This window comes from Gallinula chloropus (assembly GCF_964237585.1).
Source record: "Gallinula chloropus genome assembly, chromosome: 11".
In the NCBI taxonomy this organism is placed as follows: domain Eukaryota; kingdom Metazoa; phylum Chordata; class Aves; order Gruiformes; family Rallidae; genus Gallinula; species Gallinula chloropus.
In genome coordinates, this window is record NC_140096.1 from 20137936 (window position 1) to 20280743 (window position 142808).

General features: G+C 44.9%; 5 protein-coding genes across 5 annotated transcripts; 2 read left to right on the top strand and 3 right to left on the bottom strand.

Annotated features, from left to right (window-relative positions):
• Window positions 1–229: 229 nt before the first annotated feature.
• ATP1B4 (ATPase Na+/K+ transporting family member beta 4) lies at window positions 230–10267 on the top strand. The gene is made up of 9 exons (XM_084268985.1): window positions 230–371; window positions 600–664; window positions 3143–3305; window positions 5034–5162; window positions 6006–6110; window positions 6382–6578; window positions 7180–7236; window positions 7901–7996; window positions 8901–10267. Exons 2-9 carry the CDS (start codon window positions 602–604, stop codon window positions 9060–9062), a joined length of 972 nt encoding a protein of 323 aa, XP_084125111.1. The 5' UTR covers window positions 230–371; window positions 600–601; the 3' UTR covers window positions 9063–10267.
• Window positions 10268–13089: 2822 nt separating this feature from the next.
• On the bottom strand, window positions 13090–27168 carry LAMP2 (lysosomal associated membrane protein 2; the record flags this gene model as incomplete). The annotated part of the gene is made up of 9 exons (XM_084268979.1): window positions 13090–13502; window positions 21501–21668; window positions 22430–22508; window positions 22760–22879; window positions 23319–23524; window positions 24261–24422; window positions 25038–25251; window positions 25745–25863; window positions 27030–27168. The coding sequence occupies 9 exons, from the start codon at window positions 27166–27168 to the stop codon at window positions 13360–13362; spliced, it is 1350 nt and encodes a 449-aa protein (XP_084125105.1). The 3' UTR covers window positions 13090–13359.
• An 11767-nt stretch (window positions 27169–38935) lies between these two features.
• On the bottom strand, window positions 38936–60562 carry CUL4B (cullin 4B; the record flags this gene model as incomplete). The annotated part of the gene is made up of 20 exons (XM_084269324.1): window positions 38936–39054; window positions 40271–40423; window positions 40963–41135; window positions 41216–41321; window positions 42258–42371; window positions 42625–42732; window positions 43686–43771; window positions 44465–44575; window positions 44860–44964; window positions 46046–46238; window positions 47074–47192; window positions 48330–48397; window positions 49494–49576; window positions 49857–49946; window positions 50047–50209; window positions 51202–51275; window positions 51778–51832; window positions 52701–52819; window positions 57274–57389; window positions 60031–60562. 20 exons carry the CDS (start codon window positions 60560–60562, stop codon window positions 38959–38961), a joined length of 2664 nt encoding a protein of 887 aa, XP_084125450.1. The 3' UTR covers window positions 38936–38958.
• A 5014-nt stretch (window positions 60563–65576) lies between these two features.
• MCTS1 (MCTS1 re-initiation and release factor) lies at window positions 65577–71992 on the top strand. The gene is made up of 6 exons (XM_084269120.1): window positions 65577–65716; window positions 66468–66620; window positions 67321–67418; window positions 68476–68609; window positions 69630–69697; window positions 71770–71992. The coding sequence occupies exons 1-6, from the start codon at window positions 65706–65708 to the stop codon at window positions 71849–71851; spliced, it is 546 nt and encodes a 181-aa protein (XP_084125246.1). The 5' UTR covers window positions 65577–65705; the 3' UTR covers window positions 71852–71992.
• A 3063-nt stretch (window positions 71993–75055) lies between these two features.
• On the bottom strand, window positions 75056–76458 carry C1GALT1C1 (C1GALT1 specific chaperone 1; the record flags this gene model as incomplete). The annotated part of the gene is made up of 1 exon (XM_084269093.1): window positions 75056–76458. The coding sequence occupies one exon, from the start codon at window positions 76456–76458 to the stop codon at window positions 75502–75504; it is 957 nt and encodes a 318-aa protein (XP_084125219.1). The 3' UTR covers window positions 75056–75501.
• Window positions 76459–142808: the final 66350 nt, after the last annotated feature.

Consider the following 142808-nt stretch of genomic DNA (forward strand, 5'->3'; position numbering starts at 1 on the left):
CGAGGGGATAAATATAGACCTGCCCCTTGCACTACCCCTTCACTGCAAAACAGATTTTGCAAGCATTAAACGCAGCCCCGCTGTGACTGACAAGCACATATTGGCAGAGACATGTGGCCATCGAAACCCCTAGTGATTTGCTAATGTTTATTAACAGCTACACGGTCTCCCTGGGGCAGAGCCCAGCTTCCCCATGTACGGCACTGACTGGCCTCAGTGGGGACTTGGGCGCAGGGCAGGATGCTGCGCGGGTGCTGCAAAGGGCACCAGATGCCAGGGGGCTCGGGATGGGATCCTGTTGCATTGAGCTCACCCCTCTTAGGAAAGCGAGTTATTTTTTGATCCACTCCTGAATGCTGAAGTCCTGCAGGGTAGGTAGGGAAAGCAGCGTGGTTCCCCACAGACCGGCGAAGGTCTTGGCGCAGTCGCACTCGCTCAGCCTTTTCTGGGGATGCCGTGGGACTGGGGAGCTGTGCTGGGGAGGGGGATGTGCCCACAGGTCTCCACGGGCCAGGGTGACATGGCACCCACGATGGGGCTGGTGCTGCTGAGCTCAGCCCCGGGCTCCTGAATTGCTAATGCTCACGTTTCCCATGCAGGGATGGACGGGAACGCCAGCGCTGGGGGTGCAGAGGGCCAGCATGGGAACCCCCACTGGAAGGCGGTGAGTCTTTTGGGGGCTGTCAGCCACCCTCTGAGTGGCAAAGTGGGGGCTGCTGCCCAGGACTGGCTTTGTGGCTGATAAATATAGCGACTTTGCTTTAGGAAATGCTGCTTTGTCCCTTGGCAAAGTGTAAGCATTTTGCATGGGGAGGGGAGGGGGCAGCTGGGGTCTGGCTGGTGGTCCTGGGCAGCGAGGGTGGTTGGGGACACCTGGGTACGGGCCACCCTGTGAACACCTGGCCTTCAGCAGGAGGAACCCGCCGTTGGGAGCTGACCTGGTACAGGGTGAGGATGGGGGAAAGCCACCACCATCAGCACAGTGTGATCTTGCCAGTGTGATCCACAGCTTTACTTCCGCAGCTGGAGTCACCCCAAGCTGCCAAGCTGCTGCAGCAGGCAGCAGCCAGGGGCTGTGCAGTGTCCCCACACGTCATGTCGTGGCTGTGCCACCTCCCTGTCCTAGCCTGCTCCTACCCCAGCTTCTGCTGCTCCTGCCCCTCGTCTGGCTGGGTGCAAGGGACTGCCTCTAGACCACATCTGGTCCTGGGCTTCAAGGAAAAAACACTTGGGAGGCACTGCAATCCAGACCCAGTGTAACTCCCTGGCTCGGGGACTTCTGCCAGGGACCTGGTGGTGGGGTCATCCCATCCTTGAAAGCCTTTTGCAGGGCAGAGCCTTGGTGTTCCCCAGGGGAGAGTCAGTGGAGGGGGCCATCCCAGTGTCCCCCAGCAGCTCTAAGCATCGGTAGTAGCTTCTAGGTGAGGGCTCTGGACACAGCCCATGCGCTGCCCTCACTGCGTCTGAGCTGTGGCTGGTGCAAAATCCAAAGGGCTCTTCCCAAAGCAGCACTAAGCATTGGTGCCGGGTCCCTCCGGGCAGTCCCTGATACACCAGCAATCTGAGAAAATGCTTCCAGAACCGCTGCTGGTAGCTCTTCTATTTAATGGAGAGGAGAACAGGAGGAAGGACTCCTCCTCGTCTTCTTCCAGCACCTGCTTCTCTGCGGGTGTCCTGGCAGCCAGCAGCTCCTGCACCTCTTCTCCCATGCCACTGCCAGCGACTTGTGCTGGGGCTGCTGCTTCCCCCTTCCAAAATTCCCCATCCCTGCAAGGTACAAGGCTGTGGCCATGCAGGAGCTGGATCAGGAAGGGCTCCAGCCACGTGTGGGACCTGGGCCAAGCATTGTGTTTGTTGTACAGGTGGCCTTGGGCATTTTGCTACGCTCCAGAAGAGCCCCCCTGGGGCTTTAACCAGGCCTGACTGGGACAGTCAGTGGGGTGGCAATGGTTTACAGCCCCCCTGGGTCTGACCCAGGCTTGCCAAGGCACCAGTTTGGGTTTTGGAGTTGGTACTCTTCCCCTTTGTCCCTGTTTTGCAAGCTTTGTGGTCTGAGCAGAGTTTAATCCCCCCAATTAGAAGGTGTTTCCAAGCCAGACTTTCTGCCAAGCTGCCAGCTGCTTCCCGGCTCCCCCGGGGGGTGTAAATATCTCTCATGTGGGCCCTGGCTCCAACAGGTGCTGCAGCCAGCGGGTTTGCACAGCCCTCGGCACAAACATGGCGCAGCTGCTGCCAGGCTGTGCTCACAGAGAGCACTGCGGGCTCAGGGAGACACGGCCAGGGTGGGCGAGGGTGGCCCTGGCCCACCTGTGAGTGCCCGAGGCCTGCAGCAGGCCTTGCGCTACAGCAAACTGATGGCTGACGAAGCCATCTGGGTCTCAGCATCACCCCTTCTCCCCCACGGTCCTTGGTCCAGCCCTGCCCCGAGCTCAAAGCGGGGTCTGCCCCTTCTCCACCTGGCTACCTGCTCCTGGAGCTGCAGACCCCACACAGGTTCAAGGTGGGTTAGTGACGGCTGCTGTGTCTCATCTCCAGCAAGTCTTGGCCTGGTGGGGTGTGGAGAGATTTGTGTTCCTGAGCTCCAGACAAATGAGTTTTCCTCTCTGAGGCAAAACCCAAACTCTCGCTGCCCTGGGGAGATGCTTTTTGCTGGAACTCAGTGTCATTAAGACATAACGACAGGGGGGTTTCTCCGAAGACTAAACACTTGCTGGCATTCCAAGAAAAACAAACCTGGGTGAGCTCTTCAATAATGCCACCTGCTGTCCTCTGTGGAAGGACAGAAAACGTGGGCTTGAGCTCCGAGGCCTGTCAGAAGCGTGGGAACAACCCTGGCTCTCCCAGACCACAGGTTTGCTTTGGTCACGTTCACACAGGTGGAAAAAGATGAGTTTCTGTAACTGCCAGGACAAGGAGACAGAACCCGGTGTGACGACAGCGATGTGTGTGTCATGGAAAAATGGATGCTGGGAGCTAAGCGATCTTGAGTCAGAAGAGCCAAAACTGCTTCTCTTTAACTCAAGAGTGATGATGGGAAAATGGAAATTTGAAACATTTCCAGCTATTAAGTGCTTTTGCATTTATTTTTGGCCAATGAGATGTTCAGCCTGTGTGTGTGGGTTGTGTTCTGTAACTCTTCCAGGAAAATAAGCATGAGGAGAAGGTCCAGGATCCTGACAGAGAGGAGGACGAGACCAAGGCAGAGATGGGGAGCAAAACCTGGGCAGACCTGGCTGGGGAGATGAAGATGTTCCTGTGGAACCCAGAGGAGAGAACATGCCTGGGGAGAACAGCCAAGAGCTGGGGTAGGTCCTTGTTCAAGCCCTGTTTTCTGGGATCCTTGCCTTTTCTGCTTCACAGTGGGTGCACTTGCCTGTGAACGTCTCTGATAACTTGGACTGACCACCCCCATCCCACATTTTCAGGGCAGGTGTTTCTAACCAGTGTGATAAAGAGCTGGTGAGGAGGACAAGCAGAAAACCTTGGGAAAGTTACCCTTGGTCTGGGTGTGAGTGTTTTATGGAGAATGTGAAACCAAAGATTTCAGGCTGCCCAGACTACATCCTAGAAAGAAAAGAAGAGCCCAAGCAAGCGTGGGGGCTGCAGGTTGGTCTGCCACAGCCACGCACCCCTGCTGCTCACAGCAACCCAGCTCCTGCCTGTGTCAGCCAGGAGCCCACAGGGAGGTGGCTTTGGGGTCGTCAGTGTTGGTGGGGAAAGAGTGCCTAGTTTACAGGGCAGGCATTTTGGGGAGGGTGCATACTGTGGGGGCCGAGTAGTTCTTCTTGCCTGTGAGCAGCCTGGCTTTGGAGCAGGTAGGGCTGGTCATTGCTGTCACCCTGCAGCGTCCTGGGGTGTGACACAGCACCTGTAGCAGAGCTGTGGGCCAGGATGTGCCAGCAAGGGGGTTGAGCTCATCTGTGTCTGTGTGGCCTTCAGAAATCATCGCTGAGCCTGGAGGTGCCCCGCATGGTTCGGAGCAGCCCAAGGCTGCCGGGCGAGCGCTGCTGCGGGCTTGGTCCCAGACCAAGGGGCCACAGGATGCGCGATGCCACCCGCCTTTGCCGCTCTGCTCGGGCAGCGCAGAGCCCCGCGGCGGAGTGGAAGCCCCCAGCCGTGGCCCAGCCTGGCATGAGGCCGCGTTACCCGGGGCGGCTGCACGGTGCTCGCAGCCCTCGGCAGCGCGCACACGGCTGGCAGGGCTGTGTCCCCTGGCTGCACAAGCCTCTGCTCGCGTGCCTGTGCAGGGGGGCAGGACAGAGGCAGGGGAGCTACTGCAAATCAAGTTGTGGTTTAAATTGAGAGCGTTTGGAGGTGAATGGAGCTGAACTTTCACAGGGGAGGAGGAGGGAGCCCGTCTGGCTGCCGGGTCAGCACTGGAGGCCCCAGGAAGGTGCCTGGAGGCTGGTTTGGAGGCACCAGCCCAGCATCATCACGGCTGTGCCACTAGCAGTGGGGATGGTCCTGTGTGTGTCTTGTCCCACAGCAGGACATGGCCCTGCGGTGGTTCCCAGCACCACAGCCTCAGTAGAAGCACAGCAGGAGCACACATCTGTGTTCCCAGGGCTCCCTCTGAGCTGCCGACATGTTTCTCCTGGGAAATGTTTGGGTTAAGCTTCGCTTTGCTTTCTGAGCTGCTGGGTTTTATTCATAGGCCGTGGCCTCTGGAGACATCCTCAGCCGTCAGCCTGGTCCAGAGGAAAAACAAGCCATTCCCTGGATGTCAGGGCTGTGAAACAGCCAGCGGTGCCATGACCCCTGAGCAATGCTGCTCACTTCTGCCCCAGTGATGGGGTCCCTGCAGCATGGGTGACAGGAGTCAGGGCAGGGGCATCGCTCTGCAGCCCCCATCGGCATTCGGACTTGCTGAAGCCATGGGTACCCCCATGTGTTGTCATGTCATCTCTGTGAGGAGGTGGGCTGTGAGCTCCCACCCCCACAATGGGCTCAGAGCTCTGAGTACAGCAGGACACAGCCTATGGTATGTGCTCTGGTTGTGTTAACAGTGACCTGCCCTCTCTCTTCTTCTGCAGGTTTGATCTTACTGTTTTACTTCGTTTTCTACACGTGCCTGGCGGGAATGTTTGCCTTCTGCATGTACGTGGTGCTGCTCACCCTGAGCCCCTACACACCCACGTACCGGGACCGCGTGTCCCCGCCAGGTACGTACCCCAGCCCAGCCTCAGGCCTCTCTGCCAGCACTCACCCAGCAGAGTGCTACCGAAATCGCCTTGCAGGGACCACGGGCAAAGCCCCTCTGGAGCTGCACACACCTACAGGCAACCTGCCCTCTGTAAGACAAGTGCTGCTGCTTACCTCGGGGCACTGACAGCGCTGCAGGTTCTCTGCAGAGGATCGAGCATCTGCGTAGCCCCATGTGAAGCATTCCTTAAAGTCACCCCAATTGTTACTCTGATTATTGTAACTACCCTTAGCCTTGTTCTCAAGGTAAATGGGCAACTTTAGGCACTTCATAGGCACTTCATAGGTTGTTGCTGCCCCTTTATATCACATACCTTCAAAATAGAATGCGACTCGAGAGTAGCTTTTATGCATTAAAATTTGGGGTGTTGATGGCAAGACAGTGTTCAAAACCACCTTTCCCCACGTCAGAAGCAGCATTTTCCCTGTGCTTCAACGTGGGTGCAGAACAGGAGGTCCCTTGCTCCCTGCCCAGAGCCAGTTGGGAGCCTGGGAGGATCCCTCAGCCCCTCTGTGCAGCCCCCAAGCCCATCACTTTCCCGCAGCACTGCTGAGGCCCTCCAGATCTTCCATGTTTCCCAGGATATTTTGATGCACATGGTGTGTGCATCTCCAGGTGTGAAATGGAGGTGAGGGATCAGTGGGTTTGGGGATGGGAGGAGGGTTTCATTTGCCAGCTGGCGCTGCTGCTCCCACGCCTCTTCCCAGCCCCATCGCAGTGCAACTGGCCCCTGCACCACGCACCCCCAGGCTGGGGCCAGTCCACCCCCATTTGGTGTAACAGGCTCCGTCTCCTTCCCCAGGAGTAATGATCAGACCATACTTGAATGGGTTCACCATCGCCTTCAACGTCTCCCAGCCCAGCACGTGGCAACCCTACGTGGACAGCATGCACCACTTCCTTGCAGGTAAGCTCCTAGGCGCCCCAGGAGTCATGTCAGCAGGTTGTGTGCATCCCTGCTGTGCATCCTCCTGGGGAGCAGACCAGCTCTCAGCAGTTCAAGCTCCAACCTATCTAGAAAGGGAGGCTGATAAAGTGGTGAAGGGAGCTTCTCTGTGGGAGGGATCCTGGCTGTTCCAGGTGGGACTGGCTGACTCCCTGGACATGTGGATGTGCTCTGAGAGGGTGGCTCTGTGCGGGTCTCCAGAAACGTTAACAAGTCTCTTGGTCCCCACCAGCTTACGATGACAAAGTGCAAGAGGAGAAGAATATTGAGTGTGTCTCAGGACAGTACTTCATCCAAGGGGGCAGTGAAAGTGAGGAGAAGAAGGCCTGCCAGTTCAAGCGCTCCCTGCTGCAGAACTGCTCCGGCATTGAGGACCCAACATTTGGCTACTCTAAAGGCCAGCCCTGCATCCTGCTGAAGATGAACCGGGTACAGAGCGAGCTGGTTGTCTTAATTCCTTTCCCACAGCACAGCCCAGTGTGATAAAGACAATGCAGGGACCCAAAGTCCTCCACCTCCCAGGCCCAGGGAGAAAAGGAACTAGAATCCCCAAATCTGCTGTCTCATACCCACCGGAAGATGTAAACCAGAACCACTACAAAACTTGCTCAGTCTGATTTGCTGAGGCCAGGGTGCTTGGGGGGAGCTTGTGCACCAGGCCCCTGTGTGGGAGGAACAGAGCTTTAGGGCTGTACCTCAGAGCCCAATCTCTTCATGGGAGATTCCATAGAATTGGGCTTACTTGAAATCCAATAGCACGGTGGCTCAGCGCATGCTGCTGGGAAAGTAAATGGGGAGAGGGGTGAACTGTGTGGGGAAGGGGCTGTATTGCTCCGGGGAGCCTGGACACTCTGCTTGCAGGCACATGGAGCTGCGCTGCACAGGGTGGCAGGCCCTGCTCATGGGGGCACATAGCTCCTATCCCAAGCAACGACACTGGCACAGGGAAGAGCTTAAGCCCTGGAGAAGGGAGGTGGCAGGCACCTGCCACTGAGTTTTGTACAGGCATGGATGTCTCTTGTTTTTGCAGATCATAGGCTACCGCCCTGGTGCTGGGGTCCCTGTGAGTGTGGACTGCAAAGTGCAGGTACTGCTTTCACCTGTGGTATGTAGGAGGCCAAATGCCTCCCTCAGACAGACCCCACTGATACCTGTCCTCACTTGAACCCCCAACACGCACCAGTCCCAGTGCTGTTGGGTGCAAACTGAGAGCAGTGTGCTGAGAATGACAGAGGCTCCTCACCTTCCGAGCACTGCCGGCTCCTGCCAGCCTCACCGGCAGCTCTACCCAGCCCCTGAGCACAGACCAGCAAGGCTGGGCGCAGGGCTGCCAGCTGGAGCCCGGGGATGGAGCAGGGGAAGAGGCAGGAGCTGCTCACACCCACCCTCACCCACTCCACAGGACCCTCAGTTCTGGGGAACACCCTGCAAGCCAACAGAATAGAGCAAGGGAAGGGCTCCCACTGCCTGGGCAGCAGCTGGATCACACCCTCAGAGAGCAATAGAGCAGTCAGCAAGGGCAGGGAGGGATCTAAGGGCAGCAAATCCTGGAACCTTTGCCTGTGTAGCACCATTGTGCTGTGTCTCGCTGCACCAGCAGCTGGCTCCAGGGCAGACACACTGTGAGCAAGCAGGCACAGCTGAGCCCTGATGTGGGTTTGGGATGCCTCTGTTACAGCTCCTTCACCTTACCCTGCAGGGAGCTGGATGTCACGTCCCACGTGCTCCCTTTGTTCTTTTCCCAACCACAGAAAGGCAACGAGAGTGACCTCAGGGCTGTGGACTTTTACCCTGGAAACGGGACGTTTGATCTCATGTATTATCCCTACTATGGCAAGATCACTCACGTAAGGACTCTGGCCTCTTCGTTAAGCCTCCTTGGGAAGGGGAGGGCAGGAGCTGCTGCTTGGGAGTACAGATGTGCTTTTGGGCTATTTTGGGCAGATGCAGGCAGAAGGGAGGCCACGGGCACTGGGATTACAGTGCTCTATTTCTGTCTCTGACAAACTGTGGGAAGTCCTTGGGGACCCCAGTTCTCCCTTGCCAGGAGTGGGAATGATTACATTTGTCAGCTGGAGGCTAAGACTGGCTTTGCTAATGCCCAGAGAAGGTCTCAACACCAGCCTTTTCCCAGGGCATGAGGGAGGGCAGAGGTTAGGTGATGAGAGGAAAAGGATGGGGCATCTGTCAAAGCTATGATGAAGCCACGCCAGGACAGGTGGCTCAGAAGAGAGTGGTCCAGCACTGGTGGCTATTTCTGAGCATGCTGGTCTGTGCAGCGTAGGAGGTAACACACCTTCACAACAAGAGCTGAAAGGGAAGACGAGGCAGGCACTAGGCTCCTCTTGTCATATTGCTGCTGGCTGAGGATGAGTAACAGCCCCAAGACACCAGGTCTGCATGGCCTTTGAGCACACAGACCTAAGGAACACCACAGATTTCTTCTTGCATGCCATAGGTCAGTTTTCAGAACCACAGAAAGTATTTGAGAATCCCATTATCCCCTGTTACTTGCCCTGGCTAATCAACCCAAGGGGTGTGGCACAGTGCAAACTGCTGACATGATCCCATCCCTCTGAAGCACTGAAAGGTTCAGCTTCAGCATCCTGAGGGAGCATGATGGACATCAGGCAAAGGCAGGCAGGTGCCTGGGAACCGTGAAGCGATTACTAGTGGCTTTTGCTGCACAGGAGAGCAGTGTCTGCTTGTCTGCTCCCCCAAAAACTGCACTTACACCTCCCTCCTTTTCAGGTCAACTACACATCCCCACTGGTGGCTATGCACTTCACTGAGGTGAAGAAGAATGATTTGGTCCACATTCAGTGCAGCCTGAACGGGAAAGGGATTCTCAACAACGTCAACAGCGACCGCTTCCTGGGCCGGATCATCTTCACGCTCAGGATTGGGAAGTAGCCACCGCCAACCAGGGGCAGTTTGGTTAAGTCAGTCAGAGGCTTTTACCTTCTTAAAGCATAAAGCCAGATTATTATTATTATTATTATTATTATTTTCTGCTAAGAAAAACAGGCACATGGAGATTCTTGTTAATTTATTTTCTGTTCATAGTTAGGAAGCAAATGAGATGCAATGAAGCATGGAACCACATTTATGTCATTGGATGTAAATCATTAACTAGTAAAACTTAGAAGCTATTCCCCAGGCAGAGAACCCACAAAAGCATTTCAGTTTTGATTAAAAAACCCCCTCTGGTATCTGAACACTATTTTCATAAGTTCTTTTATGAGTGACCCCTGTGGAATGCATTTCTCCTGGCTTTAAATTTCAATCTTAATGATAGTTTTATGTGCATTTCTCAGGCAAAAGCTAACAAGATGGTAGTTTATTAGCACTATCCAAGGTAAAATAATAAACAGCAAGAATTCCAGATTACACTTGCAATGACACAGTCAAAAAGTGAAAAGGGCAGATCTCAAAATACCTCCTAGAATCTTCAGCACTGGGAGCATCTTGACTGCAGCATTTTACACAGCTTGTCCAGCACACCCAAGGTGCTGGAGCAAAGACCACATAGAAAATCATTTGCCCTTGAACCTTTCCAGCTGTTCCTTTCTGAAGTGGAAAGATTAACACACCTCTCCCTCCTCCTCCTCCTCCCTCTTGGCCCCAGGAATCCTCATCAAGTCCATTAGGCACAGATGAGTGAGAGGGGCCCTTCTGTCACAGCTCACAGGTTTATGGTTCTCCCTGGCTTCACTGGCACAGAAATGCCAGTGGAATATCTTAGAGCCCCCTCCCCCCCCCCAAATATTTCAGTTTATCATCCTCAGAGACCTTGGCAGAGTGGAGCACTGCTACCCTGAGCAACCTCTGCTGCGTGGGCAGCCTGACCCTCCAGGGCTGGTGAGCACGCAGCCTTCGTGTTTGGCAGAGGTGAACTTCACTCTGCACGACACAAGTGATGAGAACACAGCAGGACAGGACACCTTAGGATAATGCAGTAGTTGGAAAGCACACTTACTAAAATTACTGACTGAACAGGAGCATTATGGTATGTTTGTCCTACATCCTAGCCCAGGCACTTAGTCTGCCGCTGTTTCCTGATCTGTGTAAGTCTCTAAGAAGTAATTTTTGTATTAAAAATAAAGCAATTACTGTAAAATTAACTCTGTGGTACTGTTCTTAAACCACTGGTGCAAGAGATGCAGTTTGTGACTTTAACTGGCCAGGCAAGGACTACATTTCAAAGCAGGGTGTAAGGTGATCCTTGAATTCTGAGCACTTCATTAACTTTCTAGGGCCAAGAAGTTCAACAGCCCAGTACAATACGACTCACTATACCCTACATATCACAAACAGCCATCAGGCAAACACTACTGATTAAGAACTGTTAAAAACATGAAGCAGAGGTTAGGAACTAATTTTGCTGAGATGCAGACACTGACAGCACGAGGGGAACACAGTCATTCCTCCTGCACCACTGACCTGAAAGGGCACGTTCTGATAACAGACACTGGCTTCTGCCAAGGAAGATGCTGCCATGGCAGCAGCTCTTTCTTTGGCACCAGAGAGAAGTTAAATCCACTAATGTTTCCCTGCCTGACAACTGCTTTAGCTCTTTAAAAACATTTCTATTTCTGTAGGATCCTGAAAGGAAACCAAACCCTTCATGCTCCAGGCCATGAAAACAACAGCTCTCCAGGACAAAACTCTGTCTATTCACTACCTGCCTGTTGGAAGGATTCATGAAGCTGCTGGTTCTTTACCAGATGCCAGACCTGTGCTTTGATTCAATCAACAGGGAAAGATGAAGCAGTTGGGATGGAAAAGCATGAGCAGCTTAGAAGCAAAATGTGCTGTTTCCCTACCAACACCCGGATCCAGGCACGCTGACAGTGGCCTTGGAACTGCTCTCAGGAATAACATGTGTGTTCAGTCACACTAAACCCAAGCTTTCTAAACACCACAGTTAACTTGATTTTCCATACCCATACTCTGCTTCTGGAATATTTGTACAGGCATTTCAAGGTCTGGAGAACTGTGTACACCACTTCATGCTACAACAGCCTCGAAGCGCTGCCCTGATTTCTGTCTATTGAAGCCCAAAATAAGACTTTATATGTAAATATTATATATATATATATCAGTGCATCTAAGAAATCGCCTCACTTTACTAAAATAACCTAGGGGAAAACTGATGCAAAATAGTTTGCTCTGCAATCTGAGCATGAACCCACAGACAGAATCCACCTGCTGGCAGCAGAGGAGTAACACACCCTGAAGCCAGGTGCCAGGTACTACCAGACTCGAGAGAACTCCCCATCTCCCCCTCTGGCAGGGAAATCCAGTATCGGGAGAGCAAAGGTACAACACAAGAGACCAAGACAACCAAAAGCAAAGCAAACAGTCCCACTTAGCAGCATCACATTACGTTCCTAAAGCAAACAAACCAACCAGACAATGGTTTGGTTCCAGAACCCATTTGTGGTACAAAAATCCGTTTGGTCAGGTTTGGGCAAAGCTTTTCTTTGGTCACAGTGAGGACAAGAACATACAGGTATTTCCCAAACATCAGAACTCACTCTGTAGTTAAACACCTAACTAACTCCCTTCCCTGAACATGGAGCTGTTGTCAGGCTGTTACACCGCTGACCGGCCCCTTCGTGCATGTGACTTGCTGAAGGTGTTTCCCCAGGGCATGGCCACAGGCTTCATGCACAAAGAGATTGAAGTAGCTTCAGCAAACACTGCAGAGGACAGAAACTGTGTGCTAACAGCAGCTCTCTGCTCTCTCCTGTGCTGTCCCACAGTTGGGAATCAGAGGCCACTAGCTGCTGAAGGCTTCTCCTGGGATGGACCATTCTTTCATCTTATCAACGTGACCCTGATGGCAACAAAGCAGACCACCACCACCACCACCACAAACCACTAGCTTCTGTTTCTGTACAGTTTAGATATGACATGTAGAATTACAAAAGGGATGGTATTAATAACAAAGCACCTTCAAACAAGTCAGATGATCTCACTCCTTTGGAAGTCACTTTCCTCACTGCCTACCTGTGAAGAACGACCATATTGTTATATTACTATAATCACAAAGTTTCTCCTTTATGATTGATGCTCCTCCTCATACTAGGAATTTTGTGCTCTTACACTGTTCAACTGTGATTTGAGTGTGCAATAATGAGGAGGTTAAAAACAGATCAATCCTATTGAAGCAGACTGGCTTTGTTTCTTCCCTGGCATTCCTAGATCACAGCTTTTCAGTGATCCTGTTAACCCATGAAAGCTGTCGAGAGGAACTGCAGGAATCTGTGAACAATCTCTGGTTTTAGTCAGTCTTTGAGACCTCTCAGAATACTTTCAAGCCTCACATGGACCAGTGCTGAAATGCTGTGCAGTTTGTTTTATGTGCACAGAATCAAAACTGAGAGAAACTGCAGCCAGCACAATTCCAGCCTCCTGCCTTCATTTCACAACTGAGCTCAGAACAAGAGGGAAATGCTTTTCTGAGCAGTGAAAGTTCTCCAGGCCTGAGCCTTTAATGTGAATAAAGATGCTAAGGGCATCATGCTAATGCAAAGCCATTTACCATGCACTAGCAGTCAGCTTCTCCACACTGACTTTAAACACGCTCACTTCCTAGAAGAATCAGATGTTCTTCTCATATGACATTGGTTTATTAGTGAGGTCAGGCACCACACCTTTACATTCAGAAGGAATAGGAAATTCAGGCTGATTCACAAGAACAAGCTGCTAATGAAGACAGGCAACAGCCACAGGCCAAGTTCCCAGCAGAAGTCTGTTAAAACCCTGGGATCCACATTCCCATCACACGTCCAGTCCCTTCCTACACAGCACTTACACCTTCAATTATAGTTTTAGCTTTAGCATTATCCAAAATAAGTTTAACTCCACTAGAAGTTTTCCTGTATGAAAAGAATGAACAAGAGAAATACAGTTTTGTAGATGTCATCTTTACTCAGTCACACTTTGCAGGTGGACACACTTGAGCCCTGCTCCATTCTGTGGTCCTCAGAGCACTTACTGTCTCCAGTATCACACAGGAGCTTCAAGTAACTCTGCAACTCCTCTTCAGAGTCATGGCACGTTATTCTGTCATGGGGGTTCTTTTTTTTGTTACATAATAAACTATTAATTAATTTGCTTTCTTCTTTCTGAAGGGGCAGATCAGGGAGTCTGGGAAAAGGAGAAGAGCAGGGAAGGTGGCAACAGAGACAGAATGAAGAGGTTATACAGACTGATAGCCAGTGCGACTTTTTCTTCTTCCAATGATGTAAGATATAAAGACAAGAATGATAAGGAAGCCAAGTGCCATGCCCACTGCGATGGGAATAAGAAAGTTCAGGTCAGAATCAGCAAAGCATTCTTCAGCTGCAGGGGAGAAGACAAAAAAAAAGAAGCAAGGGAGAACAAATTAGTAAAGGAAACCAAGCACCAGACACCAAAGCAAGCAAGGAGCAAACAGACGTTTGTGAGACTTACACTGTGTTAGATACAACAATACATCTCAAAATCAGCACCCAATAAAGAAGTGATAGAAAGATTTGATTGCTGTAAATCCTCATGCTTGATTCCTTTATATACATATATATGCCACACACATTGATTTTATTGGTAATATACTGCTTCCAACTGGTACTCTTAATTTCAGCTTCCTCTAGTGAGCGTTCCCCTCAGGTTAGAAATGGGAGGACAGAACAGCAGCCTGAGCACATATTAGCTGATCACACCAGAGGCAACAGCAACACAGACAGACAGACTGGTGTATCACTGCCCTTGGTATATCACTGCCATGGGCCAAGTGACCTGGCAGACCCTAAAATCACCAACACTTCTCTAGATTCCAGACCTGAAGAGAAGATGTCAAACCAAGCAACAAAGTAGAAGCTTCCTGAGAATTACAGGGGACAGCCAAGGCATATATGCTGGAAGTGCTGAATGGAAGATGCTCAAAGACTCTTCTGTTTATTTTCAATCCAACTACAAGACAAGGATTACCACAGTTTCAGCTGATAATTACATGGCCCTTACCAAAGCCAACATAGAAGGGAAAAAAAAAAAAAAAAGAGAAGAGAGCTGTAAAGCTACCATGGGTTTTAATTGGCAGGATTTGCTGACACAGACACTGGTGCAAGGGTTAGGAAACAAGACTGGGAACTGATTTCAGACCCAGTGATACACCTTGGACATGGAGGCAGAGCTTGGCCTTCTTCCCGTTTGTGAAGAGAGCAGAGCTCCACCTGTGTGGCACTGAGAGGAGATCCTTTGGAAGACACTGTCTGTGTGTGCTGCAACACTGTAAAGGTGCATGGCTTTCTGGCTTTCAATAAAGCAGAGCTCCTTACAAACCCTTTTTGCTCATGTTTATTACAGAGCAGAGTGCCACCCACACACTGGACACTTTATCCACAGTCAGCTCTTGTTTCAAGTGAGTATTTCAACTACAGGAACCTCAAACTGCGTCAGCCTCAGTGATGGGACATCCACTGCCTTGGCTTAGCTCACTGCAGCCCAGCACACACTCACCACTACTCCTCTGCAAAAGGCTACACAAAGCCTTTGCCTAAGAGGAAAGACAACAACACACCGAGGTTCAGCACCTGAAAATACTAACCCAGACCACCTGAAGGCAGCTACTGCCATGTACAGCAACACTGGAAGGGAAAAAAAGAGCAAAGGAAACACATACCTTGTAGAGTGAGCTACCTGAAACATTCTGGCCACTGAAAAAGCATTTAAGCATCTTAAGATGAGAACTGCATCAGATGTGTGGTTATCCTTGTTCAGAAATAACATACACAAATTAGCTGCTACATGCTGGGTAACAGGTCGTTAATATTAAATACACATCAATTCACCAAGGATGAGAGGTGCCTAAGAGGCAGCAACAGACATTCCTTCCTCTCTCCTCTAAAGGAAGGATATCACTGCAGTGCACATCACACTGTGGCACTGGCATGGGGAATTCCCAAGGTAAAAAGGATATATGTTTTCCTACCAGGAACATCCCATCCTTCACCTCTCTCTCCAGTTTGGCACTGTTGCTGGCACACATAAAGCAAAGCTATCTTACCTTTTAGTTCCAATCATGAGATGCAACCAAGCCCAAAATTTTGTGGGTTTGGTGGTATACTCTAGGCAATAGGGAACACTGTGGTAAATTTTTAACTTTAAAAAAACAACAAACCTGAGGCATTCACTGGAAGGAGAAGCTTCTTTCAAGGACTAGCAGCATGGCAACATTACAGCAAAACACCAGAAATCTCAGTAGTTTAGAGCACAACTTTAAGGTTTAGTAAACTGTATATACAGCACAGTCAGCAGTAATCAAAACCAGAGTCTATTGATAGATCACTGCATTGAGTGTGGGTGGTAAGGTGGAGGGCTGCAGGGGTGGCTTCTGGGAGAAGCTTCCCCCAGATCCAACAGAACCAATGCTAGACAGCTCCAGGAAGGACCCACCACTGGCCAAGGCTGAGCCCATCAGTGGCAGTGGGGTGGCCTCCAGGATAGTGTATTTAAGGGGAAAAACCCTCCAGGAGTGATTGCAGCTCCCCTGCAGTCAGTGGAGAAGGCCATGGCCAGGCAGGCTGTGCAGCCCATGGAGGATGATGATGAAGCAGGTGGATGCCCACAGGAGGCTGTGACCCAGTGGGAAGCCTGGCTCCCATGGGAGCAGGTTCCTGGCAGGACCTCCAGTCCCTGGTGAGAAGAGCCCAGGTTGGAGCAGCTTTGCAGACTTGTGAGCCCCTGTGGGACCCATGTTGGAGCAGTCTGGGCCTGAAGGTCTGCAGCCCACGGGAGGGATGCATATTGAAGTTTGTGAAGGACTGTCTGCTCTGGGAGGGACCCCATCCAGAAGCAGGGGAAGAGTGTGTGGAAGAATAGGTACCAAGGACAACACCTGAAGAGCTGACCACAACCCTCAACCCCCTGTGCTGGCTGGGAGTGGAGGAGGTGGAGAAAGGCGCAGTGAAGCTGAGCCCAGGAAGAAGGGACAGGTGGGAGGAGGTGGTTTCAGATTTAGATTGATTTTTCCTTGTCCTATGCTTATTGCCAGACAGATCAATCAAACTGACTTCCCCAAATTGAGTCTGTTTTGCCTGTGACAGTGCTTGCTGAATGAACTCCCAATCCTTATCTTGGCCCACCAGTCCTTTAGCTCTATTTTCCTCTCCCCTGCCCAGGTGAGGAGGGCAGTGGTACAGCAGCTTGGTGGGCACCTGGCCTCCAGCCGGGGTCAATCCACAGTTATACACTCCAATATTCAAGATCCACAAGCAAACACAAATTAATGTGGTTTCCACAGACCAAACCAAGCCAAACCTATTTTTATTCACAAAACACTTCTGCATATTTTTAGTTTCAGATTAAAGTGGAACCTTTTCAGAGAACTGAAGCTCATCAGTGCATTGCAAACTAGAACAAATTCCAAGGAGTTCAGTTCAACCATAAACCATGGTAATGCACCTTCCCATCACTTCTTAACCAGGCTTGTTTTTAACAAACCCTTTGCCTGACTCAGCAAGTAAACCTCTTCTGAATTTAATAAAGAAAAGTCTAAAGTTAAACTTCCCCATTTTAAACCTAAACAGATCCAGCATTTCCTAACTGAAGTAAGCCAGCATGAACTAGGACAACTAATTCTCTCAAAACTGCTCCTACAATGAAGTTGTCCACCTCTGGGCTACAGTCCTCAGCTAAATAGGAAAAGGGCAAGCCTGAAAACAGTATTTAACACTATAACCTCCCTCTACACCTTTCCCCAACAGGGCATCCAATGGTTATTTAGAGTCCTGACCTCCTCCCCAAAATAAAATAGCAACAGTTCCCCCACCCAAACATCCCAACGAGCATTGTACTGTCAAGCACATGCCTGCATACTGCTGTAGGCTTATCATAACCACACAGCACCAAGTCCACCCTTCCAGAGCCCACTACAAGTCTCCAGGAGAGACAGTACTGGAGATACAACTACAGTAAAAATACTAATCCTCTGACCAAAATAAAGTGTCTTTCCACTAAACACAGGACAGCAGTTAAGCCCAGCCTATTCCAAGTCCTGTCATATACTTCCAGACTGACTCAGTCACCAAAGCCTGATGCCAGCAGCCCCAGTGCACTTTGATTTACATGGCCAGGAACCCCACTGTTCATCTCTTTAATAAGAGTCTATTAAAACACTTTGTCTTCACATTAAAAAGCTCCAGCCAGCTTTAGCTTACACATCAGCAAGGTGCTACCATTATTCTGCCTTTGCATAGCAGAAGTAGCTTTAGATACTCATGTTCAGCAGTGCAGGGTAAAATTAAGAAGAAAGGGCACAGGATTAGACCAGACTCTTTGAACAGACCAAGCAGAAAGAGGTAGGGTAAGGAGACTAGTGTCTCTCACTGAAAAAACTTAGTAGTAGTACAGCTACGAGAAGATCTGCCAGCACAGACAGAACCAACACAGCTTCCACCTCAGAGATGAGGCTACTAACCAATTCCCAAAAGGCACCCTAAAGCTTTCCCACTTTTGCTGGATGCAGAGACCAATTTAACTGTAGGGACAAGAAGAAACTGAACTGTTCACAGCTGCACACCTGCTTAAGATGGCTAGCAATGTCAGCCACAAAAGCATCTTCCCTGGATGGAGCCACAGCTGAAGTTTACAAGGAAGTTTAATGATGAACTAGAATATCTCCCTTAGTTCCCAAGCTGCCTTGTACCCCAGCACCCTCAGAATGAGCTATAAAACAAAGGCATTACACACAGGCAACAGGGGACTCTGAGGAACACCTTCACCAGCTACATAACAGAATCTCAGATAGGGACTGAGGTTGACTGTACTTGTTTAGTTTATTTTCTTTAAAAAAAGACAGTACAAGATGTCTGTTTTCCAATCAGTTTAAAAAAATGTGAACAAGTTTCCTTAAGAAATAGAACAATCTTTATTATTTAGAGCACATGTTGAACAGGTTGACAGTTCCCTATGGAGCAATACATACAGGAAAACTAGTGGTTTTATAACAACAGGCAGTCAGGTGAAACTTAAATGTATTTTGAACCAGTTATCTGCACATCAGTCTAGGAGTACTTAAACCTCTGAGCCAATGCATCTGCAAATGAAGATTAAGTTGCAGGATTTTGAAAAGACACTTGTAGTATTGTTGGATTTTGGGAGCAGCTTGCACTGGTCTTCTATGCTGTCACTTGGAAACCGTGCACGGTTGAGAGATTTGAGTGGTCAGGTGACCAGAGTGTGGTAGCTACTCCTGAACAGAATGCACATGTAACTGGTGCCATGCAACATCAGTCACAAAAATATTAAAAATCTCTATCAACTTCTGCACTTGAGGATTTATTAAGTGATTAAAGACAACTTTCTAAAATTAAAATGGAAAGTCTTGAAGCCTGTTTGAGGATTAAACTTATAGTAGTTCCCCACTTTCATTAAAATGAATTTCAGTAACTGATGAAAAACTCAAGCTGCAGACTACAAGCTACAGTAAGCATTATCCACCCCTACTTGCTTCCTCAGCCAGTGTCAAGAGTAACCCATTTCAAAAGAATTACTGAAAGAAGTGGATCTTATGATTTGTATACAAACATGCCACAGACATCTCTACAACCCTAGAAAACACTAATAAAACACTAAACCAGCTTTGATGCAGGCTAAACTCATTCTAAAGGGGGAGACAACGTTATGTTCATTAAAGAACTAGTTTAGGCAGCTCATGTTATGACATATGCAAAAAAGCCACGCTTATCTGAAAGTCTAAAGGACTTCTTTTTTCCCATGCAGTAAAAGCTATGTATTACAGCACAAGGAGGCCAGAGGAAAGCTGTGCAGCAAGGGTTTGCCCCTGCAGAGCTGCAGTTGAGGAACAGTCCAGTTGCACTGCATTTTAAGCTCGTTATCCTTTCCATACAGCAAGGAAAAAGAGGTGTTGTGGGTCCATCTCAGACTCGTCTGGCTTTTGCACTCTCAACACTAATAAATGCCACACAGCAAACAGTCAAACACAAAGTACATGGAACATTCAGAATGCCAATGGCAGTTAGAGTGTGAATTTTGATTGGCAGAGAACTATTCAAGATGAAGGTTTAAAGAAAGCTCAAGCTGCAGCAACAGATACTGGCTCATTAAATGAAAGCATCTTTAAACAATGGTCATTCAAAGCAACAAGACAGACCAGTTCTGTGCAGAGGATGATATAAAGTTAAGTGCACTTTAAAGTTCCAGAACATTTAGAAAGGTTATTCCCTTTAAACTGATGCTAGCAAAAAGCTTGCATTAATTTAGCAGAACTCTGCCTCAGTTGAGCATTTTAGATGATTGCCAAGGTTTAATAAGATGAAGAATTCTGTGCCTAACAGTATATATATATATTGTTTTTTGAAAGCAACTGGAGACAGCACTGAAGTCTTCCTATATATCCACCGTTTGGCAAGCATGGGTTACCCATTTTGTTTGTACAGTCAAGGTGTAAGAATGATTCCTGAAACTACACCCAGGCAGGAGTAAAACTATCCAAACTCTGTCAAAGCTAAGAAAGTTACTGCTGCCACTTCAAAAGATCTTTTGATCACCAGCCTGAAGTTCAATTCTATGAAACACACAGTTGTTAACTGGGCATTATACAATCCTTGTTAAATACTATACAAGTCAACATAGTGACTAATGCTGCCAGCTTAACCCACAATTATTACAACAACTAAAGGAACGCAGAGGAGAGAAGCAAGTACAAATTCTATGCTATTCTGGGAGTTGCCCAACACACATCAGTTGAGAATGTGTTCTTGTCTCAGGCTACAGTTTGTGAAAAGCAGAAATGAAGCCTAAACACATCAGGGTTTTTGCAAGTTAAGATGCTTAACCTAGCAACTCATCCAGTATTTGACATCTTCAAAACAGTATGAAACCCACGTCGTCTTCTTAGCACAGGAAAACTAAAAATGCAGTTCTGCTTGGAGATAAACATTCTATCTTTGTTTCTCAACTCCAATTAGCTGTGGCTAGTAATTACTCCTAAGTTTTGGGTCTTTTTTGGACTTCAGAACTTGCACTTGCTTTGTTTAGGGTGAAATCAGGACAGGAATCACACTTAGATTCACAAAGTTTGATATCCAGCATAGCTTTTTCTTCTGCCAATTATGTAAGCAACCACTATAATGGCAATCAAGCCAGCAAGTGCAGCACCAACTACAATTGGGATTAGAATGCTGTCATCATCCAGCGAACACTCCTGAGCTGTGGGTGAGAAAAAGGTTGCAACAAGGAGTAAATAAAGACAGAACACTTGCCAAGTGCGGTATAAACATCTGTTTTCCTTACTGTGAAGGTGTTCAAGATCAAGTATCATTACATCCTAAAGAACTGCAGGGGTCTCATGGGTATATCCAGCATCTTTTAAGTATTACAATCACTTGAAACACTTGATAAACTCCAGTAAGCTAACAGGAGTGCCCCAGCATACAACTTCTCACATACAAGATCTGTACTAGACAAGGAAGTAGCCATTCTTCTGCTTTTAAGACAGAACCAGCCTTATCTATTTTGTGCTTAAAGCAAGCCTGGTGCTTTTAGTTAAGAGTAGAGTGACCTACATTTGGTATCAAGAACCTGTTCAGAATGGAGACATGTTACAGAGATGAAGTAGCTGTGATTAGGAGAAGGCAGCTAGCAGCAACTTGAACTAGAGAGTGAAACTGGATTCTAACTCTTTAGAACATTGCTGTGATAAAGCCTGTTCACCTGGCATACATCTGGGGAGTTAACTTACCTTCACCCAGAAAAAACAATTCAAAACTCTGCATGCCATTTATTTGTCTACAGGCCAGTCTAGACCATTAAGACTGTGCTGCAAGTATTGTTGCTAAGTACAGACAAGGTTACACTAAAGAAAAAGGTCATTTAGGCCATTCCAGTTTTGCCCAGGCAAGGCCAGGATAACGCAGCAAACAGACATTTTAGAGTCTTTCTTTAGTTCTGGATATTCAAGATTGCTTCAAAGAAAAAAAAACCTCTGCCAGTTCATTTAGACTGGCACTCAACACTCCTTAGACTCCCAGGAGTCCCAGACTCACAGGTAAAAGAACTGGTAATACTGCTAGGTGTTTTAAGTCCAGTTCTGCTGAAGTTTTGTGCTGTTTTCTTGTATATTTGAGCTACAAAAAGCCTGTATGCCATGATGTCAGATAAGCATTGTCTTAAGAATAGGTTAGAAGTTAAGTCCCTCCTCAGTATCTTTAGCTCCTTCAAGTTTTGTGAAGGAGAACCAATGTACCTAACAGATAAAGTGCTTGTGACCAATGCTGATGATTTTTAGCAATTCAGTTCTGCAAGCATTGCAAGAATTATGAAAAAAAAAAGAACTCTTACCTGTAGAGAACTTATTTGCCTTCACAAGGAATGGTTGAATCCATAGATTAAAAGTATGTACTTGAAGATCTTGGTTAATCTGAAGAGTCTGCTCTTTTCGGCACATGTAAGAGCTACCAAGGTAAGCATCCCACTGGCTGAAATTGCTGTTATCTGCACTTGAAATGACTAAACAAAGGGGGAAGGGGAAAAAAAAAAGGAAATTTGTGTGCCCACTTCAAGTGCAAGAGTTTTAATATGATTGTAAGACCAAGGAGCTGAATCTAGAGAGGCCAACTTTTCAACACTGACTACTCTGAAAACCAAGGTAGTCAGAAGTGCCATCAATCTGCTTCCCTGAAAGGAATCAGGCACTGAAGTCGCTGCAGCACCTCATCCTCTACACAGTCATTTCTATTCGGCTCTCCTTGGACTTTCACTGGTCCCAACATGGCAGATTTGGGAGCACCTTAGTTGTAGTGCCCTTTTAACTGCAGTAGCCATGGCAAGCAACTTCAAAAAACCAAACACATTCTTGATTTGGAACCAGTACACCTATTCTGTGAAGGACTGGTCTCTTTTCCCAGTGAGAATTAAATGGTTGGAAGGTACAGCAGCATCTCCAAAGACAACAGCTAGTTTAGGAAAAACAAAAACTTCTGAGTTGGTACTCAGAAGGTATTTCACACCACAAAAAATTACATTGCTGAAAAGCGATAAGTAAGACCTGTTAATTTATATAAGTTTATCACAAAGTAAGAGAACCCATTAGCAAAATAATACCACACTACTGTTAAAGAAACTCTTACAGCCATTTCTCCTTACTGCTTATGTTCCTATCAACTCACAGACTTAAAGTAGAATGTAACAGTAACCACAAACAGCATTAAAAAAACATCAGAAGTATCTGACAAGCTCACACATGCTTTAAGGCAGACACTATTTCTTACCAGAACCATTCAGAGGGTTGAGCAGTGTCACATTCACCTCCTTCAGGTAAAATTTCTGTACACCTACACTTGTATTTTTCTGTCAAGGAAGCAAGAACCAACTGTCAGCATGCAAGTCTGCATTTTTAACTTCAAGAACACAAGCTTTACAAAGGCTTTGTAAGATATTCACTACAGTCTAAAGTTTCTATAGCTTTAACCATCTGTCCTGAGGCAGTCAGCTAGCCAGTTCCATTGTGACATTGAACAGCCTACCACCAGCCAGTGGCAGAAGGGTTTTACTATCACTGATCATTAGGCAATGCTGGAAGCTTAAACTAAGTTACTTACAACAACAAATGTAAAACCAATCAATGTGCTATTTCCATCATTCAGTCGCAGAGTAGCTGTTGTGTTACCACATGTACCCTCTGCACTAGTTGTCTTTGGATTGATGTTGACCAGAAGAGGCTGAAAGACAGACAGACCACGTTAGAGACGTTCAGGACTACATTGTTTCAGTCAGTAGTAGTCTCAAGCTAAACAAACTTGCCATGAAGATGACAGCAGAGAGATTGAGCCTGGCTACCAAGGAACTAAGGCCACTTGAATTAAGTTTACACACTGGTACTGCTGAAACAAGTTGCCTAGTGATGTCATGATTTTGTTGATTTAATATTAAAGCAACAGGTTTGCTTTGGCTCCCTCTGTGAGGAGAGACCATCTTAGGGACCAAAAGTCTGTAAAGCTAAAAAAGTTCCAGGCTTTTAATGATGTCAGAGAGGTACTATGTAACAGTAATTACAAACAATTCTGCACAGCCAGCAGTTTACAAAGCAAATACCCTGTGCTCCCATGTCATACCAAATAACCACAGCAACTTTTCTACTGGAAAACAGAAGAGAAGCACCTTGTCTTGAGTAACGTTCAGCTGCAGCCCCACAGTAGCCAGGAGACAAGTTTTATTTCCACTTTTAAGAGAATAGTTTCCTGTGTCTGGGTTCTCCACAGGTTTTGGAGAAGCGGTTGGAGCAGGGGATACAGTAGTGGCAGGTGCAGCAGTTACATTGGCAGTAGTAGGTGCAACAGTAGGTGTATCAGCACGACATCTGGACTCTATAAAAGAAATTTTAACCCACCATTTCAGAGCTGAAGTTTTACTGAAGTCTTTTGACCCCAAAGTCAGTTCAATACACACACCAATTTCTCCAGGGAAATCGAGGTTCCCCAGGAGCCTGCTAAACCACCAAGTCAGAAGCCTCAGACTCAGCACAGTATTCCAAATAATTTACAGCTATCATTCAGTCACAGACACTCTGTAATGCCCATTTTTAAACCCACGTAGCACATACAGCACTACCTATCTCCAGTGAACCACACAGAGCCAGGTAAGGGGTTATAAATGTGTGATCTGCTGTAGACAGAGCAAGCAACCCTACAAGACTATATGTAGCAGTATGTCACATCCATCTCTGAAGTAACAGGTATCTGAGATAAGACCACAGGCTTTGGACTATTTAAGTAAAGAGTTACAGGCTACCACTGAAAATGAAAGGCAGTCAATTGGAAACCTCAAAGCTCAAGTGATCTAGTCAGCCACAGTAGTTCCACTGTGATTGTTTTTAATACCCCAGTAACAGAATATACACTATTAGACCACCACCTCGGCATGGGAACAGCCAATATCACTATATACTAATAAATCTGTTCCACTAATCTGTTTTTCCAGGAACAAGGAAAGAAGTACAAAGGATAGCACATCTTAGAAGGCAAGGATTTCTTAATTACAGGACTTTGCTCCCTGCACTAAAGCACAGTACAAAAAGGCTCATTCACAAAGAGAGAGGCTCACCTTTTTTACCAATGGTGCCATTCTGAACAAAAGCCTGCACAGTGGCGTTCCAGTAAATCTGTGTTACGTTCTCTGCTTCAAAGGAGTCAATATTATGACAGACAAAGACACTATTCAGCTGAACTGGATGCATATCATCCTTTGCAACAATAGTAATTGACCCTACAAAAATAAGCACAGATGTTTTAATGCCTCATGAAATCCAAGAACGTTTACAGGTAGTGTTATGTTTTATAAAATTCTGCAAGACAAAGAGAGAAATTAATACTCCTAACCACTCTTGAATGTTTTACATATTGTGCCCTGAAGTGGCAAGTAACACAGTGAAGTAACCAAGCTTCCAGAACTAAAGAGGTGAATCTTTTTACTTACATTTTTCTTTAAGGAAAAATTAATCCTATTATTAGTAGGTATTAGCACACAGAAAGCTTTCTGCTGTAGTGCACTGCTAAGTGGAAGGTCAAGTAGTGCACACCAAAATGAACCCTCCCTGCACCTGCTGTCTCCTAGCAGCACCTCACTGATCAAGGATGTTCAAACAGTTAACCTGCCCCTCCCATTCCACTTAAAGAAATGTTGCATACACTGAAGTTAACCAGTCTGCATTCTTGTCCAACAGAAGTATGCTGAACAAGAGTTAGGTGATACAGGGGTACAGAAGTTGTTAGATACATTGTTAGTCCCTCTAACTTTGGAGAAGCCAACTAAGGTCAGGTACAGGAGATCTGACACTGAAAGTCCAGACTGCTGTAAGCAGGATTCTGCACTGAGCTTTACCTTTTCTTTTAGCATCAGGAAATACAGCAGCATCATTGGTGTTGTAGGTAAATGTGACAGAGTCTCCCTGGTAAGTTTCATTGGTTTTTGTAAAGTTAACGCTCCAAGAGTGACCATCTCCAAACTGTATTGCCAGAAGTGCAGCTTCTGTGTCACTGCCACAGGCACTCCCATCGTGGGTCACATTAGGGGGCAAGTCCAAGGTTACATTTTTCTAGAAGAAAAGGATAATTTTAACATGTTTTTACAGACAGCAGTTCTTCCCCATGCTAGTGTTATAAGCCTGCTGGAGTTGTATGGAACCTTGCATGAGACTGGTGAGATAATTTTAGGTGACTTTATTAAATAGTATATGAAAAAGGCTCCCTGACATCTGACTTAGAAAGGAGCCATGTCAGATTCAAGCACAGATCTAACCTGGTTTTTTATCTGGACCATGCTGAGTTGCAATTTACATTTACTATTTGGGCTAGTAACACTACTACACTGATACACAAAACCCACCACGTGGGACCACTACACCACTTAAGTGTGTGCAATAGAGCACATTCAGTTATTTGTATTATTGAGAACTTAGGCCTTAAAATTAGTATTTAGGAACACTCATAGAAACTGTCTTAATACTAAAACCATCTAAAAGACCCAAACACCCTAGTAAGAGTGTCCTTAAGCTTCTACCCACGACAGAGTTACTTCCAAATACTTACATAATCGCTACTGTTTGTTTCATATATTATCAAGAATCTCATCATCCATCTTGCATACAGGCACGTAGTATTAGAGGCATCCTTTATGACTACTTCCACTGCATAGGACTGGAAAAAACCTGTAAGGTAGGATTATTAGCTATTAAGATGTTGCTTTTACTTCATTTTCTGGAACTATTTAAGAGGACAGGTCACTACAAAATCCTCAAGTTGTTTCAGAACTGGGTTCAATTTGCCACACACTGGAAGAGTAGGTAGATGGCTACAAAGTATTGAAACTAGGAAGCACACCATGAAGTTATCAAGGCTTGATACAATTCTGGGAGAGCGTTGTAGAGTCCACTCACCTGGCAAAGATTAATGATGTACATGAGCATTAGCTTTCTCATGACACACTGCAGTGCATGAACACAGTATTTAAACAACGTGCTGCTCGTAGGCGAGAGTCTCCCTAACATGTCATTTGCTTCATCAGTGGTATGACTCAACTTGACCTCAAAAGATGAGACCCACAGACTGGTCTGGGTTGGAAGGGAACCCAAGGATCACAGAGCTCCAACCCCACTGCCACAGGCAGGGCCACCAACCTCCAGGCATGATCTGGACAAGGCTGCCCATGGCTCCATCGTGACTGTCCTCATGACTGTCTCTATGATCGCGGGCTCAAAGGACAGGGATGTTAAAGTCCCTTTATGCTTCCGAGAGCTTCTTACAGCTGCCGGGTTTTCCACCCCGCGTTGCTCAGAAGAGGCACCTGCCCGCAGCCGGCCTGTGGCGACCGTTGACCCCCGCAGCGCGGAGCCGGCCGCGGTGCAGCGCCGGCTGACAACACCCGCCTTCGCGGGTAGCCAGCTGCCTGGAGGCGCCGCGCGGGCCGGCGGCGGGCAGCCCGCCCCGGCCGCAGGCCCTCGGCCAGGTACCAGCTCGCACCCAGCCCGGGAAGGCCGCGGGCCGGACCCGTGCTCCCGCCCCCCGCCCACGACGCCCTCAGCCACCCCGCCCAGCGGCAGGGCCGGCAACAGGGTCCCGCCGGGCCCCCGCTCCCCTCCCGCGGGTGACAGCGCGCCGGGGCCGCGGCCCGCCGCCGCCGGGCCGGGGCGGCCCCGGGCCCGCGAGGCCTCAGCAGCCCGCGGCACCCGCCTGCGCGCCCGGCCGCTGCCCAACGCCGCCTCACGGGCGCGACGGGGGGGGGAAGGAAGCGGCCCGCGGCCGCGGCGACGCCTCCCCCTCCCCCCCCCGCAGGCCCATCGCCCACCCCGCGCCCGGCCGCCGCCGCCCCGCTCACCGGAGGTACCGAGCAGCAGCAGGAGCAGCAGGCAGCCGGGCCCGCGCGGCTCCATGCTCCCGGCGGCGAGCACAGGGACTCCGCGACGCAACGAGCAGCGAGAAGGGAAGGCGAGCGGGCGCGATAAAAACCTCGCCATCGGTCATGTGAGGGGAGGGGCACCGCCGCCCGCGCGCCGCCAATCGCCGCGCTGGGTCTCGATTCGATGGTTCGCGGACAGGAGGTTCGGCGTACGGTGACTCGGGCGGGCGGTGGGTCGGTTGAGCGTCCGTCCCTACCGGCTCCGGTCACCCCCACGGAGTTCGGTTCGGGGCGGCACCGTGTGGCGTCCCGTGCCCTCTGCGGGCCCCCGCGGGAGCAGGGCACTGGCCCTTGCTTTCGCCCTCGACAGCCTTTGCTGCCTCCACTGGGACTGCGTTAGGCAGAGAAGGCTGAGGGAGTCAAAGAAGTTCAATATAGAAGCTTTCACCGCAAAAAGTAAAGAAAGAATGAAGATATTCTCCGTGTGTACAGTCTCACCTGTCCCTCCCGGCTGACACGACTGTCATCCATCCTCCTGTGTCACCCAGGGCTGACCAGAGATGGCCTCTGGCTCTCCAAGGCCTGGCCAGAGACCTGCCCAGAAATGGCCTCCAGAGCAGGGCAGTGGCAAGAGCTGGGGTGCTTCAACACCTGTGTGCCAGTGCTGAGATGCAAAACTCAGGGCAAGAAAGAAAGTGGGAAAAACCAGCTGCCTGGTGCAAATGAGGGAGAAAAGAGCTGAAGGAGTTGAGGGGGGAGAAGACAGGAGTGGATGTGAAATCTGGTGGGTTTGAGACGGGGAGGAGGTATGAAACGTGGCGGATGTTGGGTTGCAGCCTGGAGAGTATTGATTAGGGGAAAGAAAAAGGGAAAAAAGAGGCAGGCTTGGTAAAGAAAGGGAAGATGGGAAGAAGAGCTTGGGGCTGGGAGATGGCAGGGAAAATGGCGGGTGGATGCTCAGCTGCCTGAGGAGACAGGAGCTCCTCAGCAAGGAAGGGCCCTCTTGGAATAACACAGTCCTCTTGCTGATGCTGTGGAAGGGCTGCAAAACATATTTCAAATAATCAGGAATGAAGAGACGTGCCCAGCCATGGGGGAAGGAAACGAAAGCTCTTGAAGAAGACAACAAACCATATTGACCTGATACAGAGAGACAGTGGGAGTGTCGACGGTATTGATGGGAAAGTGGTTATGAAGTCTTGTGGAAGTTGGAATAATGCAATTTGTGATTGAAATGCCAGGTAAATACTCTCAGGTGTATACTTGCAATGCTGTACTTTGCAAAGAGTATCACAAAACCAAACTTGGCACGTCAGGCCCACCCCGGAAACACATGCATGGTGCAAATGGGGGTTCCATGTGCAAAGACGTGTCTGGCCGGGCACCTTTACTGCTTCTTTACATTTCTTCTTGTGCTTAATAACTGCACCTAGAACCACCTTACCACATGTGTTACATACATGCACATGCATACCTAAGCGTTGTTGCATGTGACTATCAAAATTCATGTAATTTTAAAATAGACTAATTGGGTTATTTTAGCCTTTGGGCTTAATTTACTGAAAGTTTATCTGTAGAAATAAACTTCATATTTAATAACTGAGCCAGCATTTGTTGTAGGCTGAGGGGGAGTGTCCAGCAGCAGCACAGATGAAACCATGAATTCTGAAAAGTGGCAAGTTTTTTGTCTTTCTCAGCCCCCCAGCAAAGAACGGGGCATTGCAGGGCCTGGGAGAATCCTGCTGCTGGAGCTGTTGCCTTGCCTCAGGCTTCACTGGTTTGGTGCAAAGTCCTGTTTTCAAAGAAGTGATCTCTCGGGAAGTTAGGAGCAATTATATTAAGAGGATTTGACTACTAGGAGAGAAACACTGAATTAAGCTTAAATTAATTGGAAGAGGAAGAAATGATCAGTATGTTCCAGGCAATTGGCATGGTGGAATGTCACCTTTTGTATCAGCTGGGACATTTACTTCAGGACATGTAGCTTTTATGTGTAAACTTGGGTATGGTCATGCACCCCCTTGTTCTGAGGGGAGAATCCTGAATTTTCAGATCTCTTGCTTGCACATGAGAAACAGACTGTAGAATGACAAGATGTTCTGCAGACATAAAGGGAGGCTGATTACCTCGTTTCTTTTATGCCAATTTAGTGAAGCTTGAAATGAAATCAAATGGCAGCTATCACAGCAAAAGCAAATCAGCTTCTGTTTAATAACACACAATGAAAGTAGCAACTAGTGTGGGATTAAAAGAACAGTATATTTCATATAATTTTGCATAATGAAAAATAGATTCTTTGCACCAGGAATATCATTAATGTCAGAACACAGATTATCCTCCTTCTTTGTACCTCCCTGTACCTCCCTCCCTGCCATGGACACTCTGTGCTATGGCATCATTTTACCATGATCTTAGCAGGTGCAGTTTTATTCAGGGGCTCACTTCTTGCTTGCTCTATCAGTCAAGATCAATGAGAATTCAGTTGCTCCCTTGGATCTGTGGAAAACCAACGTATGGGCTAACCTCTGTCTTCAGTTAAGTCAACACCAAAGTGTCTATAGGGACTGCTTAATAGGAAGGTGAAGTTGCATGAATTCAGAGGCTGTAAGCCCCTGGTTTAATTGCCAGAGGCTATTGCAGGAGAGGCTGGTGGTGTGTCTGTGTCAAGGCTGACCCCAGCGAAAACACGGGAAGCAATGAGGCAGCCACAAAGGCTGCCCGAAGGGCTTCTGCCCTTGTGTGGAGTCCTTGGGGAGACCAAAGGATCAAATCCCTCCTGGAGGGAGTTGGTACAGGCACCTTCCACCCTCAAACGGGATGAAGACTGCCCACCAAATTCCACGTGCTTCAGGCATCTGAATGTGTTAAAGGTTCTGAATGTGCTCTTGCATTATTAGCACAGCGACAGTCTCCCCCTGCCCAGCCAGCTGACAGACACTTGCTTTTGGCACTGTTCTCCCTAAATAGAGAATTTTTGGGCAGTTCCCAAAGCCTATCTCCTGTTCATAGTGCTGGAGGAAGCAGAACAAAACTCTGTTCCTCTCTCATTTAACAAATCCTCCAGCTGTCCTTAGGAAAAAAAGTAAAGGTTAGTGGATGGGGTCAGACATCCGATTCCTCTGACATTCCATGGAAAGCTATTCTATTCAGCCCTTATAGGATTCAACCACTGCAGATTATTTATCATAATTTATTTGTTGATTGGGGCAATGGCATTTTACCATTAAACAATGGTAAAATTTATGTTATAGACTTCAGTATCATAAGGTCAAACTCCTATGACCAGCTGTTTTCCTGTAATGATAGAAGCATGAGTGATCCTTGCCATGATGCAGAGAAAATGCCTTACCTTTTTGCTTGCTAGAGAGAAAGGATTTTGCATTTGGCATGATTTTGGGAACCACTGATGAGTGGCAAGCTGATCCTGGAATTTTAAGACAAGCTTTATGTTTATTGCTGGCTTTGAAAATGGGGACTGTAATGTTTCTGTGCCGCGTTACATTTTTACTACACACTTGGTCCGACAGCGGTAGCGTGAAGAAGGTATTGACATGTAACAAGAACAAATACTCAACACTTTCTGAGTTCTTCTCAAAGCTTTGATGCGTCAAGGAATGTAAATTCATGCCTCATTTCAGATGTGCAGGCTGCTCTGTGGCTTTCATTCACATCATATTCCTGATGTCCAGCGTATGCTTAATCCTTTGTGAATCTTTCAGCCGTGTCAGCTGGTTAGATATTATATCTGTAATCAAACTTTCCTTTACCCTGGGCACTTGCAAAAATTGATGGATGTGTGTGGTCAGAAGCAAAGTGTACAGTGTTTAATGGAGCACTGAGTAATTTAATGTTTCTGTCTCTGGTGCAGAGGAGTACAGCTTGTGATAAAATAAGAAAGGGATAACGCTGGGGACGTGGTAATCACTGCTGTAGTCAGATGTATTTTTATTCATTCTTTTAGAAGTCCCTTTAACCAACAGGGCATTTTCTGTATTTTTTTCCAGGGACAAGGTTACAGCAGAACCAACTGTTCCTTTCCAGGAGGGGGAGAAAGGATTTGGTACCATTTCACGTGGGAGGGATGGAAAGAGGAAGGGATTAATGTGGGTCAGAGAGGTCACGGATTCACTCAGCAGAGGGGGATGGACCACAGGGAAATTCTTGGGACTGTGCCAACAACCATGAGAGTTACAGCTCTTCGCTGGGCTTTTCCTTCTCACGCAGCCCCAGTTTGTTGCCAGGGAATGAAGGATAATACGGATTTGCTGTGATCCAGACAGTGGAATGAAGAAGACCCAGCACAGCCTGACATCTGCGTGTGCTGGCCTGCTCCGGGCTGGGAAAGGGGTGACTCCCCATAGCTCTGCCGAGCTTGCTCGGAAAAAACTCACTTCTAAACTAAAACGTGGGAAAGCTGCGGTTCACTCTGGCTCCGAGCAGATGGCAGTGTTCCGGAGCTGCTGCCTTTCAGGAGGAGGTGGTGGTAGGAAACCAAACCATTAAACGCTGCTGCAGGAAACTGCTGAGTCAAGGCTGGAGCAATCACGTGAAACGCCCAGAAAAACACAACCCTCTGTGGGGAAGCCGAGAGAAGAGATCAGTGAGCAGGTTGCAGCAGGCAGCTGCTAAACTTCCTGCAAAGGCGCTCTGCAAGCGGCTGGCGTGACACAGCTGGAGAGAAGCCCCTTCCCAGCTCAGCAGCAGGAAGCAAAGGCGCAGGCCGGCGGCATTTCCTCCCAGTTCCGCTGCACAAACAGCTCGGTTCTGCCCGTCTGGGTGTAATCAGGGGCTGGGAGGGCAGCACTGGGCATTGACGTGGGGCTGGTACAGCAGCTGCCCCTGTGCTGCCCTGCTGCGGGCATCCTTTGGAAGTCTTGTAAATATTTAAATATGGAGATATGGAGGAGGAGGAAGCTTGTTCTTCACTGGCATTTTTCTTGGAATCTTGCAAACATAATCATAGAATCACAGAATTGTAGGGGTTGGAAGGGACCTCGAGAGATCATAGGGTCCAACCCCCCATCCTTGATGCTGTGGGATGCAGGGGCAGGTGCTGATGTTGGCCTAGGGAAGCATTTCCAGCTGGATGTGGTGTGTGCTGGGAGCACTCAGTGGCTGGGTTAAAACCTGTGCCAGGCAATGGGATTTATGCATTTCCTGAGTCACACCCAGCTACTTCTAGATGCAAGAAAAACTCGTTTGACGACTCTACATATTCTCTGGGCTAGTGACAGTGAAGTGGAAAAGCATCAGTTGTCTCAGTTTTGTGGGGTTTTTTGACCTAAAATGCTACCCTGCTGCAGATCCACATCAGCTTCAGCGCAGAAGTGATTCTGTAAAAACAGCTGCCCCTGCACAGGAGGCACCTCCCACTTCCAACTCTTATGAAAGATGTGTCGACTGTAACTTTTTCTGAGAAATTTCAGCAGGAAATTTCACACTTCACCAAGACATTGTATCTAAAATAGAAACTTGGAGGAGACACTGTGTACTATACAGCCATTTTCATACCTGGATGTTTTAGCTGCTTTAGCTTCAGTGCTTCGGGACCTAGAACAAGATTACATTCCTGTTCTGGAGAGCACATCAAGGCAGATGATATACATAATGATAATGACATACATAATTTGTCTCTGACAGAGCTGGGAAACCAGGTCTGGCAAAAGCCTGGTCACTGCATTGTCCTGAGCAACATGCCCCTTCTTGCAGGGCATGGTCACTCTCATGCTGCCTATCTGCTTGCTGCTTTTGGAGCTGAGATTTAAAGAATAATAAAAAGGAAGAACCTGAAGGGCTAAGCAGATGGTGGCAGTTCTGTGGCAGAATCACAGATCTGCAGTTGCAGAACCAGTTCTCTGGAGGAGCGAGCCTGACCTAACTCCCTGGCCCCAGCCCACAAGCAAGCTTTACCTGCATGGGGAGGAGGTTCCAGCTCACCTCCACAGAGGTGATTTTGTAATCTTTGTTCCCATCACATGTGTGAAACCTCCACCTCAGCACACACCTGGCAAAACTTGGTCTGCAGTGTCTTGCCCAGCCTTCAGTGAAAACTAGCAGAGCAGCAGCTTTGCTCTGAGCCTCAAATGAGCAGCAAACAAAAGAATTTCTTGCTCTAGTCAAGGGGTGGCTTTTGAAAAAGGTATCTGTTTTTGGCCATGATGACAAATTGTTCTCAGAAATACATCAAACTTCAGAGACTACAGAAGGGTAGAAGAGAAGATATGTGGTAATAATTTTATGAGGTTTTGTCTGGGAGGGGAAAAAAGCTACATATTAAATGAACTTCTTGCTAAGAATCCAGCATTGATATTTCATGCTATATTAAAACTACTTCCCACTCCAAATGGTAAAAGGAAATTCACTCCATGTAATCTTAGATGCTATTTACTTGCATGCTAGCCCCCTTTCCATTTGCAAAGTCATAGTGACTAAGCTTTGCAAAGCAGTGTTGCAGCCCTTGGGCCCTGCAATGGCTGGGGCAATCTCAGTCTGATGCCTGATCCTCTCTGCATGCCTTAATTGTGTGAGGCATCTAAATGTTGGATCTACTGGAACAGCAGTTACTGCAGCTTCCTGATTACTGAAAATGTATTTAGATGGGGCAGAACATCTAGACTTTTTTGAAAACACAAAATTTTGTAGGAAGTTAACATTACTTAGGCGTTTTGTAAGTACCAAGTGACATCCCTCTTTCTCTCCCGCTCTAGAATATGGGTGTTTCAAGCTGACAAACAACTGGCAGTTATAAGGAGTAAGCTTGTAAGAGCAATCAGGGTTACAGAAGAAACAACATCTCTATGAGTGTTCTTGGTTAGTATTAGCAGCAGCTGAAGCAGCTGAAGCCTTAGGTCACAAGTGTAAACTTCCCATAAAACTGATGCTGCCAAGGAAGAACTCGCTGAATTCAGCAAGTACAAGAGGAGCGAAGGACCAAGGAGGCGGCTCCAGGAGAACAAAGTCACTTCAGAAGGCCAGCCCAGTGACACTGAACAGGGGTAGGGAATCAAGAAACCACTCACCAGGATTAAGTGGTTGGACTTGGGGGTGATGGTGGAACTGTTGTAACTGGGAGGTGTGCACTGGGGTACGGGTCCCTCTCCAGCAGCCCCCAGCTCGGGCTGTAAACAAGCACTAATAAACAGCTGGTTGGAATCCTCCTCTCTGACTTGGCATTCACTGAGGGGTCTGAGGGTCGGGCCCTACAACAGTGGCCTGTGTAAACCTGTAGCAATCAATAAAAACATGGTATTTAATCATTGGGAACTACTGCTAAGCTGAAGGGGCTTATTGATGGTGCTGTGCTGTCTTTCTGATGTTAGAAAATGAAGAGTTATTTTCTTTCTTTCGCTTCTATCCTAATGCTCGTTTCCCATGAGCAGCAGCAAGACAAGTGATGAGTAACATTAAAGCTGACCTCGTGTCAGGAAGCAGTTCATTAACCAGGAGAAAAATCCTGTTCCATCCTAGGCAGACCAACACCTATTGCTCTCTCCAGGTCACTCCCTATTTTACCATCCACACACACTCCAATGCCTCTCAACCCCTCAAGTAAGTTTTTAAGTGTTTATTTTCTAAATACCTCAGTCTGTGCACAAGCTCTTGCCATTTAGGTGCCCCCAAGCTGTACCAGAGAAAGCAAGCACCTGAGCAGGATTAGTGGAAGCCATTTACCTACTTAAAACCAAGGTGCACTAGGAATATTTTGTCATCACAGCAGCGCTGTGCAAGGTCAGCCTCCCCGCAGCATATACACACACACACACCTGAAGGACCAGCACTTGCTTTGCTGCAGCTCTGTGTGTTTGCAAACCTCCCCTCCACAGCACAGGAAGTAAAAGCAGAATGCCCTGCCTCCCCTCTCCACCCACCCTCCAAAATATTCCTGAGGCATCCTGCTCACGTTTAGTCCAGCAGCTCCAAATAGCAAAGGAAAAATTAAGATACAGCCCAGTCAGCGATCACCAGTAACAGAACCAGGTTCCCTGTCCAGCCCTGTCCTTTGTACTCCAGTAATTGCATCAGAGTCATTTAAAATAATTCCTAACTGTACTGGGAGATAAGGAATACTCGTCAGCAGGAGAGCAGCTTCCTGGAATAGCAACAGGCCACCACCTCAGGTATATTGTTCTGTTTCTGGCACTTCTACACTTTCTAATCCCGACTCGGCCGGCGAGGATGCTCAGCTCCTTCCCACCAAGAAACCTTGTAAAAGACTTACAGAAAAAAAATAAGATTCAGGAATGGAAACCACTTAGAAAACTCAAGGGATTTTAATGACTGAATGAAGGAGGAACTAATTATTAATATATTTAAGTAGCAAACAGGTATTTTGCTATCAAAGCACAAGCTAAAGAATTTAAAGAAGCCACAAACATTAGTAAGCCCAACATACAGAACTTTGAGTAAGAAGGCATTTTACACACAAGAGTTTATCAACACAAAACTGTTTAATATTTATTAAATGACACAAAATACCTAGATAACAGACTCACTTCTCTGAAAGGACATGTATTTACATTATTTACCAACTTAAGAAAGACTCTCTGTACCCATATCAGACTTATGAAACATAAAAAAGGTTTTGCTGCTTTTTGCATCGAAGGATGCAACGGTGATACATGCCCTGTTTGCAAGTCTGCATAAACTATAACTTTCTGATGCAGTGAAAAAGCACAAATTTATATTCTGGTAGCCGAGTGAAGAGGCTTCTGAAAAGTAACAGGGTTAGTTTCCCCCTCCCCCCCCCACTCCAGACATACTCTGAAGAACTGTTATACAAAAAGTATATTACATTTTTGAATGCTGCTGTACTCTTACAACTTTAGTGTAACATTTCAAAGAAAAGATTCTTCCTACTATATGAAATGACTAAAAAAAAAAAAGTGGTATTTGAACATTTCTGTAGATGCATTTTTTTTCTTTTGAAGAAAGAGTTAGGGCAAATGATATGTCTAGGAAAAAAAATGAAAGACAAAAAAAAAAAAGCAGAGACCAAAATATGAAGAACAGCTAAAGCAACTTAACAATTTGCTAGGGTTTTGTTTTTTTTATTTTTATTAACTATTTACTTTGGCACCTTTGTGTAAACTATAGAACAAAACGACGTTTACAACACATTTGCAATTACAGCATTTAAACAAAATGGTCACTTTTTAAACCAGCCAAGACAAAAAAATAGTCCATTTATGGGTATAAAGATTAAAAAACCTAAAATATATATTTCTAAGAATAAACTGCAATTTCTTATGAACAAGGTGCTATAAACTGCATGCAAGAGTCAAGATTAAAAATGTGTGGCCAAACAGACAAGCTGTGTTCTAGCCAGATGAGTTGTGGTCCAAGCCCACTTTAGGTTTTGTTTCTTACAGAGATATATATGGCTCAATAGGCAGGCACATGATCCCAGCAAGAAGTTGCAGAGTTGTACGGCTGGACGATAAATCTTGGCTGCAGCTTTGTCATTAACCAGGAATGAGCAAGACCTTAGCAGAAGAGATGACCAAGTTCTTGGGGAAAACCCAGGAGGATACAAGAAGCCTTACCCCTTCCCTCCTCTGGCCCTACGGGGTTCTCAAAGTCCTTTCTTTGGGTTGCTTTAACTAGGTTGCCACTTTGGGTCTGCCTCGGATCGTGAAGTCGGATGAGACTGGAGGACACTTCCTATGTAATATTTTCTGCATTTAAGCAACTGAAATGGATGGGATGAGAATGAAATAAACCTTCAGATCTTTCTGGTTAGTTTGGCTGAATGCAACACACTTGTCTAATGAGGGAGGATTTTACCAGAACAGGTACTTGAAACATGTAGTGGTGTTATATTTATACGCTACAACGGACTGAATGGAACCAGCTCAGAACTCATGCTCAAAATCTCCTGTCTCCCAAGGAGTTAAGTTTTATGCTCCTCCTTCCTTTTTTTAGGAGGAATCTTTTATTGGCTAAAGATACAAAACACATACAAGAAAAAGGAACATTGAATGCAGAATACAGAAGGTTCATTGGGGGCACTCTTTTCTCCCCAGAGGATTTCTACTTGAGCTAATACTTAAAAAGATTTGCAGGAGCAGTCTTCAAGTTTATTACTAGGTAACTCTACTCTTAGTATTTTTCTTACAGAGGCAAGGGTGGTCCTGGATGTCTACCAGTGGTTATGATGCAATAGTGTCAAAGGATAAGGTACGTTTTTCTGCAGATCACAAAGAGCTGTATAACAGTTAGTAGAGGGTGACAGCAAATCGTTTAGTAGGAGAAAAACACCCATCTGCTTCATCTGTCAGCTGAGGACTGCATATAAAAGAGCTTGAGAGAAAACACAGCTGGAGAAAACGCAGAATTAAACAGTAGATCAAAAAAGCAACAAGGATGGGATGTGGCAGATACAAAATACACACACATCACACACACACACTCTCCCTCTCTCCCATGCACCCCCCTGAATGCGAGATCACAGTGATAAAAAGTTACAGATCATAGAGAGCTAAGTTACACTGCCATTACACAACAGTAACATCTCGCTTTCAAGAAGTATCTGGTATTCCCCAGGACTATCAGTGCCTGAAAGAGGATGAGGTTTTTCATTGTGCTCTGCAACACAGATGATCACAGCTCTAAAGCCTGTCTGGGTAAGGAAGAACTGTTACATGGAGGAGTTACCTTTTCTGCTGACAATTTTTTTTCCCATATATTCCTGGCACATGCTGCTATAGCAATTAAAAAAAAATTCATTTTGTTGAAACAAAGCTCTACATTCAAGTGACTTATTCTGCCATGTCTTATAAAGATGCAACAAATGCTCTCTGGTCATCTAAGAAAATACATTTTAGATGTCTTGTAGCAACGCTTAACTTTCTATATGAGAGGTAGGCTTCTGGGTTCTAGGAGGCCTGCCACATCTAGGGCTGAGTTCTTAAAGCTTTAAGTTAAAGCAATCCAAAGCAGGGCAGTCTTAGAGGAGCTGCCCTGTCTAAACCTTGAGGTTAGTTCAAGTTTAGAATGTTGCAAAGCAAAACAAGTATTAAAATTCATTTGTAATTTTTCTTCTTACAGCTTTACCACAAGAACAGCGTGGCTTTTCACAGCTATCTGTAAGTAGATTCTCTTCTCTAGAGTATTGCTGCCAAGAGGTGAAGGCCTCCTACCCATGACTAGTAAAATCTGACACTTTTTCCATTATGGCTGTTTTATGCTTAAAATTCCCAAAGGTGAACACCAAGTCTCACAGGCAAGCCATAAAAATCTCATCCGAACTTGTGTCGCTGTAGCAGTTCATTAAGAGTGGTGGTTGTATATACAATACATATGCCCACACCACAAACTTTATACATCGTTTTATACTGGTACCATTTTGTCTTAATTGCAACCAAGAATATTTGCCATTAGATCAGCAATAAGCATAACTTGGCTTCTTCCCCATTTTCCCCTCCCTCAAGGGAAAAATCCAAGTGCGGGCATCACCCAAACCAATGGTATGGTACTAACTGAAATGCTTTCTGTACAGTAAATTAAAAATTTGCATGCAGTTTAAGCATTTTAAAGGCTATTTTCTTATATTAACCTTCTGTTTCCATTTAAAGGTGTGAAAGACATCTGTCATGTATCAAGGGACCCCTCTCCAGACCCAGAGACAAATGGAATCACAAAGACCAGGTACTTTCTTTCAGCTTTCTGCACATCTTACTAAATAACATGCAAAGAGTTCAACAGCATTCTTCTTAAAATGTAAATAGTACTCTTTAAAAGGGCATGTTAACCACTGAAAGAAGTCCACTCTACCATACTTTTCCATTACACTGCTTTCATTCAATCATCGGTAGTATAAAAAGTCAATTAACGGGATCAACAGGCTAGTTTATCCACTGGCAACTGTGTATGACACCAAGTGTGCAGTAAAACAAAGGCCAACATATGTTTATGCAATATAGTTGTACTGATTCGGGTTTTCTTTATCTCTTTCCATGTAGTCCCTGTCAATTAAGGATTCTATTCTCTTCTTAAGGTCAGCAGGCTGCAAAATAAAGCAGACGTCAGCATTATTACTTCACAGTCAGTGCTCCTGTTTGTTCTTTCTACTTTAGGCAAATATCCATACTGTTTAAGATGGCTGAGGAAACAGAAATCATGGTTTTAAACAACACCACCATGCTTAAAGCATCAGAGCTTTTTAAGTCTGCAATGTGTAACTGATTGAAGAGAAAGTAATAAAATTACCCGTCACCCGCAGCTAAACACAGACATTTATGGCAGGAAAAGATATTTGCTGCTGTTTAAACTGAAGTCTACTCTAAAGAACTGTGATTTATACAGTAGACATCAAAGTGTTTCTATTTCTGACTTACACCTGACAAAAATTGGTCTATGTTTAATTTTATCTTCACGTGAGTAGGTTTTTCACGGTTTGGGTGCCCTGTGATTTTGTTGGGTGTAAAAACCCCTCACGAAGGAGAGTGAGGAAAAGCATTTAAGTAACCAGTTATAACCCCACAAAGCCCACTTACAGTTTATGCAACACTTAACAGGCCTGCAGGAACTCAGCCCGTAACAAACAGAATGAGATGGCAGTATCTTTTATTGTACATTTCCACTGATAGAAAGCACTGTGTGTTTGAACTCAATGGATGCCCAGTGTCTATCTGAAAGTTTGTTTCCATTTTTACATTATTTTTACACTGTAGGCAAGCTGTTATACTGCATATAAATTTTATATTGCATCTGTGGGCTTCTTTAGCATTGATATGTTCAGCAATATCTAATTTTCATTTCATATATAAAAATATACATACACAGAAATATTAACTGATATAACCTGTCTGAAAGAAAACTCTATGTCTTTACTGGTTATTAATTCAAAATTATCACCCATGTTAAGAATCAAAGCCAGCTCTCCATTACCTATCTCAAACATTTTCCCCTCGTCCCCAAGAACACGCTGCCAGAACACTTAAATGTGTGAGCAGCAGCAGGCAAGGAGAGCTCTCTTCAGGTACTGCTAAGAGACTCTGGTTCTGAGAGCCCTCAGTAAAAGGTTTTACTGACTTACTAAAAGCCTGAGGTAACGTTCAGATATATGATCACAACTGGCATTTTAAAAATCCCTCAAAGTGTTTGTCTTTCCTAACAATAAAAAGATGCATGTTTCAGACAGAAGCACTGCTTAATTGAGGACAGGACAGAGAATATAAAAAAAGAGAAACAAAGTTTTAGAAGGAAGATCAGTACTGCACCTTTACTGGGAATTTAAGCTGGTTGTAGACCTCTGACACAAGCAGGTTGTGACTCAATGTCTTCCGCATCTTCATGATTCGTACAATTGCAGCGTCAATCTGGTATTGCCGGTCCTGGAATACTCTCTCTGTAGTGCTTGCCTGCTCCTCTACCTGGAGGATCCATTTAGAAAAGTTTTGAAGAGAACACTAGAACTGTCAAAACCAATTATTTTTTGTATCTCAGATAATTCTCAGTGTTAGACAGTAAAATGTCTGTTGTCAAGTATCTGAGATAAATCCTTTACCAACACGAAGACCATCTGCCCATTAAAAACACTTGTACCAGAAGTTAAAATACTTTGCACAGAGTTTACTTTGGGTGTCAATCAGGGAAAATTCACTGAGTAGTTCACAAACTACTCAGTAAAGCCCCAGGGAAAGAACAAGGGTGAAAAGAACATTGACCAAGTAGAACTTCTCTTAAACAACCCTATTTTGAGACATCTAGCATCACTGGTGTTTAAGTTAGTATGGAAGCGTGCACTTAAATCTGCACTGTGAGGCATGTGCTATCATCCAGACTATATGTGTAACTTTGACATAGGTATCAGTATGTATCTTACAACTGAGAGGAAAAAAAGCTTGTAAATGGACAGGCAACAAGAAATTAAAACCAAGGAGCTAACCCCAGAGAATTAAAAAGAATATACCGTTTCTTTCATCTGAATTTGGTTGATCTTTATCCTGAAGAGCTTATGTCTGAAATCATCATTACATGTGAATTTATCACCATCTTCCACATCTTTGCCTTTGGGGCTTTTAGTCAGTACTCTGGCTTTGCCACAAGCCAGAGACTGAAGAGTCCTTCTCAGCTCTCCGTCCTCTAAAGCGGAAACAAGTTGTTTAGGTTTGTTTTTTTAAAGTAAGAACACTTGGAAGTAGTTATCTGTTTTCAATACCAACCTATCCCAGTGGCCTGTTTTATTTCCTCTAAACTGAACTCCTCTCCTTCATTAAACATGAGCAGCACCAGTGTCTGGAACAAGGAGACCTGAAGTTCTTTTTTGCCCTGTCAAAGGAAAATTAACAGACATCACTGGGCTAGTTTTTGGGTTGTTCTGGGGGGTGGGCAGGGGCAAGGAACAAGTCACTCTTGTACAGCAATTACTTCACTTAACGGATGCAATTATTATTTTATTCATTTGGGAATAAGAAACAATAAAAGTTACCAGTCACCTTGTGTTTACTATGAAATGCAGAACAAACTACAGGTCAGAGGTTAGATTACAATATCCAGTGACAAAACTCACCCAAGATCTGCAGCAACTTACTCAACAGAAATCTCAAAGCACTCAGTGCTTAAAATTACAATTTGAAGGTCCAAGTGTAACACAAGCATTAGCTTAAGAAACACAGCATTAGGAACTGTGAATCTTTCAAATAGCCAAGTTTGTTTTACCATTTATATTTTTTTGAAAATTAGAACTGGTAAGCATTCCCATTCCAAGAGGAATTTAACTTATTTGTGCCCATAAAGAAGTACTGAAGGGGAATAACTGGAAGCCTTTTTAATCCAGCTGTGCTCTGGTACAATCCAAAGCTTTTCTTTATGTACTGAAAAAGCTTACTGAAAAGATGCTTAATGCTGTTAGATGAAGTAAGGTTATCTATGGAACATGGCGTCCTTTTTTCTCCTCAGTACACAACTCAGTGCTGTGTTTAATACAGAACTGAACCCAATGGGTATTTTCACCAAACAATAGCCAACAACTGTTATTTTTTTCACCAGGACAGAAATCAGATGCACCTTCTTAGACCTTAATACATCTATTTCAGAAACTACCAACTCCGGAAATAATAGCAAGAGGTCAGAAGTTAAAAGTAATTGCAAAACCAGTGCTGAGTTCTCCATCACAGCACAAAAAAGGTTCCTGATATATCCCTGAGGTAGAACCCACATGTGGAATCAGCAAAGCGACAGGAATAAGAGAAACAATACACTCACCTCTTTAAACTCTGCTTTTAGTACACAGTGTCCTAGTGTTGACTGCCATTGAAGTTTCCTACCACTATGTTTTCCTAAATAAAAGGTCTTGAAAATCTCCTGCAGTTTTACCATCTAAAAAGAGGAAAAAACCCAACACTAAGACACAGTTTCTACTTTGAAAGCATTTTTCCTTCCTCTACAAGCAAATAAGACTTTAAATAATGGCTTAGAAAGATGAAGGGAATTGCAAAACAAACTTCATTAAAAAACCCACACACTTCTGCATTTCTTTCCAGAGATTATATGCATATTTAAAACCAAGTTGCAGTTGATGTCAGGATGCGTTACTGGTAGTCTGATTCTTGGTATCATCTCTATTCATTACCTCTGGGGGCAAATGGACCTCCATAGGCACGTAGGTTGGCCAATAACCCATAGTCAGAATATTCACTGTTAGTTCAATGTTGCCAGGTACATTCTGATTTTGCATATACTGCAGGAAGAAACAAAGTAAACAAATAAAGCAACTGAAATAAAGCAATTGCATTAAACATATATCAGGTAGAACTGAAAAGTCAGTTACAAGAGGCAAATGACCTTATGATGCCTTTGCTACATAAACTGTGAGTTACGTACGAGGAAACTGTGTAAGAACAATGACTTTTCTCAAGTTCTAAAGGCACTTCCACACAGGAAGAAAACAGCTAAAGTAGATTTTTGGCAGGCCAATATCAAGATGTGCCTAATGATGTGTGAATGGAAGAAAGAACATAGAATTTGCTTGTAATCAAAACATCACAGAACTACCAGAACTAATGGGCAAAACCGTACAAGCCAGTCCATCAGAATACAGTCACATTGTAAATGCTTTCATAGAATCATGGAATGGTTTCGGTTGGAAAAGACCTTCAAAATCATCGAGTCCAACCATCTATCCAGCCCATCTAGGTCCAACACTAGACCATGTCACCAAGTGCATCTAATCTTCTGTAAAAGAAGTTTTATAATTTTACAGTTATTTTATTACTGTGGCGGGGTTGGTTTTATTTTGTGGGGGTGTTTGGTTTCTTGTTTGTTTGTTTTCTGGAAGCTTCATGTTTCAGTTTTTTTTGCTTTGTTGTTCAGGAAAACCATTCGAATTCTGTAACATTAAAACCCACTGACAGTCCAGAAATACCAAACAGATTCTGACTTGATTTTCAGTAGAGACTGTTTTCCCAGCTGGACTTTTGTCTGCACCTTTTGAAAGTGATTACCTAAAAAGTCCTTTTCTCTGTAGTCACAGAACATTACAGACAACTAGAGTAACAAAAATGGAGTTTAACTCTATGACAATAGAAATGTTCCCAAGTGAAGACATCTCGTACAGTCTCATTAGGCTTTCTGAGAATAACTCATTCAAAAAGCAAGTAAACAAAGGAGCCCTGGCAGGCTCTCTGGCAGTACCTGTTTAAATTGTATCATTATGTCTTTTGAAAGTTCCATATCTTTAAACATTCCTTCAAGTTTGCTGGTGAAAGCAGCTCCACATTCTACAAAAGAAAAAATTTAAATCTTCAAAGTGAACCTGAATGTACTGAAGCCAGACAACCTAATTCTACTTACATTCATACATAAAGACCTAGATTCTAATTAAAATACAGAATAAAAATATAAACAAGAAAGGCAGGGGGAGGGGAAATTTTTTGATGTAGCAGTTATTTTGCAATGTGTTTTTCCATGTGGACATGACTGTTCATCCTAGGACTCCCTCTGGCACTTGTCACCACAGAACAATTCTGATCCCTACCTGCCAACTGTGCCTTGATGTTAGAACACGATCAAACTCTGCGTATCATACTCTTAGCACCCATAAATCTATTCTATCCTGTGAAACAATGAAGACCAGACTAGAAGGTTGCTAGCTGTCAGAATTGTGATTTACATATTATATGGAGTAACAAGCGGGAATAATCACTCAAGTCCTCCAAGCACATCACTGGTTTGTTTTAGGAACCTTCCCTCTATCCCACTGGCTACAGCATGCAGTTTAAACTCCTGGCTTCTCAGTATTGCTGCTGTAGTTACAAAACTAAACACAAATGAGGGTCCCCAGAGCCCAACAGTCAATCAAGAATTTCACACGAGGCTTTTGCCCTTGTGCAAAGGGGACAAACAAACAGTGCTTCTGGGAAGGCCTGTTAAAATTGCTATTTTTAAAAGAAAGCAAGCTGATAGATATTTACCATGTTTGAGTTTGGAAAGCATAGATTTTTCAGCATCTACTGATGCACTCTTCCCAACTAATAGTCTCTTTGCTAGATCTTTTTTATAAAAGGCCTCAAAGACATCTTTGCCTGCAAGAGATGAGACAGTGATCATAAGTCATTGTTTTAAACCATCATTACCTACAACAGACCCAATTCAAAGCTCAGTAACACTAACAGGGGCCTTCACATTAAGACTGGCAGATTGAGTCATGTCTTGTTATCAGCATTTTAACAAGCACAGTAGTTAAAGAGCACTACACCAGCTGCATCTACAGAGAATGAATGCTTGAAAACGCAGACAAAGCACACAAGTTATTGCCAAATACCTTTATGTTACTGATTAAACTGTATTGCCCCCCAATCCAACTTACCATAGATGAATCTGAATATGATCATAATTTTATCCAGCATTTTTTCAAGTTCTTCGTCAGTAGCTTCTTTGTTGCCTGCACGAAGCTTTGAATCTACATATTTAGCTAAAAGTGTGTTGAGGAATAAGAAGTTTAGCATATGCTTAGTATCAGAATGAAACAATTTATTTTTGAGATTTTTTATTTTGAAATATAGTATTTTGAAATCTTTTGGAAATGTAAAGGATCCTGAAGTAACCTCAAATCAGTTTCATGACAGCTGGCTTGATATATTTTCATAGAGGCTATAAAGTTGTAAAAATATTACAGCCTCATAATTTTTTCAGATAAGCCATTACTGCATGTTAACTTTTTTTACATTATATAATGCTAAAATACATTTTGCAGATGTAAAATACCCTGGCCCATGTGATCTCAAAAGTAAAAATTCACATTTGCAACAGACTGGCATGGTTATAATAGAAGCAAAAAGATCAAAAGAAAAACAGGTAGACCAGTTATTTAAATGTGTTGCTTATACTGCTGAATTTCTCTAGCAGGTTACTGTTTGCTTTAATTACAAATGGTTCGCTAAGCACATTACAGTTAGTGAACTAATTTTAAAAAGGAGGACAGAAAGCATTGCTCTGCAGAGCTAACAGTGCAACAGAGTGCAAGGCAGATATTCACTTTGTGGTGAAATAAGGTATTCAAAAGTGGGGAGGCTTGTAGCACATGTGTCTATAAACAACATTCTCTGCAAACTACAGAGGCTCTACCCAGAGAATGTGAGAGGGATACAGCATATCCTCCTCTCTCCTCACTTTCATAGAAGAGACAGATAGCAATGCAGAGCCCTAAAGAGCTCTGTGCACACGTGTTGGTGGCACAGTTATGTAAGCTTCTGAAAATGCCAATTAGATGTATTCTCACATCAGGACACCAGTCAATTGCTGGAATGCTCAAGTCCTAGTGTTCTTCACATTTCTATAGCCTAGCTAGTGAACTGATGAACAGGGCTTGTTCTTACTGCTATTCTATCAAATAAGTCACTTGCATAATAAGGCACAGCAGACCCCCAGTTTGACAACATACTGTTATGTCTTCCAACACACAATTCCATCATATCTAATCTGTAAGCTGCATCATCAAATTCCTCCTGTCCCCCACCCAAGTTCTCACATTGGAAGAAACTGAAGAAAAATACCTATGAGTTCAGCTGGCTTATTTGGTCTTTTGTTAATGAACGTTTCAAAGGCTTCTTTCATGGCATTTACAAACTTCTCATTCTTGAGAAAGCAAACATCAATAATATGGTCAACTTTGTCTTTAAAATCAAGTAGCTCTTGGACCATGGTTTTGTCTTTTTCTGGATTAATTACTATGGTGCTACCAAATGCCTGCAAAGTAAAACATATCCTTCAGTTAGCTTGAATAATGAATTTAAATGAAAAGACTTCTAAAACCCAAGTTATTTTTATAATACCTTGTTTCTAGTATTCATACTAGTTCTGCTAACACAACAGAAGTGACAGCATTAAGAAGTACTTTCTGTATAATCACTCCTAGGCCTTGTATGTTGCTTCAAACTCAGTATGTAAGCAAACAGATTCAGAACTAGAGCGTGAGGAAATCAACTTAAGCATGACAAAATTAACGAACCCTTTATAAACACTTATATCCTCAGGTTTTACACAAGCAAAGCTCCTATTAAACTCGATTTAACCATACTCCTGTGCTATTACAGTGCCTTCCTTCAGAACAAACATACTTTCTGGGACAACATTTTCACTGAGTAAAAGAATGAAACACCTGAAGCGATATTCAAGTGCTTTTTGAACCTCAACTGGTTGGTAGTTTTACCTACTAGTCTGACAAGAAGTTTTAGCAGGTACTAGACAGAAATATTAACAGGTAGAAGACAAATACTCTGCCACTACCAAAATGCTTACTGGAGAAATACAGTTGTCCCCCACAACTAATCACATATAAGATAAAACTGTTACATTTTTTGCAGTTGAATAATGCAACTGAACTTTCAGTATTTTCTTTGACAAGGCTAGAACAGTTACTGTACTTTGCCTTGTACAGTTTTAAAAGCTGCCCATTAAATATATAGTTTATAAGCAGTCTTCAATTCTTTGAAAAATGCAATAATTTAGAGATGACAAATATCCATGTATGACCCCCATCAGTAGATTATTGGTATCTGTTCCAGAGGTCTAGAAACAGTACCTTTATGTACTCAATCCAGTGCTGCAAGAGAACCTGCACTCCGCCTCTCACACGACTGAACAACTGATACAGAAGAGACAGGTCTTGAATCCGGTTCTCATCAAGAAGGTGGTTTAAGCCTGCAAATGAAAAAATTTCAACAGGAATTAAAGCCAGAGTAATCCAGAGAAAGCACAACAAATTATCACACTAAGGGACCTCTTCAAAGCTAGTATTTTTTATCAGGCAATTACTGGTGGTGATTTGTTTGTCTGATGTTTTTAAAGTTACCAAATTTAACAGGGGAACACAGAACGTCTACCTGAACTGGCTCACACCTTAAAAACCTTGTTAATGCACTGGGCATCTTCTTCAGCTACACATGCTGTACACAGCATATACATCACAAAACCTTTGGTTACTTCTGCTTTATTATTCTCTAAAGATTTGACAAGTTCACACTCTACTGATCTGTAGGAAAAATTCCCTGGCAAGACAGAGCACAGGGTCAACTCCAGCTGTAAAATAAGTTTTACAAATGTTTGAAGACGAGCAGCTTGAAGAAGTATTTTCACCTTTCACTTTTTAACTTTTTGGCAGAGAAGGCCTGATGCTCCACAGCAAGGTCCTAAGAAAGTAGATGGGTAAATATTGCAAAAACTTGGTACTCCTCTCAAAGTTTGTTAGAGATGTGCAGGAGGATGCTCATGTATCTGTTTTCATCCAGAATCTAGCTAGTAAGGACTTGATAATAATTTTCTTTTATTGTTCAACTCTTGCAGCACCCATATCTCTTTCCAGACCATACTCAGACCAAGAGGGTCGCTTGACTCCACAGAGATGGTTCCAGAATTGAGGTAATGTACTCCATTGCTCAGACTGTACTAACCTTTTAAAACAAGCTGCTTTTTCTGAGCAGCGAGTAAATCAACATTTCCCCTTGCTGCTACAGCCATAATTTGAAGGCTACTCCTTTACCTCTGAGTCTTCAAAATGCTATTTAACACACTGAATTCTGGCATCCCCCATTCTAGTTTTCCTTTTGCTTTGCTATGTATCTGAAGAAAGCATTGTGTCCCCTTACCTCTGACAAGGCGAATGGTATTTTCCCCTCATGCCATCCCCTCTATTTCATGAACTGAGTAGCAAGGGGCACTACAGAATGATGTAGCTTGTGTCCTCCCCCAGCACCTGAATCTGTCACTTTCTTTTTCAGCACAGGAATTGAAAGCCCCACAGCAGTAATTAGAAACATTGCTATAAAGAAGAAAGATTACCTTTCTGAAGAATGGCTGTTAAATGTTCACCTAGAAGTTGCTTTTCTACAGTAGCAATTAGTGGCTTCCTATAGAAAAAATGTTTAGAATTACTTTTCCTTTTTCCATTATTGACAGTTTTACATCTTTTTTTGAGATTGTTAACTACAGTTGTCATTGGGAGTGCTCTAATTATCTGTGGCCAGGGACCTAAAAAGATTATACATATATTTATCCTTTTTCCTCTCCCATAAGCTATCTTTTTTTCTGTTTCCTGACTGAGGAATTAATTCACACAATAAGCCTGCTGCAGGTGACCTCTAGGCAGCTGGACAATGATGCCATCAGTGAGGAAATGGGGCACAAGTTTGTCAAAGAATATACCTTCTTACTTTGTGGGAGGAGATTCATATCTTGGGCAACAAACCAAGGAGAAGAAAAAAAAGCCACACCTCACTAGTCAAGAAGCATTAAAACAAAATAGGGAGTTGGCCACTAATAGCTGTGTGGAAGAAGGAAGCCACTAAATAAACTAGATGTTTTTAACAGCTGAAGGAGGAAGGAAATAAAAACATGACGGTAGCAATAAAGCACCTTCCTCTCAGCGTGATCCTCTCTACTTGCTCTTTAAGAAGCTGCTACCACTTCCTCCAAGAGGAACATTAGTGACCTACATTTTCTTTCAGGTATGACAGCTGTGGCTTTATGTTAGAACAACTCTCCTGTCCTACCAGTCATGACCTCCACTTGACTATATCTGAGGAAATCCTGCCTCTAAGTAGAAGAGACTGAAGAGTGACATTAGTCAGTAATTTCCCAGATTCTCTAAAGAATATGCAAATACTTAAATGCAAGTATTCAGACCCTTAAGTTTAAGAATTTTCTATCTCAGATCCTATCTTTTTCAGGTAGGACAACAGCTGATTAACTGCACTTCAGTGAGAAAGATGTTTGGATTGGGGGTGGCAACCTATTTTTCTCCAACCAAATGCCCAGCAACATTTACATCAGAATAACTAGTGGCTTTAAAAAAAAAAGAGGCTATTAATCCTATGAGCCACCACAGTGCTTCATTGTAAACAAGGAAAGGAGAAGCAATTGATGGTCAGTCAGTAAGTAAAATAAACTGTAGGTATTAGATGGCCCTCAACTGGGGCCAAACAGGTAACAAGACCAAGCACTTACTGTGTGCTCTGATCTAAATAAGTGATTATCCTGTCTGCTTCTTCTTCCAAGCGCTTGTTGACATGGTGAAGATATTCTGGAACCTGAAAATGCCAGAGTAGTTTTGTATGTTTTAAATAAATAAAAAAAAACAAAACACAGAAGACAATACTGGTCTGATCAGCAGCAGTGGCTTCATTTTTTAAGTAAAAATCATTAGCACTGTGACTGAAGGCAACTGCATGTGAATTTGCTTGTTAAGAGTTCTATAACAACACCAATGTCACATTACTGCCCTGTATGCTGGCTAAGGCAGTGAAATAGTTCCTCTCCTTGAGAAATGCTTCATCATTAAACATAAATATTGTTAAACACTCAAAATACCTCTCGTTCCTGCATAAGCCTCTGTCCCTCTGCTGCATACAGGCGGTTAGTCTCTTCCAAGAATCTATGTTCGAAAGAGTCCTGATAAATCTAAGGAAGGAACACAACAGCAGTCCGAGGTGAAACTTACTGAGCATCAAATAAGAACCTGAGCTATTTATTGGTTTACACATGAAACAAATTCACTCACCTGCAAGTCAGAAAGCATGCTCAGAAGGCTCCGCAATAAACTTCTATCGATAGCCTCACCATTCCTCTCCCTCTCAATCAGCAGCAGAATGCCATCAATAGTTTTGTTCTGAACCTTCTGGTCACTGATTATATGAGTTCTGAACAATTCTAGCCCCATATCCCTAAAAAGAAAATGAAGATTGTTCAATGAATTGCACAAGAATCAACCCCAACTATTCTCTATTAATAAGATTTGATCTAGGTCAGAGGCCAAGAAATAGCAGCATTCTTTGGATGCCTCGTTCCTCTGCCCCCAAATCGCTCACGATGAACAAACACACAAACACTAAAATAAACCATGCTGAAGCACCAACAGTAAGCTACAGATTTTAAAGACCAGGTCACACAATGTTTTCCTCAATAGCTATTTAACTTTTGCAGAGTCTTTATTTTTCACTTGGTTTGCAGCATGATAGAAACCGAATGAATAGCGGCCTTCATGAGGAAAGGATAGTGCCATCCTGGTCCCAGTTCTGTGGTTAAGTTGCTGGACAATATCCTTCTTTATCCATCACTTTCTAATCTCTAACTCACAGGCAGAGCTTAGAACTCAGTGACATGAAAGGCAGAGAGCTCTGATTTGAGCATTCCAGTTAAAACCTTCCATGAGTCTGAAACTGTGTGTCTGTGCTGTTTCAGTAAAAGCCAGACCCTCTATCCACCACTCCTTCAATCTCTGCTGAAGTAATCCAGGTAGTGCCAAAGGCACTGCAGGGCATCTGCTGATTTTTATAATACCAAGGGGAAGAGAAGTCCAAAAGGGAGTAACTTGCTGCTTTGATAACTTTCCTTCAAAAATACTTGCAGACCTTGGAATACCAAGCATGTTAAAGCCAGGAATTAGGCAACTCAACCCTCCCTCCCCACTTCAGTTGTCAGACAGGCCTTTTCCTTTTGCTGTGCTAACTGGAGGTTGGTATCTACTTAGCTGAAATTTGCTATCACAGCTCATCTAGAAGAATCCTGTCATTCATGGGACATCAGTTACAAGTAAAATCTCCCTTTGCCACAAGTATACATGTAGTCACCATCTAATTTACAGGTCATACAGTTAACAAAACTCTGAAAGTCAGCAAAATGTATGCAATAATTTAAACAGGCTTTGTGCCCTTACCAAATAGATGGCAGCATTGAATTCTGAAGTACATAAGTTCGATCCAAGAACAAAAAGATACTTCTAATCATTATCTGTTTTGAGAAGAAATAGAAAAAAAGGCACAATCAATCATTTTACTCCTGAAACTGAAGTGCAACCCAAGTTATGCTCAACAAGAAAACCCCATTGAGAGGTTTCAGACACTGCTTTCTTAGAGAGTGTTGCTTTGTTTAAAGTATTCTGCCAATCTCAGTGAGATGATCAATACAACATTTAGCATCTTTCTGTATAAAAGACTAGGTCCTTTTATAAAAGGTATAAAAGGTGAAATGTTTGTACAGAAATAACAGGAGTTGGGAGTTATGTATGTGCATATGTATCCAAAATGAGCCCAAGGCATCAAGAAACACACTACAGACAAGTCTCCAAAGCTCCATGTCTAACAGACTAGATAAATTTACATAGGGTTTCTCTGTGAAATATTATTGTAAGACAGAATTTCAGAAGCACAGTATGTTTGGAAAGGAACAAAGTTCAGCAAAATATAGGCTGACTAGGCAACTGGTATTCTTTAAAAAGATAAAAGAAACTTACCATTTGTCTGCAGTGATCTTGCCAACATTTGTCTATTTTCTTTAGAAAAAGGACACTATCCAATGAATCCATGAAGAAATCGTTAAGAAAATTATGATTAATAGGTAGTGTTAGCAATCAAATAAAAATGACACTTAACAGAGAGTGCAACACTCTCACATATTCCCAAAAAGAACCAGTTGACTTCTTGCAATGTTTGTTTTTTTCAATAAAAGGGTCCCTGTGTTCAAAATTATTTAAACTACTGAAAAAAAGGATCTAAATCCTTTAGAATGTTTTGTCTAAACCCCCCATCCCCGGGGAGTGGAACAGACATACACATCCCCACACCCTGAAAACCAAGAATCCACAACATGGGTAAGTACAGAAACCACAGCTGCAGATAACCTGTTGAAATTTAACTTGTACTCAGTTCAGGACATAGATCTGCTACTAATTAACACCCACTTAACAGGGTCTCAATCTGATGTAACTCTGAAAACTTCTGAAAATGAAGCATTTAGATCCTTAGAATCATTAACACTGTATGGTGCCAGACCACTAGCACTTTTTGAAAAGAAAACAAGAAACTACTTGCTGGAAGACTTCTCTGTTTACCTGAGTATGGCAAGATCAGGATACAAAAGAGCCTGAAGTGATACAGCTAACTCAGTCTTTTTAACTCTTCCTGTAAGTCTAATACAGCTTTTGTGAGATGCAGAAGTGTTTCAGAAATACCAATGAAACTTTCTCACAAACTTTTCAAAAGGTCACAGACAGAAAGAAACTAGTAGTGTTCTCTGAGGTCCCACAAAAAAAAAGAAAACAGCCCAATTACACAAAAATTAGGAATTCAGATTAACAGAGTGTACTGTCATGAGCTAGTTAAATAAATCCATCACCACATACACATGGCAGGTAAAAACATTTTGACTTGTCAACACCTAAAAAAAGGATATTCTCTGAATTGGTGAATTTGTGCTTTAATGTGGTCTTCACAGATCTGTCTCAATTGTTTGTACAAGTTTGCAGAAATCTTGTAGGAGCAGAGATTCTCAACAGCCTGAAGTAAAGAGGAACAGATACTAAGAAATACGTTTATATTCTAATATGTACTTTTACAAGCAAAGGGGGGGGGAATAATCAAACCCAAACAGTGATTTTTTTCTGCTTCACACTGAAAACATCTACCAGTTTAACTGCAGCACAGTTAACAGCTGCACAGAAATCTCTAGAGCCATGGTACTACGCACGGCCTGATAATGGTAGAAGGAGACAAAGGAAGGCTGTTCCCTTATCAGCTAACAGTTTATTATTTTCAGTTGAAGTACCAGTATCTCATAAACAGGACTTGCATCTCCAAGAACAAGGATGTTAGTTTAATGTGTTCCAGCAGCTCAGTGAGTTTCATACTTCAAAGAGGACACTTCAGGTCCTAATTTTATTAACTGCTGTGCTCTGCAAGTCACACTGCTCTTAGCAGAAAAGCACTACTAATGTTACTTCCTTTTGCAGTACTTTCCTTGATTAATCTTCCCTCATCCCCAAAAGTACATGCATATACATATTTTATGTATCTCTCCACCCATCAAGCCCTTTCCTGAATAAGTTTAGTGATAGCCCTGTACACATTTTTGCAGTATGACTGCATTCCAGATGTTTATAATCACAAATCTCAGATTTCTAGATCATAATCAGCTATTAGAAGAAGCGCCACTGAGCTTCACAGTGAAAAGGAGAAAGAAGTTTAATGGGGACGTGTCTTGGAGATTGATCAAGCAAACAAGTGCTCCTAAGTCTGTAAGTGTAACTCTAGACTTTCTCAAAATCTATACCAAGTGTCCAGATTTGGAAAGCCACTGAGCAACTTGTAACTCTTTGTGGGCTGGTGAAAAACACAGTATGTGATTATTCTGCAATAGGTGTGGAAGCTAGAGAGGAAAGGTATCTATGACTGTCACCTAATGCCTCTCAAATTTATTTATTTTTTAAATGGGAAACACTTCAGTTACCAGTACGACCAACTCATAGGGGACAGAAGTACTAGAACATCAACTCTGTTCCCCAGCAACCCCAGGCAGCCATGCAGGGATGGCACAGTTCAGAAGTACACAGAGCAGATCTACTCCATTACACTGAAGCACCCCCAGCATTATTTCCCAGCAGTCCAAATAGAAACCACCAGCAAAGAGTAAGCAGCCACCACTAAAAGCACATGAACAATCAAAACAGCTAAACAAGGAGTTCCTCAGTTTATCCTGGAATATCAACAGTAGTCATCCTCAGTATCAAAAGTAAACAACTTCTAGAGCAAGTCCATCCACTACAGTTCATACTGGCTGTAGGACCTAGAGGAGTTTAAACAAAAACAAAACCACACCACAAAACCCAAAACCCCACAACAAAACCACCCCATACAATAACAACAAAAGAACCAAACCTGCATAAGGTTACTTTCAGAAGCAAACTGGCATTGCAAGAGCATGAGTGTGCCAATTAAGACCAGAACAGGTCTGAATGACAACTACCAAAAAGCCAGAATTATCACTAAGTGTACACATCTTATTATTTGGAAACAGCAATTAATTCAACTCTCAGCCTTAACATTTAAGAAACCCCAAACAAATACAGTGACATAATAAGAAAACATATTCTCCAGCCCACTGTTGGGAGCAGCTTACGGGCTCCTCTCAACTCAGTGCTGCCGCCGTACCCACGGTGCAGGCAGACAGCAGGAGACAACCACTGCTTTGGTATCAGAAGAAAAAGGGGATGGAAAACACTAAAGTTTGATGAGCCTGACTGGACCTCCAGCAAGGGCAAGAAATGTGTTTTTCTTCTCTGCCACTCCAGAGGAGCCAACCTGAGCTAAGATGATACATGTTTTCAGTAGAACCTGTTGGTCACCTACGTAACTGCAGTCAGACTTGTACCTACCAGCCTAAGGACACCGTGGTCACGTTCCTGTACTTCAGGACAGTTCATCCCTCCCAACTACCAACAGCCCTGTAACTGCATCTATCAAAACAGGTACTATTTAACCATGCTGCTTCAAATCCTTCAAAGAATTAACCTCTGCACTGCATATAGACGAGCACATAGCATTAACTTGTAGTGAAACAGGTTCATACACACTTGCTTTCACACAGTGTTCATGTGAAGCTGTATATTTGTGTATCAGGAGCTCCAATGCTTATAGATGTCTGCTAGCACTGAGTGTCTGAACATCAAGTGCAAAACTTCTGCATCTTCATCAATAACATCCATAGAAATGTTTAAATTTTCATTGCTGAATTCTGCTTAATTTAACTTTTTAAGTGCACAATAAAAAAAACCTTTTACTAAGATTTGCTCTCTAGAGCATAACACCACTACTGCAATGTTAAACTTCACAAACTCAGTTATTGGCGTCACACAACAATAACTGTAATGTAACAAACATTTCCAACAACTTTCTGTGCCCTGAAGGTGGTCAGAACATGTGAAGCTGAAGCCTCTTACTCCCTTTGTGCAATATATAGGGGTTTTTTTAATTTATTTCAGCATCCACACTTGCATTTGCATGCAGAGGAAGAAGAGGAAACAGAACACATCAGAACACAGTTCTGGTGAGAGAAAATCAGAACTCTCAAAAAAAGTACTTAGCTCTGTGATCGACAAAAAGAAGTTAAGAAGGAATTTGTTACCAAAGATCTAGATTTCTACTCTCTGGTACTAACCTAAGGAAAATTATTCTAATAAATAAGCCTTCAATTCTGCAGTACTTCAGCTCCTCAGAAATGTATGTAATGTCTTTTGCTGGGGAGGAACAAAGCAAGTACAAAGGCAGCGTCCCACAAAGAAAAAGCCTCAAAATGTTCACTCTGGGGGATTTTTTTCCTGAATTAGACCAAACTTAAGTATTTTATTTTGAGGCATGCAGGAGAACTTATGCAGACTCTTTTGCAATTCCCTTCTATGCTTGGATAATGGTCTCTGCCAGGGCATATTTGGCATCAGATTCATTTACCAAACAGCTGTTCAGAAATGACATTAGTTAGCATTTAAAGACACTAGTGATTCTTGTTACTATTTTAAAATCAAGACTTTTATTTTTTACTAATTAAAAAAATAAACTGTATGCTATTTCATTGTAAGGTATCTAAGTTATGACAATATTAAAACTGAGATTAAAAGAAAAAACCCTATTTGAGCACAAGCAATATATAAAGTCTGTGGTAAAAGTGAACAGAAGCAAGGCTTCCAACTGAACATTTTTAGACATTCTTAAGTATTTGATTAACAGTTAATAGCTGTGTTATCAGTATAGAGTGAGTAATTTACAATGCCAGCAATACAGCTGATTGTAATTCACTAATAAGTTTCACAAAGTTTTGCAAAAGCAACAATATTAGTTACTTTAATAATGCTCTATGTTATCCTGACACAGGGTTTTATAGATTAATTGAACACTATAAAATATCATAATGAGCTTAAAAATTGACAAACTTGTCTTATGAGGTTCTTGGTTCCACAAGGAATGGCAATTTACACATTGCTTAATCTCCCTCAACCCTGTACAAATAGAATTTTTCTCCCTAAGTTTTAAAAGAAATGACCCATAACCAAGTGCAATTTACTGATAATAGGAAGGCAGCAGCAGAAGACACTAAAAACAGGTTGACAGAAGGCTATATAGACACAGAGGAACAAATCAAAGAACTACCCAGGAAATAAAGGCTTTGAAAGTAGAGTAAAAAGCATAGATGCTTCTTAATACCTAGCTAAAGTAGTACTGTTGCTAGGCCACTAAAACCACAAGTACTGTAACGTTAGTAGGGAAAAGGTGAGGCAGGAGAGAAGTCTCCCCAACACATGCAGCTGAAAAAGCAGAAGTGGAGCTTATATAAAAAACTCTGTTAGGAAATGCAGTTCAAGTCTGATCACTTTGTAAAACACTCAGGGCAAAACAATCAGAGCCATTGCTGGGAATGAATTCTGATTCTCAGTTGTTAGAACAGACAGAAAGCTGAATGATAAAAATTACAATCAAACCAAAGTAATATAATTCATGAAGAAGTAACTGCATTCTAGTTACTTGTAAGAAGTCAAGTAAGTTTTGGTTTTTAAATGACTTATGATCCTCAACCACGAACAGATACTGTCTGTAGAAAAAGGATTATATTTTAATATAAATCATCTTTTTCTTACCTAAACACCAATGTTTTAGGTTTTCACATTTCTCCTTTAGCAGCTACACACCATAAACCCCAAAACAGTAAAGGGAATACAGCTCCTTGCCTTATTTAATTCTTGTGAACTGTTGCAAGGGAAACCATACCATGGATTATGTTGGGGCAAGTAAAAAAAAAATAAATCAATGTCAGGTCTTGAGAATTTTTTACTAAAAGTTTTTCAAAAGCAGCTATTGAGCAAAGTGTCATATTCTTCCCATTGTATCAAAAGTCTTTTAAGCAATTTAAAAAAAAAAATCAACAACCAAACCCCTACCCCATCACTTTCACTTCAAACACTTACCTGATAGAGCTCCTCTAAATTGTACTTAATTGAAGTACTGTTCTGGATAGCTTCTACAGCTTCTTTCAGTTTTTGCCAAGTTTCATCTGTGTAGTTTTCAGGCAATTTGGGTTTATCTTTAAAAGAAATTTACATAGTGTTGGAAAAAGTATTTACAAAAAAGCAGAATATCTTACCTTTTACAGGAATTAAAAATGCAGCTTTGAGAGGAAAGAGGTATGGGCTGATGTTCTAGGTTTTAATTTAGACTTACATGAAAGGAAAGCATTTGTGTAAAAGCAGGATCTTATTTACATTGGAAATAGTAATGCATTGTGAGAATTCAGCCTTGCTCTTCACACACACATCACAGCATCTGTAGCTCAACACAGTATGTGCGACTTATAAAAATCACAACACTGCGCCTGAGCAACTCAAGGAGGGCTAGAAGGCTGAAAACCAGCAGGAACTATCTACATCTTCATTACATTTTCATAATCAGGACAGCACAGCTAGAAAAAGTGAGCATAAAGGCCAAAAATAATGGACTACAGCATAGAGTGGGAAACAGCTACTTTTAAAATTAACTGCTCGTTAATTCTACTCTGTGTTAGAAGTTGGAAAGAAACCCCCAAGAAACACTGGCATTGTAGCACAGGCCTTATGGTTGCAAGGAAACCTCCCTGTTTTAACACTGATGCCTCTCTTGGGTTTGGGCAGTGGATATGTCACAGTTAAACCCACTTTTAACATTCAAATAGCTCAAGCTTTGCAGATTGGATTCTTGCTGTTATATTTTCCAGCCTCTTCTCTAACAGATGCCCCTGCTATGCAGGGCACTCCACAGGAGTTGAGCATTTACAACAGGCTAAAAGAGATTCCCCAAGTCAGAATACCAGCAGTATTTTGAAATTTTTTTATGTTCTCCTAGCCAGCTGAACTGACTAGCTTTGTTCTAATAAGCATGTTCCAAAATGGAGAAGGAAGGAGGAGAAAATTTAGGGGGGAAGTCACCTGCACGTCCAAGCCACCAACAGGTGAAATTGGGCCAGAGTTTGTACTCTATAAAAATCGACTTTTACATACCTAAAGGTAAAAACAAATTGCAAAGCTTTGTTATTTCTAGAGAAATAACAGAGAGAAGTATTTTTTGTCCTCCCAAGCATTTCCATACAATATTGGCAACAGCCCAGCATTAGCTGTACCCTAGGAATGCAGAGACACAACTAACTACAAGCGAGACTTGCCTATTTTCACCAGCAACTAAATGAGCATGCTACTCAGCAGTAAACACCAAGACTCTGGATTTTAAGAAGTTATTTAAGTTGTAAAGGATGTTATTGACACCATATTAAGACAATAACCTTAACATTATTATTCTGTATATCATCTGAGTAAATAAAAAGTGAAGCTGGCAGATTCAAGCCATCCTTTTTAAGCAAGTGATTCAAACTCCAGCAAGCAACGATGACCACATAGCCATGTAATCCATGACATTTAGCAAATTTTAACTATGAAAAGTTGGCTTCCCTTAAAGATAGCAGTGTACAAGCAACAGAAAAGGGGCAATCCTTTCTAAGTATAAACTTCAAAATAACAAACTTAAGTGTTGATGGCATGATGGGTGGGGAACATTTTTGAGAGTTAGGAGGGCCTTAAAGCCAAAAGTTAACCCTGTGAGCATGAATTGCTGGAAAACATTACAGTGGCCAAACAACCCTAATTCTTATCTTCTGTGATACTGCTAAAGAACATCTGTATCAATTGTGTATGTAGGAATTGTTTTCCACGTCAGTAGTATCTTTTACCCCTCCTCCCCTTCCAAACACAGGGGGCAAAAGAAAAATAAGCCAAGAAAGCAAGCTATTGGAGTACCACAGAGCATAGCAAGAGGCAAGGAATAAAAGAAGTCCATGATTCCCCATCTTTACAGCAGAAAAAAAGACAGAATTTTAGCTAAGCTTTGTGCCTACACCTATTTATATTCTTGTTTGCTAGAAAATGAAGCAGCATCATAGCAGAAAAGTCTTTTTTCTCTGCCTCAGTTGGTCTCTACTAACAATACTTAGGAATCTCAAACACATCTTTTGAGAGAATTTATAAAATAAGGTTGTAAAGTGAGTGTGTTAAGACAAAGAAAAGACACTGAAGAGTTAAATAATAAAAATCATTGCAAGGAAAACACTCAGTGAAAATCAGAACTACCTACTTTAAAGGCAAGTGGGGAAACCAGAAAGGAAATACACCATAATAGCCTGATAATCACCTTAGTTTCAACGTTTAAACACAGACAGATTAACCTATAAACAGACAACATGGAGAGGCTCAAGATATATAGATTCAAGCCCAATTTAAAAGAAAACAACCAAACACATTCTGTGCAAAGACTTATCATAACCTGGGCTAAAATATATTCTACACCCCCAATTACTAGAGAAGAGATACCACACGTTAAAAGTTTAAAGAGAGGCAATTTACAGATTTATGTAGCAAAACCTTTTGTCTAAGGTACAAATTAAGGCCATCTGAGCAGTGGAAAGGATCTGAAAAATAATCCCAGGCAGCAGCACAGGGTAGCTCAGGATGTGTACGTGACTGGGCAAGGATGCAGCATAAAACATTATTCCCCCTTTCCATAAGGATAGGGACATTCACCACAGAAAAGCATTTCCTGTAAAGCCTGGAGCTATTTGAAAGGCAACCGGTTTTCAGGTTGAAAACAAACCACAAAGTGGAGGGTCAGCTCCCCACAGGTTGTGACAAACGATGGCCTGTTACCTTTAAAGTTCTTGATCACTAATTTCTTAGCAGAGCCGGGTTTACTGTTGGCGAAACTGGACACAGTAGAGGAGGCAGCTTTGGTCAGGCCATTTGCATGGTGCCCCACAGCCACTGATGAAATTAAAAGGCTTTTGTTTTTGAGCTGTTGTTGGTGCTGCTGTTGAGAAGAGGCAGCAGGAGAGGAGGAAGAAGACGACTCCTCAGCCATCTTCACATCGAGTCCAATAAAATCCACTGAATCCTCAAAGCGCAGTTTCTTCTGGAGGTGATGGTTGGAGGAGGCAACCCCTGAGGAGGAGCACGAGGAGGTGGTGATGATGGAGGAGGAGGATGAGGAGGTGTTTTTGGAAGGAGAAGAGGCGCAGGAAGAAATGGAATCGAATTCTTCTCTTTCAGAATTGCTGTTGCTGCTGTTATTTAACTTTCTCTTCTTGCAGGAGGCGCTGCTGCTGGTAGTACCATCAGTGGCAGGTCTGACCTCCTGGGCTGCAGTGGGGGGGTTGGGGGAAGAGAAACCTGTGGGAAACATGAACACACAGAAGTGAACAGGCTGAGGGGCATCAAATCCTTGTGGTGTGACAAAGAGAGAGAGAGTTTTAGAGTCAGTCTCTGGTGTCTCTCTGGGGGGGGAAGTGTCTTTCAACTCCTCTCTCTCATCAGTGGAGTCCTTCCGTATCCCCTCTCCTTTGCTCTCTTGTTTCTCGAAGGGATCACTTTATCGTCTCTCTTCCTCTTTCTTTTATTACTTTGCTTCTCCTCGTAGTTTGTCTCTGCTTCCACTCCTCAGCAAGGCGGCTCCGTTCCTGCCTCTCGCCACCCACCAGGTTTCTCTCAATTCTTCTCTCCGGCAGCAGTATTTCCCCGCGGCCGCCCGCTCCCCAAGCGTTTCCTGCCGCTCCCCTCCAGCTCCGGCCGCCTCGTCTCCGCCAAGCAGCAGCGGGGAGGGCTGAGCGCGGCTCCCTCACGCCTCGGCTCCAGCCCCTCGCCCCGCAGGCCTCCCGCTCCCTCGCCGCCGCCGCCCGGCCCGTTCTCCTCCCGCGGCCCCGCTCTCCCGGGGCTCCCGCCTCCCCCTTCTCTCTGCCTCCTGCTCGCTCTTCCTGAGGGGAGAGGGGGGGGGGCGGCCCGGCCCGGGGCTTGTTATTGTCAATACACGGCAGAGAGGGAGCCTAAAGATGGCGGCGCATCCGGTCGCCGTGCATTGTGGGGCGCAGCCGCCCGGAAGCGCGCTCAGGCGGCCCCGGCTAAGGCGGCGGGCCCCGCCTCCGGCGCGGCGGCTCCGCTCGTGCAGCGCAGCTCCCGCCGGCAGCCCCCCCCGCCCCTTTCCGCTGCTCTCTGACCTACCGGAAGTGATCATGGTTGCCGGCCGCTCGTACCGGGCGCGCTCCTTGCCCCCTGGCGCGCCGGCGCGGGGCGCGTGGCGGGGGGGGCGTGGCCGCGGCGCTCCTCGTGGCGGGAGCGCGGAGGGGGCGGGGCCCGGCGGGTGCGCGGATTGTCTCTCGTCGCGCCCCGTACATCGGGGGGGGGGGGGGAAGGGTGATGTTGTTCCGTTCTGCTCCCGCCGCCCGTCCCCTGGGGCTGCCCCGTCCCTTCCCTGCGGCGGCGGCCGGGGCAGAGCCCGGGGGACGCGTGGGAAGGCGAAGCGCCGCTTGCCGCGGGGCTGAGGTAAACGTGGTAGGGAGCTGGGCCCGGCCCGGAGAGGCGCCGCCCGGGAGGCGCTTCGCCTGCCCGGTGCCGAGCGGCCGTTCAGCCGCCGCTCGTCGTTCCGGTACCCGCCGGCCCGCAGCCGCCTGGGGTGCTGGTTGGGTTTTGGAGGTTTGGAAGCAGCAGGTGGAAGTCGCGGCCCCTCAGAGGCTCTTCCTGAGGCCGGCGGGCCCGGGGAGGCGGGAGCTGCCCCCGGGACTCGACCGGCTCTGCCCGTCCTTGTCGGGAAGTAGCGCAGCGGGCCCAGCGGCGCGGGGCTGTGCCGGGAGAGGCTCCGAAGGACTGTTTAACGTCTTCATTGACGACCTTGATGAGGGAAGAGCGTCCACCCTCAGCAAGTGCCCGATGGTACAGAGCTGGGAGGAGTGGCTGACACGCAGGACACTGCGCTGCCATCCAGAGAGACCTGGACAGGCTGGAGAGCTGGGCAGGGAGAAACCAGATGGGGTTCAACAAAAGCAAGTGGAGAGTCTGGCACCTGGGAAGGAACAACCCTTTGTATCAGTACAGGCTGGGGGTGACCTGCTGGAGAAGAGCTCAGTGGAGAAGGACCTGGGGGTCCTGGTAGATGACAGGTTGGTCATGAGCCAGCAGTGTGCCCTGGGGGCTGAGAGAGACAATGGGATCTCGGGGGCATCAGGAGGAGTGTGGCCAGCAGATCACAGGAGGTGATCCTCCCCCTCTACTCTGCCATGGTCAGGCCCCACCTGGAGTATTGTGTCCAGTTCTGGGCTCCCTGGGATAAAAAGGACAGGGATCTCCTGGAGAGAGTCCAAAGAAGGGCTATGAAGATGATTAAGGGCCTGGAGCATCTCCCCTATGAGGAGAGGCTGAGTAAGTTGGGAGTGTTCAGCCTTGAGAAGACTAAAGGGGGACCTAATTAAAGTCTATAAGTATCCAAAGCATGGGATGTAGGGGGAATCAGCCAGCCCCTTTTCAGTGTCTGTGGAGACAGGACAAGGGGCAATGGCTGCAAGTTGGAGCACAGGGAGTTCCACACCAACACGTGGAAGAACTTTTTCACAGGGTGAGGGAGCCCTGGGACAGGCTGCCCAGGGGGTGTGGAGTCTCCTTCTCTGGGGATATTCCAGCCCCGTCTGGACGCCAACCTGTGCAATATGAGCTGGGGAGCTGCTCTGGCAGGGGGGTTGGACCCCATGAGCTCTCGAGGTCCCTTCCAACCCCTGTGATTCTGTGACTTCAGCCAGCAGCTCACACCTGCTGTTGTGAGAGCAGAGCTCCTGGGGCAGGGCTGCTGGCGGTGCTGTGTTTGACAGGGAACACTGGCTTGTCTGGACAGAAACTCTGGCTCCTTCAGACAGAAATGTAACTTCACTGAGGTTTTTCTGGGGCGTGTTTTCTGTCTGAGCAAGTGGCAGGCAGCTCCTGAGGCCTGAAACTTAATGCTAGGGATGTGTAGGAAAGTACTTTTTCCAGGTTACAAAGAAACCCAAAGCGTCTGTCTGGGTTTGGCTGGCTTGAGACAGGGTGTATGGTTCCCCAGCACTAAGAAGTTACATTACAAGTCAGATGTAATAAGCAGGTTGGGTGAGTAAATAAAGCTGGTAGGATGATACTGCCATGTTTTCCTCCTCACAGTAAATGTCATGTTCACTGAAGCCAAATTAGGTAAGAGATGTAGAGATGCAAGGGATATGAAATTTCTATAGGTTCTTGGTGTGTGAAAATGGTTGGATATATAGAAGAGGAGACACAGTAAGTATCCTTTGCCCCGGAGAAGCGGGAGGGTTATCCTGTCCATGCAGTCATTTGGGTGGGGAAGAGTTCATGACTGTGTCCCATCAGTCAGAATACACAACTGCTGAGCAGTTGTGGTCTGAGATACATGGGACATGGGGTGTGAGGGCAAGGTGAAGTGCTGGGGACCCAGCAGGAAGCCAGCTGCAATGGATTTTGCCCTTTTCCCGCTGAAGCATATGGGAGGAGTGATTCTAAATCCTTCCTCTTTAGCATATGATCCTGAAGGGTGGTCTCCCACAGAGTTAGAGAGGCTGTAAAGCCATTGGCTGGACGTGCCTCTTGCTTTGTCAGTCTTACCCAGGTACCATGCTTAGAACATTCTGTTCTTTAAAAGTGACACTGCAGCCAGAGCAAAGGTCTGCAGCTGGTGTGTGGGGAGGAGGCTGACCAGTAATGAGAGCTGTATTGCAATATTCCATGGTGGGTGCTTGAAACTGCCTTCAGAAATCCTTTGTACAAGCAAATATAGATTGGGGAAGCCATTAGCCAGCCTGGAAGTCTTTGCAGCTACACCAGCAAAAAGGATTTGGAAGAAAAGATGGAGATGTTAGTATGACACATAAGGTTAGCTCAGCCCTGAGGGAAGCTGGTGGTCCAGGGGCTTTAAGGTAGCAGGAGAATGGAGGTAAGAGCTTCCTGTTGACAACAGCCACTTCTGAAAATGAGGAACGAGTCTTGCTGGTTTATGCTGTGTGTGTTGGTGGCATTGAGGCCAGAATTCACCTCACAATTCTAACATTTGAGGTGGGAGCATCATGGATCTTTCACTGTGGTTTTTAAAAATACCAGCACACCTGCAGGGACTGGTTAGTAAAAAGTTATTCTGAGGAGCACAGAAAGACATTTGGAAGAGTTTGTGAGTGGGATAAAACTCCTGCTCTTGCTTCCTGATGTGGGCACGAGCAATGTTACTGTGTTTTAGTGAAAACTGAATTCTTGGTTATAGTTTAGTGGTTCCAGTGATGCTACGAAGTGGGTGGAGGTGGCATTGGTGAGTTAAATGCCTGAATAGTCGTGTAATACCAGAGTTCATTCCCATGCTGTGCCTCTGTGCTTCACTGTATCAATAAAGGAGACCCCGTGCAAAGGCTTGACTTCCCTTTGTGTGACTAGTGGACCTCTTGAGCGTTAGGGCTTTATTAGCTGTCACGGTACCAAAGCTGATTAATTGTTGCTAAAGGAAGGTGGTAAATGACACCCTGGCCTCCTGTGTCCTCTCCCTTCTCAGCCCCGTGCCAGTGGCAGCAGTCACAGTGCTTGGCCAGGGCTGCGGCCCGCACAACAAACCCAGGGGCGCCGGCCCCCGCAGGAGCTACAGGCAGTGCGGGGCAGCCCCCGTGCCTGTGCTGGCCTGCGGGCATTCCCGGCTCCTGCAGGCACCGCCAGGCAAACCTACTCCCGTCCTCACGGGCGCTCGGGGGCGCAACGGCCTCTGCCAGAGCCCGTCTGTCCACCCGCCCGTCCGTCTGTCTGTCTGCTGAGGCGCTCGCCTCAGCCAGGTGTCTCCTGCTCCTCCCCAGGCGCTGCCGCCTCCGGCCGGCCCCGGGATCCGCTGTTGGCCGAGAAACGCTTCTCCCCCGCCGCAGGATGCTGTCGGGGGGGTTCTGCCCTGCCCCGAAGCTGGGGCAGCCGCTGCTTTGCTCGCTGCCCGGCGGCCGCTCCGCCCTTCAGCTGCTGGGGGGCACCGGCGCCGCGCCCGCCAGCAGCGGGCGGCTCCCGCGTCCCGGACGCGGCTGCCTTGGAACGCTGCGGGCAGAGCAGCTGGGCGGGCCGAGGGGAGCGGTGAGAGGGCACCGGGCGCCGCCGGGGCCTCCCGTCCCGTCCCGTCCCGTCCCGTCCCGTCCCGTCCCGTCCCGTCCCCTCCCCTCCCCTCCCCTCCCCTCCCCTCCCCTCCCCTCCCCTCCCCTCCCGCCACCCTCCCGGCGGGCGCTGGGTGCCGCTCCCGCGCATGCGCCCCAGCGCCGCGCGGCCCCCCCGGGGATTGTAGTTCCCAGCCGCCCCGGGTGACGCTGCGCGCGTTCCGTTGTCATGGAGCTGCGCGCTTTACGGCTCGTCGCGCTGCGTCTTCCGGCTGGCGCGGAGGGGAGGGCCGGGAGCCTCGTGTGAGGGAGCCTGGAGGCTGTGGGTGCCCGCGCCGCCGCCCGCCGGCCTCACGCCCGGCCCCAGGCACCCCCCCCCGCCTCGCCCGCCTGGCGCCCACCGCCCCCAGGATGTTCAAAAAGTGAGTGAGGCCGGGACGGGCCCGTCTCGGGGCCGGGCAGGGTGGGGGAAGGCGGCGGGCGCGGGCCCGGCGCTCCCTCTGCCCCAGGCCTCGGCCTTGCCGGACCGGGCTCAGCGCTGCGCCGGGGCCGGCGCGGGCCGGGCCCTGTTTGGGGGGCTGGGGCAGCGCGGGTGCAGCCGGCCTGGCTTCCCGCAGTCCCCGCGGCCTGCTCGGGGCGCCCGGCGCGCCCTCAGCCTGCGGGGCAACGCCGCCCCGCCGCCGGCTTCGCGTTCGGGCGCGCTGCCCTGGGCTGCTCGGGCGCTGCTTGGTAGGAGAAAAGCCCCGAAAAGTGAGCTGAGTCATGCGGCTGCCTGAGCTCTGGGGCGGGACAAAGCGCAGCCTCTGTGTCTGTGGCGAAGGGTGCTTATGAATACACCTGGTCAGGGCTGTTGGTGTTACTGGCGAAGCCTAGTGTGTGAGTTGGATGAAATAACCTGTGCCAGGGTTTGACTAAGTGTATGTTTTGTGGTTAGATGCAAAGTTTAGGGACAAAGCCAGCCTATTAGTGGGATTCCTGCTGCCCTTCCCCACCCCAGTGTTCCCAGGGGACAAATGTAAGCCTTGTGTAGTTCTGGATTAGAAAGTTGGGTGGATGTGATAGTTCTAAGGTGTTACAGGAAACTTGTAAGTGTTTCTGAAGAATGCTGCTGAGTTATGGAATCTTTGGGGCAGCAAATTGTGCATTGCTAAAACGTTTTGGCTTTCTCAACAGATTTGATGAAAAGGAGAATGTATCAAACTGCATCCAGCTGAAGACTTCAGTTATCAAAGGTATTAAGAATCAGTTGATAGACCAGTTTCCTGTTATTGAACCATGGCTAAACCAAATTATGCCAAAGAAAGATCCAGTCAAAATAGTAAGATGGTAAGTTTCTCTTCTCTTAACTTTTGCTTCTGGGGTGATAAGATTGCTTCCTTTGTGTGTTTAGTTTATATAGCAGGTGAAACCAGTGTTTTTGAAAAGCATCTTATTTCCAGATTGTAGTCCATGTGCAGCCAAACCAGGTGGTTTGCAGGTTGTGCTCCTGAAGGCACCTTGATGGGACACCAGAGGACAGCAACACCCCTTGGCAGTGAACGTGCAGTGTAACCTGTGGCTCTGTGGGGATCAGCTTGTTGGAGGGAAGGATTCAGCTTTATGGGTGTGGAAGGTCACATGTGTTTGCATACCTTCCAGTAGTATTTTCTTGCTGTTTTTTGCCTTCCACATATTATCTGGAGTTTGATATGGTGGTTTTGGGTTTTTTTAATGGACGTTAGTACATGTTTGCTGATTGCTTCTCCTTGTCTGCTTGTTGTATTGCATTTAAAAACACAAAGAAATGCAGTTTGTGAACAGCTAGATGTTGGTACATTTTTTTAAGGGGGGCAGGAAGAGTGCAGGAGGCCAGTGTTGCAAAGCAAACCATAAAAAAGATATTATTTTTATTTGTACATTGTCTTGCTAGTTGTCCATCATAATTCCCTAGTGCCAAGATAAACCAGACTCTGTAAAGTGAAATATTTAATTTTAAACTACCAAATGGTCAAACAGCCTTTAGATTTTTTTTTTTTAAATCTTGCAGTCATGAACATATAGAAATCCTCACTGTGAACGGGGAGTTGCTGTTCTTCAGACAAAGAGAAGGAATTTTTTACCCCACGCTGAGGTTGCTTCACAAATGTGAGTTGCCTGAGGGTGGCAGTGCTGGGGAGGGAGGGCTGAGCAGGTGATGCCACAGGACTTCTGTGGAACCCAGTTAAAATGAACTCACCACTCACATGCACACACACACACACACATATATATACTGCAGAACAGACTTTAAAAATACCCTGTACCTTCTCAGCTGTAATTCATGGCTTTGCTATTTCATGTTGCCTGTATGAACTGTTTCCCCCATAGTTCTTGTAACGCTGTATGTTGAGCAGAAGCAGCCTGAACTTCAATTTCTAAGAATTAAATTGTGCAGAGCTCCACAGAAAATCTTGAGAGAGGTTTCCCTCAGGCAGAGATCTAAACACTGCCTGTTGTTAGTCCCAATCTTAGTTTGTTCAGGTCTTCTTTACAACTCTCTCGCTTCTTTCCAAATACTTGTAGGCTACTAGAAAAGTGTTACTGAAGTGTGGGTGTGATGATGTAATGCATGCTTGTCTCCTGGAAGAATCTGTGCTGCGTGCTCTGTGTTTGTTACAGTTTGCTCTCTAGCATTACTTGCTATCCTCACTGTTCTGCTTGACTGCATTACTCTGACTTGGATGGGCATAGGTGTCCCTAAAAATGTTGTTCAGTCAAATACCTCAAGAAGGATGGCTGGAGAGCTGACAGTCTTCAAGAATTTTGTTCATGTTTGCCTTTCTTTGTCCTGTTTTGTCTTCTTACTGGAAATGCTTTTATGTTATACATGTAATTTGAGGGCTTTCAGACCTCTTACTAAGGGGGGCACTTGCCTGATTGTTTTCATTGAGGGGAAACTTATTAGAATTGCCACTCAGCATGTGAGTATACAGGAAGCACAGGCTTTTGGATTACCCTTTGGTTCTCAGATAAAATGTATGGCCTGGGAGGACAGTCCTTGTGTGCTTTTGGGATAGGACAGCCCAGCTGGAGCTCCCATAATTGTTTCTCAAGCATCCTACCCTCCCAGCACACTATAATTGCCCCATCTAGTCTGACTTGATAATGAATTGTGTTGTCATCTTGCCATATTAATTGCAATGCTGTATCTCTCCCCTCCTAGACCCGTTCATTCTACCACATCAGCAGGTTGATAAAGGCGCCATTAAATTTGTACTAAGTGGAGCTAATATCATGTGCCCTGGCCTGACGTCTCCTGGAGCCAAACTGTACCCTGCTGCTGTTGATACTGTTGTTGTATCCTTCTTTAACTGTGGATTACTGCCTGCTGTGAGATGAGTTAAACTTCTGTTCTTGTGTTCTCAGCTGAACATAATCTGAATTGCTTTGTATTTTAGTGATATTTCATGGAATAACCAGTAACCTGAGCAGTGCTGCAGAGGTTCAGATGTTACTTTGCAAGGCTAAAGTTGTTAATGTTTTTTTACTTACTGTGATGTTCCAAACCAAGTCACTATTCCTGCTGTGGTGTTGGGTGGGGTGATGTGATAACTGTAGCTCCTTTGTGATTTTATGCAGAACTGTAAAAACAGATGGAGTACAGTATAACTTGTCCCCTGCCTTCTTAACCAACCTCTTGTCTCCCTTCAGTTATGGGATGATTTACTCCTGTTCCTGCAGGATTCTGAAAGATACTTAGGATCAGCTTTGCTATGGGACTTACTCTGTGTGTCTCTTGAAATTAGCAAATGTAGAGTGGGGAAAGTATGATAATTCACTCCTCATTATATTAGTGAGAGAGGATCCCTGAGCAAATGCAGCACTAATAATACCAAGCTGAGCAGTGTCATTGTTAGTTAGCTGCTACAGGAAGAGATCAGCAGTTTGCACTGTATGTTGCTGAGGTTTGGAAAAGACATGTCTGATTTCAGTGCTTCTAAACCTTTAGGTTTGTGTCTCAATTCTTTGGTACCTTGGAATCTAAAACAGCCCCACAGACTCGTGTGGCTTCGTTCTGGAAAGGGTGAGACTGTCATCTCTGTGTTGGGCACAAAGGGAGAGATGGGGTGTAGTGCTGGGAGGGCTTCTCTGTGGTTGCTGCTCCAGCTGCACAGGTACATGCTTTGTTCTGCACACTGCTGCTCTTGTGAAATGCAGGGCACTGTTTGGCTGATCTTTGAGAGCCAAAGCCACCCCCAAAAGGGTGAAAGCTCAACGTGGCATTTTGAAACTGTTTGGAAAGTAATTGTATTCATATTGCTTCTACCTTGCTGAAGTAGCTTTAAAAACACCTGTTTTCCTTAGTGTGAACTGTAGGCAATAATGGCAGAGGGGAAACAACACGCGCTGTGTGTGGGAGTGATGAAGATGTCAGCTGAGGACATGTAAGTGTGTTTGAAAATTGAAACATAACCCATCCCACATCATCATTCCTGTGTCTGCTTGGCATATAAGTACCACTGTCAAGGTTACTGCATCACTGTTGTGGCACATCTTGTTCAAGTACAGAAGTGTTTAAGGTTTCATTTGGCGATGTTCAGTGAAAGAGGAGGGGGCAGGGAATATCTTTCTGGCTTACTTGTTTACCAAATGGAATGAAAATAGTTCTTTTCATGTGAATATGTATTTTTAAGATGCACAACACTAGTGCCACCTCTGAATGTTAGCATTTCTTGCCCTCTGATCACAGTTTCTCAAAGATCTTGCTGAACAGAGTATGTACATACACATACCCTTCTGAAGAGTGCTTACTACCTGGGATTTAAGGGAGTTGAAAACATTGAAGTGTGTTTAGTCTCAGCTGTCCCTGCAGCCCAAAGTCCTGCTGGTACTTGGGCTTTCTTCTGTGGCCTTCTCTTTTTTTCCTGTACTTCATACCCACATGCAGCATTCCTGCTTCATGGTCTTACTAACTTAGCTGAGCTGCTTGTGAAATGTAGAGGTCTGTTCAGAGAATAAACAGCTGAAAGCTATTTGAGAGGGGAAGGAAGACAGGAGATGGAAATGGGTGTTAGTTGTTCCTAGCATTCAGATAGTGCTAAATTACAAGTAGCTGAAGCACATAGTCATTTTATGTTCTGTAACTCTGGATGTAAGATGCACCCAGCAGGTTTGGGCTGTGTTGGTTCCAGCCCCGTCTAGCGCTTGTGCAGGTGAGGAAGCTGATTTTGATGGAAACAAGTCACTCTTGCTGGTGAAGATTATTCTCAGCAGGATCATCTTCTGTACTCAGTCACTCTGCAGTCCTGAGTCTTAATGGTGGCATGGGGGAGAGAGGTGGGAATGTGTAACAGAGGACAGAAATAGAGTGGGACTGCAACAACCTGGATTTGGACTTGTAGCTGTTGAGGAGTTACATTCCTCAGGATTCTTTGCAGTGCCTTTAAAAGACTCCAGGGGTAGGTGGAAAGAAGAGCTACTTTTGTCCCAGTCTTGTCTGCAGTGTTCTGCTGTGGTGCTGCCCATCAAGAGCATCCGTATTCCTAACCCTGACCACAAATTCAGCAGCCTTGCAGCTCAAAATCCTGATCCTGTGAGAAACAGCATGAACCAAAGAAGAATATTACACTGATCTGTGCAGCCTGCTAGAATGCTCTTCTGTGTGGTGTTTTGTAAAACAGAAAACTGTGAAACAAACAGTGTGGTGTCAGTCACTCAGCTTCATTATGACACCTGATGTGTTATTGCAACTAACAGCAGTATTTGCCTTCCTGATTATTTTTTGGGCAAGTTGAAAATGTAATGGGACACTTGGTGTAGATACTAGTGTAAATGGTAAATTGTATCCCTCCAGGGGAATGAAACATGTCCTCAGCCCTAGAACCATGGGATTTGCCTGTTTAACAAAACGAGACTTTCCCATGGAGTGATACACTGAAAAAGATGAATGGAAATCCAGTGCAGATGCACAAAATGACCATTTTTAAAAGATACTACTTAAAAGATACAGAAGGATAGCATGCCTGTAGCATTGCCTCAAGTCCTTAGCATGTAAGGTTTGCATCTGTGACTGTGAATTGAATGGTGGCTGTTTGCAGGTAGCAGCAAAGCAGCTCACCTGCTTGGAACCAGACACGTTCCAGCCATGCTACACCACCTCCTGTGCTAGGAGAGGGAGAGTCACTTACAACTGCTGTGGTGCTTTGACAGAGAAATGGGAAAGAAAAATAAAAGTATAAGTGCTGTCTGAGGAACTGCCTGCCACAAAGAGGTAGTTAAAAAATGATTGTGGGAGGTGGTTGACGTAACGCGGAAGGCAAATATTGTCCTTACCCTTCAGCGGTGGGGGTACATGGAGTAACATATACTGTTGACCACCTGCTGTGGAAGATTGTAAATTTGTGGGTGATAGTTTCTCCCCTTTGAGCTGGCAAATACTGCCCTTTCTACTTCAGAGCAGTACAAAATACAGCATTTAATATTTAACCGAGCTAACACTCTCTTCCTCCTCCTACAGTGAGAAGGTCAACAAAGGGATCGGTATCGAAAATATCCACTATTTAAATGATGGCCTTTGGCATATGAAGACATACAAGTGAAACACAAGGAACTGTTACTCCCAAGGAATGCACTTAGATTAAATGTGGACTGCTTTGTAATTCCTTGTTTTTAATGTGACTGAATGTACAAATGATTTTGTTCTGTGGCTATGCTAAATAAATCAAGTGAATGCGAAAGTACTGTTAGGCTACAATAGTTTTCTAGATTGCTTTTTGTTACAGTTTTTATTTTTTGTCTCTAAACCTAAGTCTTCAGTGACTGAAGATACCTGATGGAAAGATCCTGCATGGACTGTGAGTACACTATTTCAAACAGAAAGGAGGAAAAAGCCAAGAAATGTTTACATTTTTATGCTCTTCTAAAAGAGCAACAGAAAGTGTGTGTGAAATACAATTAATACGGTTTATAAAACCTGGAGCATTTCAGATTTTTTTTATTAACATCTTGTTAGTCTCCCTGTTTCTTGAACGTGGAGAAATCAGGAGTTGTGACATTTATTTTATAACTTATTAGCAGCATTAACCTCAGAGCTTTACTTAAGGATTTTCTCTTTTTAATATGCGTTTATTTGTATAGGGTTTATGAACTGCAACTGGTATATGGACTAGACATTCTTTTATGCTAGTTCCTATCTGAAGATTATCTATCTGTTCAAATTTCTACCTGCTAACACTTTGATATCGCTCTCCTTATAGTGGAGTTTATAGTCATGTTGGGCATACTCCAGCTGGAGAGCGTGCCAACTTGGTGCCTGATGCTCTACTCCCTGTTTGCCTTCTTATTTTAGGAGCAGAAATAAAATCACTGTTTAACAAAGGCATGATAGCAAAACATGGTTATCAGTGTAGTCAGGAGCGACTTCTTCAGGTGGAGCTTGAAAAGAGATGTCAGCCTGTGCACACTGCCACGCGTACCTACACCTATGGAACGGGTTAGAGCACTCCAACCCTTTGTTCAGTGACTGCATACCCAAAGCTATGCCTATGGAAAAAACAGCCTGTGCCATGGAATCATTTAATAAACTAAGGAAACTTAAAGGTCTACCACTTGTAACTCTTGTCTCCAGAAGCATTTATTAGTATTTCCAGTTTCTGTTCTAACACGTGTGTGGTTCTGTAGAGGTGTTTTGTCTTGGGGCTGTTGTTTGGTTTCCCTGCTCTGGGACCTTCACAAAAGACAGTGGTAGAGTTGTTCTCCATTTGAATCTAAAGTCAAATTATGACACGTGAGAGAGAAAGTGTCACCTAATGTGAGCTGCTTTTAAATCCAAATCCTGTAAAATTACTTAAAACATTGTACTCTTGGCCATGACAGGGTAAGTCTGAAACTATAAACATAGGAAACCAAAAATAAAGGTGGTAACCACAGCAGTGCTGTAGAAAGTTTGATCAAACTTCAGACCTTCCCTTCAGCATGCTAAGGGCTATTTTTATGCATCTTCAAGCACTTGTTCGTGCGCTGGGGAATCAGTTTGTGCACAAAAAGAGCTAGTCTTGAGTTCTGGGGCTTTTATCTGCTGTTGTGTCATACTACACCTCAAAGCTGTCATAAAGGAGGTATGTTCTGATCTGACTCCCTTTTCCTTGACTTGTCCTATGACTTGTCTTTAGCATCAGAAACACTGCTGAAACAAATTACATTCTGGGACTCTGCATTGATGAGGTCACACCTTGAGTGCTGTGTCCAGTTAAAGGCTCCTCACTACAAGGTCCTTGAGTGTGTCTAAAGAAGGGCAATGAGGCTGGTGAAAGGGCTGGAGGGCAAATTGTATGAGGAGCAGCTGAGGAAGCTGGGGGTGTTCAGCCTGGAGGAGGCTGAGGGGAGACCTTATCACCACCTACACTTACCTGAAAGGAGGTTGTAGAGAGGTGGGCGATGGCCTCTTCAGCCAGGTGACAGGCAATGGGACAAGGGGAAATGGCACGAAGCTGTGCCAGGGCAGGGTCAGATTAGTTGTTAGGAGAAAGTTCTTTGCTGAAAGAGTTGTCAGGATGTGGAACAGGCTGCCCAGGGAGGTGGTTGAGTCACCATCCCTGGATGTGTTTAAAAGAGGGGTAGAGCAAGGTACTTAGAGATAAGGTTTAGTAGAGGACAGGATGGTTGGACTTGATGATCCTAAGGGACTTTTCCAACCTGGTCATTCTGTGATTCATCTGGCTTTGTCAGAGCCTTTCAGCCTGGATCTAACATTTCAAAAAAAGATTCTGTTTGAAGGTACAAGTTAAATCATGCTTAAACAAATTTGTATATCAATGTATGAAAATGCTGTCACAACCAGGTTTTGTCAAGGTTGTGTCAGTGTTTGTCTTATGTCAGCTGAGCTCTGAGGAGGAAGAGAACGTGCAGAAGGTAAAACAGCTGAGCTGTGGTAGCTTCCTTGAGGGCTTGAGCTGTTGCCTTGTAAAAAACCTAAAGCAAACTAAAAAGATGTGGACGTTATCAGCTCTGAAGCAGCTGTGTCACTTTCTCACCTGCCCCTGTGCAGCTTACGACAGGATCACATGCTGCAGCTGGTCTGTTAAAGGAAGGTGACGTTAACAGACTCTCCTTGGGTCTTTTAGGGATAGTGTAGCACCACCACTGTGATAGAAGGAAGGTGCTACATCGAGTCCTGTCTGGAAACACCCAGGAGTGTGTAAATACTAAAGTAAGTAAATACTAAAGCACTGTTTATTCCTGCTTCCTGTGACTGGGAACATGACCTGGTGACTTGTGTAAAACTGATTTCCAGTGCACAGACAAAAACCACCCACCCCAACCCGGACCCAGTACTGGGGAGGTTGTGCCTGTTGCTTTGCTGTGCATATAACCTGTTTAGCATAATGCTCAAGGCAAGGTCAGGGCTGTGAGTGCACCTTGCTCTTTCTGCATCTTGGTGGTAAAAAATGCTTGTAAATAGCTATGCTACACGTGTATTGGCAGTTAACCAACTTCTTTGTAAACACTCAACATTAACAGGAGTGAAAACAATCCTGAACCTTTAATACATTAAGGGAGCAGTTATTCTTATACTAAAAGGCCAGTTGGCCACATTAATACTCAAATACAGTTATCATTTTCTTTTGTCTGCTTGAAACCAGCAGTCCAAAGGTCTGTTGCAATTTCCTATCAGATCCCATTAGCTTGCTTCCTGCTAGTTCCTTACTGGGGAAGGCTGCACACATAAGTGATAGGTGCTGTATAAACAGCATGGCTCAAGCTATGGGGTAGTTCAGCGTAAAGGAAATAGCTTAATGTTCATCTTTGAGACCGAATCTGTACTCAGTTTTATTGTTACAACTTAGAAAGATATAAAGACATTCTAGAAATGTCTGGAAGAATTGAGAGGATCAAAGTCTTGCAAAAATATATTTGTAACAGTAGACTAAATCTCATTTGTGTTTTCATTAATAAATATTTACATATACAAACCCCCCATATAAACTTCATTTCCTTTTATCATAAACATTAACAACTTCTTTATCACTTTGTTCCAGCACTGTCAAAAGCCAGAAGTGTTTCTGTATAAAAGACTTACAAAAAAAAGTTCTCCTTCCACTTCTGAAATCAAGAGCTTCACCAAACCTCAGTGTGCAACAGAAAAATGGTAATCATTGTACACCAGTTCCACCAAACCCAAAGCTGTCAGTACGGACGCCTGTCATGAGAGGAGCTGCCTTCATGGTGCCAGGTCTCCTCCGGAGCGGCATCAGTCATTGTCTGAGCCCGCGGGCGGGAGGAAGACGAGCGCGTCGTTGTACGTGTGGCCGTAGGGCCTCAGCCGGTACACGCCGTACATCAGCACGTGCATGTGGTTCGGGGCCAGCCCGCTGAAGGTGATGGCCATGTCCGAGCAGCAGCCCTCCACCACCTGCTGCGGGTGGGTAGACATCGCCTCCTTAATCAGAGCGCCCACTGACTTCGTGTTGAAGACGTCCTTCCCTTCCGAGTCCTCTGCGTTTTCGGCAAACACTCCGGTGTACTTCAGGCAGATGGCTAGCTGTTTGTCCTCAGCAAGCTTCCAAATCATACCTCCCTGCTCTGGACACTTGTCAGTGTCTTCAAAAACCTGAGAGAGTCGTCTTAGTGATTCGGTGCTCAAGACAATTCCTCCCCCACCATCGACGTACTCGAGGTCACCAGATTTCACAGTGTGGCCTATGTAGAAAGGCTGGGAGGGGTCTTTTTTCAGTAAGAAATACTTGAGGTTTTCAATAATGGCAAACGTGGTCGGATACGCCAGGAAGAACCAGCTGAACTCATCTTTGTAGCGCTCATAGGTTATCTTGTAAGCCTTCCTCATCATCACCCACATGTCGTTCGTGTTGAGAACCACCGAATCGAACACCTTGACGTTTTCAGAGCTGTAGAACTCCACCTTGTCGCAGTGCTTGCTCCACGTCTCTCTCACCGCAGCCCAGTGCCCCAGATCCTTCGGTTTCACCAGGACCAGGCAGTACACGCGGATGCTTTTGCTCAGCTCCACGCGCTCCCCCTCCGAAAGGTTCAGGACGTCTTCTTTGTTGGGAGCCTGGATGTGGTGGTGCTCATGGTGATGGGCTTTAGTCCCCTGACCCACCTTAATGTGTCCGAGGAGCGTCACCAGCATGCAGAAGGCTCCCCCGAGCACCACCCCCTTCACGAAGGAGCTGCATTCGTACATCATGTTCCCTGGGAAGGAGACACACCGTAAGAACCTACAGGGAGAACTTCATCACTGCGGGTGCTGCTGTTCTTAGCACACTCCTCAGTTCTGAAGCCCGGCCGCGGTTCCCTTGGCTCACACACCGGGTCGATGCCGGTGGGAGGGCGCTGGCATAGGAACCAGCTCCCAGCCGCGGCTCCCGTTACGGCTGCCGGCCACACAGCCCCGCGGGAGGGGTCCCGCACACCGGCCCCCTCCCTCCCTCCCTCCTTCCCTCCCTCCCTCCCTGACGCTGTTCCGCAGCGGCCCCGCGGCCTCCCCCGCTGAGCCCGCCCGGAGACCGGCCCCTTCCGTCCCTCCCTGCCGCGGCTGCAGGGGCCGAGGTGCCGGTGGGAACCGCTCGGCCCCGCTGAGGCGCTGCCGCCGCCCGGCACCTGCCCGCCGCCCCGCTAACGGAGGCCGGCCCCGGACGCCCGGAGCAGCCTGACAAACGCCGGGGCCGTGACCCGCTCCCGCCCCCCCGTCCCCCGCGCAGCCCCAGTGACGGGACCGGCCCGCCGGGCGCTCACCGGTGCCACCAGGGCCGCCCGCCCGGACACCCGCACCCCGCCCCGGAAATGCGCCGCCTCTTCCTTTGCCTGCAGGAAGCGCCGCCCGCGGCCCTTCTAGGCACCACCCGCTCGCTGGCGCGGAGGCGCCCTCTGCCGGCGCGGCCGCTATCGCGCGGCCCCGGTCCCGCTGCCCCGCTGCGCCCCGCGGCTGGTGCCGCTCAGGGCCGGGGGGGATGGGGCGGGGGGGGCAGGCACGGGGCCGGGCCCGGCAGAGGCTCCGCGGGCCGTTCCCGCGCCGGCGGCCGGTGTGGCGGGGAAGGGCCGGGCGGGAGGCGCTGTGCTCAGCGGCGGCTCTGCGAACCGGCTCCCGTCACCGGCGGGGAAGGCGGGCGGCTCCCAGCCCGGGCTCGGCGCTTTTAAATCACAAGGCGCAGGGGTGGGGAGCCACAGGCAGGGCCGGGCCGGCCGGGCTCTCCCGCCCCGCAGAAGCGCGGTGCATCGCGCTGCTCTCCCTCTCCCCTCCCCCTCCCCCTCCCCCTCCCCCTCCCCCTCCCCCTCCCTCTCCCTCTCCCTCTCCCTCTCCCTCTCCCTCTCCCTCTCCCTCTCCCTCTCCTTCCCATCCCCCTCCCTCTCCCTCCCTCTCTCCCCCTCTCCCCCTCCCTGTCCTCCCCTTCCCCCTCCCCCCTCCCTCTCCCCCTCCCTGTCCTCCCTCTCCCTCTCCCTCTCCCTCTCTCTTTCCCTCCCTCTCCCTCCCCTCCCCGCAGCGCTACCCGCGCAAACTTAGTTAATATTTAAAGAGTAAAGCCCAAACACATCCCTGCGAACGTCACTCCTCCTTCCCCGCAGAGGTGGTTATTCCCGGGCTCCGGGTGGAAAGCAGGATGTCAGGAGCACATCCCTCAAGAGCTGGGACCTCACCCCTGCCTTGAAGGAGCGTCACAGAACAACTGTTTGTTCCCCGTGTCCACTGGTCTCTGGGGAGGAAGAAACCCCACAAGTTTAAAATGGTTTATCTCGTGATCGTAGCGTACCCTTAGGCCAACATACCCGTTAGGATAGAGTCCTGTATAGGTTTTCCCTAGGTTGCATTGTGAGCCTGCTCTGCTGAGCTTAGTGGGGTTTATTTATGTCAATGTATAGCTGAGCTGCTCTGGATTTCCTGGTATCTGGCTGGGTTCCCCAGATGCCTCAGTTATTCAGCTAGGGATGGGTTTTGGTGGGTTTTTTGGGTTTGTTTTTTTTTGGGGGGGGGGGGATGTTCGAGATTTTTGACTCTTTTTTTTTTTTAATTTCCATGGCAGTACTGTCAACATCAAAGCTTGATGATGTGACCTTTGGCAAAAAATAAAGATGTGTAAGAACATCGATCGCCTGACTCTTCTGGGCCTAGAAAACCACTGCTTGTGGCTCAGCTAAAAGTGTTACAAAGTAGTGATTTTGGTTGGATCAGTGTATGTCCAGGACGGCTCCATCTCCGTGCAGTGGGGCTAAACCCCAGGTACACACTGTGACAGGAGAGTGCTGTGGGTTTGTATGTTTGGGTAGTTCTGGTACCACACTGAGGGAACACCGCTCACCCTGCCTTTCCCCACCTGGATGCTTTTAAAGCATCCACAGACATTCGGGTTGTTACCACATACTAGAGACTGGAGGTCAGTTCAAAGTTTGTTTTACCTACCTCCTGTCTGCAGAATCAATTGTGGCTTTCAGGGCTTCAGCAGCTGCTCAATCATGTACTTCAGAGAGATGTGAATGAGTTGCGACTCTCTGCTTCAGCTGATGCTTCAACAAATTGTCTTACTGCTTGACTTCAGTGAGGCTCTTCCCAAGGCTCTGACAGAATGACTAATGTAGCTACAGATCTCGACTGTCGCTTTAATATGTTCCCAATGTTGCTTTTATCCAGCAGCAGATCAGTGAAGAGAAGGTTTAAGCAGCACGTAAAGCATGTATAATCCTGAAGAGACTCTTCTGGCTTCTCTGTTGCTTGGAATCATTGCTTGGTGTTAAAAGGACTGAAATGGCACAGTAATGTGTAAGATTTCACAACAGCTGTTGCTAAGTATTCTGGAGCGATAGTGGAGCTCGTTTAGACACGTGTACTCCTGTAAACTGCTCATCTCAAATTGCTGCAAGAAACTGTTTTTGGGGACTGCAGGGAATAAGCGAAGCCATTCTGCCATGGGCTGGGAGAAAGCGAGCTGTCAGAATGATGGAAGGGCCAGCCCCAGGGTGGAGGTGAAGGGAGAAAATCCAGGGGAGATGCTCAGTCCCACAGCAGGACTGAACCAGGAGGCCTGACTGGATCACTGCAGAGCTGTGCATTGGTTTTGCATTAAAACACACAGACATTGATGCTCACACAAGAGTGGTCAGATTTCAGCTTTGAGTACTGACGTGCTGGCCATTGGGGTGTTCGTCACCTGCAGCTCCTTCCGTGCTCCTGATCCCTTGTTGTGCCCCTGCCATGCTCTCAAACCTACAGACCTGGGCCAGCATCTAAACTGCTGGCAGAACCGCAGAGCTCTGTGGCTGGTTGCTTGTCTCCATAGCCAGCTGATCCCCTGCTGTGCACTGTTTGTCTTTCCTTGCTGGCTGCAGCTGCATTTGCCTTCTGATGCTTTTTCTTGCCTCCAAGGAAAGACATCAAACATCGTGTTCTCGCTGTGCGGTCCGAAACGTCCATGAGAGATTGGCTATTATCAAAACATATTTGCTGGGAACTTTGTTCCAATTAATGCAGAATGTTTCAGCTGACACATGAGTTGTCATCTTGCACAGCGACTGCGTGTTAATGATCACAAATGACTGTCCACTCTCCTGGAAACAGACTCATCTGGCTCCCTGTTACCTAAGTGTGCAGCAGAGCGGCTGGGCCTGAGCAGTACAGTAACACTCAGAACAGGCAACTGAAGCCAGAGGTGGGCTATCACAGGCCTTCTGGGCAGTTAAAACACCCACTGAGCTATACACCACATAGCAAGAACCTCTAATCAGAGGATACTGTTGAAATGATGAGAAATTAAGAGAGCTGACACTGTTGTCACATCACCCATAATGTTGAAGCTACTGGAAAACACACAAGTTCCACCTGTCCATCTTGAAGGTGGGATCAAGTGTGGTTAATCATAGAATCACAGATGGGTTTGCTGGGAGGGACCTCAAAGATCACCTAGTTCCACCCCTGCCATGGGCAGGGACACCCTCCACTAGCCCAGGGTGCCCAAAGCCCCATCCAGCCTGGCCTTGAACACTGCCAGGGATCCAGGGGCAGCCACAGCTTCTCTGGGCATCCTGTGCCTGGGCCTCACCACCCTCTCAGGGAAGGATTTCTTCCTAATACCTAATCTAAATCTACTCTCTTTTAGTTTAAAGCCATTAAACTAAATTAATTAACTTAATTCAACATTCAGTTATGGTCTGAAGGTTGCAAACACTCATCTTGATTAGCTGAGCTTCCATCGCAGCCAACGAGACAGTGCAGGAAAAGGGCTTTCATGAAGAGGAGGTGAGATGTTGCTGTCTCAGCCTGTACAGTGCCTAACTGAACAAACCTGTGATGAGGTCTTCAATCCTTCTATTGGGAAAGGTTTGGAAAACCCCTGTTCTAAAGTCAATAAACAGTGAGGTGGAGGTTCTAGTTCACAGGTAGGTAAAGGTAGATTTCTTCATTCACTTCCCTGCAAGCTGCTTGGCTCAGCATTTATTTTGGAGGAGAATGGATTCTGGAGCCAAACTTTAGCCCTCCTCTTCTGTTGCCTGCATCCTCCACTGTAGTGTCACACTGGAAATCTGGAAAGACATGGACTCGTCATAGGTCATGTGCATCTTGAGCAAGCATGCACAGCCACGTGTGACACCAAGACCAAGACCTTGTCACAGGGAGAAATGGACTGCACTGGACAAATAAAGTTTTAAAGCCAACAAGAGATATGGTGTTATATTTTAAATAACAAATTTCAAAACTCACATTGAAGTATCCTGAATATGTGTTCTCTCCAGCTGATGGACAAAATGCTGGAGTTACAGGATGAAATTGTGTAGCTCACATTTTATAGGAGATCATGCATAATATGATCTTTTAGCCTGGAAATCTGTTAAGTTGATTAACTATGTTAAACAACAGTTTTAAATCGCTTTTGCCTCCTCTTTCATCCATGAGCACTGTCAAGGAAGAGCTTGGCACTGAAATAGACGTTATTTAAATGGTGCCCTCAAGCACAGGAAGATATATGAGAAGCAAAAGATGTGCGACTCCAAAAGAACTTAACAACTTTGGACTGCTTTATAATTTCTTCAGTTTTTAATGTGTGAGGCTGAATGCAAAACCCATCTTATTCTCTGGGTATGCTAAATCAATCAAGTGAATGCTAATGTCCTGCTAGCTCCAGCAATTCAGCTGGAATTGAACTAGCAGAGACAATGCCCAGAGCTGAGCTGACATCATTATGAATGGCTCCGATGCACAAATACAACGGAAAGAGAATAGGAACTAGATGTTTTAATGTCAGCTCTCATAGAAAGACAGGAAAGAAAGAATCATCATTGATCAAATAGAAACAGACAGGGAAAAAAAAAGACAGAGATGGAGAAAACTTATTTTTCAAGCTCCCAAAGGGAAAAAAAAAAAAGTGGAGATGAAAATAGAATTCTATCAGAAAGAATGGGGTTCTTAATAGTCCTTTAAAATAAAATGTATGCTACAGTGATGAAGTGATTTTGCTGCATCTCTAAGCAGCTTGCTTTTGTCAAGTCTGAGGTTATTTGAAAAAGGGCCTCTGGAGAAAGTTACGGTCTCAAATGATGGTTGTTCAGGCTCCGGCTGTGTTGGTGAGAAGCACCACTGAGACCAGCAGGGACAGAGGGATCTGAACAGGCTGGACCGATGGGCTGAGACCAACGGGATGAAGTTTAACAAGGCCAAGTGCAGAGTGCTGCACATGGGACAGAACAAACCCATGCAGCGCTATGGACCTGGGGGAGGTTGGCTGGAGAGCTGTCAGGAAGAGAAGGACCTGGGGGTGTTGGCTGACTGCAGGCTGAATATGAGCCAGCAGTGTGCCTGGGCAGCCAAGAAGGCCAATGGCATCTTGGCTTGTGTCAGAAATAGTGTGGCCAGTAGGTCTAGGGAGGTATTTGTGCCCCTGTACTCAGCATTGGTGAGGCTGCACCTTGAGTACTGTGTGCAGTTCTGGGCTCCCCACCATAAGAAGGACATTGAGGTCCTTGAGCAAGTCCAGAGAAGGGCAACCAGGCTGGTGAAGGGGCTGGAGGGCAAATCATATGAGGAACGGCTGAGGGAGCTGGGGATGTTCAGCCTGGAGAAGAGGAGGCTGAGGGGAGACCTTATCACCACCTACAACTACCTGAAGGGAGGTTGTAGAGGTGGGCGATGGTCTCTTCAGCCAGGTGACAGGAGATGGGACAAGGGGAAATGGCACAAAGCTGTGCCAGGGCAGGGTCAGATTGGATATTAGAAACAAATTTTTCACTGAAAGGATTGTCAGGGCCTGGAACAGGCTGTCCAGGGAGGGGGTTGAGTCACCTTCCCTGGATGTGTTCAAAAAAAGGGTAGATGAGGTACTTAGGGATATGGTTTAGCATAGGATGGGAATGGTTGGACTCGATGATCTTCAAAGGTCTCTTCCAACCTTGTAATTCTGTCCTTCTGTCCTTCTGACACAGACAGCCCTGGGGCACACAGGGAAGCCAGAAAGGGAGCCTTTGGGGTGCTGTCTTGACATGACTTACGGATGTTCTGTGGAGCCCAAGCACAGGGCTAGGTTTGTGTTGTGGTTCACAGGAGTTCTGGTCTGGTGTTGGAGAAAATCTTTAGACATTGGTTACCTGCAACCTGGAGATACACAAAAGTTTCTGACATGGTATTTGTTGTAAAAGGGTTTATCGTGAGTAAACAGTTCAGTTATTGTTACTGGATGGGAAGATGTGTGAAGCTCTGTTGATGTTAGCCCACTAAGGGAAGAGGAGGGAGAAGAAGGATGGAAATAGCAGAGCATTTGACAGGCCTGAATGTCAGTAGCTTCCATGAGATGCTTTCTCATACCCAATGTTGATATCCCTTCATTTTGCCAAGGAATTGAAGGTTTTGAAGTATCAAATTCTCCAGGCAGACATTTGCATTCCTATGCTGGTGTTGAAACAGGAAACTCCTGAGCAGCATGTGCAGAGGCAAAACAAAAATGTCTGCTAGATTTGTGTTTGCTAGAGACTGGAATCATGAACAGTGTTAGAGCAGCCACTCGGAACCCCACGCTGCAGCCCTAAATCTGTGATCCAGCAGAGAGGAGATGTACCATGGACATTATGTGCTTGGGCCTGGGGTGGGGGACCTATGAGCTGAGGACCCATGAAAAAGAAAGCTGTTTCTGGGGTGGGGGGGGATGCTATCCCTCTGGCACTGCCTGCTTACTGCAGGGCTGTAAGCAGTGCTCACAGTGTGTGTGTGTGAGCAGGGAGCAGTACAGACTGCAGGCAAAAGAGGGGAGCACACGGGCTCTGAGATGGCTGCATGTGAGATCGGTTGAGGTGTCAGATTTTAGCCTCTTTCATACAGACGTTGTCAGTATTGTATTGTCTCAGCTTGGCCAGCCCTGCCACGCTGCCTGGTTTCTTTTGGTTTGTAAATCCCAGGCTGTATTTGGAGCCCTGACTTGCCCAGCCTTCTGTTACTGCAGCCTTTACAGAGGCAGCCAAAGCACAGTCCTCCTGCACTCTGCCTTTCACAGATCCCTTCAACACAGACAGAATGACAAAGGTGCCACCGCTCCTTAGCACTACGGTGGGTTCCACAGTGTGCTGGGGGCTTCATCGTGTGGGGCACCAGGAGAAAGGCACCTGGGGGATCCCTGGCCCTAGGAGGCTCAGCGTTGTTGCTGGCTCCCTGCAGTGCTGGCATCCAGAGCAGCAGTGGTGTGAAGTGAATACCGGCTCTGTTCACACCAGCTGCACCTCCCAGCAGTCCTTCGGTGGTAGGGAGCAAGCCAGAGTCACTGCTGCCTGTGGCAGCAGGTAAAGGTGTCCCACATCCCAGGTGTACCACCAGGTCCCAGGTGGTAAAGCCAGTGGAGGCTGTTGAGTGGCAAGGGAGGGGATGCTATGTGCTGCATAGTCTTCTCTGTTCTCCCCTTGGTTTTATAGAGCTTCCATGTACTTTACACACCTGGACTTTTGTTTTTGCAGTATGTGTGATAAGTAATGTGCTCATAATTCTGAGAGTACACTCACAGTTTCAAATGCTGATATGCTGATACACGGGTAATGGTGCCCTAGTTGCCACTCATATCTAAACACCTACCTTAAAGCAGTAATAAAGCAGTAGCTGATTGTCACACCTTCTTTCATCTGGGCTTAATTTTGCTATCTCATTATTCTGAGGAATTTTTCTTGAGAAAAAAAGTTATAGATGTTTGAGTCAGTTGTATCAGTACAAGAGGCTGTGAAGCTGCCATGAAGGAATAGAAAAATCTCTTTAGGAGTGTGAATTGTCAGTGATGTACAGTATCTATTCACACTCTCAAAGATTGAATTAAAAGTGATAATTATGTGCTGTTTTTGCTGCTTAAGTGGTTTAATGCCATTATGACTGTGCTACTTAATGGAAAAGCTTAGAATCAGACTAGCATGGGAATACTAAAAATTGTAATGGATTTCTGCTCAAGTCATTCTTCCTATTACGAAACAAATCCACCAAAATATATAACTAGGTCTTTGGATTCAATTATTAATCCTCTCTCCTAATTTGAAGAGCAAAATTATCACTTAACAGCAGTTCTCTGAAATAGAATTTTAATGATACTAGTCATCTTATGGTTGAACATGATTTTTCCTGATCAGAACAAAGTTAGAAGATTCTCAGTGCTGAATCAGTTTTAATTATTAATCCTAAGCAGTTAAAAAAGATCCTGTCAACAGTGTGACTCGAGGATCTGTCAAAGAAGCTGTCAGAAATGTTTTCAGTAGGTTCTTGTGTGTTACCTGGCTTTTCTGCATGAGGAAGAGGCTTTGCAACATGGTAATTGGAATGGGATCATAGAAATTATGCAAATCAAAAGAACTGTGCCATACACTTGTGTGAAGAACTAGGACATACACTTACAAGCTGATCCTGACATTCTGTAGTTCTCACACAAATCTGAGGGGCTTCATCATGTTGTGATCCTGTCTTCCCAAGGGAATTTGCAGTAGTTTGGGTGAAGTGCTTGTTTTGGCAATGAAATGAGAAAAGGAAGAAGCAGAAGACTGACCAGGAAGAGGCAGAAGACTGAACAGTTATGGGTCATCTCTTGGTGCTAAAGCAAATGGATTGAGGTATTGAGATAGTGTAACTTGTGCCCCTTCAATGTGGATGGAGAGATTAATGGTTTATAGGGAGGTGCTATTGGTTACAACTACTATTGCAGATTCAAAATCAGAAATAATCCCTTGTAGGAGCTCTGCAAAACTACTTTAGGAGGACTACAGATAAAAGTGGAGAGACCCAGTTCAAAAAAACCCTTCTCTTTTCATGATTAGCTAGGTATTTCCATCTGTTCATGCATCTGATTATTCCCTGGGATTTTTTATGTCCCTTTCTGAACACTGTATAGACTCAGGAGAATTGTCCCCTGTAGTGTTGGCTACGAGAGCTGCTTTGTTCCCAGTGTCTCATGGCAACTGTTTGTGCTTTTTGATGCCCATCCTAGAAAACAAAAGTTATCAAGTATTTTACAGAATGCATGTTATTTGGGAAAACAGTTGGCCAGGAGCAACTACCTGACTCATCTAGAAGCCAAGTCGCCTCTTTAGGCCAGCAACACGTTGGTCCTTCCTCACTGCCAGTATTTTTGTGTTTTATACAGCGTGAGTCAGTCTGGTCCTGACCTAGAGGCTTGTTTGGCCTGTTAGCACTAGTAAGATTCTGGGCTTTCATGGTGGAATACCCAGTGTCACAGCTTGCCAGTCTGTTTGATGATTGCATGTTTTTCCCTTTCCATGTGTTTTTGTTTTCTTTTGCCTCTTTCCATGCTTTAAGGACAAATAAAAAGTGTAATGGAATCATATTGTATGTTCCCAAGGTCCCTCTGATGGAAGTATTGGGACTTCTTTGCAGTTGTACTCAAGTTTTCCTAACTTACAGCAGGACAAGGAGCAGAGTCATACAACCATGAACAAACACTGTGAGGTTGAATTTCCTTCCCTTTGAAATTGAGGCATTGGTACAAGTTGGGAGAAACATCCATATGCAAACGAAAGGTGGACCCCAAGGTTCACAGGTGCTCTTGGGATCACTGGAAATACTGCTGCCTTGTTTTCTGCTATGATCCCAAACTGTCTGTCAGCAGTAGTTGGGGTAGTCATGGAAGTTTTCTTCTCTGGTGATTCTTCTGGTTAGAAGTCTATCAGGAATACCACCATGATCAACATTAGTGTAGGTCTTAATGCCACTCCCCCTTCTGAATTTGAAGTGGAAGGCAAGTTGGAGTGCAAGATCAAGCCCTTAATTTGTTACTTACATTTGATTTGAAGCGTAGTGTCCAAGGTCGAGCTAAAAGGGCAGCGGAATAACTCAGGCCTGTGAACAACTCATCATGTTAGACAGAAAGCAATTTGGTCCAAGGCACAGCATTTGGAAGGTTGCCACTTCCTTTCTCTTTCAGCACTGTTCTGCTTTCTCACTCCTGTAAACAGGCTCTTCATCCCTTTCTGTGGGTAACTGGGCTTCCTTCCTGAAACCTTCCCAAATTCAAACTGCACTTGGCAATAATTTTGTATTTGTGTTTGATACAAAAGTTTTCAAAGGAGCTTCACAGACACTAATCAGGGTAAAAATGCAAATTTAAAATCTGTCTTATTCTAATGTTTCCTTTGGAAACCATTTAATTTCTTACAAGCACACTTTGGCAGATGATGTGGCCCTTACAGTAATAAATCACAGGAACATAAGACACTTCACTGCAGCTGCAACGTGGCTAGTTAGGATCCTATTCAAGAAAAAGGCTTAGGCAGTGTATTTTCTTTCCTATACTCTGCTGTACCATTTCTCCCCTTTATAGATCAAGTGAAAAGACTCTCAGAATGCTCTTATAATTGTCTCCTTAGAGTTATAATCTGCAAATGCTTTTTTTCGCAAAGATAAAAATACCCAAATCTTAATGGAGCCTTTTTAAATGGCACATCATTAACTCTCCAACCTCCTTCACGGTTTTGTAAATCTCTTTAATAAGGGTGAGAGGAAGCTTAGAGAGGTCTCTCTGATTAAAGGTTTGACCTGGAATTGCTTTGAATTTGTATTATGGAGTCAGCAGGTTTACTGTGGCACTCTTAACAGAGAATCTTTTGAAGTACTTCACAGGTAGAGCTGTAAAGGAGTAAGTATTATATAAAACTTGCTAAAAACACAGCAGAACCAGTTAAGCATCAGGGCGTTATGTTGAAAAGCAATATCCATTGAGCACTAGGAACCTTGCTAGTTCAAAGCCTGAATCTGCAAGTCTTGAGAGTGGGATTATATGGCAGAATGTCAAGAAGAGGAGGCTGGATTCTGTGATCCATGAGGTCCCTTCAGACCCATGCCTAGGGTTCCTACAGGCTTATAATCGCTAAAAAATAATGATTCTAAGAAATTACTCAAATTAGCAAGAAAGAGAGCCAGGATAGTGAGCTTCATGGAACTTAACGTGGTCAATGCTTCATCACCATGCGTGGCATGGCTCAAAGGAAGCAAGCAAGGACAAAAAAGCCTGTGAGGCCTTTTAACCCCACTAATTTTCAGTCTTATGGGTAGGAATTTCTTAGGAGGTGAGGTTCCCCTCAAGGTCACCTAACTCTGCTAACAGATTCGCTGTATTTGTCAATGATAGCCCTATGATTCTCACTAATAGAAATATTTATCTGCAGGATGGGTGGCTGTGCTTCTCCCTGCTAGAATTTGTAGGATCTCTAAAGCTTGTGCAAAACTTTCAGCACGGGGCAGTGAGTCACACTGGATTTATGGTACAGTATTTAATGGCTGACTTCAGGAGTATTTAGGAAGAGATTCGCACGACATCTACAGTACTCATGATATGCCAGAGCCTCAGGAAGGTCAGATTTTCTTTGTCAATGTTCTTTATTTTTTACTTTCATGGTTGGACATCTTGGCATGAGTTTACTGACAGCATTCCTGCACCTGCCCAAAAAGGGCAGGGGGTTGGAGCTTACAGAAACCAGCACTGCAGTAGGTAGCCTTTGCTGTGGAGAGTCTGTGTGCCAGGCCCGCGTCAAACGGCAGCATGATGGAGCACGCCTTGTACAGAGCCCCATTTGCAGAGCCATAATGTTGACACTACTGTTCTGAAGTCAACAAGGGAGGTCAGCCTTAATGGCCCATGCTGGTCCGTTCTTCCTGGGCTTTGTGTTCTGCAGAAATGCAAACAGCATATGAAGAGCCCATGCGTGTGCCCAGCAGAGGTACCCACTCCCTGCATGGCGGCAGGTGACGTCAGCTGAACTTCCCAGAAAACCAACACCATCTCACTAGCAGTGGTGATATTTTTCAACCTTTCACCCTTGGAGCCTGAGGACTTTTCCTCCTAGCTGCACTCAGCCCCTCCTGCTCTGTTTGCCAAGGTGTCAGGATGTGTCCTTGGAGACACGCATGCCTTGTGCTGGAGGCAGGTGTGTGAGGCAGCTCTGGTACTCCTGTTGTCTCTCCCACCTACCCTAGGTACAGGATGTGCCATGCAGAGCAGCTCTTCCCCTCTGACACACAGGACACCTCCACACTGGCAATTTGCTGGGCAGAGAGGAAAACACTGCTGGTGGGAAGGGGGAAGAATATGCAGAGAGAAATGTGTTTTTCTTCTCCCACCTGCTAGAACAGAAAGGTTGCTCAAAGAGGACCCAGGTCTGGAGAAAGGAAGCAGGCAGGACCCCCAGGAGGAATGGGAAGAGCAGAGATGGTGAAAAATAGGACATGAGCATGGCACTGCAGAAAGTTCTTTTAGCCTTAAAGAAAAGTGAAAGGTTGTTGTGCCCTCTGAAGGAAAGCCTTTCCAGTGGCTGTGGGTAGGGGGTTTTGCCAGTTTTCTGGCAATGTTAAAAAAAAGACTTCTGTTGCTGTGATAAAATGTTCTTCCCCCCCTGCAATGATAACATTAAAGACATTGCAAGTGAATTATTAGGCTCTTGTGTACGACATGTGCGCATCCTCCCCTGGAACGTGGTGGCTGAATGCAGACAGATATCTCTGCAAAATGTTCAATGGTTTTAATCCCTCCTGAGGTTGAGGACAGAGGAGGCTTCAGCTCTTATCTGAAGCCCTTAGCATTCTCTTAGAATAAGCCCCATCCCTACAGACTCTGGGGAAACTGAGTGCTGATCTGTTTAGTGTGATTAGGTGGCAGCAGGGCTGAAGTACTGTTGAGGGAAGCATTGCTGCAGAGTTGCTTGAATGAGCCAAAATATCTAAGGTGATCCCAGAAGGAGCTGGTATTCCAAACACCGCTCAGGTGAGTACACCCAACACATCTGCTGGGCCAGGCTAGAGGACACAGTGGAGCACAGCAGTGCTGCAGTCAGAGAGCGCTGCCAGATGCACTGTAGGCCTCCTGAATGCCTCAGAGGTTGTGGATATTTGAAGCTGTGTTATTGTTCCCTTTGAAGAAAGATGGCAGATATAAATTTCTTAAAGAGCAGTAGCATTGTGTCTGCCTCCATATGTGGCCAAATAGGAGGGTTCACCAGCAAGTGGAACAAAGTAAAGCATTTCCCTGATTTTGCTGTAGCTCTGGGTTTCCTTTACGGCTTCCCAGCAATCTTCATACATCCTCCTGGAAAGAGAGAAGTGATTACTCCTGCCTTCCAAAAGGCCTAGCCTTTTTTTGAAAGAATATTGCAGTATTAAAGTCTACTCAACTGCTGGCTGACAGGAGCCAGGACAACACCTCAGTCCCAGTGCAGTGCTGATGTAACTGGTGGGGTTAGGATGCTCTGATGGTAACGAGATGCAAGGGCAGTCACTGGTCCCTCAGTAGGGAATGCTCTCCTTCATCCTGGATTTGATACAGCTCCAGTGAGGGTGATGCAAAAACACCCACAAACTTTTCTGTAAGAATATTTATTTCTATGAAGAAAGCTCATATCCTTAGTGCTTGTTGCTGAAGTTAGTGGTACTACTTGTGCATTGTCTTCACAGACATCAGCAAATGCAGAAGATGATCACATCTCATTAGGAAAAATTCAATGTCTGGGGAAAGGTGTGTTCTGTGAGTTGTGTTCCACAGCCCTAACATATTTCTTGTGTGGACTAGCTGGAGGCTGCCTCAGCTATCCTATAGTCCCCAGCTGCCTGTGGGATGCGACTTTGTAAGAAGGAGCACATGGAGCCACAGTTGTGACACTGCTGCATTCCCAGCATGTGGTGACAGACTGGGGCTCAGCTTACGCTGCTTTTCCCATGCTGCACGCTGAGCTGGAGCGAAGCTTTTTCTCATTTTTGCTATGGAGTTTTGAAACAGCAGCAGAAGGGCTTATTCACCCCTTATCTGTTTCAGGAACATCATCTTCTGGTCCTCTGAATCACCATCTTTGTTGGAAACACTCCCTTTCACCCTCTGCTCTCCTTGGGGGGGATACAAGCTCCTGTCTCTGGATGCTGTTGAAGACCAAGGCAGGGTCTGTGTGTGCCCCTTCACGCACACAGAGCTGGAATTGGGAAAATAAAAATATTCTCTTCTGTTCCTTGGAACTCTGACATCTGTCTCCCATTCTCTGATTTTCATACTGTGTCATTCCCTCATCTATTTTATTGGGTGTGTAGGAGCCTTTATAGCTTCCAGTATTTAGATAGAATGAAAACTATTGCTTAAATGAATAGCTCCTGAAATTGTTTCCTTGCTGGGAATCGTTAATATGCCATATGGATTCAACTCGTGTCTCAGCTAATATTGCACCCAGAATTACTAAAACCCTTTCTTTCGAACCCTCAACCCTTTTTTGGGTAGGAGAGGATGAATTTTTTTCTTTTAGTGGCTGAGGTTTCAAATGTATATATACTGCAGTCATTCAAGATGTCACATTTGAGCATCTGCTTCTCCTGGAGCATTATGTATCATATTCTTTCACTGAGGATGCTTTGCAGAGTTATTCTCAATTCAGATGTGAGGAAAAGGAGGCATAAGAAATGTCAAAATGTCTTTTGCAGGGCTGAGAATAGAACTTCCCTCTGGCTTCCTAGGACACCAGGCAAGCCCTGTGCTGGTGGTATTGCACAGGAATACGTCTCTCTCCAGCACTCAGAGGTCAGTGGGAAATTCAGCAGGAACTGACCAGAGTAGCCAGTGTTGGGAGACTTGAGAAAGGCTGAAATGAAAATGTGGAGTAAGGACAAGACATTGATTTGGTGGAGATGTGAAGACAAATGGCTGTAAGTGATTGACAGTGCCCTCTCAGCCTACTGCAAATGCAGAATTAAAGATAATGGCTTTAATCACCTTCCTCAAGCCTTTCTGATGTTTACCTGCTACGTGCAAGGAAATAGCACTTTGGCTCAGTTGACAAATGGTAGTTCATTAGGATATGGTAATTCAATTGCTTGTGATTGTCTTTCTCTGCTCTTAGTATCTGAGAAAGAAGAGTCTTCTAAATTATAAGGGAAATAACGCATCCTGATTTATGCCACTGGAAAAAATCCCAGAGGAAGATTAATTCCAAGAAACAACAGTCTCTATTAACATAAATGACTGTTAGCTATAGTGAGCATTAAACTTAAATGTATCCATTCTCTCCATGTGGCACCACAGATTTTAGCGTGGAGGCTTGAGTGCTACATTAAGTTGAGTGAGGAATAGTGGAAGCTTTATAGCTCAGCTAGGCAGTGAAATGGTGCCGGTTCAGAAAGCTTGACAGATGAGACAGGCTTGAGAAAAATAGGTGAATCAAAGCTGTAGTTAGAAAACCAGCCCAGCCCCAGTACACCCATTTCTCCTATGGTTTAGTAACGATACTTCTGTTGATTTACTCGCCTCACCTTGTCTCAGGAGATGAGATCTATAACAATGATAGAGAGCTCCCTTTTGAACTTAGGTGAACTCACTCAACAAGGGGATTAAAATTGGATTTCAGCTTAGGGCTGTCGCATTGTCTAGCATCAGGAAGCCTGTTGCTTGCCTGGCGTGTTCCTGCGTGTCCTTGAGTATTAACGTGCCACATAGATGCCTCTCATTTTTCCGGCAGCGCTGCTTAGACCACAGACTGGGGCTGTTGTGGCTGAGGCTATCCCTCTGTGAGCTGTTCCTGGACACACATGGTTTGTGCTGGCCCCAGCCCGCTCCTGCTCTCTGCCTTCCCCTGTAACTCTGCCACCTCGGCCGTGGGAGGACAGGGCTGTGCATTTGCAGTCGCGGTTCTGCGTGCTGGCAGGCGGCCGCAGGATCTGTGCCTGTCTGCACTCCTTCAGCTCTGCAGTAAGCCCAGCACGTTCTCCTCAGCTGAAGAAGCTACTCCTCTGTGTCTGCAGAGCACAGCGCGGTTGCTGAGGAGGTGCCAGGGCTGGGTGTGCATGCAGTTGGCCCCATGCAGTGGGAGGAGATGTCGCTGTGGACAGTGGTAAACAAATTGGGAAAAGCACCCAAAATACTTGAGATAGATGCAATAATGCAGCCCTGATTTAGACAATGCCAAGAGAAGGGGTGACTTCCAGTTAGCCAACCTCAGTTTTTAAGAAGGGAGTCAAAATGTTTGGCACATCTGTTCTGAAAAGGATGCTGGAGAGGCAAGGATATGGAAGTGTCTGTACTAGGAAGTTTAAGGCATGGTAGAAAGATCTACAGCCTGCTGCAGCTGTTTAACAGCCAGCTGTTGGAGGAACCTGAGAGCTGGGGTTCTGATCTGGTTAAATAGATCTTCCTTCAGGATGAACTCTGTGGAGGCAAGCAGGGTGGTGGCTGCATCGTCCTCTGGTTGCTACAAAACCTTCAGCTAGATGGTTACCTCACTTGTAGAAACCAGCCTGGCCAAAGAGTGTATTTGTGAGGCTCTCCCATGCAGTATCCTTGGTAGCATTCATCCAAAGGCTGGCATTTCTCTGCATTGGCTGTAGCTGATTCTGAGAGCTGGTTTTGCATCTGATTCTCTCCACTGGAGGATAAAGTAGGTATCTGGAAGAGTTGCTACTGGATCTGCTTTTAGACAGACTTTAAAACTGAAGAAAATGAAACTTTTCCTGAAATTGAGGTGGAAAGCCTAATGTGCTGGGAGATTGCTTGCTAAAGCTGAGTTGCTTTCCATCTGACAGAGCTGGTCAGTAGTCTGGTGTCTTGACTCCATTTGTTTTTAAGCAAATATCTTTCTGAAGGGGGAAAGCCAAGGAACAGCCAGCCAGCTTCAGCTCAGTAAAACGAGTGCTGCTCTTCCCGAGCTTGCAGCCAGCACCATCTCTTGTTCTGAGCCAGCCCCAAGGGCTGGAATAGCATCCTGCTACAAGCCTTTACAACACACAGGGACCCAAGAGGAGCTGACTGTGTTTTGGGAGAGAAAGAACTGTCTGAAATCTAAGGTACAATTCAGTCTACTGCCTGTCATATTTTAACTCCACTTGCCCTTCAAGCACACGTCTAAACTCTTGCCAGTCAGAGACCTTGTAAGCCGTTTCATTCTGACTGCTTGATGGCTGCTGTTGAGAGGCTGGTGATAAAACCCCATGCATTAAATTACATGGGAAAACTAGCAGCATGATACAGAATGAACTGCAGCGTTGTACACACAGGGCTTCTGGCACAGTATTAGTCCTGGGCCAAGAGTAGGATTTCCACAAAGTAAATGAAAATAAATGCACATTCCCCTTTTCAAAGTGTTTATTCTACCTCTGTCAGATCTGCAGCACTTTCTAAAAGACCCCAAACCAGACCTCTTCATGGCACAGCTGAACAAAAGCGACTGGGGAGAAGACCTCTTGTTAAAGAAAACACCAGCTGTGTAAAGCCTCTACTTTAGTGTTTGACTGCAGAATAGATAAAAGGGTTGGGAGTACAAGGAGAAATGATGTTTTGCTATTTGTCTGCTTTATCCTGTATGATCACCAGAGGCCAGGTCCACCCTTTGGCACGGTGTGGCACGCAGGTAAGTGCTAACTCCTAGTTAGTGCTTCTGCCCTTTCTGAAGGAGGAGATGGCCATAGTGCTGTGGGAAGGGAAGAACTGCTCTGAAGGACCTAATCGTGCAGCTAGAAGGAGCTGGTACTGGACTACAGTCCCTGAGCCTGGCCTGTTCTGCATTGTGAAATGATGGCTTGGAAGTGGAAAGGACAGTGCCAGTTTTCTTGCTGTAAGACTCTTACCTCTAGATGCTAAGGTGCAAATTGCACGGATGGCTGTATTGGTAGGGCTGTGCAGGAGTTTGGAAAGCAGCTCCTACAGCTTCAACCCAGGGCTCTGCTGTCTCCCACCGGTCTTGTTTTCTCTGGGTGGGCTATCAGGGTGGTGGAAGTTATCTCCACTCACAAGACACAGTGGAACACAGTATCGGATTTTAAGAACAAAAATAAAATGTCTGTAAGTACAGCTAATGAGCTAACAGACTGTTTGATGTAGCAGGTCACTCAGTGAAGCCGAAATAGCATTGTGAGCCTTAACCCTTAACAGCTTCCTGGTTCAACAGCAGCCCTGGGAATAAAAATCTGTTTTTTTGAGCTCTCAGGAGTGCCAGACTACATGCTTTGTGCTCTTGCAGCACCCCAGTAGCACAACAAGTGCTCTTTGGCAATGAGATATTAAGTCATGAAGAGGATGGGTAGGAAGCCTCTCTTGGCCCTCACTTCCTTTCTTTTTGCCCGATCACAGAAGTGACCCCGAGGCTTGACAATGCTGTACAGAAAGCAGCAGGCATTTATGGGTCAAAACTAAGTATTCTAGATGGAGCAGGGCTATGATGTTTGACTCCTTTTCTTTCTTCCTTTCTGTTTTTCTTTATTTTCTCCTGCAGATGGGTTATTTTGTTTTGCTATATGAAATATATATAATTCATATAATGTATATATGAATATAACGGAGTGATATCTGAATGGAGAAGGTTGTTTTAGGGCTGGGAGCTGAGGCATTTTTGTAGAAGATGAGATGATAAAGTGCTTCAGTAGGAGGATGGAGAGCAGCTTGAAATGAAACCCCCACCTTCTCAGTGAGAGTGACATTGTGCTTCTCAGCTGTAGAGGCAGTATTGATTAATTCGGGCTGCCTTGAAATGCTATTGTGCTAAACAACACCTCAGCTCCAGCAAATGGTGGTGTTTTTCTAATGAAGCAGAAAGGGTTTGAAGTAATGAGACACAAATATAATTCCTGTGGTGGAGCAATAGAAAACTCTGTCATCTTATAAAATGCACAAAGTCTCTTTCCCTGTGTGCTTGGTCAGCGCAACGGCCACACATCACAGCGACTGCTCCGCTTGCTCTGTTTGAGACAGCAACCTCTGAAATGAAAATGAGAGCACAATGAGGTACTTAAACCACTCCAGACTCCCTCATCCAGAGTAAATTTAGACAATGAGAATTAGATCAGAAAAACATACAGATTATGCTCTGCTTGAGGCAGGGTAAGAAGGGAGCCCTCCTCACTTACGTCCCAAAACCCCCACACCAAAACTGACCCCCCAAACCCCATTGGGCTGTGTCTTGGCTAGTTTAAAATAAAGCAATTTAGCATGCATCTAGCTCTAATAGGCTGTTCCCTAAGAGAAAGGAAGCCAAATATCTTCGTGCTAGTGGAATATATTGTGGCATATTCATTGCAGGAAGAAACGGTGAGGGAGTGGACAAACAGGAGGGAGACTTGTCCTTGGCACCATTGTGGTTGTCTGTGTGTGTTTGTGACTGAAAATATTTATGTGAACTGGACACCAGAGGATCAAAACTATTGTATCACACCCTGTGAATAAAGGGGGTGAAGGAAGAATGGTTAGCAATGAGGTTTTCCTTGCCTTTGATTTCCTATAGCAGCAGAAATTGTCAGCTGCTAGCCAGAGATTACTTGATTCTATACAAAACAGACAAAAAGACCCCCATCCTTTACCACTTTAATTATTCCCAGTCTTTATGTGTTATCTTTTCCTTCATACCCACCAAGTACTTCTACAAGCTCTGAGCAACTTCAGCTTGCAGAACATCAAAAAATCATTAGTAGTACCTGCTCCTTACCAATGGGATGGTCTCAAGCCCAGGTAATTCTGAATTACTCCTCAGGGCTGCTGCCTTCTTACCATTGCAGCTGAAGACAAGGGTAGCTGGAGGAGCTTCTTGCAAGAGAGGACACTGTTGGACGTGGTGCTGTGCTGACCCAGGCACAGCCTGCAGCACTGGAGTTACTGAGCTAAGAGCAGAGGTAGAGGCTTTCCCTCTGCCTGCATTTTCCAGAAAGCCCTAAACGACTTGCCAGGAATAGAGACCAGGTCTGCACGGTGGTAACGATCTCTCTGCTCTCTGAGTGTGTGTTTGAGATGAATACATGCTAAAACTAATCTTGTGGCCATAAAACTCAGTAAAAGTTACCCTGCTTGAAATAAAAATGTCAGACCCACTTGTTATTATTTAAGAGGAAAAAGTCATCATGTGCTGCATTGGAGATGAGGCCTGTGCAGGAGAGATGTCTGGGAGATTCTCTGCACTCTCTCAGTGCTGCACTGATGGCCACTCTGGAGCACAGCTACTTAAAATAATAGTTTGATGACTTTATTAAACAGTAAGTTTCTCCAGTACCAAGTATAGTCCAGAGAGAGGGGTTTTTTTTTAAGTACACCCTTAAGTCAACAGTCCAGCCCTTCCTGGGGTGTGCTCTTGACTGTGGGAACAAACGGTGCCGGAACTAGTCTGAGTCCCATCCCTGTTCAAAAAGGCAAAGTATTACTCTAATCATAAATAAATTAAAAAAAAAAAACAAAAAGAAAGAAAAAAAAGAGTATTTGTATAATTTTTTCTGTGTAACCCCAATTACAGAACTGTGGATTTGGGTATTTGGGTCCCAATGTAATACGGACGAATTACAAAAATCAATGAATGGAACAGAACCCAGAAGAGAATTATATTTAACAGGAGACAGAAAATCAAAGCAGATTCCAAACAAGTTAGAAATTAAGACTGCATCAGGTTGAGCTGAGTTTGGCTGATGGGGAAAGCTTATTAATGTAACTAAGGTGATTTTTTTTTCTCTTTTGCCAGAACTCCCCATGAGTAGCATTTGCCCATGTCACATCTTTGGTCTGTCACTTAATACAACTATATGAGTAGCAGATCAACAACAGTAAAATGACAAGAAGATAATTAAAGCTTTACTTCACAACATGTGGAATTTTAAAGATATTGGAAGGTGTTGATACAAATTCTGAGCACCTGAGCCGTAGTGCTATGAGAAAATGGAAGTAATATAGCTTTTAGTCTAGAGAAATATCCCGTAGTTCCCAGATTTAATAAAGAATATTGGAGCCTTAATTTATTTTAGAGAAAGATCCAAGTCCTTTGCATTTGTTTAATCTAATCCAGTATTAACCATTGCTAAAGTGAAAGGGCTCTGCCTTGCATTTCACATGGAGAAAAATCTACTAAATATTTAATCTACTAAATCTGTAGGTTTTGTAAGAGAATGGTCACTTGTGTGACCACAGCAACCAAAACAATGAGAAGACCACCCTTTTTCATATAGGTTCCTGTCCTTTCAAAAGCACTGGAAGTCTTACAACTATTCACTAAAATAGGGGTAGGAAGAGAAGGTTCAGAGAAGACCTTATTGCTGTTTGCAGCTGTCTGATCAGAGAACATGGACACAAAACCAAACTCCTCTCAGAGGTGCACAAGGACAGGACGAGAGACAATGGGTGCACGTTGGAACAGAGGAAATTCTGGTTAATTATGAGGAAAATCTTTTTACCACAACCATGCTTAGAGAGGTTGTGGGGTCTGTTCTTGGAGGTGTTCAAGCCTCAGCTGGACGGGTCCCTGAGCAACCTGCTCTGATTGACCTTGCTGGGAGCAGGACTTCAGGAGGACCCTTCCAACTCAAACTATTCTGTGACAATATTGTTTTCAAGATTGGAACCAGGCCTTTAACTCGTGAGCTAACGTTCATTATCTCTAGTAGTACTGGTATAGTTCTAATCTCTTATCTGTCTGTAGCAGTGGAAATGACTTGAAGGCATTTGACTTGACAGTATGTATAGCAAAGTCATTTGCACCTGAGTCAGTATGCGTCAGACTCTTTTTCATGGAGTCTGGAGGTAAAGAGACAACCATGGGATTTTTGTGTTTCCCAGTGTTAACATAGTTGAAAATGATAGGAGTTAGTGGTGCTGGAAAACTGGAAAGGTGAACCTGTTCTAATTAAAAAAAACCCCAAACCTAATTCAGAATGTGGTAAGAGTAAGAACGACTTCTGTGTTACAGATTGACAGTGGATTATATTTCTCCCTGACTGTACATTGGATTCCACCACAGATCCAGGTGTTTCCCCAATGCTTTTCTTCAGGTAAGCTCTGTTGTGATGGCAAGTGTTTTATGGACTGCTCTGTTCCTATGCTCAGTTCTGCTGCTCACCTTCCTGTACCATTGGTGGGTGCTGGGTCCTCATCAATTACTGAGGAGCACGTGCTTTTTTATCTTTACTGATGGATTTTTTTCTGTTTAGAGCAGGTGAAGGAGCTCATACAAGGTCAGCTGGTTATTTACAGCTGTCCAGCTGTCCATTCAGTGTCTGCTCTGGATATCTGATGTCCATGGCTCCATTTCAATGGATAGTTTAGGATGCATTTAAGCACCACTCTCCCTTTTCTTCCCTTTTCTTTAAGCGTCCTCTTTAATTTATCATGCAAAATAAAATGTTTAACGAGCTCCACTCATGATTTACCAACTGTCTGTCTGGCTGCAAACTGTCATTTCCAAGAGGATATATTAATGGTGCTATTATCTCTCCATCATGTAAGTGTTAATGCACGTATGTGCTGTTTCTGTCTCATTCCCACATAATAACAAGCCTGTATCTGGCAAATGAGGGTATGTTTGCTTTCTTGATTAAGAAGGTTCTAAGAAATTTTTGCATGCTTAGTAGGACATAACTTATGAAAAGAGCTGGTTTAGGAGAGAAGCCCACCAGTGGAGATTCTTAGCATTTCCCTAATATTTTTCTCTGCTGGGCAGAAAGCAGTTTGCAAATGCTAATGAAATCAGCTTTGTATTACCACAGCGAAGTAGCTGTGCTTTATTCCTATGAGAAGATGGAGGCACAGCATGATTAAGTGACTTGTCTGGATTCATATGGCTGCTGGGATTCCAGCATTTGCTCAGGTGTTGGCTTTCAGCACTAGACCCAAGGGCCAAACTGGGATACAGTACAGTGGCTTGGTAAAGTGGTTATTATTTTTTTTTTCTTCTGGAATTTGCTGTTTTGTGTCCTAAGAGCTAAATTCTTGTTTAAACTAAAACATCCCTACTCTTTATGGTTGGGAAATTAATATTCAAAACATGAACTGCATGTAATCAATGCCTTATTCCTGCAGTCAGCCTGACATAATAAATATTAGAGAGGAATAGACCGCAGGCCTTTCTCCCATGACGAATTAGTTCAAAAGTTTGTCGTGAAGACTCGTATGATGCCATTGAACTCTTTCTCCTCCAATTAAATGAGACAAGAAAGGAGCAGGATGGGCACATTAATATGCTAGAGGAGACTGTGTACATCACAGCTTCTCGCATCAGAGGGAACGGCTGTTGTGTTGTATGCAAATCCCCATTTCTTCCCACTCTGATCCCTGCCTGGGGCACAGAGGGAGGAGCTGTCCCTTAGAGCTGGCCAGTGGTGCCCCATCATGCAAACCCACCTGGTGGAGGCCATCATTTAATGGCTTCTTTTTCTGATGAGCCTTCCGATGTCCCTTCATAGCCCTGGAATTGTCGGGATTTCATGTTCCAGATCAGCTTCTTCTGCAGCATTTAAAGGAGCCACCTTAATACATTCTGTTTTATTGTATACTGCTGATTATTTTTTACTAAAGCTGTTTTAGGAGCTATTGTAGTTTTACTTCCATAATGTTATAATAATATTTGCCTGTATAACCTTCAGAATTTTTAAGCATCTCTGGAGGAACCAGGAAAGCTGGAGAGCTGGCTATGGAGGGCTCAAGCCCCTTCTTGATGTACTCATGCACTCCAGTATTTGAACTGAGATACAGTCCGTGAACCTGGTCAGGCAGATTTGTTGACACATGGGGATGGGAATGTGTACATGGATCTGTTGGCAGGCCTGTGTTCAGTTCAGCAAAGCTGCTGAGACCCTCCACTGGGTGAAACAAAGCCGCACTCTTGGAACTGGTGTTGCTGCAGCTGCTTTACCACTGCTGAATCTCAGCCAGCTCCCAAGCTGATACTGCTTTATACACAACCCGGCAGGGACTGGTGTAAATTAGAGCCTGTGCAGCAATTGGTTGAATGAGAGGCTGGATCGTCGTGCAACAGGGCCTGTTGTGCACTAAGCCTGGTGTGAGAAATGAAAGCATACTTAAAGGAACCACCATGCCAGCCAGCAGCAACAGGAGAGTGTCTAATGCTGGATGGTCAAGGGGAAACAGTAGACAGCCTCTTTCCCTGTGCTGATAGCAGGGTCCTTGCACCAAAACCTGAAACTGGGATGGTTCTCGATGTTTTGGGAAGAGTCACCTCTTACCCAGACCAGGGGAAAGCTGTCTGAGGTCGTGAGGCAGAGTTGACTGGGCTATTGGGGCAGTGCTCCTTGCCTCAGGATGGGGGTGCAGGTAGTGATCAGAGCCTGTGGCCTGGTGGCTGGCATGCCAACTTCATCCATCCTGGATCTCGGGTTTCCAAGGGGCTGCACGCTACTGCACTGCCCTTCCACCTCACCAGGTCCAGTAGCTTTTGTGCAAAACCTTGCCCAGAGCAGACTGGCAGTTTCTGTTCATCCAAAAATGGTACTAACAGGCAAGCATGAGCTTGTGTGTGCTGGGAACTCGAGAGTAAACAATCCAACACCCCCTTTTGATTTAGGCTTTGGGGACATGCACGTCTCCACAAAACGTGCTTTTTGTGGTGGATAAGCAGTGAGATGCATTCACATGGCAACTATTATGGTACCTTATAGAGACTGGGGACAGTACTAAGTTCTTTCCTTGAAAGGCAGCAAGCTCTAAGTTGTGCTGAATGAGCTGGGAAACTTATGAGTAATCTATAGATACGAGTTTGTTCCTGATGTAAGCTTCTCCTCCTCTTGCCTGGCCTCCTGACCTTCACATTTTAGATGGGTTTCTGAAGCCTCAGCTAATGAGGATATGTGCACACACAGGCATTTGACTGAAATTGGGTCATGTCAGTCTTCTCACTATTGTAAAAATACCCCACCTTGGTAGTACTGGCGAATATGGGGGTTTTTTTGTTTGTTTGTTTTGTTTTGGTGGCAGAAGGGAGGCAGAGAGTTCTGTGCTGCCTGAACAGCCTCACCCCTGGCAGAATCGGTTAAAATGGAAAGCTATTGCAGCGTGAAGATCAGAGCAAAGACTCTGACAGAGTGCAGCTGCTTCAAATGAGCCTTGATTAATCCATCATCTCTGATTGAAAATTGGTGGTGTAAAGTTGTCAAGGTCACTGCATACAGGACAAGGCTGATGGTGGTTATTCCTTGTGGGAGGGGGGCTGGGCATTCACCCACATCTACACCAGGCCCTAAAAGAATAACACTTAAAAACCAGAGGGAGCCAGTGGTGCCTAGGAAAGGCTTATTCCCTTCTCTCTGAATTCACTTGGGCTTAGATCCTCAAGAAGGTAGATATGGGGCAAGCTCTTGGGACCTGCAAGTCCAAAGTTAAAATCTCTGTAACTATCAACCCTGGAGGAGCCCACGTTTTCAGGTGTATTTGGCTTTTGTAATTGAAGTGCCACAGGTGCCTCAGATTCTGCTGCTTGGCTCAGAGAGAGATAAATCACACCTGTGCTGGGTGGCCACTTTCTCCTGGGCTTCTCAAAAGGAGGTAGGTCTCTCAGTGTTTCTCTTGGTTGTGATCAAGCAGGTATTTTTTGGGATGTTTTTTGGGGAGTAGGTCCTCTGTAGGAGAGGAAAGATGGACTATGAGAGGACTAATGTTTTTCCCTTGTTTAGGAAGAATTGATTCATCTTCTGGGTAGTGCTCTGTCTGTTGGATCATATGCCCTTTGGAGAAGGGAACAGCTGGCTGCTGAAAGAAGAGTGAGTATGATGTGTTTGCTTTGGGGTTTGGGGTCATTGGAAGAGAAAACAGCAATTTGAAGTTTTATAAAATAGTGATAAATTGTGGAGAGGATTGTAGCCCATGCTGTTTTCTTCTGCTAATATACTGTAGGTACTCTGCTTCTCTCTGGTCAGTGATTGTGTAGCTATTCTACGTGGACTAGATCTGCTTTGGCTTCTGTGAATGTGAGCATTGCTTTGTCTTTTGTCCCAAGTAGTTTGTTGCCAGAGCATTCTTCTTGTAGCAGTGTGCTTGAGCTTCCTCAGGCAAGGAGGCATCTCAACCTGTGACTTTGTTTACTGTATCTTGGGGTTAGATAGGCTTCTTTACAGCAAAGCTTAAAGAAAGCAGCACATTCCCAGTGAATCTGTAATTGCTGTTTGCTGGCAAGGTCAACAGCTTTCCTGTGTCAGCAGCCAGCATATTGCAGGTAGCAATGATAGCTGGGGGGAAGGTATTGTTTAGTTAAAAAAAAGTGGAGCAGTTGTTCAGAGGCTTCATTTTTGCTCAGAAAGTTAAGGAGACTTTTCAAGGTATGTGCAGAGAAGCATCTCTGCAGCTAAAAGAGAAAGTGCTTTGAAGAAATGGGCTTTCTGTGCTCTCAGCACTCCTGCTGACAGCCTTAAGAGGCTCCTGTTGTGTTCTTGGGAATTCCCATTAATTACCACTGGAGTCAGGCTTATAACAGTAGAGAGCCCTGAACATCACAGATAACTAATAAATCGTAGAGGGAAGAACGTGGGAGGGACTTGGTGGTGTTATTTTTCTTCTGTGCTTACAGCAAGTGGGATGTGCTTTAGCTTTTACAAGGCCCCACGGTGAGCAAACAGGCCTCAGCGGTTCCCCTTCTGCAGGGTTTACGTAGTGCAGGGGGGCCCTGGGAGCATAATTCAGATGCTGGCTGCTCCTTCATGAGGCAGAATGACACTAAAACATGGGGAGCTACAAAACTCTGCTGAAATGTTTTGTGGCTGCAGCTTGCATTTCTTTCAAATTGGTGTGCTGTAATCCTGTGCTGTAAGGGCACAGGGCAGGAATTAGTTGAGCCTTATTCTTCTGATAATTGCTTAGACCTTAATATCCTGAAAAGCAGGTGGTATTCTGTCAGAAAGGAAGGCTTATGGGCTGTATTTCCATAGAATTTCATTCTACTTCCATTGCGTAGACTAAATTTTCCTGAACAAAAACGTTGACTTGTGTATTTGCTTTCATAGGATCATTAGTACCACAATTCCTTATAAAGGAAAATGCTGACTAACCAGAAAAGTGCTTTGTGGGTCTCAGGCTGTTTGTATGTGTGATGTTGCTACGTACTCACTAAGCAAGGAGATCCTTCTGTATTTCTTTTGAAAGCTGGTAATCATGTTAATAAGCTGATCACTTCCCTAAAGCAAGGCTTTAGGATAGTCAGATCCTACAAGCTTGTAATTGCTATTTGCTGGTAGGGACAACAACTTTCAGATCTCAATAGAATACTGAATGATTGCAAAACTATCCAAATACAGATGCAAATATATATCACACTCTACTTCTGCTCCACCCTCATGTTGTAAATAGTTAAGGGAGGGGAACATCTACTGCTGAACAAGAAGATTCCCAAATGGTAAATATCAAGAACTTAACCAATTTTAATTTATTCCTTTACTACCCATTGTACTATGGCTAAAATGAACGTGTTGGTGCTTTGCTCTTCTCTAGCAGTACTGCCAAGAGAAGAAATTCCTTTTTTTGTTCCTGCAGATTCAGTGCATCTACCAGCAACCATCCATCACAGCAGAATGAACTAGTGTGCACAGAGAATAGCAAGTTCAGAATTAGTCTGCCTAGAAAAGCCATGGGCAGAGAGTCTCTAGAGCGTTCAGGACAGAGGAGGAAAATGTGCTTTAGTTAGATAAGTCATTACTTGTGGTGGCTATCAGGAGTTTTATAGTGTATTATTTTTCTTTTTAATCTATAAAATAGCTGACCTAAGGTTTGTACCTAATTCTGAGGATAACCTGGACAGTTTGCCTTGAAAGTGGTTATTGAGCTCAAAATGTGTTCTGTGACGGCTGCCATCAAAGAGAGCAACGTGGCTTGAGGATGCTTCTGTAATTAATAGCCCATCTATTTGTTGCTGCTTAGTATTGAGGAGAACCTAATTTAGTTTCTGTTGGAGCTCAGATACTTCAACCTCTTTTGGAGAGCACCCATGTGAATGTGCCACACTGTGTTGTATGGCTCGTACCTCAGGAGCAGCAGGTCCCTTGGCACTTCCAGTTCTTGTGGGTTTGGGAGTACAGTGCTACTGGGCTGTTACTGGGAGTGTACGGCACTGGGGCATAGGGTGGATGCTGGACAGGTGTGAGGCAGGCAGCAGGTGCAGATTACCAGCAGCAATATCTGCTGTAGCTTTTGCTGCTTTGACTTGTTGCCTTGACTGTCTCCTGCATGAGTTCCAGTATTAGTGATGGCCCTTGGGCTGGTGTTGGTTATAAAGCAGAGTTTGGGGACAGCTTGTGTTACCAATAATGTACTTTAACAGGAGCTAAGTAATTGTAATGTAATTAATGTTGTATTGTTGTATATTAACATTCAAAGTTGTACATCAGGTGCTCTACCCTGGTGATGGGTAGTAGTTTGATGCTGGGCAGCAGTATGAGCATGCTGCTCTGCAGGGGAACTGGAGCCAGGGAGAGCAGTGACCTCCCAGAGCTCACAAATATCTCCCGAACCAAGTTTGAGAAGCCCCTGCCAAGACCTCTTCTGTATCCCCCCACAACAATGGCTTTTCCCATCAATTGGACCACTGGTTGCAACTGTGCCAGGTCAGAGCAAGCCTTGAGCAGCCAAACCCTTCCAGGAAGAGGTTGCAAAGTGTCTTGATGCCTTTGGACCCTTATGTTACAGCAGGAGAGGTGAATCTCTTTAATTTGTACATAGGATACCTGGTAGGGGCTGCTGAAGATTAACAGTAGGGACTCTTATTTTTATAGTGTGGAGTGTTTTCTTGTAGCTGATAAAGGGAATTAGGACATGAAATGTAATCTGTTTTTTCTAGTAACTGGCTGTGCAAAGCTGATCATGGGCTGTTAACAAAGATTCCTTTGATATGTAAGACCTGTGGTGTATTGACAGCAGACAGAAATGAAAGGAAAATTTGTGATTTTCAGCTACAGGCTTGATAGAAGGTGAATTAGAGAGCAGTAAAGTCAGCCTGAGTGTGATGTCTGGACTGCATTATATCATGAGAACCTTATATCCAGATTAACACCATGCAAAAGAAAGGACATAGTAGTTACAGATCAAGAGACTTAAATCCATAGCCTTGTCTACCTGACTGAGAGCAGGACCATCTGTTTCTTGCTAGAGTTTGCAAGTGTCAGCTTTTATAGCATTCAGTCTTCCTTGCTGCTTAGAGAAAAATCACTGGCTAACTAATGAGGAAAACCTTCCAGGATGCAATAAATAGAGACCTTTCTCTAAGCCTTTCTGTCTTTACTGAGATCTGTCTAGTCTTCGGATGGCCAGCTCTTACCAAATGATGGTATGGTTCATAAACAGCTGTCACAGCCCCTGTGATCTCACCTATTCCCTTCAGGAGAAGGGCAGCTTGCTTGAAAATCAGATGGCTGTAAGCAATGGTTCTGCTGCTCTGCTGGCCAAATGGCAAGGCATCATCTCTTCTGCCTTTATTGCTCTCCTGCTATTGTTCTTGCCACAGCTTTTAACTGGTCTGAACACATACTATGGGTTTGTTCCACTGCAAGTGGCAGGGTGGTGATATGTTTAGTTTTAACCGTTTCCTCTTTGTTCTGTGCCATTGCTATTAATGGATTTAATGTGTTGCTTATTCGCTCTTCCAGATGCTTCAGTAGAAGTGTTCTATAAACTGGAGTCTAATCCCTGGAGAAGCATGCTTATTGATGCCTTTCTTCTTCAGAACCCTGCTGCCCAGCTCTGCTCTCTGCTCATGATTTCTGGTTAACTTTCAAACCATCTGACAGTGCTTCTGTCCAAACCAATTTGAGTCAAATGTTTTAGCAATTTTGTGAGGCACTATAGTGGATGTTTGAAAGTTGAGATATTGCATCTCCTGTGTTCCCTTCAGCTACTATTGTTTTTTGTGGTAGATTTTTTGGTAATTTGATCAAACAAAGCAATCAGTCTTCCTTGGCCCAATTTGTTTTATTGGCTATAATGCTGTTGCAAGCAGCAACACAGTGTGGGATTTTCATCCCAGATTGAAGCAGGAATGTTTCAGTGACAGTTACCAGGGTTGCTGTCACTTCTGCCTAGACAGGCAGGCATTACCATGCGGGTGATGAAAAAAGGGCAAAGCTCTGTGCTGTGTCTGGAGGAAGCACTGTGTTGGTTCTGTTGTGAAGTTTCCATGCAGATGCAAAGATTTGCATATACCCTCAACCTCTTTCTTGCTGGGCTTGCCTGTGTAGACTCTGCATTCCCCATTCCCACTCTCTGGGCATTTCATATACTGGTGTCTGACACAAGCCACGTATTAAAGTGCTTGTCCTAGGAAAAGGGGGCCTTTGGTTGTCTGAAGGAGCTGTGCTTCTCCAGGACCATCAAGAACTGGTCTGGCTAAAACTAACATAATAGAGAACTAGTAACTAAAATTCGAAACATGGGCACTTTGCAAAACCCAGTCAAGGGAGTTGATTCTCCCTGGTTGGAATACAGTCAGAATCCCAACAAACCTTGGCAAATCTAAATGCTCTAGTGCTGCAGCTGGCTCTGCACTGCAACAACTGGCTCTGTTGCTTCCTGTGTAGCTTTGCATCTTCCCCTCATGCTGATGGCTGTTTTTCAGAGAAACCTGTAGCTCTGAAAGTGCCCTTAGACCTCCTATGTGTCCTTTGCTTCCGTGTGCTTCAGCGTTAGCATGAGGGAGATGGAGAAAATGGGTCTATAGTTGCCCAAGTGCTCAAAGCTATGACAAACCTTCCTGCTTGAGAGTGCCACAAGAGGAAAGCTTTCTGAGGTGATCTGCAGCTCCTGGGCTGAGGAGCGTTGAGAGGAGAATTAGGTTGAGCTCAGCAGAGTTCTGCAGTGCAGCTGGAGCGCGCAGGGTGCTGCTGCTGTCCAGTCGGTGCTGCGTGCCAGTGTGTTCTCTGCTCTCCTGGCAGTGCTGCCATGCTGACCAAGCTTCCCTTAATGGCTCTTGTGGTTGGAAATCTGTGGAAAAGCACTTGCTGTCACAGCTGTTCAGTGTGTTCTGCGCAGCCATGGCCAGGCTGGCGCTCTGTGTGTGTGTCTGAAGCGCTTCCTGCTGGGGCACAAAGCAAGCGCTGTTAGCAGAGTAATACCCTGACTTCATGGGCAATCACAGCACTGCTGGTGTGCTGTGCTAAATGGGGGTGTGTGGCTTGTTTTGGGGGGTGTGTGTCCTTCCCCTCCCCTTGGTATATCTTGGAAGATAAGGATTCCTGCTTGTGTCTTGTGTGCTGCATAACAACCTGCATGTTCACAGCTGGCAGCTTGCTGCAAGAGGACCTGTGTCACGTGCAGAATGTGTGACTGCAGTTGAGGGGGTGTATTGATTTTATGCTGTACTGCTCTTAGTCTCCTTGGGGGTCAAGACCACTATATCTGCGACAGGAGCTTCTGATTTCTTCACCCTGTGCCTTAACTGGCTAAACCAACAGAATATGTAGGGCTTTCTGGAAAACTGGGAAATAGCTTGGAAAAAATAGCATGCACTTGGAAGTGTGTCGCCCAAATAAATGAAATAGGTAATGCTGCCCTGAGCAAATCAGATTTACAACAATTTCAATATGTGGGTGTGGGGGAAAAATACAGATAAGTGTAATCAAAGAAATATTGGTTGTTTCTTCAAGCGATGGCTGTGTGAAATATCGTCCTTGGGACAGAGAAGTTACCTTGATGCTGAAATAATGCATTCAGCATGTGCCTGTCAGTGTTATATCACAGCCCTGGCAAATTTTTCATTCCCCTGGCATTATTTCACAGCTATTGTCCTCCATCCCAAACTCCATTCATAACACGTATTTATAGCTGGAGTGATCTTTGAGATTCTTCATACTATATAAAAATGAGGAAGCTGCCACAAAACGGTTTTTGGTTTCCTCTGAGACTTGCAAAATAGATGTTAAAAGCAAATGATTTAAACCAGCAATTTTATGAAAAATTTATTCCTGCCATTTGTAGCTTTCACAGCTATTCTCCAGAACTACCCCGGCTTCCAAGGATGAAGTGTGAGGCTTTGAATCTGCAGCTTTGTTTTTAGTTTATTTTAAGCTTTGAGACAACAAATCTGCTTGGACCAAATTTATGCCAAATAAATGTGTGCCAGACTTATGCCAGCAGAGCTTCTGGTTCAGTCTGCGTGTCTCATATTTGGCTTCTAATTCATTTCAATGGGGGATAGTCAAGACAGAGAAATGAAGGACTGGCTGTGTTCAGATACTTCTGTGGATCAATATCCAGGTGGTTTTACAAATATCAAAGGAAGTTAGGTGCTTCCTTGCTGTTGGCTTTGGAAGTGAGTGACCTACTAAGGCTTGCCTGAAAGCTCTAGTAAATACCTTGGTACCATTTGGGAAAATCACCCATGGGTCAAATGTATTTTTCCAAATTACTCAGAATCTGGAATGGAGCAGGGATTTCCACCTGGATTTCCATGTTCCAGCTGTTCCTTCCTCTGCCTGGAGGCCAGGCTGTGCAGCTCTGCTTTGCTGATCTGGGGTCAGAATTTGCATATTGATCCAGGTCTCATTTAGCCTTTTATTTACTTCTGAATGATCAGGAAGCACCAGGCTGTATTTCACTGATTGGTCTATTAAAGTGCTAACAGTGATGGTGTTTAATGAAGGCCAATTAAATAGGCCAGGCCAATGCAGTCAGCAGTTAAGATATGTAATGGGATATGAAGATTGTGACTCTCTGAAAGTAGGAATTTATCCAGTCTTATCAGTAAGAGGAGCGGTTAGTGCTTCCTGGAGTGCTTCCTGGAGTGGCAGGAGAAGGCTTCATAGCACAACACCCTCCACTTGAGGTGTGGGGTACTTGGCAAGTAGGGAACACATTGGTAAAGATGGAAAAAAGTTTCCAAAATTTGACTTTTCAGTGGTGTTTCTATGTTGTGGTCTGTGTGCACGTATGAATTGCTTTGTGCTGTCAGAGTTCTTGAGCTCAAGAGGAAACAGGCCTTTGTCAGTGGTAAAGAAAGCCTGTCCTCAGTGCATAAGAACTGTGAGGAGCAAGTGTCTCCTGCCTTTGTTGGAAGTACACGGGGCTGGGGTGAAAGTGTTGCTGTCCTGTGCACCTTTCCTTCACACTCCAGCATGGAGAAGAGCTGGGGTGGGGGTTCATCTTTGTGGGCTACTGGAGGAAAGTTTTATGGAGTGTTTGGCTTTATTATATTGGTTTAGGCAGCTCATTTTTCCTTCCCCTCAAACTCTTGAAGAGCAAGATAAAATGTAAGTGTAGGAAAGACTTTGACACTTGAGTAGAACCTATTGATTAAGTTGACATTTATGTCAGTAGTAGTGGAAGAAGCTCAGCTCGAGTTAGAGGGTAATGTTTGTGCTGCAAACCCTGCTTTGTGAGCCTATTTAGTGAGAGAACATTTTTTTTTATATCTTGAAAAACCAAGATGATCTTTGCTGCTACATTATGGCACCGAGAAATTGCATCGTAAATTGCTATTTTTGTCATTAAAACTGGGTATTTTTTTTAAACCTTCATAAACAAAACAAAATAGAGACATTAAAGCAGACAGGATAGATACTTTAAGGTACTGACGAGATGGCTGTTTTCCCACCTCCTGTTTTTATTATTCTTTGCTTCTGATAATAGCTTCTTTAGGGGAGGTTTAAAAAAATGGATTGTCCATGATGTTCTTCACTGCCAGATATAAATAAAGGAAAATTTCTGCACGTTATTTTGTTGAAAGCTTCTTGTAGAGCTATGTAATCAGGGCAATTATAACTTTGCCTGTAGTTTGTCTTGTGGGTTTGCTGTGCATACCAATTAAATCAGTCAAGATTTGAACATAATTGCCTGGCCTCCTTGCACATCTGGAAACTTGCTCTGAGTGTAGTGGTTTCCAAGGCTGACTCCCCTGGATCCTACATTATTTATGACAGCAGTTTCTCTTATCCCTTCAAATCTATTTTGAGAGGGTTTTGCTCTTTTTTTGCATTTTTCTGCATTTCTCACTTCAGTGTTCGGATCACAGTCAGTGGTGAATGATGTCCATCTGAGAAGCCTGGAGCTACTGCTTTTCTGGATATGGACTGAAGTGAGCAGAAACTGGCCAGAGGAGGAGCAGAAAAAGGATGGCTGACCTGGAGAAGATACAGTGCTAAGGACCTTTTGGGAAAGACAGTGTTCCAGTAGAGTAGGACTGCTGGCATGGGGATGTATACTTGAATGGGGGGGAATAAGACTTGGGGTCTTCAGACTGTAGCTTTTCTCCCTCCAACCTTTTGACCACCCCATAAAATGCTCTGGGTCTTGGTATAACGGTGTATGTGGACAGTCTATCTCCCTTTGTGCATGTGAGCTTGACTTTCCCTTGGAAACTTTTCCTTGGAGGAAAAGTGAACTTATTTTACATGCTGTCTTGGGAGCACAGTCTGTGTTTTGCTCCACAGCATGGCACCTCCAATGTCTGAATAATTCACCTCAGCAAATCTGTTTCTCTTGTTCTCTTGGGGTTTTCTTGCCTTGACGTTAGGGAATTGGCCACTGAGCTTCAGGTGTCCTTCGGTCTGGGTTTTGGATGTGGTTGGTCCTCAGTAGTGAAGAAAGCTAGGGGGTTTTATGTGCATATTGTCTGAGAAATCTCTTTATTGACATTAGTAAATTAAAGAACAGGCTCAAATATAAGGAGTGGAGACCTCATCTTTCATAGGAATGTCTGAGTTATTACGTATTCCGGGAACATCTGTTAAATTTAGGGATGCAGGTCTGTTTGCTCATAACAAATTTCAAAATCACACTTAAGAAAATAATCCCTGTAAAATATCATCACTGTGTGATGTGTAATTTATACAGTAAAACTTCATTACTTTCCTTACTAAGAGAGGTGTTCTGTGAAGGGCTTTATTGATATAAAATACTAGTGTGAGGAGAAACTGGGAAAAATGTCAGTGAACTTTCTTAGCAAACTGGGAGAGAAGAAAACCTCATGTACAGAGGGCAGCCAGTGAGGAGGAGAAAGTGGAAGGGAAAAATGGGCTCTGGTATGGTGAGGGAAGGCCAGTGACTTAATCCAATGTTGCAGTCCTGCCTGGCAGATTGCCTGTGTCCCTGCTGTTAGTTGATGGAAAATCTAAAAATTGATGCAGCCTCAGAGATGTCTTTGGATTATATGTAGCAGTCATGGTGATAATAGTGATAAGGAGTATTACTGCCAAATGTGCCTGCCATTGTCTTTTAAATACAAATAGAACTAGCAGATGAGTTTCCATTATGCCATCAGTTTACTGAAACTAAACATTTAATTGAGATAGAGAAGCTATTAATGATCCGTGTGAATATATTGAAAGAATAGGCTTTTTATGACACTTAAAAAAAATAACTGGCTTTTTAATACTAGGCCAAGTTATGACTGCAGTGTCAGTGAAACTTGGAAATTGCTGTTGCTTTTGGTGAAGTGAACTCTCCAGTGGTACCTGTTGGGCACCCCTGGTCAGGACTGGGGGGCTGTGCTGTACAGCTTCCCAGCGAGAGCGGGAAGGGCTTAGGCATCTCCAGAGCTCCAGTAATCTCAGTGTTTGTCTCTTCTGGAGCTTCAGAAAAACAGCAACATGTATATTTGAGCTTTAAAAAAACAAAGCAAGTATCATATAGCATGTGTAGGAAAAGCTGTATTTATTTTTTTTCCTTGGGGCTGTTGAACTCTGTATTTCATAAACAGCATTAGGATGCGAAATATCCTGTTGAGTCTTGACAGAGGTGTTACCCATCTGCTGGCAGATCATAGCAGTGTCTTACCATGGTGGCTAGGAAGGTTTTTGCCACATGAATTAGAAGTTTAGCTACGCAGTCATGGCTGATACTGCGTTCTGGGATGCTACCCTGACTGCTGATCAGACCCTTGTGCTGGCTTTATGCCCTTCTGAACTTAGGGGCAGGCAGAGACTGCTCCTCAGACAGGTATCCTGAGCAAGACCCTACCTGCTAGCCCTTTTAGGACTTGTTTTTGGACCATGTGTTTCCCCTGGGGTACTATAATAGCTATAGTGATAATAGCTTTGCTGTGCACTTAGGCACTGTGTTTGTATGTGCTGTGACTGACAGCATATGCCCCAAGAGCATGCTACAGAAAGCACTGTGGAGAGATTAATAGAGCTGCTGGATCAATCATTCTCTGACAAACCATAGAAGATGCACGTATTTGGGCTAAGGAATCAAAGCTGGAAAACACCGGGGATGGAAAATTTAGCTGGGATCTGAACATATGACTTGAAGGACAAATGTATGGACAACTTTGGTCAAGCTACAAATGTCCCAACATAAACATCAATTCACTCACCAATGGTTAGATTTTATAGATGATTAAAACAATTACAGCTTAGGCAAATGCCAGGAAAATTCAGTTTCTAAGATATCATGTGATCTTGCTGTAATTTCTGGCTGAAACCTGATATTTTTCAAAACTCTCAATTTTGGACAACTGTATTTGAAGAGCCAGTTAAACTTGATGTAGCAAAACACAAGTAGTTTGGGGCCCTTTGGCTTCTATAAGCTATCTGAAAATGCTTTGCAAAGAAAGCTGAAATGTCTCACTAGTAAGTTGGAAAACTGGTATTTTTTTGAGGGGGAAGATACAAGATAAAACACTGCATCCTATTCTTCTTCCTTTAATGGGAACATGTGCTTTATATGCAGCTTGATATGTTGGAAAAAGTAGGAAGGGATGTAATAATGAGCTTGAGATGGCTAGTTGGGAGCAGATTGGGGCCCTGTAAATGATCTCTTGAAACTTACTTTGTTTATGCTTTGCTGAAGAGCAATACAGCATTGTATAATTATGACTATAAAAGTGTAAAACCTGCTACCCCTGAATAAATTATAGCAATATATAAACACCCAGGTACATGTTTTGTTTCTTTGAGTGATGATAGAGGTAGTCCAGGGATTTGCAGTTAAGAGCTTTCCTCCTCTCATCCTGTGATTGCACTCCCTGTTTGCTGGCCTTAGCTGACAGCTCTTTTGTTTTCAAGGAGAAACTCTGAAAAATAGCTCTCTGATAAGATATGGTTTGGTATTAACACTGGGAAGAAACTTGCCTTTCAGTTAGTGTTCCAGTGAGTTGCAGAACTTCTTTAACAATGCAAACCCACTACAAAGCTTTAAAGAACCAATATTCCAGTACTTTGAGTAAAACAGATGATGTGTTTTCATTCAGAGTCTTCCATCACAGGTAGTTTAAAGTCACCTGCCTTTCTTGTAAACCAGAGATTTACCATAAAAGCTCTTCAGTGCTACCATAATTAGATTTTATAAGCAGATACTTGCATCCCTCTTCATTTGTCAGTATAATGCAGAGGTGTGCCTGGCACCTCTGAGTGTGGAATGGCTGCAAGACTAAAGAACTGCACCTTCTTGAGGGCTTTGCAGAAATGCCATATCCTCCTAAGGGGCTTCATTCACTGGGAGAGGATTCCCACATGGAGACTTAGGAGATAAGGGGATTGAGACTGGCAGCTGAGGTGAGAAACCACAGTGTATTCAAAAGAAACTTTTTCAGAGATGCTGCTTTTGGATTTGGTGTGGTTTTGCTCTCTTTCAAGTCTCTCATGTTGTGGGTAAGACTTGAGGAAAATCAGTTGATTATTTTGTGAAGCCAAGACCTGAATGCAGACTGAAGTTTGAGTTTTATTCTGCACAACAGCCTGGCCTGTCCCTTGCTGATCTCCAAGGACCTGATGTGCCTGATCCCCAGAAGGAAAGATGTGAGCTAAGACATAGTGATGTTTGGGATTGCACCCCTGAAGAGCAGTAGCTGTGTAGCAAAGGTCATGGGAATGTTACTTCTGTAGTTATGACCTAACAGGAGAATACACAGGTTTGCATTTCAGTGGCTTTAAAGCTTCTGCAGGTAACTTCCTAACTCTTCTTGCTCTGTGGACACAGGACTCGGCAGCTGTGTATCTGGGAGCTTTCCTGACAGCCCTGTGAACTTGTAGCTTGCCATCCAAGGACAGTTGTCACATAATCTAGCCCGGATGTTGCAGTGACTGGTATGTGGGATGGAACCCTGTGTAAAGCACGGTGGATGTTAACTGAATTGCAACATTGGGATATGTGGGTGGACAGGATATAATCATCTTGGGTGACAACTGGCAGGACCCTGGTTGTAAAAGCAGAAACCATGAATGGGAAATCACTGAACTTGTAAGATGTTTATGGTGTTTATGAGACTGGATCTATCATCAGGTAATAAAAGTAGGTTAACTGGATAAATGATGGTGAAGCCTGAAAGAGGCTGTGAGTTTAAGTGCTGCTGAGAAAGGGAAGAGCTGGCTTTCCACTGAAACACCTAGATATTCTGATGTTGGTTGACCTGGCTGTGCCTTGCTCCAGTAAAAAGAGTGCAAACTGCCAAGAGAGCAATAGCTGTCCTGTGTTTATTAAGTGACTGCAAGGGCAATGTGCAATAGCAACATTACAGGGTAGCCAGGGATTGCATACATCAAAAGAGGCTGGTAAAAGATTTCCTCACTGTTTTAGTTGGGGAAAAGCCTGTTCACCAACTGCAAGGAAACTGAAGTAATATCCACCCCGCCCCCCCCCCCCCACACACTATTGGGGAAGAGAAAAACAATAAAGCTGAGGGTCTGAGCCCTGTACTGTTAATAGATCATTCCCTAATGAGGTGAATATTACCTGAGAACAGACAAGTACCCTCCAATTGGGCAGAAGTTAAGGGCTTAAGCTCTTCATGGTAAGAGGCCACTTGTAACAATAGCTTACTCGATTCTCTTCATCTACCCATGCATTTCTCTCCCAGCCTTTGCACATATTTTATGGTTTCATTTGTTGTGTTGAGGCTTCACATAATTGCAGCTTTGTCCTTTGCAAATAGGAAATACAGACTCTAACATACGGGGTGATTATTTTTTCTTGCTTCCCTTTCCCTCCTAGAACTGTCCCTTTATGAGTGTATAGCCCTGTATGTGTCAGGGCATCTTAACTGTTCCTCCCTGTTCTATGTACTGAGATTTCTCTTTGGGGGGATGTTGAAGAGAACATAATGAAGTGAGCAGAGGTCACGTTGAAGGAGGTGGATCACTGAAGGTTTAAAGTTATCCCTGATGCAGCTGATCCCTTCAGTGTGAGGGGGCACTGGCTAATAAATCTTATAATGCATGGATGAAGAGATGGCTTGAGTGAGTGTAGACTCTGGATGATCAGCAGTAGTGTCAGCTATTGGAGTTGAGCAGGAGTGAATTTGAGGTGTGTGGTTGTTCCTGTGCCAAAGGGAGAAGGTGAGAGCTGTGAGCACAGCAGCCTGTGATCTGGCAGTGGAGTGAAGATGCTGGACAGCATGAACACACAGAGTCTGGGCATGCTGTTGTCCTAGGCTTCCTAGAGCTTTGTTTTTCCTGCATTAAAAAAAAGAAACAAACCCAAACCAAATCCCCCTTGCTCTGTAGCAGAGCAAAAGACATGCAGTTGGGAAGGCTTTGTGCAGACCTGGGCATCTGGTCTCACCTGAGGAAAATTCAAGTCCAGACTTGTGTTAATGATGGAAGGTAAATGTCATTTCCCTTTATTTCTGGCATGATTGCCAGAGAACTTCAGCTGATATGATGGATGGTCAAGTGACAATAAAAAACTAAGCCATAGGCCTGGCTTTGAGTTCTGTGTTCATTCCCTGCCTCCTGGTAGCAGTGGTGATGTTCTGCATGTGTCTGTCCTTTCATCATTCATAACGAACAGTAACTCTGGTGAGTCTGATGTCACAGTGTAACCCTTAATCTGCAGACCGAGCTTTGCACCGGGTGATTATGAATGGGACATGCCTACTGGAGTGTGAGTACAGACAGGGATTCCAAGGGGTGTTGGTGGCTGTTGGATCCTACTTCAGAGACAGCCTTTTCCCAAGACACGACTGTAGATGTCAGTGTTTAACTGGCGCAGTGTTACTGACTGCCCTGCTGCATTGATTTAAGGCAACATTTGATTCTGGCTTTTCACTGCAATGGGGAAACTCTGCTTTCCAGACTGGGACTTGGTATCTGAAAAGAGTGGTCTCCTTCAATGCAATAGTTCTTCTTTTCCCCCCACCTTATTCATGATGAAATTCCCTTTGGGACTTTGCCATTCCGAATTTCTATTCTTTTTTCTCATAGGAAAAAGTGAAGTTGTAAAGATGTGCTGTTGGTTTGACACTCTGTGGGTTTTCTGTGCTTTTTATGACAGGATGCAATATAGTATTACTGGCAGCATTCATGAGGCTCATAGAATAATTTTGCCTGCTCTCCAGTATTTCCTGAGTTGGTAAAGTGAGGTTTTATACTAAGAATGTACATAGTTCAATTAATGTCTTTTTAATGTCACAACTGAAGCATAGCAGGGGCTCCCATTGACAGCAGAAGACTATAACCATAGAACATGGCAATTTTTGCACAATATATGCAAGTTTTTTTAGTGTCTTTAATTGTATAATCTCATTAAATCCTGATGTTTTAAAGTCAGATTTGAAGGTCACTGAGCATTTTGAATAGATGTCTTTTTGCCAAACCCCAAATATCTTTTGAATATGAACTTGGGATAAAATTATCAAATTTTGGAGCATCTGCTGAACTGTGGAGTTAAATTTTGTTATGTGAAGGCTATTGGTTAAAATAAATGTAACAAGTACATATTGTTTCCAAATTAGGTATGCTGCATGCATTACAGCATGAAACTTATTTTGTACTCCCCTGTCTGATTTTTGGGGTAACAGGCAGTGCATATTACAATGGGCTGCCAGGCAACTGTATCCATCCCTACTCAGTGAAATCTTTCAGCTGATAGGACATGAAAGACTTGAATTCCATGTACCCTGACTGTCCAGTGCCAGAAGTGAAGCCTGCAGAGTGCTTGTTATGTGTTCTTTTTAGAGTGCAGCTTGAAACACATGAAGAATATCAGTGCCAGTTGTAGTTGAGAGATGAAGAATTCCAATAAAAAAATTGAAGGGAAGATTTCTTGTGGAAGAGCTGAGATTGGTGGCCTTCTGGATAAGAAACTGTAGAAATGCTGTGGTGGCATGGGCAGGGCAGTCCTTCCACCTGTCCTGGTATTTCTGTACTTGAGGGGGTTGAAATCTGATTGAAGCTTTCATGTCAAAAATCTTTTCCCATCTGAGCAAACTCTGCCCAAACTGTTCTGAAACACTGCAGAATTCCAGCTGGGACAGGATGCTGCTGCCTGTGTCTGGTCCCATGTTCCCAGGTATTACAGGACTGAGAATCTGGGCTGGCTGTTGCCTCCCCTGAGAACCTCACTTTGCTTTTCAGTGACCTGTGTCTGGGGTGTGGAAGTGGTGGCTGCTGGCTCTGCATTTGGGGGGACAGGAGTGATGGGGATGGAGAGCTTGTAGGAGAGTGAGGGGTTAGAAGTGGAGAGAATTAGAAGTGATCAGAGCTTCTTCCAGCCAAGAGCATAAAAGTTACTTAACAGGGACCTGAATTGATCTCTTCTAGAATATTGTGTACAGTTCTGACCCGTGTCCAAGGAAAACAAACCAGTGCAAAGGAAGCTTGCTAGTGTGGAAATCAAGATCTATCTTTGAGAGGAGACTAGAAGAGGTTGGCTGGCTTGCTTAGCATAGTATAACAAAGGCCATGAGGGGACACGTTTGCCTATAAATACATCAAGGAGATAAATAGGCAGAAGAAGGCTCAGGCTGGAGGCCAGCTGAAGCGTAGTTCCTGGTAAAAGGCTGTTGCTGGTGTGAGGATGAGGGGATATAAAGCTCCTATTTGTTTGCTGGCCATGAAGGTGAAGGCCCTGGTGCTGCTGTCCAGAGGGAGCGGTAGGAGATGCATCACAGTGTTTAAAGTGGTGATCAATTGGCCAAGGATTGACAAATGAAGGCTTGACAGAGCAGGTTTCAGCAGAAGAGAACAGACAGGGCTTTGGCTGGACAAGGATCTTTGAGTCTGACGAATGGGAATTTTGGACTTGATCCTGCACTTGTATTTCTGTTAATATTTGTGGGCTTCAACATAGCTTACCACAGGCACAGGAGGGTTTGTGCATGTAGATATTGCAGTAAAGCCTGCCCAGAACCTTTTAACAGGAAGACTTTTCATTATTTGCTTCATGGCAGCCTGCCATTTTTCATTTAGGCTTAAACTCTGTGGGCTTTCTGGAGTATGGGTGAACTTTGGGGTAAAGCTGGAAATAATAGCAGACCAGTTGTTAAAACAACGATTTGGCATCCTACAGGTTCAGCTCTTGGTCAACCTGAACTGGGCCTGAGGAATTTAACTCTGCATCCTGTATCTTTAGGTGGGTGTGATTAGTGCCAGTGGAGTCCTATTTTTGTCCTCTCTCCTAATAGGTTGCAAAAACTTCTTCAGGAAATACGTGTAAACCAATGTTGGAAATGGGGTTGTCTGAACCAGGGTCTTCTAAGGGAGTGTGTCAGAGGCAAGAACTGAGAGCTCAGTGTGCTCTGGGAGCTGTGCAGCTGGATTTTCCTGGAGCCCTGGTGGTATTAAAGGCTCTCAGGCTACCACATCTATCTCCATTCATGTGAGGTGCAGGATGCTTCTGTGCCATGTGAAGTTGTGTATGTTTACAGAGAGGATGGAAGCTGGTGGCTTTGCTGGATTAGCTGGTCTTGTGTCCTTTAAAGTCAGTTCAAATGTCACTGCACTAGCTGGACAGAAGCTGCATTTTGTAATTTATAAACTTTCCAGTTTCTCATTTAGTTAACTTCAGAGATAAATTTCTACCCTTTCTGCACTTTCTCATTCAAATGCATGCTAGAAAATGCCACTTATATCAGTAAAAGCCTGAGGCTTTATTAATGTAAAATCCATAATTAAATCTGCTAACAGGAGAGACTTTTCATCACTTATATGCCTTTGTGGAAATACCTAGCCATGAAAGAATAAACCTGTAGGGCCCAATCTGGCTGTCTAAACGTGGGCAGCTCAAGGATTTCTAAAGCATGTCACTCAAAATGGACCATAGAAGATCCATGGGCTTTTAACACACTGCAGAGGCTGTTCTCTTTCCATGCCACTAATTGCCAATAATTTAAGTGGAGTGGCTTTACCCTGTGAGTGCTGACTGCACACAGGCACTGAGCTCTGCCTGCACGGTCACTGGGAGCCCTTTTAAACTGAAAGCTGACTTAGAGCTTTGTACAGAGCAGCTCCCAGGGAAAAATGCTTCACAGAAAGAGAACAGTGAAGAGAAAAGGCTTTCCTCAGGGAAGATTTTCTGGATGATATCCAAGCATTGGACTGCTGTAGATCCGGTTCCCTATAGGAAGCACGTGTCCAATTTTCCATGTTGGATTGAGATTTAGTTTTAGCTTTAGCTTGAGGGTCTTCTTGCTTCAGCACCTTGTGGAATGATCTTTTTTCTTTGCAAAGGCATTGCTGAGTTAACTGTATTGCTGGAAGATACATCTTGATCCCAAAATGCTAGCTGCATTCTGTTTGCCTTGAAGAATTTGTTCTGCGATAGTGAATCATCTGTGAGAGATGGTTGTGATTCAGCACCTCCTACAAACAAACCTGGTCAGGTCTCCATTTGTACAATCTTGATGGCTGGCACTCAGCTGGAACAGGATCTCCTCTGCTGAGAGTTACTGTAATCCAGAAGAATTTTGTTAGGAGAGTTAAAGCCTGTGCCTCCCAGGAGAGCCTGGGGGCTCAGGAACCCAATTAGCTCTGTTCTTTTCTTGCCTTTTGCAAGAAATAGTATCCAAAATTCAAGTAGGCTGCATATTCTATAAGCATTTGCAGCAGGGAGAGCAAATGCTCTCTAACATTAGCATTTTTAGCTTGGATGAACAGTGTGTTTTTGAAGTTTATATCAGAACTGTCTTTGCTTCTCAGTACCTCTGCATCGTGGGGCTATTTTGGAGTGTATAACCTGGGTTTCTTTGGGATGAGACTGAACTCTAGAATACAATCTAGGATTGCACATAATATGCTCCAGTGACTGATGGCCATGTTGGACTGTGGGACCAACTAGGCTTGGTCTGAAGAGGAATCTCTCAGGAATGTGCAAAATGAGAATATTTGGCCCTTAGCGCCATTGGTTTTACTCTAAGTCTGCTCTGGCTGTGCTGTGCTGCTTGTCAGGGCAGACATATCACCTGAGCCCTTCAGAGCTGATGGCAAAGCACATCTCTGAGCCAGGAATTTATTTGGTGTCAAGAAGATAATCCTGTGGAATATATGAAGATTGTCAGTAGACAGCTGTTCTTTATAACTCCATGACTCACAGTTAAGACTTGGATAGAACTTGGTATTGCTGACATAAGTTATGCTGCTTCACTGCCTGTAACTCAAGGTAGCACTTCAATATTACTTTAATTTCCCTAACTTCAGAAACACGAGCGCTTCAACAAACCCAGCCTGGTTGTGTAGTTGTCCCAATGCAAAGAGTACAAAGTTGTTTTGGGAAGCCAGATGCTTTAACTGCTGAGATGCTCAGCGGAAGGTGGACACAGACACCTCTATTGAAGTGAAAAGACAATTGTGCTGAAGCACTGGGTGGAAGGGCACTTCCCTTCTGCTGACATACAGGTCTTTGGGTAGGATTGGTGTCAGAATGTCTCTGGATTCTGCTGAACAAGGCTCAGGTGTCTGTCAGCCTGGCTGACAGGAGGCTGTGTTGCAGGGCAAATGAAACCTTTGCCCAGGTCTGCATATGTCATACAGACAGTATTTTTCCCCTAATGCATGGTCTGCCTTCACAGGCTTAGGTGTTTTGTTTTACTTGCTTGTACCCAAGCAGAATGTTCCAGGGTTCAGCAGAAATTAGTGACACACTAATTTGAGGCTTTGTGCTGCCCTGTTAAACGGTATCACATGTTCTGGCAGTGGCCATGGGGGAGGAAATGTTGTGATTGGGTGGATGTGTATGTGGCAGGGCCTGAACTTGTGATTCCTATCAGTTCATGTGGGGCTTAGGGTTGTTTTGGGCAGGGTGTTTAACTGGATTTCAGTCATGTCAAATCCCAAGGGTCTGAGGAGAAGAGGTGGGTTTGTGTAATTGCAGAGTATTAAAATACTCAGGCAGGGTTAGTTCAGCATATGAAAACTCAATTACTTGTTCTGGCAATTACTGAGGCATCTCTGGCTTTAATGCTGTGCATCACACAGTGAGTTGGATTCTGAGTTCAGTGTGCTACAGCCTTTGTCAGCCAAACTCACATCCAGCAGCCTTGTAAGAACAGCCCTGTTTTCATTAACTGGAATAGTCTGCATTAGCCTCTACCTGTAGTATGTACTGAGAACCCAACCACAGAGGTGGTATGACATGATGCTTTTAGCACACTGACCTTGTGTTGAGATGGAGGGGATTCCTTGCATGCTGCAGCTTAGTCCCATACATCTGGGTACGTACTGGCTCAGCAGTGGGAGCTGCTGGAGGACCAAAGGCTGTGTGTGGTTCCAGAGTTAGAGGTCAGTTTTGAGGCACCTCTGTGGAAGTTCTGGGACTCTTTCAAAGTTTCTTAGGAAAGGTTTTTCAGTGTCTGAAGTAAGTATTTGCAACACCTAGAAGTAACATGGCTAATGCTGGGGAGTTGGAAAGGGCAGCAGTGCAATGCTCACTTCAGCTTGCAGGGTACCACCCAAGTGGAAATTTTAAGATGAATATTTAAACCTTTCATTGATGTGAACATCCATGTGACTGGTGATTTCTGCTCCCTGCTTCTGTTTCTTTTTTTCTGCTTTCACTGTCAGCACAGTGCTTTTCTGGTGAGAGTTGTCTGCTTTGTGTGCTCTAGCAGAAGGAGAATTTGCTTGTGGTTTGTACCTCTGGATGCTTCTACAATGTTAGTGAAAACTGTTGTGTAACAATGTCATTATCTACTATCCAGTTAGCTCTTACAAAAGATGAAAGACAGGCCTTGGGGCATCTGCCTGGGAAGCAGTGGGCATGTTATCATCTGGGGGGTGAAAAAGGTTTAAAGGGATAACCAGTGTATGGGCCGTAGAAGGCAGTAAGGCATTTTTGTGAGAATTAAGTCAAGGAAAACTGTAGTGGTCTTTTTCAGCTTGTGGTGAAGAAGCCAATGAAATCCCTTTTCAAGCTCCACAGGCTCTCTTGTGGGGCTATCTACTCCAGGGGCAAATTTAGCCCTGATTTTAATAGCGAAAGGTGACAATCAGTCTACAAGTGAGTCACCCAGTGTTAATGTCTAGGAGGGAGATGGTAGTTTGACTGTGAGCTTTTCAGGGGAACTCTGCTGCTGTATTCCCAAGCAGCAATGGGCTTGCCTCACAGGGGCACTGGGAAGCTTAATGATTGTCAGGTTCTCTTCCACAAAAGATCCTTGGGCAAAAGGCAGCCTGAGCACAATATGCATCTTCAGAACTGCTGCAGCCTTTTTCAGTTTGGATGGCAGCAGGTTGAATGAGGAGCTCTGTGAGTGGCAGTAGTGGAGTGCCTGCGAGCAGTTCTTTCTTGTTAGATGCATTTTGAGATTTCCAATCATCTGCTGGAGTATAACCAGTCCCAAAGGCAGGCAGAAGAGCCTCTGAACTCATCGTCCTCTTTTCTTTTAGTGTTCAGGTATTGTCTGCTGCAACAAGTATGTTCACACATCTTGGCACATACTGTGCCAGCACTTAGCTGCTTCTGCTGGGAAAGACTTCATCCCCAGAAGGTGACTGCTGCAGTGGCATGCAGGCTGGCTGTTTATACTATCCTCTTGTAGGTACCTCTGCCCCCTGAGTGGCTCAATAGATGCTTGTTTTTGTGGTTTTTTTTTTATCCTCAGTAAAAAAGTTACACCCTTGCTTGGATTATTCTCACCCCGTAGATCTCACTAGCTGGAAAACTTCTTGCATCTGGAATTATTCTCTCTGAAACCCAAGGACAATTTGCCCTTCCTGAGTGATGGGGACAGGGCTGAACTACAGCCTTACCCTGGCTTATGTTGCTGGGTCAGTTCTCTGGTAAGCAGGGCAGTGTGATGCAAAACAGTGTTGACTGGACTTCACATAACATCTTTGTCTCTGTGAAGCCTGGGCAGTCCTATGGAAATATTCACATATGATCTCCCCAGCTTTCTAAAGAACTGGAACAAAACATTAAGAGCTAAGCTACTGGGTAACTTGAGATATGGTGCTGACTCTTTGTATGAAAAGAACTGCTAATTAATCAAATGATGTGTTGACTTGACCCTATAGATAAACTTAGTAATTTCATGTGGTTTGCTCCTAGCTACCTTAGATTCTTACACACACCCTTCCCTGGGTATATATTTGATATAATAGGCTTGCTTGCAGGAATCCCTATGGGTATGTAGTCTTTCTTTCCATGAGATCAATAACACTTTCCTACTAAAGTAGGATAGTAATTCTGAATATGGAATCCCCGTACAAAACCCCACAATGAAATGAAAACACATTGAGGGTTGCACCTTCTGTTATAGAATCATATTTGGAATGATGGAAAATTAGAAGTTGTGTACAGGGAAGCTTTTTCTCAGACATCACAAATGTCTCAGCAGCCAGATTTCCAAAGAGTAGTGCAAGATACCTGTTTTCTTCTACACTGGTAGCTGGCAATAGAAGTGCTGTGTGTCAGAAGTTACCAGTGTTTTAATGACTGCTGTGGTGACTGAGGAGAAAATGCTGATAGAGCACAGGATGATGTGCACACACTGAAGTCCAGTTCAGGCACGACTGAACTGTTAATCACTCGAATGCCTTTGCATGCTTCTGAGTTTGTCACTGGTCATTGGCCACTAATACTGCAGCAGCGATAACTACATCAGAGAAACATGGTATGCAGGGGTAGGAGTTGTCAACTCATCAGGCTACTGCCACAGTAATTATCTCTAGAACTTCCTTTATTTCTTTTTTCAGAATCTCTGATCATGCCAGCCAGCAATGAATGGGCATGACAAAAATGCCAGAAAACTGCTGCAGAAGCACCTCTCCTAAAAACTTGTCTGGAGCATTTTCTGCTAACTGAACTTGTAAAGCAGGTTTGCAGTGTTACTTTGGGTGTAGTACTCCAAATAAAACAGATCAGGACATTTTTAGTGTCAACCAATTGGAGGCACCTGGGTCAATATGCACACTTTCCAAAATGCTTGGAGTACTTCAAGTCCCTTAATGCCCAGTAGTGATTTTGGGTGAGATCTAAGTACAGTGGCTGACAGAAGAGCATGAGGAATATGGTTTCTTGGGGGCTTGGCCTTGAGAGAGGCAGCCTCTGCAGGGGCATAGTCTTGCAAAAGCCCAGTGACTAACCAGTGTTCTGGAGGCTGAACAGGATGTAGAATTATTTCATGCTGTTGCTTTATGCCAAAGTAAAGCTCCTGGGCTACTTTACCTCTAGTGGATTCCCTTTGGTTTTCAGCATTTTGAGGGTTTTTTTGAGAGTTTAAATGTTTTTACAAATTAGTTCTTGCTGGTGTAAGTGGGGTTTGAGTCTAGGAGTTTATTGTGAAGCAGCAAGAAAGAGATCATTGATTTGGGTAACTTTCTGATCCATACCTAGTCCTTGGAAGCGATCCTGAGACCTTGGGTCATGTTTGTCATAGGCAGTCTGGGCATCTTTGCTTTGTCACCCTGTAGTACTGAGAGTTAGAAGCTCAGGCTGGGTAACTTCCTCAATACAACTCTCCCCCTCTAAAAAGGGGCAGTAAGTCTGTTAAACACTGATAAAGAATATTGTGTTACTCTTGCTGCTTCACTGGCTGTGGTTTTTTTTTGGTACAAATACTTACTGTAAAATCTTTTCCTTTCAATAGTACTCTGCTCTTAACTTCAGCATTTCTCTTCTGTGGTTTTAAAACAGGTCCTTGGAGGGGATTGTAATCTTAGGTCTCTGCATGTTTTGGGACCTGTTGCATACTCTGTGTGCTACTTCTGTGTTTCTCCATCCCTGTGAGGAAGTAGCTGCCAAGGTTAAATGCTAAAGCTGTTAGTGAAGTGACTTAGGTAGTGGGGCAGGAAGTGCCTTATCCAAAGGCACTGCAAGGACCAAGGTAGATACAGTGTGGAGGGCACAGCCTGACAGGTAGAATGGTCCAGTAGGACATGTATTATGTAGGGCCTGGCTCTGAATTGCAGGTTTTTCCTTGTGATAGTTAATGGAAATGGGGAGTGTCAGCATAGGTTAGGACTGAGCCCTAGATATGTTTGGCTTCATGCAAAATAACTTCAAGTTTTCAGAGGGTTCAATAAATGCTAGTTCTGCTTTCCATATGTGCACTCAATAACTGCTTTTTTTCTCTAAAACATTTGCCATATCTCAGTTTCTATGAACTGCTCACATTAGTATGTTTTTACCACAGTTCAGCTCCTACCTACTGCAGGGATTTAGAAAAAAAACAAACACAAAACCCCCTGAAGAAACAAAGGTGTTTTCAGAGCGGTCTAGAATGCCCCTAGATAAAGTACAGGGAAGGAAAAATAGCCCAGCAAACCTTCCTTCCCTGCCTGCGTGCAGAGGAAGAGCTCATGCTGACCTTCTTGATTGTTTTCCTTGTCTTGTTAGCTGTAGCATGTGATAAGAACAACACAGGGGTCTTGTTTCACTAATACACCCCTTTCTGGTATCACTGGTCTTGTGGGAAAACAGATTTTTGGGATTTCACTCTATGGGTCTTGGTTTATATGTGGAGGAGCTGGGTGTGGGGCTGGGCTGCACCCTGCTGCTGTCAGCTCGCAGCTGGACACCCCCAGCAGATGCTTTGTGTTCCCTTACAGAAGCCAAAGCAGCTGGAGAGATGGTGTTTTTGGTTCTTGTTTTGGGATTTTTTTCCAGCATAAGATTATTCCTGGGTGGCAGAAAGGCAGTGTAGCTGAATGCACACGGGCTCTGCTGGGAGCTCTCTGCCTTGCTGGCCCCAGGCACGTGGAGAGTGGGGAGGGATGAGCATGACTGAAAGGCTGCTGCGTGCTGGGGCTGGGCTATTGGAATAGCCCCTCAAAGGCTTCTCTAGCTGAGGCAGCTTGGTCAGATAGTAAATCCTTTAGGTCATTATGATTTTGATCCCTGATGTGATTTTTCTTTTCCTTTGCTGGAATCAAGCATAGGCTCTCTTCTTTCTCTGCATGAAAAATTGGCTTGCACATGCTTTTCTTGAACACTGTTATCATGGGCTTCTGTTGTTTGATCTATAAACTTGCTGAAGAGACACCTGACGTAGTGCCTGTGGTATTTTTTCACTTAGTGAGTGAAGAAATATTGGGGGCTTGTGGGTCTGAGGGCTGTGCATCATACTGGACTGCCATGGTGTTCAACCCAGAGGTGTAGTCTGTGAGGAAAGAGCACCTCTGCTTGCCCCCTTGGTCCTCCTTTGTGTAAAAAATTACTCCTATAAAGAAAGCAAACTGCAGAGGACCTGTTTAAACCTTACTCTTGGTAATATTTTATCTTGCTCCTGGTGACCTCTGCTGCAGAGGGGGAGGTGCACAACGTTGCAACCACATAGTACCTCTTCATTGAGTGATGGCACAGACCAATGAGCAGGGTGTAGGCCTATGTGGCACAGCCTCTGAAGAGCTGTTCATTTGTGCAGTTACCATATGGTAATTGCCTCCAGGCTTTTGCTTTGACACTGCCAATTGAGGGCAGTTTTGTTAGTGCTTAATGTACCCCTGTCCTTTGTGGGTGCTACAAGAAGAGATTATGCACTTAAACTTCAAAGGAAATTACTGGTCCCAGCTGACTGTGTTTATTTGATGGTGAACTCTTTCCAACCAGGGCTGTGTTCTGGGGGCCAAAGGGGGTTTGTGGTGTTGCTTTGTTGGAGTGCCTGTGTGTGGTGGACAGTTCATCCAGTCCTTCCATTCCTGCTATGGTTTGAATGCCATGACAGGTACTGTGAGACCAGCATGCAACTCCCTCTGTTCAGTCTGCATTCAGCACCTTCTCCAAGGCAGCTATTTGCCACCAAACAAAACCATGTGTGCTGGGCTTAGTTTGCTCAAAGCCACGTTTTGCCAAACAAGGTTATTGGTGTGTTTTCAATTGATAAAAGTAGGGTTTGTGTGTCTGGTGCCCTGACTCTGCTCCCTGAACTTTGGGAAGTAAAATCTGAGACAAAATATTGTCAGTTCTTTAAATACAGCCACCTCCACACAATTGCTTATCACAGAATCACAGGGGTTGGAAGGGACCTGGAGAGATCATTGGGTCCAACCCCCCTGCCAAAGCAGCTCCCCAGCTCATATTGCACAGGTCGGCATCCAGGTGGGGCTGGAATATCTCCAGAGAAGGAGACTCCACACCCCCTGGGCAGCCTGTCCCAGGGCTCCCTCACCCTCACTGGGGAAAAGTTCTTCCCCATGTTGGTGCAGAACTTCCTGTGCTCCAACTTGCAGCCATTGCCCCTTGTCCTGTCCCCACAGACACTGAAAAGGGGCTGGCTGATTCCCCCTGCATCCCCTGCTTAAGATATTTATAAACATTAATTAGGTCCCCCCTTAGTCGTCTTTTCTCAAGGCTGAACAGTCCCAGCTCACTCAGCCTTTCCTCACAGGGGAGATGTTCCAGGCCCTTAATCATCTTTTTAGCCCTTCTCTAGACTCTCTTGAGGAGGTCTCTGTCTTTTTTTTATACCAGCGAGCCCAGAACTGGACACAATAAATTGGGAGTATTATAAAAAGGGAAATTATAAAAAGTCAATTTAAAAACCACAAGACAGTAAATTATCTTCGACATCTCTAGGACCTTCCATGATTCAGTAGGTGCTCTGGATCATGTGCTCTGTGTACACTAAATTCTGTATTTTGTTTACCTCAAGAAGGGTAACAAAAATCAGAGGCACTGTTTAATAGAGCTGGACAGGGCCCAACGATCTTCTGGTTTGAAAATTACAGGTATGCCTGGGCTTTGAGCAGAGCCATGGGGGAGCCAGTCTCTGAGCTGTGCTGCAAGGGCTCAGTTTGGTGTCTCTAGCTGAGCACCTGCCAGCCCAGTGTGAACTTCCCTTTCCACCACCCAAGGGCTGTGCTTTCTTACCTTAGAGCAGAAATACAGCTTGTGATGAACTCGCTGTTTCACTGTCCTGTACCTCCCTAAACCCCTGGGACAAACTCCTCTCTGCTGCAGACCTTGGGTGCTGAGGAGCCTGTCTGGGGATGACTCTGTGTGTGCATAATAGGAAGATTAAAAGGAGTGAATGGTGTGAGCTGTGGCTGCAGCCCTCTTTGGAGTTCTGCCTCATGAAATGCCACCTTCTGCCCTGTTCCAGCATCCATCCTTGTGTATCGTTGCTGTATCCTGTTGACACGGTATTGAATTTCTTCAGGGTGTCCAAGGTGTTTTTCTGCTTAGTGCTCTGTGGAGGGTGGTGCTGTTGATGAAATAAGGACTTAAATCTTGGGCTCCCAGAAAGTTAGTGCCTGAACTCTGCATCTTTTCTTCCTTGCTGTGCCTCCAAATCCAGCTTTCACAGCACCACATGCATTTAATTATTCCTTGGTCATTGCTGACCTCAGAATTTGTCTGCAAAACTTCTGAATGAAAAAAAAAAAGTATTTTTAAGCCCTTAAGCTTTCTTGAATTAGGCATTTCTCCAAGCCTCAGGGACCTTACTACCTTTTTCTTAGCATGGTAACTTGCCACTTTCCCCAACAGACCACTAAGATGGCATTTTTGGGATGGTTTCAGCTTATGTTGTACCTCAGACCTTCAGGAGGGTTCAAACATCTTCCTGTTGAGTGTTGGAATGGGTAATGCTGAAAATGTGTAGCTTTTAACATGAGATGTTGCTACCTTACAAAGGAAACTTTTCTCAGCCTAGACATATGTTGCTAAAACATGTGCCTCCTGAGGGGTGTTTTTGTCTTTAATAAATAGTAAATAGTGTACTAACTTACTGACCTCTTGATATGCTGCTTTCCTGACCAGGTAAATTCTTTGTCTCTCTAAGCTTCCTGACTAACAGTAGGGAGACTTTTTAATATATATTTGTTTTTTGTTTCTGGAAGGGTTTGTTGTGATATTAAAAGTGTTAGGAAGCTTTTGATTGTGGTTACAACATTGCTTTGATCTCTTTCTGGAGGTGAATGTAGAAAAGCAACCTATTCCTTACAGTATAGCCACATTTCACCTGATGTGGTGGGATTTTGATCTCTGGTTTGTTGTATTGAGATACCTCCAGAGGCTCCAAATGAGGATGGCTGAAGAGACTGAATCCCTACAATAGCACTAATTACTGCCTGAAGCAACTCAAGAGGACAGAGGAGCTGGCATGTTTCTGAAATGTTTCTATTGCAGCTCCATTCCCATAGAACTAACCAGAGGAGAATATAGTCCTCTCTACATAACATTTCATTGTTTACTCCTAATTAGAAAGGATGATGCTAAAATGACAGTTTATTTTCATGTTTCATTTTCCTGTACTTGAGTTGCTTTAGGTTTGTCATGTCTTTAAGGGATTTTTAATTGTAAGCACTTATGTCAAAGAAAAAGGATGTGTTACTGTTGCCTGTTGCTGTTGCTCCTATCAGGGAGATGTGAAATGTTTCTGTCAGTGTGTTACAAATACACTGGAATGGTCCTCTGAGCTCAGTAGTGGTGCCTTGTGCTATTTGGTCTTAGAGGGATTTAATCTTTAATTTCTCATTTCTTGAGTAATAATAGAATATCAACTGTACCAAATACCATCAAGATCCAATGGAACAGAGACCATCAAATAGCTAAGCCATTATTTGTGCTATTACAAATAGTGGAGTCCATGATTAACATCCAGTAGCTGCACAGAGAAGTCATGTTCCCTGAGGTGCTGGCAGGATGAGGGCTCAATTTTTTATTTTGGAAGAACTATTTGTGGTAAAAGCCATTATTTGAAATAGTTTGTGGGGAATAAATGCCATAGCCTCCATTCAGAGCTTGTCAGTTTGAAACACATGGCATGCTCCAGTCTTGAAGGCTGTAGGTATGTGCTCTGCTCTCCAGCTTGCCACTAAAGCCTTTCTCCTGCTCATGCAATGAAGTAATCCTGTTCCACAGTCCCCTCTCAGTGCTTTTGGCAGGCTGCAGTGGGAGCAGTATCATTCTCTGCATCTTTGCTGTAGGTAGGGTTTTGTTTTTGGCATCTTGTGACCAAGTGTGGGTTGGTTGTCGCTGGGTTTGCTCATCGTGTGGGGGAGCGGTTTGCCTGGTGGTGACTCTGCATGGGGCTCCTGGCTGTTCTCTGTGGCTGTGTGCTGGTTGGGAGCTTGTGTATTACCTCCTGGCTAAGGCAGGGGAGAACTTGCTTTGGTCATGATCTGTCCTGCCTCAGTTCCCTTTTCCTGATGAAACAGGATGGTTCTCACACTACTTCAGTAAATGTGCTGGGCAGCAATAGGAAGGTCTCATTTCCCCCCTCAGTTACTGAGTTTTATGTGAATGCAGAAGTCTTAGTAACATCTGCTTTGCATCCATAACCACAAAAGTTATTTTCCAGGTATAGGATATGGGCTTCCTTTTGCCAAATTGTCATATATACAGCATAAAATTGAAACCTCAGGATGGAGGCATCTTTAAGTGTGAACTAAGAAGTTGTACTGTAATGCAAGCTTGTAGACTTGTATTGCAGTTTATGAATGATTTGAGTTGTATCTCCCACCATGGCCTGTGGTTCCCAGTCTCTGCTTTCTGGCCTGGCTGTGAAAAGAAGTCTGAATCCCAATATATGTTTTCAGGGTAATGTGTCCAAGGAGATGAAATCTCTCAAAACTAGCAATATGTGAAGCATTAAATATATATGCAACTCTTGGTAAGCTCAGACAATTAAATCTGCAACTGAAGTGACAGTGTGCATAAAACAACAGGCATTACAGCAGAAAGTACAGGATGAGCAAAGCTGGTGTGGCAGTGGCTGTGCTCTCCGTGGAGACTCAGACTCCCTCAGTACGACACAGATGATAATCCTTTGCACTTACATTGCACTATACATGTTCACAGTGCTGTACAAACATTAGCTATAATTAATCCTCACAACACCCCTGTGGGCAAGATAAGTAGTGTTACTTATTCCTGTGGCAGTGCTGGCAACTATCACAGATGGGTACCCTGACTTGTTGTCTTTATGCAGAGTTCCTCAGCCATTGGCCTGTTAATTTATACCAGGCTGTCATCAGAAATGCACCAGCTATCTCCAGCTAGTCCCTGTTTCTGTGTGCCTTTTTAATCATGTAGGATCTTGAACATGGGTAGCCCTAGGACTGTGTATTAGGTGAGATCCCTCTCCAGCTAACAGCTGCTGGGCTGGTACAGTCTGCCCTGTGTGTTACCTCCCTGCAGCCCACCCTCACCTTGCACTCCCATCAAGTGCTCAACAGGAAACTGAAATGTCTGTGGTGTACGAACAGCAGAAGTGTCCAGGTTGAGGTGGTGGTCTGGGGATGTTTCTGTATGAATTCAACATTATTTTTAATCAACATATAGGTTTTAAGTCTCTAAATACTGCTCTAAGATCATGAACTACCAATGCTGCTACACCTTCACATGGAAGCACTTAATGAAGCTTCAAGCAACTCAGAGAAACAGTGTTGATCCACCCAGTGATGTGTTTGACTTGTGTTCAGGCTTTTGTACTGCTGTCTTCATGGGAACCCTTGCCTTGAGTAAACAGTTGTCCTGTGCAGCGTTGCTATCCTGTTTGCTCTGGGTACCTGCATGGTGTGTTCCACAAAGGTGTCCTGTTTTGGGGCGAGATAGTTTTAAGTTGTCAGCTCCCACAATTTCATCATGAAGCTGTTGCTCTGTCTTACTGCCTGTGGGGGAGCAGCACAAAGGTATCAGGGTTTTTAGCTCGGTACAGAAAACCTTTTAAACAGTTGAAAAATCTCCAGAGGTTAAAAGAGATGCCTCTAAAGAGCAAAATGAAAATTTCAGAACCTCCTCTTTAGAAGAGAGATACTGTTGCCTTAGAGATCTTGTTTTGGTGGTACTGAACAAGAACAGAGCTCTTGGCTTTGGCAAGCTCACTATTTCCTGGCTGTTCCTGCTTGGGAACGTGCCTGCTTTCTGATGTGAAGAGGTGGGGATATGCAACTTTCAGCCTTTATGTAGGCTGTTGTTCCTTTTGCTTGCATTTGCTGAGGACATTGAGAAACCAGAAGAATATTAACATAAATAATAGATTTGTTGTTTCAAGTTGGAAGAGGAGTATGTTTTATATCAAGTAATCCTAGAGACCAAAGTGGGAGGGTTTTGGGGTTTTTTTTTAGCAAAACTGGGATTGGGTTTTAGAATGGACTTGAAAATGTGAAGCTATGATGAGATTTATGTTCTGACAGCAGAGTAATTCAACAGGGTGTAAAGCAATTTTTAATTCTAAGAGCTCCCTTATTCTCATTACAGTTCCTGCCCAGGTTTTAACATGCTGGGTCATATCATCTTGTTGAATGATGTGCAACACTTGCTTTCATTCTGGTCTGCTCAAGGAAGAGTGATAAGATAGAGATATGTATGGGTGCTGCTTCTGCTGATATATCTACCTTAATGCGGGATTTCCAGAATTTTAGTGGCTTTAATCAAGTCTTCATTGGTATCACACTTATGGCTCAAAAAGAACAAGTAGTAATAATAATTTTAATAACAAATTTTGTTATTAAAAACAAAACTATAGTTTTGTTATACGGAGAACAACAGAGGGTAAAGACCAACCACTTGTGCAAGCATTTTGCTTGTGCATGCTATTGGATCTATTTGTACTCAAATTAATGCAAGTATGCAAGGCCAGGGCTTTGATCCTGCACTGTAGGTTTGCATGTGCAAAGGCATCCATACACAGTCTACATTTTTTCATGCATAAATCTCCTCTACCTCTGGAAGCTGCTATGGATTTGAAGGGGTTTTTTTTTTTCCCTAATTGCAAAAGTAGATGTTTGTTTCAACTGCTATTTCTTTCTCTTTTTTTGAGGTGGCTTTGGAGATCTTCCACTAAAGGGGACAAAACACTAACCAAGCTCTTCATCCAAAGCCAACTAATTTGGAAGAGTCTGTTTCTTTGATCAAATTGTGTAAATGAGAAAGAGGCCCAAAGGAAAAGCCTCTGGCTAGAAGCAGGAGAGAAAAACATCAGCCTGACTTTAGAAGAGGGGGAAGTACCTAAAATATTTATTTCTACTAGGTCGGAGAACAACATATGTTAGGCAGGCTTGACTTTTTCCAAGCATAAACTTCACTGTGACATGCTCTGCTACACACAGCAACAAACACTCCCTCCAGCAGAACATCAGATGGAGCCTTCAGTGAGCACAGGGCAGCGGATGCAGGATGGTGTTTGTTTAAAAAGAAGCTGGCATTTGTCAGAAGCCGTGGCAAATATGCCATTATTTTTTATTTTCTACACAACCTGTGAGATATCAGACATGTCCTAATGAGATTCTGAAATACCAGGCTTATAAATATTGATAGGGAAAGTTTGCTCTCATCCATGGAGAGAGATTGCATTTTGCAATTATACAGCTTCACTCATGTGAACTGTATTGCAATTTGTTCTTCTGTCTCCTTCACAGGAGAAACCGTTCAGAGTTACAGTTCAATCTCTGTTCTCAATCAACCCTCTTTTTCCACCTGTATTTGCTAGTTGATGAGATATTTAAAATCGCCTGGTGTTCAGAGGATGCCAAACAGGGAGATTTCAAAGGCTTATGTGTAAAACTTAGCGGTTGTTTTCTGTTAGAACAGTGTGCAAGGTGGCCACAATTTGTCATTCTTAAAGAAAATGATGTATTTTTAACCAAAACAACTGAAAAAAATTGACCTGTCATTTTTTAAAAGAAAAATTCTTGTAGTTCAGGATTTTATGGATAGGTTCTCTGCAATATCCTCTGTGATAAGTCATGGCAAATTCCAGATGTTACATCTTGTGCAAAACTGGGCTCTAATCCAGTAATGTGCTCTGGCTCTTCTATCACTTGCAGTGAAAACACACAAGATTTTTTGCATTGATCTTCAGTTCATTGTAGTAAAACCCATCAGAACTTTCCAGGCCCTTATTTAACTTCAGACTTAAAAGCAAAACAAAACCCCAAGTCCCTCCATAACCCAAATAAATCAACACAAACCTCTGATTCCCTGATTAATAGCCCTGATTGTGAGATTTCATTAGGGTGGGCTTAATTTTGAGGTCTGTGAATATCCAAATCGGGCTGCCTTTCATTATGGAGATGTAGGTCTTTCTCCTCAAATCTGACTGGCCCGTTGATTTATGGGGCAGTATGTGACTGCAGAGATTGCTTTTCATTCTTTCAGCTTTCAATGAGGTATTTTCACTACTGCATCTAAACTAACATCCACTGTGAATGATGGCTGACAGGTAGAATCATAGAATCGTAGGGGTTGGAAGGGACCTCAAGAGGTCATTGGGTCCAACCCCCCTGCCAAAGCAGCTCCCTAGGACATATCACTCAGATAGGTGTCCAGACGGGTCTTGAATATCTCCAGAGATGGAGACTCCACCACCATGGTCTCTTGTAAGCTGCAGAAGTTGTGTACATGATCTTATGCTGCTTGCTTAGTGTCTTTTGATGCTGAGGACAATGCTTTTGAATTTGATGTGAGAGAAAAGATGCATCAAGCAAACGCTTCCTGGGAAAAATGACTGACATCAGCTGCTTGCATGTAGCCCTGGACAAAGGAAGCTGAGCTTTCTGCTTCCCATTTTAAAACATATATGCTAAAATTGTTTAGTCAAGTGAGTTGTAATACCTACATTGGTGGTGTTTTCAAATCTGTTGACCATAATTTCCTATGGCTATGAGTCTAGCCTTTGCTCTCTAAATAGACAGTAGGGATAGGCCGTGCAGTGACTGGATCGAAGCCGCTTTAATAGCGCGCTTCCTGTTAGATGTACGTACCTGTAGCAGGGCTGTATTCAAACTGAATCCTGTTCAGCTTTTATTGGTGCCCAGTGAGAGCATGAAAACGCATAAGATATTGAAGTAAAATTACATCCCAAAGTTCTTGCCCTGAGAATTATGCAGGCATTGATTTTCAGTGTATATTGCAGTTCCTTCATGCAGAACCATAAGGTATTTACTTACTATCTGGGAGAAAGGCTTGTGAAATTACCTGCTTCTGGGAGCATGAACCCATGTCAGAAATGAGCCAAAAATCAAACAAGTAAAAACACAGATCTGAGAGCCTGAAGCTACGCTGTCCTAGGCTGTGTTTTGGCACAAGAAGCAGGGCTATCCCATTTGAGCACTTGTTTTGAGACCCTGTGGGAAGTACCTTGTTGCAGAAGGGGATGGCTCTTCACGTCCCTCTTTTTTTCCTTAGACAATAGCATTGAGACTAAATGACGCATTTTTCTTGTCACCTCTCTGTAGGTGAGGTGAGCAGCTTCGTGTGGCTGCCAGGGTGAGTATCGCAGTCATGTTGCAGAAGGAAAAATCCTCGTGGAGGGAATAAGGCAGAGAAAGATGAGGCTCACCTCTCCAATGTAGCAGAGCATATCTGCTGGGTCTCTGAAATGTGAAGTTGAAGCAACACTAACTTAGAAATTGTTTTTGTGGTGTGCAAACTGTGCTGATAAATGAAGTGAGGGAGAAACCTGTGGTGGATGGGAGCTCCTCTGGGCTTTCTGCCAACGAAAAGTCATATGGCTGTGGCAGGTACCTTGCTGAAGCTGCACTAACAAATCCTGGCAAGGGGCTGAACAAATGTTTTTTGGCAAGACTCTAGAGAACTTGGGTTCAGCACTGCATGAATGTGACTGTATATGTTTTGGCCTTCTTGGACCTATGCTGTATCAGGTGGACAGCCCTTGGCTATTTTCCTGGGCTCTGGCATATTGGTTTGGGATGAGCTTTCCTCTGGAATAGCTTTCCTACTACTGTGTGAGGCATCACAGGGTGATGGAACAACTGTGTGGCAAGAGGTTTGCCTGCTGTTGCAGTTGAACCCCAGCTAGCAGCTAAGTCCCATGAAGCTGCTCACTCAGTCCCTCCCCTGTGGAGTAGGTGAAGAGAATCAGAAGAGTCAAAGTAGAGTTAACTTAAGGGCCAAGACAAAGACAGTTTAACAGGTAAAGCAAAAGCTGTATGTGCTAGCAAAGCAAGACAAGGGATTCCTTCCCCGCTGCCCCTGGGCAGGCAGGTGTTCAGCCATCCCCAGGGCAGCAGGGCGCCAGCACATGTCACGGGCACTTGGGAAGGCACCATCGCTCTGAGCGTGTCACCCCTCTTCCTCTTCCCCCAACTTCACATCATGAGCCTGACATTATATAGGATGGGATGGCCCTTTGGCTCTTCCAGCTCCTTGTGCACCCCCAGCTTGCTTGCTAGCAGGGCTGTGTGAGGAGCAGAAAAGGCTTTGGCTTTGTATAAGCACTGCACCACAGTAATGAAAACACCTCTGTGTAACATAAACACCTCTACGTAACAATCAAAACTGTTTCCAACACAAATCCTGAACATAGCCCTGTACTAGCTGCTATGAAGATCATTAACTCTAGCTGAAACCAGGACACCTGCTTGTGACTTACTAAACTGTTTTTACAAGAACAGATGCTTTAACCTTTATGGATGGTGAAATTGCTTTGTATTTAATTGCATGGAAATGTTCTTCACTTGTTACTTGTTTTTTGTGTTGACTATTGCAAGCCACATGTACCTCTGTCCCTCCTTTATCCTCTTAATTCCCAGTACAGCTGCCTTTCACTGGTGGCTGTGCTGAGCTGCTAGAAGGCTGTGTTTCCTGCTCTGAGCTGTCCTAAATAGAATCATAGAATGGTCTGGGTTGGAAGGGATCCCAAGGATCACAGAGCTCCAACCCCCCTGCCACAGGCAGGGCCACCAACCTCCAGGCCTGGAGCTACACGAGGTTGCCCAGGGCGCCATCCAACCTGGCCTTGAACACCTCCAGGGATGGGAGTGTGTGGCAGTAATGATTTGTTATGCAGACCGCCTCAGTATCAGGCCCAATACTCTTAAGTCCTCAGGTTCACTGGGTGAAACTGCTGTGAAGTAGAGTAAAGGATAGTCCTCTTGAAGTAAGTGCATACAAAACCTACTTTTAACTTCAGAGAGAAGAGCATGATGTTCAGTCATGATGTAAAAACCATCAGTGTCTCAGGGCAGGCCTGTAGATTGCACTGGGTAGAGCTTCACACTTGGCACGTAGTACACAATCACAAGCCACTGCACTGTGTGAAGCTGGCTGTACCTTAAGTCGCTTAGACTTAGAGAGCTTTTCCAACAGCAGGCTGTGATAAGAAAGGCTGCAGTCTTTGGAGGGTCCCCTAATGTGCTGCAGCATGTGTGGAAAAGTCAAATGCTTCAAAACGTGCAAAATGCTGGTAGAATACATGAGATGCAGGGTAACTGTAGTGAGTGTTTCCTGTTGATGATACAGGGGGAATGACTAGGGCAGAATACGAACTAAAATGCATTATATTATCTCACCAGTGAAGGTTGCAGACGTAGATTTCTCTCTGAAATGTGATGTTACGATATCCTTCAAGGACACATGCAGATGTGTTCTCTAGGTACTTACCTGTGAAGATTTTTTCACAGGCTGATGCATTAGTTACCTTCCTTTTGCTCAAGGGCAATTCTTGTGTAGGAAGAGAGGAACTTGAACAGCCCCGGGTGGTGCTTTTGTTATAATTCAAAATTAGAAGGACCACATTTTTCATAATTAGGGGGAAAAAGCAGGAGTAGCTGATGGATGTGTTTTATTAAAGAATAACTGAATATTCCTGCTAGATAGGTGAAAGTGAACACACATCACACTTTGGGATTGTTAGGAATAAGGAAATGCATTTTTCTTGTTAATGCAGGAGATATTTCCCTAGAATTGTTTGCTTACTTGCAATGTGGTGGTTGTTTTCAAGGGCAAGAAAAATCAACACTGCATATCACTTGTTTCTCCCCATCTTTTTTGTAGGCAATTATGGCTTACAAATTCATCAATTCTGATGGATTGTAGTAGAGTACAACTGGAATAGGCAGATCATCTGTTTATTTTTGTCACTGCTATTAATGCTGCAACCTGTGAGGTCAAACAAAGGAATAGAAAAGTCAGTGTAACCAACGCCTCCTAAAACTGGGCAGCAGAGTTGTTGGACATCAGGGAAGGAGGGGGAAAAAATATTAGCACATGTATTGAATAATGCCCTAAGGAATGGTGCCCTCAGTGAGGTCTTCCCTACCTTTCTCCTTGGGAGGTAAAGCTGCCTAATTTTTAAATTCAACATTAAACTGCTGCTGTTGGGCTTAAATGGGGGGTTGGGGGGGGGGGGGGGGGAGGGAGGTAATCCTTTAATGACTGAGCAGACCATGCTTCAAAAATCTTTCCTAATCAAGCTTCCTGGTGTCATGTGTGTGCTTGGATCAACAGCAGTTTCAATATTCTTGAATACTGAGCTCACATGTAGTAATGGAGCTGTATTGTGGTGGAAGAGACCTGAGCTCCTGCTGGTGCTGGATCTGCAGGGTGAGGGAGGGTGTGCACAGATGCAGGGTGTTTTTTCTCATTTATGCCACACAGTAAAGCTGTTGTGAGCAGTTTTTTTCACAGACTTGTTTGTTGGAGACTCCTGTGTTAGCAGTATGCTGGTGTCCACCACACCTCTGCCTGTTCCTACTTGCTGCCCATGATTTGGGTCTGTCTCCTCCATGGGTTTTTGCCAAGAGGGCTGCTTGGCTGAAGGCTGATTCCCCACCAGCCACTTCAAAATTGCATTGTCTGGCTTGAGTGGGGTGAAGCATATTTTGCAGGTGCATGATTTAGAAAGGACAATCTTGCTGGCTAGTGTGGGGTGTTTCACTTGCTAACACACTATCTGTTAGGCATTTGTGCTCTTTGCTCTGACTTTGAGAAGTCCTTACGTGGTGGTTGGACTTGCTGTTCTTCCCATTGGAGCATTCCTGATGTGGGAATAAACCATCAGACAGGAGTGTCTGTGAAAGATGTTCCTGATACAGCACAATAAGCATGTGTGGTCTCTGCTGCCCCAGGGCTGGTCTGGTGGGGAGACTTGTTTTTATTCGGGTGAAGCTGTTGTAAAGCAGAATTAGATTTTTTTGTGTGTGTTTACATTATGTTGGACTGTGTTTTAATGTCTTTGGAATGTCATCACTAAGGTAAGGACATCACTAAGATGCCATCACAAAGTGTAATAGATTACTTTTATCATCTCAATTCACTGCATGCTACAAGCTGAAATATAACTACGTTTTAAGTTCTTGCTTAACTCTGTTTATCACAGAACAGTTCTGTAAATGGACAGTACAGAAGAAAAGGGTACCATCTGGGGCTGTTTTGTGTGCATAGGAGGAATGGGTGAGCTTGTAAAGTAAATGTCATTTTGGAGCAGTGAGGCTGTAATCTGCTGGACACTATGGCAGTTAATTTTCATCCCTACTTTCTGATCATTGTTACTGAAGGTTTGACCAGATATATTTTCTTACTGTGCTTAACCAATTACATAAGTATTCAACTGTATTTAAAGCACATAAATAATAACAAACAGGCCTTTGCTACTTCCTGCTTAGGTGGTGCTAGGAAAGGCAAATTTCTAGGGCAAAACACCTTTGTGGAAGAGGAATGAGGCTTTAGTAGATTTGGGTGATGCAAGAAAGAGATAAAATGCCCTGTCAAAGGAGCAAAATGTGCAAGAAAGGGAAAGACTGTTTTAAGAGGAGGCTGTGGCCTTGCTCATTCTTGGTTTGCTGCTGTAAGAAGTCCATGTGGTGGTGTAATTCTGGTAGTGATGTACAGGTTTAACCAGCCACTGGCTGTGGAGAAGACAGTGTGTTTGGGTTGGCATCAGGATGTTCTGGAGGGATGGTTAAAATTAGCTGGGTTTACGTGTATATTTAAGGTGGGTACTTGTCAGTGCTGTCTGATCTACATGGTGACCAGGATGGTGTCCAGGACTGGCATGGGCATGGTGAATCAGGAAGTGCTGGCAAGGTCTTGTGTGTGAAAGGGAGAGGAGGAAAGCCTTCTCTGTGTGCTGGGATTGCCCCCACACAGGCCCTGTCACTGGTGCAGTCCTCACCCTGGCTCCTGGATGGAGTGGCTGAACACTGAGTGTGCAAGTAGGTAGCAAGGGGTCCTGCTGTGACTTCTGGAGTACTTAAGCAGGAGGCATAGCTTGGGTGGGGGCCTAGGAAGGGGTAGGACTGAGTAAAGCCAAGAGGGTGACAGCTCACCACTTCTGTCAGAAGTGATGGGAGTGCTGTGGGAGGGGAGAGGGGGTAGTCTGCCAAAGCTGCAGTGAGGAGAGGCACTGGTGGGGATTATGCTGTTCAGAGCAAGGGGCAGGCTAAGGCTGCTAGAGCTTTGGTCTATCTGGAAGGCTTTCCTGACTTCTTTCTCAAATAGGCAGTATCAGAAGAGAAACTGAGTCAGGGCAGTGTCTGAGGTGAAACTGTTGGCCTGGCACAATCCTGAGGGTACAGATGTATGAGTATTGCTGTCTCCTCTGCCTTCAAATTTTTGGGTGTAGTAACAGAGCTTCCCCTTTGGAAATTTTTAGGAAAAACAGTTCCCTTAACTGACACTTTTCCTCTTTCCTATCCTCCCCTCCCTCTTAACTAGATGCTTTGAGTCTATGCATTGCTTATCCTTCCGCTAACTTTCCCTGATAAAAGGAGTAAAAATGCTTGGGTTTGGCACAGGCTTGCTGCAGTGTAATCACCATCTTAAAGCTTCCTTGCAGTGCTGTTAGCAAAAGTATTCCCATGGTGTATCATTCCCTTTAGCATAAACAACTATTCCTTGCTTTGGTTTACCCATTAATATGAAGGTATTCTTGTTGCCTTTTTTTTCCAGGCAGAAGAGAGCTTTTTTTCTTTTCATATTGCTAAAATCACATCCTCTTTGCAGATCTGTGTCCCACTCAGGTGGAAGCTGACAATCCCTGCTACCTTGCTGGCATTCAATATAAATAGATTCTGAAAAGGTGAGGCAGGTTCAGCAGCTGGAGATAAGGATGGTGAAGGGAACTCAGCCAGGATGAAATGATGATGTTGCATGACTGAGAATTTCTTGCTGAAGTAGTTATTGGCTGTGAAATGGTGAGAGTTGACAAGTATTGCATGGTGTCTCATAGAGGAGATTGTCTAGAGATCTTTGGACATATATGACTTTGCTTTCCTCTAATCTGTTTAGGTAAAGAAAACTTGAAAGTGAAGGAAGGGAATAATCATGGTGATGTTCCCCCCTGAAATACTGCTGATGAATTTATACACTAATTTCACTGGAAGGACAAACAAATAATTGGTTTGGGCAGGCTTACAGCTTCAGTGCTATTTTCTGAGGTTTGCCTTGTGTAATCTTAAATTATCATTTAGGTTCTGTCCCAGTTACTTTGATGCATTGAACATCTAGCATCTATGAACAGATTAGAAGGATACAACAGAGGGTGCACCTGGTGATTGCAGGAGACTCGTAATATAAGTGAACATGTAGGTGTTGCTTTTCATTTTGATTCTATTGTGGAACATAAATAAGACCTGTTTGGAAGTATTTTCTATTTATCACAGCAGTCTGTCTCTGACTGCAGCCAAAAGAGGATGCCTAGGGAAAGAATACATGGAACAAAGCAAACATACTCACCTTCTGCCTATTACAAATACCTTCAGCAATCAAGAGTTGAAAATTTTTGATGCTCTGGGAATGCAGAGATTCCTTAAGATGTATTAAGGAACCTGACAGAATAAATCATGATTTGGTTTGCTGTAAGATGATTATGCTGGAGAGTGAGCCATCCAGCAGAAAACAGGCTCTGAGATGGGATATTAGAAGCTGTGACTTTCTTGGTGGAAGCTGGGGGAAGCAGGCTTTGCAGATGGGGATGATAGATCAACAATAGCTGAGATCTGAGAAATGGAAAGAAAAACCCAACTTAAAAGCATCTGCTAAGGGACAAAGTGGCTCAGAGACTGGTAATAAATAATGTGCCATTTGTTCAGGTTCAGTATAGACCTGCAAGAATGCTGTTTTCTCTGTTATATAGCTGATAATTCTACTGGACACAAGAGCATGTATAGCTGTGCTGAATATTCATTTGCTTTGTGTATGAATGAATTTTCTACTTTGTTAGAATGATGGATTATACTCAGTACAGATGGGACTGGTGTTGGCCAGGGTCTATTCTCAGCTCAGTAAGGAAATTCCCATTGATTTCAGTGGAAGAACGCCCATGCCAGTGCCGGAGGGCCTGTGGAAGCTGACTTTGGCCTGTGGCCACTTGCAGGGCAAAGGTAGGCTTTTGTGCCAAGGCAGCAGCCTGTTCAGTATCTGCATTGCTTGTGAACGAGATGTGGATGCAAAGATTCGAACCCTCAATCCTTGTTAATGTCACTTTTCACCCGTGACACTGGAATTTGGCATATTTTTATCCTCTGTAGATGTTACTGCAAGCATATGGCGCTGCACAGCCTGCAATGTTAGCTATCCCTTGTAGTGTGCAAAGTGTTAGTGACATTAAGTTCTATTTTTCCAATTC

What these genes read in the sequence shown, in the direction of transcription:
- ATP1B4 (XM_084268985.1), top strand. Translation starts at nt 602, where the DNA reads ATGGACGGGAACGCCAGCGCTGGGGGTGCAGAGGGCCAGCATGGGAAC. An exon ending in GGAACCCCCACTGGAAGGCG is followed by an intron (nt 665 to 3,142) that starts GTGAGTCTTTTG and finishes TAACTCTTCCAG; the next exon opens with GAAAATAAGCATGAGGAGAA. An exon ending in GAGAACAGCCAAGAGCTGGG is followed by an intron (nt 3,306 to 5,033) that starts GTAGGTCCTTGT and finishes CTTCTTCTGCAG; the next exon opens with GTTTGATCTTACTGTTTTAC.
- MCTS1 (XM_084269120.1), top strand. An exon ending in CCAGTCAAAATAGTAAGATG is followed by an intron (nt 66,621 to 67,320) that starts GTAAGTTTCTCT and finishes TAAATCTTGCAG; the next exon opens with TCATGAACATATAGAAATCC. An exon ending in CTGCTGTTGATACTGTTGTT is followed by an intron (nt 68,610 to 69,629) that starts GTATCCTTCTTT and finishes TGTGAACTGTAG; the next exon opens with GCAATAATGGCAGAGGGGAA.